The sequence below is a fragment of the Oncorhynchus masou genome, chromosome 6, assembly GCF_036934945.1.
Source record: "Oncorhynchus masou masou isolate Uvic2021 chromosome 6, UVic_Omas_1.1, whole genome shotgun sequence".
In the NCBI taxonomy this organism is placed as follows: Eukaryota; Metazoa; Chordata; class Actinopteri; order Salmoniformes; family Salmonidae; genus Oncorhynchus; species Oncorhynchus masou.
Genome location: NC_088217.1, coordinates 40,176,705 through 40,320,883, shown reverse-complemented (window position 1 = coordinate 40,320,883; position 144,179 = coordinate 40,176,705). Strand labels below are relative to the sequence as shown.

Below are 144,179 nucleotides of genomic sequence, written 5' to 3'. Positions count from 1 at the left end.
CCTTCTCCCACTCTCTCTCCTTACAGTCTAGAACTGGAAATCTGCACAAAAAAACGGGCTTGGCTCTGTTGTCAGTCAAAGAGCGATTGAGAAATCCTCAATTTGTTGACACATTTTTAGTTGTATTGAAAGCGTACGGCCGAAGGAGGTTCCTGGGGCCATGTGTCTCATGCAAGGCTATATAGTTGTTATAAGCATGCGAGGCTGGAGCCTGGTTCCCATCTGAGGGTGAGGCACAGCAGGGGCTAGCCATGGCGCTAAAATAAAGTAAATGCCACTGCCGCCCACTACAAAGGAAAATGAAAGAGGGCAGTGGCACTTTGATGGTGTGACTGAAGACGATGGCTATTGGAGGGGGCAGGGTGGAAGGACTACAGACATATTACAGGGATCACACTACGCACAGGGGCCGTTCCACTAATGTACTGTCCAAACCTTCAGCAGTACAGCTGTCATTGAAAAGCATCAGGTTTATGATCTGGGAAATAGTCAGGAATAATCCCTACCACTAGACTAACGTGTGTTTTGTTTGTGTGTGTGTGTGTGTGTGTGCGTGTGTGTGTGTGTGTGTGTGTGTGTGTGTGTGTGTGTGCGTGTGTGTATGTGTGTGAGTGTGCGTGTGTGTGTGTGTGTGTGTGTGTGTGTGTGTGTGTGTGTGTGTGTGTGTGTGTGTGTGTGTGTGTGTGTGTGTGTGTGTGTGTGTGTGTGTGTGATTTAAAGAGACGTACACAGTCCTTGGTGCTGAAACACACTCCAGCCATAGAAACAATAGAGGCCATTGTTTTATGCAAAACCCAAAGAGTGGTGTGTTGCCAGGGAACAGCACCTGTCATTCTTCCAAAAGCTCACAGTGAGATCAGTCCTTTTGAAGCAGTATTATTTTCAGCCTCTCCTTTTCCGTGTGGTCTGATCCACTATTGCTAGTGTAAGTCGCTCTGGATAAGAGCATCTGCTAAGTGACTAAAATGTTTCCAGGGATTCAGTTGGCATTTTGTGGAAGTTCTGTAGTTGATTGCTTTTTCATTATGATTTTCAAAATGTATGTGAGGCTGTTGCATTAGGTATAAGCAGCTCAAGGTTGTAAAAATATCTTAATTCATTAATAACGCAGTGAGAGCTAGTAGGCAAGCCTGTGTTATTTCAATAAAGCAGTGTGATGAGACATCCCCACTGTGTCTGTCCCTCTCTGTGTCTGTCCCTCGCCTCTGGATAAATGAAAATAGGTCTCAAACTGTCCTTCAAGTCTCTGTGTTGGCTCAGTCATTAACCCAGGCTTGTGGTTGCTCTCCCTAGTTGAGCTGAAAGAAAAATCAGCTCTGGTCTTTTCTCTCCCTATTCCTCCCTTCATATCTCTCTGTTGTTTATCCTAGAGGCCTCTGCCTCTCAGTATTCACCTCAGAGAATGTGTTGCGTGTGGTGTGTGTGTGTTATACTGTAGTGTCTGTGTGGGTTGGTCCAGTTGAGAGACAGGCAGGCGGGGATTCTGTCCATGTCTCTCTGCAGTATTGCTATAAAAGATTATGCCATATTCCACGTGCCCTGCTGGTGAGAGGTGAGAGGAGGAGAGAGCATGGATGCGAGAAGGAATACAAAGTGGCTGTGTGTTTACACATGATCAGGGGTTATTAATTCCGCCAATTTTGTTAAAAAATGTTTCTTAAATGGAACAAAACAGGCGTAAACATACTTGAATTTGTCCAATAGAACTTTTGGACTAATGGCTACATCCTATATCAGCTAGATGCAGGCAAGAGTGTGCAAGGCGTTATTGAATGTCACTGTCTATCCAAACTTGTCTCTCGACCTGAGTGCACCTACATTGTAAACTTTCATTCACAGGCTATGTTGTAGCAACCTCAGGATGGGTATAGGGAAACTTTTAGTATCATGTAGTAGCCTAAACCTATCGATGTTGAACTGGGTGAATGGAATATGAATGACAGTCATCCAATATGCTGTAATAGAAAGAAAAAGGAAATAAATTGTCCTTTCTCATCTTAAACGGCACTGACTGCCACTGATTTCTTCCTACTGGAAACTGTCTGCTTTGATGACAGGATTATTCAATATCTTTCTGTTAATCTGTGTTTTACAATTTGAGACAGGCAATAATAAAATAGCTACTATTTGAATATAATTTTCATCTCTGGCTTTGTCAATTAATGGGATATATTTTCTGAAGATGTTTTCCTTCACCTGGCTCATTATTCTAATTCTCCTCTTGTCACGTTCGTTATAATGAGTGGACCAAAGCGCAGCATGAGGGCTCTCTATGGTCAGGGCGTGACAGTACCCCCAAAGGTGCGGACTGCGACCGCAAAACCTGAACCTGGATGGGGAGGGTTAGGGTGGGCAACTAGCGTTGGTGGCGGCTCCGGTGCGGGATGTAGCACCCACTCAGACTGCGGATCCGGCCATGAAGTTGGGATGAACGCCATGCCCGGACTGGGCACCGGAGCAGAGGAAGGCTCCGGCCATGGAGCGGGACTGGGTGCCGTGCCTGGACTGGGCACCGGCGCAGAGGAAAGCTCCAGCCTTGGAGCAGGACGGACGCCATGCCTGGACTGGGCACCGGTACAGAGGAAGGCTCCGGCCATGGAGCGGGACTGAACGCCGTGCCTGCACTGGGCACCGGTGCAGAGGAAGGCTCCGGCCATGTAGCGGGACTGGGCGCCGTGCCTGGACTGGGCACCGGCGCAGAGGAAGGCTCCAGCCTTGGAGCAGGACGGACGCCATGCCTGGACTGGGCACCGGCACAGAGGAAGGCTCCGGCCATGGAGCGGGACTGACCGCCGTGCCTGCACTGGGCACCGGTGCAGAGGAAGGCTCCGGCCATGTAGCGGGACTGGACGCATTGCCTGGACTGGGCACCGGTGCAGAGGAAGGCTCCGGCCATGGAGCGGGACTGGTGACACACTCTTCAGGGCGAGTGCGGGGAGCCGGCACAGGACGTACCAGGCTGAGAAGGCGCACTGGAGGCCTGGCGCGTGGAACCTGCACAGGTTTCACTGGACTGATGACACGCTCTTCAGGGCGGGTGCGGGGAGCTGGCACAGGACGTACCGGGCTGAGAAGGCGAACTGGAGGCCTGGCGTGTGGAGCCGGCACAGGTTTCACCGGACTGATGACACGCTCTTCAGGGCGAGTGCGGGGAGCTGGCACAGGACGTACCGGGCTGAGAAGGCGCACTGGAGGCCTGGCGCGTGGAACCTGCACAGGTTTCACTGGACTGATGACACGCTCTTCAGGGCGAGTGCGGGGAGCTGGCACAGGACGTACCGGGCTGAGAAGGCGAACTGGAGGCCTGGCGTGTGGAGCCGGCACAGGTTTCACCGGACTGATGACACGCTCTTCAGAGCGAGTGTGGGGAGCCGGCACAGAACGTACCGGGCTGGGAAGGCGCACTGGAGGCCTGGTGCGTGGAGCCAGCACAGGGTTCACCGGACTGATGACACGCTCTTCGGGACGAGTGCGGGGAGCCGGCACAGGACGTACCGTGCTGAGGAGGCGCTCTTCAGGGCACCAACATAGAAATGAAAAACTAGAACACCCCCTAGTCACGCCCTGACCTAAAACACCATAGAGAACCCAAAGGGCTCTCTATGTTCAGGGCGTGACACTTCTGTTGGTATGGGGTGTGTCGGGGCCTCTGACAGCATCTGTTAACGCAACGTTAAGAAATCGATTGCAGTTTTGGAGTTTCTCGCAAGATCCTTTTGTTAAAAGACAACAAAGAACTGTAGCTTGCAAGTGACTCATCACATAGTGCATGAAATATGGCTCACACAGCTTTTGAAATAGCCTCTAATACGATCGTCTCCGTTGCACATCTGAAATGGAAAGTAGTTCCTCTTCTGAACAGAGGGGGTGATGGTGCTCTAAGAGGACTGCATTAGTCCACTCCTTGACTGGAAGTGAATGCAACTTCCAAAAATGAACACTCAGATTATAATAATATTATTTTTGATCTTGCAAACAATGTAAAGTATGTTTAGATAGGTGTAATCTAGAACAGTTTAGTGTTGCTGCCTGCACTGATGCTGTTGTACATCCTGTGTGTAGTTGAGAAATCCTGCAAGACAGTCGTTGTACTGCAAGACAGACGTTGTCCAACCATGATGTATGACGATTCTGTGTCAGTTATCAGACCTTTGCAGGCTAGATGGGAAAAACCTTCAGATTGCATCATGGGTGTAGTTGTGTGGACAGCGTAATTTAAAAAAATTATAATAATTAAATCTTTCTTTTTCTTTGTTTTCCTTTAACCCCATCTCCCTTCCACTAATTGGAGTAAACTAATGGACAACAACATGTAGGCTTCTACTTCCAGCTTATACATACTATATACATTTTATGGACACAGTATATTTTACATAAATTATCTTTTGTTTGTTTTTAGTCCCATCCTTCAGCTCCACTCAATTCCCTCCCTTTTATCCAGTATTTGCCATATATGTGCTGTAATGTTTCACAAGGGTTCTGAACCTTTCTATTCTCATAGTTTCTACACATTGTAAATTAAAGATAAACATTTTCGCAAAGAGTATAAATATATAATTGATTAATTGACTATGACTTTTCAAATCACGCAGCAGTGCTATTTGTAGAGTTAGCTCCAGGTAAATGTTGCAATTCTTCAGCCATTCCTGAACCTGCAATCAAAAACAAGCTACGTATGGACAGTACCAAGACACATTTTCTAATGATTCTGTCTCTTTGCAGCAACATCTGCAGAGCTGGGATGGTTGTATTACCCACATACAGTTGATGTCAGAAGTTTATATACACCTTAGCCAAATACATTTAAACTCAGTTTTTCATAGTTCCTGACATTTAATCCTAGTAAAAATTCCCTGTCTTAGGTCAGTTATGATTACCACTTTATTTTAAGAATGTGAAATGTCAGAATAATAGTAGAGAAAATTATTTATTTCAGCTTTTATTTATTTCATCACATTCCCAGTGGTTCAGAAGTTTACATACACTCAATTAGTATTTGGTAGCGTTGCCCTTAAATTGTTTAACTTGGGTCAAATGTGTCGGGTAGCTTTCCACAAGCTTCCCACAACAAGTTGGTTGAATTTTGGCCCATTCCTCCTGACAGAGCTGGTGTAAATGAGTCAGGTTTGTAGGCCTCCTTGCTCGCACACGCCTTTTCAGTTCTGCCCACACATTTTCTATGGGATTGAGGTCAGGGCTTTGTGATGGCCACTCCAATACCTTGACTTTGTTGTCCTTAAGCCATTTTGCCACAACTTTGGAAGTATGCTTGGGGTCATTGTCCATTTAGAAGACCCATTTGCGACCAAGCTTTAACTTCTTGACTGATGTCTTGAGATGTTGCTTCAATATATCCTCATCATTTTCTTTCCTCATGATGCCATCTATTTTGTGAAGTGCACCAGTCCCTCCTGCAGCAAAGTACACCCACAACATGATGCTGCCACCCCCGTGCTTCACGGTTGGGATGGTGTTCTTTAGCTTGCAAGATCCCCCTTTTTTCCTCCAAACATAACGATGGTCATTATGGCCAAACAGTTCTATTTTTGTTTCATCAGACCAGAGGACTTTTCTCCCAAAAGTACAATCTTTGTCCCCATGTGCAGTTGCAAACCGTAGTCTGGCTTTTTTATGGCGGTTTTGGAAGCAGTGGCTTATTCCTTGCTGAGTGGCCTCTCAAGTAATGTTGATATAGGACTTGTTTTACTGTGGATCTAGATACTTTTATACCTATTTCCTCCAGCGTCTTCACAAGGTCCATTGTTGTTGTTCTGGGAAATACAGGTGTGCCAAGCATGTAGCGTCATACATAAGAAGACTTGAGGCTGTAATCGCTGCCAAAGGTGCTTCAACAAAGTACTGAATAAAGGGTCCAAATACTTTTTTAAATGTGATATTTAAGTTTTTAACATTTGCAAAATGTTGTAAAAAAATGTTTTGCTTTGTCATTATGGGGTATTGTGTGTAGATTGATGAGAAAAAAACGATTTTATCAATTTTAGAATAAGGCTGTAACCAAACAAAATGTGGAAAATTCAAGGGGTCTGAATATACACTTATGTTGGAGTCATAAAAACTTGTTTTTCAACCCCTCCACAAATTTCTTGTTAACAAACAATAGTTTTGGCAAGTAGGGACATCTACTTTGTGCATAACACAAGTTATTTTTTCCAAAAATTGTTTACAGGCAGATGTCATGGCATTAGAAGCTTCTGATAGGCTAATGGGTGTCAATTGAGTCAATTGGAAGTGTACCTGTGGATGCATTTACAGGTGTACCTTCAAACTCAGTGCCTCTTTACTTGACATCGTGGGAAAATCAAAATCAGCCAAGACCTCAGAAAAAAATTGTAGACCTCCACAACTCTGGTTCATCCTTGGGGGCAATTTCCAAATGCCTGAAGGTACCATGTTCATCTGTGTAAACAATAGTACGCAAGTATAAACACCATGGGACCACGCAACTGTCATACCGCTCATGAAGGAGACGCATTCTGTCTGCTAGAGATGAGCGTACTTTGGGGCGAAAAGTGCAAATCTTTCCCAGAACAACAGCAGAGGACCTTGTGAAGATGCTGGAGGAAAAAGGTACAAAAGTATCTATATCCACAGTAAACCAAGTCCTATATCAACATAACCTGAAAGCCGCTCAGCACGGAAGAAGCCACTGCTCCAAAACCTCCATAAAAACAGCCAGACTACGTTTTTCAACTGCACATGGGGACGAAGATCGTACTTTTTGGAGAAATGTCCTCTAGTCTGATGAAATAAAAATAGAACTGTTTGGTAATTTGCTGCAGGAGGGACTGGTGCACTTCACAAAATAGATGGCATCATGAGGAAGAAAATTATGTGGATATATTGAAGCAGCATCTCAAGACATCAGTCAAGAAGTTAAATCTTGGTCGCAAATGGGTCTTCTAAATGGACAATGACCCCAAGCATACTTCCAAAGTTGTGGCAAAATGGCTAAAGGACAACAAAGTCAAGGTGTTGGAGTGGCCATCACAAAGCCCTGACCTAAATCCCATAGAAAATTTGTGGGCAGAACTGAAAATGAGTGTGCGAGAAAGGAGGCCTTACAACCTGTCTCAGTTACACCAGCTCTGTCAGGAGGAATGGGCCAAAATTCACCCAACTTATCGTGGGAAGCTTGTGGAAGGCTACCCGAAACGTTTGACCCAAGTTAAACAATTTAAGACATAAGCTTTTGACCCAACTGGCTTTTCAAAGGCAGCTTGAAATGTAGCCTAAATGCTTTGTGCTCTTGTAGGAAGCTGTAACTCCCCATTGCTGACCTATACTTATCTATAACTTGGCTAATAACAAATGTGCACGTGTCGCACTGCGCGCATTCACTCGCAGGTGGTTTTAAGAACGCTAGTGGGCTACCTCCACCAATAGAATCCTGCTCCATTGTGGTCTGTCTCTGCCTACATCAAAATCACAGACTCAATCTTGCAAAGTTAGATTTGTTTTGGTTTGTTGCATAGAAAAGGGCTAATATAATGAAGCAATAAGGCCCGAGGATGCGTTGCGTCGTGCCTAAGAACAGCCCTTAGACGTGGTATATTGGCCATATATCACAAAACCCAAAAGGAGCTTTATTGCTATTATAAACTGGTTAGCAATGTAATTAGAGCAGTAAAAATAAATGTTTTACGGTCTGATATACCATGGCTGTCAGCCAATCAGCATTCAATGCTCGAACCACCCAGTTTATAATGTTGATTCGTTCACACAAAAAACGTTGATCTATATAGTGCAAACGAATGGGTCGAAACTAGTGAAGTTCAATCTCTTGCGTCTTTGCGCAGCATGGCATGTCTTCTGCACCGCAGTCCTGGAGGAAGTGCGCAGCTTAGAGAGAACATTGGTCCCATACAATAAGGGGATATGTTATACCTATGTTATGTCGGGAAGATGTCTGTCCTGGTTAAAAACAAGTTGTCATCCAATAGGCTTTGATTACATCTCTAATATCCTCGCCCACCTGGAAATTCTGTAAGAGTACTGTATATGCTAATAATTTATTGGTCTGACTGCATTCTGTCTCCCATCAACACTTTTTTTGCCAGAGAGAATGACATAAGAAAGTAGTCAAGACGACTAGCTTGATTTAGCCTCCGCCATGTTTATCTCACTAGTTCAGGATATTTAAGCTGCCATATATTCACTAGTTCCAATATATCCCATGATATTTGTGATTTCCTTAAGTGCATGATGGTGATATTTTGTAGTGTGATTTCCTTTACAGTCCATTGAGGTATTTAAACCCATATTATAATCTCCCACTATAATAATCGAGTCTTGCATTGCTTGTAGGCTTGATCAATTATTGTACATATTTTCAAAGAATCATCATTGTTTGGACCATATAGATTAATGAGCCAAATCGGTTTATGGTCCAATAACATATTTAAAAGAATCCATCTACCTTGTGGACCTGTTTGGACAATTTTCATATTCAGATCAAAATTATTGTTTATTAATATCATTACCCCTTTTGAGATCCTTTACCCATGGTAGAAGTATATATGCTCCCCACCTCCCCCCCAGTAATTTTTCCACACAACCTCATCTAAAATTTTGAATGAGTTTCCTGAATACAATAGATATTATATTCCTTCACTTTCAGCCAGGTAAATACTGATCTTCTTTTCTTATTATCTGCTAAGACATTACAATTATAACTGGCTATACTTATTTCACCATTTACCATAATGAGATACAAGTTTCAATTCTATTTATCATAATATATGTTTATAAATGTACCATTTAAAAGTACTATAACGATTGAGTGTCCATAAAGCTGTACAATGATATTTACACTGCTACTGAGTAAACCTCCAATTGTCTCCACTATTCCACCCACTAAAACCTCCCCCCATCCCAAGTTGGGTTGTCATCCCAGTAACTGGCCAAATGGATTTTAGGGCCTTTGAGTGATCGGGACCCATCCTTTAAAAAGAACACACAGTGCCACCCATAGAACAAAAGCAGATTAACTGCCAATAGCATTTCCAACACCCTCACCTTGATTGTATTGTATACAATTATTAAAAAATGTATAAAGAAATCTTGCATATCTTAATTTATTTCCACAATTAACTAATAATATGCGCAATAATGTTGGCAGTTCATACGAAGGGTTGTTACCTGTAACCAGGAATGGCATTACATAAAATACATTTTTGGCAAGGAATTATTATTTTGGCAAACAATTGTTATGATTCATCCTACTGTCCCTAACATCATTACCCGATAGCAACAGATGTGGGATACACACACACACACACACACACACACACACACACACACACACACACACACACACACACACACACACACACACACACACACACACACACATACTGTACACACTCCCCACCCTTCCACCACAAACAACCACAAGCTCAGATGTTCAACAGTTGTTCCATCCCTGAGCCCAACTCAAGAGAAGACTTGTTGTGCATGTTTATATACAGTTGGAGCTGTACACCTAGGTGTCTGTAAAGTCCATGGAGAATAAGAGCACCTCCTCCCAGCTGCCCACTGCACTGAGGCTTGGAAACACTGTCACCACTGATAAATATATGATAATTGAGAATTTCAATGAGCATTTTTCTATGGCTGGCCATGCTTGCCAACTGGATACCCCTACCCTGTTCAACAGCTCTGCACCCCCCCCACAGCAACTTGCCCAAGCCTCCCCCATTTCTCCTTCACCCATATCCAGACAGCTGATGTTCTGAAATAGCTGCAAAATCTTGACCCTTACAAATCAGCTGGGCTAGACAATCTGGACCCTCTCTTTCTAAAATTATCCGCCGCAATTGTTGCAACCCCTATTTCTAGCCTGTTCAACCTCTCTTTTGTATCGTCTGAGACCCCCAAAGATTGGAAAGCAGATGCGGTCATCTCCCTCTTCAAAGGGGGAGACACTCTAGACCCTAACTGTTACAGACCTATATCTATCCTACCCTGCCTTTCCAAGGTCTTTGAAAACCAAGTTAACAAACAGATCACTGACCATTTTGAATCCCACCGTACCTTCTCCACTGTGCAATCGGTTTCCGAGCTGGTCATGGGTGCACCTCAGCCACGCTCAAGGTCCTAAACGATATTATAACCGCCATCGATAGAAGACAATTTTGTGCAGCCGTATTCATCGACCTTGCCAAGGCTTTTGACCGTCAATCACCACATTGTTATCGGCAGACTCAACAGCCTTGGTTTCTAAAATGAATGCCTTGCCTTGTTCACCATCTACTTCTCATACAGAGTTCAGTGTGTCAAATCGGAGGGCCTGTTGTCTGAACCTCTGGCAGTCTCTATGGGGGTGCCACAGGGTTCAATTCTCGGGCCAACTCTTTTCTCTGTATACTTCAATGATGTCGCTCTTGCTGTAGGATGTTCTCTGATCTACCTCTACGCAGACGGCACCATTCTGTATATTTCTGTCTCTTCTTTGGACACTGTGTCAACAAACCTCCAGACGAGCTTCAATACCATACAACTTTCCTTCCGTGGCCTCCAACTGCTAAATGCAAGTCAAACTAAATGAGAATTTTGAGAATCATACTTAGGTAGTCTGGGTTGCACTGTTTGTTTGTGCGTGATTGTCTATGTTAGTTGCTTGTGTCAGCACAGGTCTCATTTATAGCTTCACGGTCGTTATTTGTTTATTGTTTTTGTATTCAGTGTTCAGTACTTTCTTTAATTAAATATTCATCATGAACACATACCACGCCGCATTTTGGTCCTCCAATCCTTCTCGCCTCTCCTCTTCAGATGAAGAGGAGGACGACCGTGACATTTCTACTTTGTTATTGACTGTATGTTTGTTTATTCCATGTGTAACTCTGTGTTGTTTGTGTCGCACTGCTTTGCTTTATCTTGGCCAGGTTGCAGTTGTAAATGAGAACTTATTCTCAACTGGCCTACCTGGTTAAATAAAGGTGAAATAAATAAAATAAAATAAAAAAGAGGACTGGGACAACATTCCACAGACAACAATCAACATGTATTTCCATTGACTGCTTTCCTTCTAGAAACTGTAACTCAGTAAAATCTTTGAAATTGTTTCATTTTGCATTTATATTTTTAAGGCTTTTCTCTCGGCATGTCCAGCCACTCCATTATCTCAGCCAATCATGATTAGCCAGGGACGATCCTGTCTAGGCTACTAATTCAAAATGTTTATTCATATTTACGGATCCCATGCAATTTTTTTATAGATTTTTTTATAAAAAGAACCTACTGTGGAGTAGGAACTAGCATCAAATGCCTCATATCATGTAACCGGTCACCAATTACATTTCACTAGCTATGGTTATCAGACACAGCACACAGACAGCATAGCTGGAATCAAGGCTATATTCCCCTAGAGCAACATGTGTTTTTTTATCAGTTTAATTTTGTGAATATGATCGATTATGCAAATACTTTATCATGTTTTCTGTCTTTAGCTAGTTCATACAGGACATATTAACACTGGTCAAGTTAGATGAAGACAAGGAGGATAATCATCAATTGTCAAATGAAATACTTTTTTATTCCCCATTTTTCTCCCCAATGTCATAGTATCCAATTGGTAGTTACTGTCTTGTCCAATCGCTGAAACTCCCATACGGACTCGGAGGAGGCGAAGGTCGAGAGCCGTGCGTCCTCCGAAACACAACCCAACCAAGCTGCACTGCTTCTTGACACAATGCCCACTTAACCTGGAAAAACTGTACACCTGGCGACCGTGTCAGCGTGCGCTGCGCCCGGCCCGCCACAGGAGTTGCTAGTGCGCGATGGGACAAGGTAATCCCTGCCGGCAATGAAAGACTTTCTAACATGGCTAACTAAAATCCAACACAGCGCCTGGGTATTCTTCTTTTTATTACCTCAGCCCACTTTAGTTAGAGACTACTGAATACGGCCCATTGCTCTGTGGCCCAGCTGTGGAGAAGACACGTCCTAAAGTCATATCTCCCTTGGAGGTTGTCTGATGAATCTCCACTCAATGACAAGAGCAAGCAATTGCAAGCATCAGGCAGGCGAGTGGAGGGGAGCAGACTGGTGCGGGCAGAACACTCCTATTCTGTGCATGTTTGTGATTTGATTAAGAGCCTATGTCTAGCCTCAGTCCATTCTGGCCTAATTGAATAAGAGAAGGTGCGACAGGCACCAGGGCACCCCAACACCACAGCTGATAGATGGAGAACAGAGGAGTAGAGGTCACCCTGTACCACTAGATGTTCCTGGACAGGACACTTTGACCATGGTACAGAGGGCAGGTAGAAGGGGAATCCACTTATATAGAGGGCAGAGCAGAGGAAGGGAGAGGAAAAACGTGGGGTGGCCTATCCCTCATCCTTGGTTGACCTTAGGACAGGCTTAGAACCCACTCTGTCAGCAGATCAACTGACATACTCCGCCAGCACCACACCCTTTTCCAGCTTTGTGTTTGTTTGGGTTTGACCTCTTTAACCTTTTGGTGTACTGGGTTACTTTTACATAGACTCATCTGACTTGACTGTAGGATAGGAAAAAGGTAATGGGATTCCAATAGGGGTAAGCTGATAAGTACAAGGTCAATACAGGTCATTATCTTACTTACACTGTTCAAACTTTTTGTCAGATCCTTGAATCTGTCTGCTCCTGCTAAGGAATACAACATTTCCCTTGTGCAATATTAAGACTACTTGAGTGAAGGACATATTCTATTGAATAACTCAGTGATAATAACACTGAGGATTTAAGCTGGCACAAGAAGTTACCTATTTAGGTTGAGGATTGAAATTGAGGACATCCCACTGGGCACACACTGGTTGAATGAATGTTGTTTCCACGTAATTTCAATAAAATTACATTGAACCAACACGGAATAGACGTTGAATTGACATCTGTGCCCAGTGGGATGTGGGTTCATTCTTTCTGATAGCCTGGAAATTAATTTAGAATCAGTATAAGTGAGGAAGAGGAGCACCTGCTCGTTACCTGGGCAACGGAATGGTCGGACGCACCTTTCTCTTAATCTGAGGGAGATATGACGTACTGAGAGAGCGGAGTAGAGAAGTGAGGAGGAAAGGAAGGAGAGAGGGAGGTGGAGGGCAGGGATGTTTACAGATGGAAATGTACTCTTGCAAAACACATGCACCCTCCGTCAGCCTAGAGGGTTTAAAGAAAATAACTGAGGGAGGGAGGGAGGAAGAGAAAGGAAGGGAGGGAGGGAGGGGAGATGTATGACTGCTCCCATTTCTTACTTGCTGTTGAACTCCGCTGATGTGGACAGTCTCCCCAGAAAGCCTCAGCAGCCCCTAGCTAGCAGGATGTCACAGAGAAAGAGGAGCTTCACTTTCGGAGCATATGGAGGGTAAGGTTGAAGCCCATTCGGACAAAAGATAACATTTACTCATGTCTGTCTCTCTGCATGCTAGAAATAGCTGGTGGGGGATAGTAATGGGGAGATGTTACAGACAGTAATACCTGGTATGGAATTCACTCCATCACTGAAGAATTGATGAGTACTTAGGCCTGAGATCTAATGAGATCCCCTGTGGAATCATGCTTTACATCATCAGCAGGCTAGCAGTGAAAGGATAATACCAAGGTCAGACAACAGTGTCTGCTCTAAACTGCAGCTTGTTAGCGTCTATAGCTTGTTAGCGTCTATGATAAGTGCTGGAAGTTAATGAAGTGTTCTCATAAGGAGGTCAATGAAACATCATTAGCTCTTAAATGACTTTGTCAATGTTTTGGTCAAGCTGCCCCCTTTCCTAGGTTTTAAAGACAAGGTCAACTTTACCAAAACAAAATAGTCATGTGTAGAAGAATCTGTTTAATTTATGACCAACTAGTGAGTTTTATTGTTTTTATTCTCAACACCACAAAGATAGGAATGGTGGAGGTGTGTATGTTTATTAGTTTGCATTTGAGAGGTTCATGATAAGTTTTAGATTTGATTGTTTATTTGGAAAAATAAGTGCACTTCAACCTGTTGCTTTGGCTCTTTGGGGTAGTTGGATGCTTGGAATTTGTTGCATTGATGAGGTTTTATTCTGTAAAATGGGTCTATATGTTATATACGGTTTCTGTGTAAAACACACTCTGATGTTACGATTAATTCAATGTTATTGTGGTCTGTGGATAGGAAACAGTATGGTGTATGAAGAGGTTAGCTCGACAGTGAATGTGGCTCATGCATTATACGGGTCTATTTCTACTGTAGATGTGTAAATGATACACTTCAGCACAGCACTGATGTGCATTCAATGATGTATGATGCTGTGTAGACTAGTTGCATCAAAAACCCCTTGGGACTGGAATAACTATAACTTCCATCATTATGTTGACCCTGGCCTTGGGCACTAACAGCTACACTCAGGAAAATATCTCACTCACGAGACAGAGTACAACCTCACCACTTTGGCTGACCCTTAGGCACTGTGTGAATAGAACAGTACAGTGTGTGTCGAGTTCCATGGACACTGTTTGATTCAGAGTTGGTTCATCAAGGCTGATAATCCTCCAGACCAGCATCAACTGATTGTTCAGGCTCTACATGCTATGGTTGGCACTGTAGTGAATTCTATGGAGAGAGGGAGATTCTTAGGATGTTTAGTTTATACAGCTATAGACGTGGGGGAGGAACCACATTCACATGATGTGTTCACCCACACACACACACACACACACACACACACACACACACACACACACACACACACACACACACACACACACACACACACACACACACACACACACACACACACACACACACACACACACACACACACACACAGTGAGGATGTGCTCTGAACTATGGAGCACATTAGATAGTCCCCTGACTGCCATATGCACTCTGAGAAATGGACCTTGTCTCCTCCAAATTAACATTTTATTTTTCTGTCACATCTTTATAACTGCATGCATCTTTTCATACACAGCGTCCCCCAGCACATACATGTTTAATGGAACTCAGGACATAGGAGAAGAACAATACATAGGGACATAATACTAATACAAATAAATGTTGTCTATAAACAAGACATAAAACACAACAACACTGTTTAGGGCCTCTTTTCTCAGAGCCTTCGAAGCGTTAAGATCATCATTAGAACCTTCTTACGATGTATCTTTAGTAGCCAAGGTGTTTTCCAGAGCCTTGGTTAGTAATGTGGCTCTTAAAAACCACTCGAAGAGCAGCCAAACGGCATCATTAGATGCCTTTTTTTCTCTTCCGCATCACTTTATTCAGATCTCCGCTAAATGTAGAGTCAAGATGTTTAGGCTTTCTGTCTGACTGTGACTGCCGATCTCCTCAGAATGAGGTTTACTCCAAATACAAAGTTGCCAAATTATTTGCAATTGTTACAAACAAGTGAAGCATAAAATGATGCTTCAAATGAAAACAGAGATGACGGCATTAAAGGATGCAAAGGCTACGTGGGTCTATATAGGCCATTTCAATTCTATTTAAATCAATGTCATGTTCAATCAATTGAGTTATATTTTGGGATTTGCAGCAATATGTTTCAACGCATGCGCAATGATGTACCCAATCTATGATTTAGTGCATTATTATTGGGTAAGCATAATAAACTGCCTGGATAACCTATTTCAGCCATAGGTGGTAATATCTCTCTAGGAGCTGATCCGTCATCAGTATTGTGGAATAAGTCTAATGTTAAGGTACAATTTGAATGGAGAAAGCTGATCCGAGAGCTGCGCTGCTTTTCTTACGATCCTATGCGTATGGACACATGGTTTAACAATGCACCTAGCGAACATTCTCTATGCGTGTTTCTTTGGGAAACACTTAAAAAGTTGGTGGGTAAATAACGATGCATCTGATACGACGATCATTGTACTGCTTAAGTTACATGGCAACTGGTAAACGAGACCCAGTTCAGTCTCATGGTTCAAAGCCTATACTCCACCCTTTTGCGTACACAGTGTGGGCCTCAGGTAAAAATAAGGAATACTGTATGTCATGGTGAAAAGCCATGCTGTCATAACTGTACTGTATGTACTTGTTCAGGCTGGACAAGGTTTTCTGTTTGTTTTCTTTGACTGTATGCTTTTAGTATCAAGAGAAATCCTTGAGATGAGAAAGGCCCTGAAAATTCAACCACGGACATCTCAACCTTCAGTTTAGCCAATAGCTATATTGGACTCCATTCTACAGAGAAGTGAAAAGACCTGCAGGGATTGTTTTTTATTAATTAGAAATCCTTTGAACATCACTTAATTGACACTTAATATTGAGAAACTATATGAAGTAATAAGCATCACTTTGCTTTAGGGATTGTCCATTCCTAACATAGACATAGGCTACACATTGAAAGGTTTGTTTGTGTCTTTGTTTGTGACTGCACAAATTTCAATTAGATCTTTAGTTTTATTCAAGGAGAAAATAGGAAGACTGTTGCCGTGACAATGCCCCAACTTTCAAAAGAAGCTGTGAAAGGAAATTACAACAAATAGCCTAGGCGACAAATACATTGCTGTCAGGAATAGAATTCAGGCCACAAAATCAGTTATCTTTATGTGTTCTGTCTTTGCGGAAATTACTTTGTCACACGTACACAAAAAATAGAAATTGCCATTAGTAGATAATGCTTCCTACAGCATGTTCAAAACTACAATACATGCCATAATTTCAAACCAGAAGATTTAATCAATGAGAAACTAGAAATGCATGACATCTATTTGGGCCACGCAAAATACAATTTTTCATATGGCATTTTATGCTCTGTTTTGAGGTTATAATTTAGCACAGGCAATAATTTTGAGTAGATGAAGATGTAAAAGAAAATGATCCATATTTTAAATGGGAGGAACCGCATAAACACCTAGTATATTTAAGGAGTGGTTAAAGATTCAGCACAGGGGATGTCAAAAAAACTCATCTTACCGAAAACTATCCTATCATCTCTGACATTTGAATGTTATTGTCGGTTTACACTTTATAGTACCACACCCTCTCAACACAGAGAGGTTAGAGGGGAGAAGATGAGGACATTGACCTCTTGCTCATACAGAAAATAGCTAATTGATGCAGGTTAGGTGTGTATTCTCCATTCAGTGAATAGGGCTGGAGTTGTGTTTGTAAACTGAACATTTGGACAAGTACACTAAATACTGGTGTGTGTGTTGACATCACTGTGTAAGCTGTTGGCTACTGAAAATGGTCATTGTCTAGCCAAGTGCAAGTACACACACACACACACACACACACACACACACACACACACACACACACACACATATACACACACACACACATGCATGCATAAACACGTATGCACGGACACATACAGTTGAAGTCGGAAGTTTACATACACCTTAGCCAAATACATTCAAAATCAGTTTTTCACAATTCCTGACATTTAATCCTAGTAAAAAATCCCTGTCTTAGGTCAGTTAGGATCACCACTTTATTTTAAGAATGTGAAATGTCAGAATAATAGTAGAGAGAATTATTTCTTTCAGCTTTTATTTCTTTCATCACATTCCCAGTGGGTCAGAAGTTTACATACACTCAATTAGTATTTGGTAGCATTGCTTTTAAATTGTTTAACTTGGGTCAAACGTTTCAGGTAGCCTTCCACAAGCTTCTCACAATAAATTGGGTGAATATTGGCCCATTCCTCCTGACAGAGCTGGTGTAACTGAGTCAGGTTTGTAGGCCTCCTTGCTCACACACGCATTTTCAGATCTGCCGACAAATTTTCTATGGGATTGAGGTCAGAGCTTTGTAATGGCCACTCCAATACCTTCACTTTGTTGTCCTTAAGCCATTTTTCCACAACTTTGGAAGTATGCTTGGGGTCATTGTCCATTTGGAAGACCCGTTTGTGACCAAGCTTTAACTTCCTGAATGATATCTTGAGATGTTGCTTCAATATATCCACATAATTTTCCTGCCTCATGATGCAAATCTATTTTGTGAAGTCCCTCCTGCAGCAAAGTACACCCACAACATGATGCTGCCACCCCATGCTTCACAGTAGGGATGTTGTAGGGATGTTGTTCTTCAGCATGCAAGCCTCCCCCTTTTTCCTCCAAACATAACGATGGTCATTATGGCCAAACAGTTCTATTTTCGTTTCATCAGACCAGAGGATATTTATCCAAAAAGTACGATCTTTGTCCCCATGTGCAGTTGCAAACTGTAGTCTGGCCTTTTTATGGTGGTTTTGGGGGCAGTGGCTTCTTCCTTGCTGAGCGGCATTTCAGGTTATGTCAATACAGGACTCGTTTTACTGTGGATATAGATACTTTGTAGCTGTTACCTCCAGCATCTTCACAAGGTCCTTTGCTGTTGTTCTGGGATTGATTTGCACTTTTCGCACCAAAGTACATTCATCTCTAGGAGACAGAACATGTCTCCTTCCTGAGCAGTATGATGGCTGCGTGGTCCCATGGTGTTTATACTTGCGTACTATTGTTTGTACAGATGAACGTGGTACTTTCAGGCGTTTGGAAATTGCTCCCAAAGATGAACCAGACTTATGGAGATCTACCATTGTTTTTTCTGAGGTCTTGGCTGATTTCTTTTGATTTTCCCATTATGTCAAGCAAAGAAGCAATGAGTTTGAAGGTAGGCCTTGAAATACATCCACAAGTCCATCTCCAATTGACTCAAATGAGGTCAATTAGCCTATCAGAAGCTTCTGAAGCCATGACATCGTTTTCTGGAATTTGCCAAGCTGTTAAAAGGCACAGTCAACTTAGTGTATGTAAACTTCTGACCCACTGGAATTATGATACAGTGAATTATACGTGAAATAATCTGTCTGTAAACAATTGTTGGAAAAATAACTTGTGTCATGCACAAAATAGATGCCCAAACTATAGTTTGTTAACAAGAAATTTGTGGAGTGGTTGAAAAACGTGTTTTAATGACTCCAACCTAAATGTATGTAAACTTCCGACTTCAACTATATACTGTTTACATGCAATTTTGCATACGCTCACATGTAAATGTGTTTTATCCATACATTTACAGACAACAACACACTAACATTTAAACAAGGTCATTTGCATAGAAATACATGCTCCCACTGCCAACATATACAGCAGTCAGACACAAGAGAGTGAACACACACACACTCACACTCACACACACTCACACACACACACACACACACACACACACACACACACACACACACACACACACACACACACACACACACACACACACACACACACACACACACACACACACACACACACACACACGAGAGATAAAAGTGTCATGCAAGACAGTTTGATTCCCTAGACGAACCTCTAGGCTTTGCAGGCTTTAGATATCACTGTCTAAGATATGCTCGTTGACATTTATTTGATGAGACATAAATAAATATGTTTTTTACTCTTATGGTTGGTTTGATACCATGTTCTGTATTTTTATTGTTGTTTAGATCTTTTATTGTTATGGTGCCTGCCAGTAACATTTACAGCCAGTGTGTTATGGTTTATTATTTTGCCATTCAGTAATAGTAGTGTATTTAAAAAGGGTTGACTGTTCATAGTATATGAGTAGGCCTACATGCGTGTTCCGTGGTAGAATGTTGTGACATTGTTTTTGTGTAGGCTGTGGAATGTTTTTTTCCACTGTGGAATGTTAACACCAAAAGAGAGGTTCTTCCTCAATCAGCAGAAAGTAGAGCAGAGAGACACCTGAAAGACAACCTGATAGTTGTATTCCTATCAGTCAAACCCAAAACGGGAGAAAGAGCATGGCCATTTCCTGTTGTCACACACGACGAGGTGGGACGACTTGTTTGTATGATCAACTAATGGTTCGATCCTGCGATGTTTGTTTAAGAAATTACACAGTTGGTTCTGGTTATTGGATTGTTAAGCATATGTTGAATTTTTTCACATGACTTATCTCATACTACAAGTAGTAAGTCTCTTGGTAGTTCCTCTTCTCCTCAGCCATAGTTACTCATATCAAAATCAAATCAAATTAAATATTATTTGTCACATACACATGGTTAGCAGATGTTAATGCGAGTGTAGCAAAATGCTTGTGCTTCTAGTTCCGACAATGCAGTAATAACCAACAAGTAATCTAACTAACAATTCCTAAACTACTGTCTTATACACAGAGTAAGGGGATAAAGAATATGTACATAAGGATATATGAATGAGTGATGGTACAGAGCAGCATAGGCAAGATACAGTAGATGGTATCGAGTACAGTACATACATATGAGATGAGTATGTAAACAAAGTGGGCATAGTTAAAGTGGCTAGTGATACATGTATTACATAAGGATGCAGTCGATGATATAGAGTACAGTATATACGTATGCATATGAGATGAATAATGTAGGGTAAGTAACATTATATAAGATAGCATTGTTTAAAGTGGCTAGTGATATATTTACATCATTTCCCATCAATTCCCATTATTAAAGTGGCAGGAGTTGAGTCAGTGTCAGTGTGTTGGCAGCAGCCACTCAATGTTAGTGGTGGCTGTTTAACAGTCTGATGGCCTTGAGATAGAAGCTGTTTTTCAGTCTCTCGGTCCCAGCTTTGATGCACCTGTACTGACCTCGCCTTCTGGATGATAGCGGGGTGAACAGGCAGTGGCTCGGGTGGTTGATGTTCTTGATGATCTTTATGGCCTTCCTGTAACATCGGGTGGTGTAGGTGTCCTGGAGGGCAGGTAGTTTGCCCCCGGTGATGCGTTGTGCAGACCTCACTACCCTCTGGAGAGCCTTACGGTTGAGGGCGGAGCAGTTGCCGTACCAGGCGGTGATACAGCCCGCCAGGATGCTCTCGGTTGTGCATCTGTAGAAGTTTATGAGTGCTTTTGGTGACAAGCCACATTTTTTCAGCCTCCTGAGGTTGAAGAGGCGCTGCTGCGCCTTCTTCACGATGCTGTCTGTGTGAGTGTACCAATTCAGTTTGTCTGTGATGTGTATGCCGAGGAACTTAAAACTTGCTACTCTCTCCACTACTGTTCCATCGATGTGGATAGGGGGGTGTTCCCTCTGCTGTTTCCTGAAGTCCACAATCATCTCCTTAGTTTTGTTGACGTTGAGTGTGAGGTTATTTTCCTGACACCACACTCCGAGGGCCCTCACCTCCTCCCTGTAGGCCGTCTCGTCGTTGTTGGTAATCAAGCCTACCACTGTTGTGTCGTCCGCAAACTTGATGATTGAGTTGGAGGCGTGCGTGGCCACGCAGTCGTGGGTGAACAGGGAGTACAGGAGAGGGCTCAGAACGCACCCTTGTGGGGCCCCAGTGTTGAGGATCAGCGGGGAGGAGATGTTGTTACCTACCCTCACCACCTGGGGGCGGCCCGTCAGGAAGTCCAGTACCCAGTTGCACAGGGCGGGGTCGAGACCCAGGGTCTCGAGCTTGATGACGAGCTTGGAGGGTACTATGGTGTTGAATGCCGAGCTGTAGTCGATGAACAGCATTCTCACATAGGTATTCCTCTTGTCCAGATGGGTTAGGGCAGTGTGCAGTGTGGTTGCGATTGCATCGTCTGTGGACCTATTTGAGCGGTAAGCAAATTGGAGTGGGTCTAAGGTGTCAGGTAGGGTGGAGGTGATATGGTCCTTGACTAGTCTCTCAAAGCACTTCATGATGACGGAAGTGAGTGCTACGGGGCGGTAGTCGTTTAGCTCAGTTACCTTAGCTTTCTTGGGAACAGGAACAATGGTGGCCCTCTTGAAGCATGTGGGAACAGCAGACTGGTATAGGGATTGATTGAATATGTCCGTAAACACACCAGCCAGCTGGTCTGCACATGCTCTTAGGGCGCGGCTGGGGATGCCGTCTGGGCCTGCAGCCTTGCGAGGGTTAACACGTTTAAATGTTTTACTCACCTCGGCTGCAGTGAAGGAGAGACCGCATTTTTCCGTTGCAGGCAGTGTCAGTGGCACTGTATTGTCCTCAAAGCGGGCAAAAAAGTTATTTAGTCTGCCTGGGAGCAAGACATCCTGGTCCGTGACTGGGCTGGATTTCTTCCTGTAGTCCGTGATTGACTGTAGACCCTGCCACATGCCTCTTGTGTCTGAGCCGTTGAATTGGGATTCTACTTTGTCTCTGTACTGACGCTTAGCTTGTTTGATAGCCTTACGGAGGGAATAGCTACATTGTTTGTATTCAGTCATGTTACCAGACACCTTGCCCAGATTGAAAGCAGTGGTTCGCGCTTTCAGTTTCACGCGAATGCTGCCATCAATCCAAGGTTTCTGGTTAGGGAATGTTTTAATCGTTGCTATGGGAACGACATCTTCAACGCACGTTCTAATGAACTCGCACACCGAATCAGCGTATTCGTCAATGTTGTTATCTGACGCAATACGAAACATGTCCCAGTCCACGTGATGGAAGCAGTCTTGGAGTGTGGAGTCAGCTTGGTCGGACCAGCGTTGGACAGACCTCAGCGTGGGAGCTTCTTTTTTAGTTTTTGTCTGTAGGCAGGTATCAGCAAAATGGAGTCGTGGTCAGCTTTTCCGAAAGGGGGCGGGGCAGGGCCTTATATGCGTCGCGGAAGTTAGAGTAACAGTGATCCAAGGTTTTTCCGCCCTGGTTGCGCAATCGATATGCTGATAAAATTTAGGGAGTCTTGTTTTCAGATTAGCCTTGTTAAATTCCCCAACAACAATGAATGCAGCCTCCGGATAAATGGTTTCCAGTTTGCAAAGAGTTAAATAAAGTTCGTTCAGAGCCATCGATGTGTCTGCTTGGGGGGGATATATACGGCTGTGATTATAATCGAAGAGAATTCTCTTGGTAGATAATGCGGTCTACATTTGATTGTGAGGAATTCTAAATCAGGTGAACAGAAGGATTTGAGTTCCTGTATGTTTCTTTCATCGCACCATGCCTCGTTAGCCATAAGGCATACACCCCCACCCCTCTTCTTACCAGAAAGGTGTTTGTTTCTGTCGGCGCGATGCGTGGAGAAACCCGTTGGCTGCACCGCTTCGGATAGCGTCTCTCCAGTGAGCCATGTTTCCGTAAAGCACAGAACGTTACAGTCTCTGATGTCCCTCTGGAATGCTACCCTTGCTCGGATTTCATCAACCTTGTTGTCAAGAGACTGGACATTGGCAAGAAGAATGCTAGGAAGTGGGGCACGATGTGCCCGTCTCCGTAGTCTGACCAGAAGACCGCCACGTTTCCCTCTTTTCGGAGTCGTTTTTTGGGTCGCTGCATGCGATCCATTCCATTGTCCTGTTTGTAAGGCAGAACACAGGATCCGCGTCGCGAAAAACATATTCTTGGTCGTACTGATGGTGAGTTGACGCTGATCTTATATACAGTAGTTCTTCTCGACTGTATGTAATGAAACCTAAGATGACCTGGGGTACTAATGTAAGAAATAACACGTAAAAAAACAAAAAACTGCATAGTTTCCTAGGAACGCGAAGCAAGGCGGCCATCTCTGTCGGCGCCGGAAGTATAGTAGTATGATGTCAGCCATTTAGAGACAAAAAAGAGATCCCAAGGGAAACCATGGCTCTTCTCTACTGACTGAACCTTCAGCTCTACTGAGCCATCCAGTAGCACCAATACATCTAAAGCATGTTGCACCACTCAGAATTTCTCTGATTCTTTCCGTCATAGACTGCTGGTATTTGATTGCCTGTTTGTTATTTTCCATGATGGATGGTTTTCATTTGAGTTTGATTTGCTATGAATGACAATGTAATTTGTTTGATTGGCTTAGTATTCAGGGGGGCAGGTATAAGTGGTGATTTGCAGTTGATCGATTGACCCATTTTTAGCATTTATTCAGCATCAACCCCACGACGGCTCCTGTGATTGATCCAGGCAGAGCATTTGCCAGTTCGATTTGTATGCAGCGCTGTAAATGTAGTCAGAATTTAAACCGCCCTTTTCCTACGTGCAAACACCACAAACAAATCCATGGAAAATTTGCCAAGATGATAAAACGGGATGTTGCTCCCTCTATCTCATCAAACCTATTCGCTATGGCTTTTCTCATATCTTGGCTGGGTGGGCTACGGCTAAAAACACTTTCATTTGAAGTGTGCCGGTATTACTGAGTGGGTTTGTGTAATGATGTGCCAGCCTTCTCAGGGTATTACAGTGGGCTCTGACTGTCTGACTGGCACCTCAACCAGTCTGCCTACTCACCTAGGAGACTGTGTCAGCCTCAGCCTGAGAGCGTGCCCATCGGCTGGTTGGCAGGCAGAGGAGGGAGGGAGGGAGGTAGAGATGGAGGGAGAAAGAGAGGAGAAGTGGTGAGAGGAAATTATAGACTCATTCATCTGGTGCCATAGGGGTCCATGGAGGTTGATTCTGTTTTAAATACACACTATGATTAAAAGTCAATTCTGAATTATGATTTTTACAGGTATATTAATGTCGTAGATTTTATTTTCAGCCAAAATTGTCCCAGATGCTTTCACCTCATAGTTTCACCTAAAACTCTGTTTTGATATTGTAGTCTTTGGTTAATGCTGTGTTCTAGACACTTCATCAGTCTTAGATGACCTTATACACTCAGTGGGACCCCTTTGATTAAACCAGACCAGGTGAAGTGGGAGTGGGACAGAAGTCTGATCGACTATCTCTCTTTGTTCTCTCTCTTTCTAGTGTCGACAAAACCTTTTCCAGAACCAGAAGCCTATGGTGAGTTTACTCTCCTCCTTGACATTAAGAAATTCAGTTAATGTTGTGTGGGATAACTTAATTTTATGCATAGTTGGTTCTAGATCACTCTTAAAAGTACTGTAGATTACCTTGGAGTTTTTAAAGATAGAGGTCACCTCATAGCTTCCTTTTTCCAGTGATGCTGTCCACCCCTGGTTAAGTACTGATTACAGTCAGAATAACAGGGCATGAAACATCACATGGATCACATGGATGTCAGCCAATTTATTGTACCAAATATGTCTATGCTCAATGTTCCATCCTGCTGTTGTAGCCACGCTTGGGTTTCCTTAGTGAAGTGTTACATCAGACAGTTACATACACTGAGAGTATACAACATTAGGAACACCTTCCTAATATTGAGTTGCACCCCTTTTTTGCCCTCATAACAGCCTCAATTTGTCGGGGCATGGACTCTACAAGGTGTCGAAAGCGTTCCACAGGGATGCTGGTCCATGTGGACTCCAATGCTTCCCACAGTTGTGTCAAGATGGCTAGATGTACTTTGGATGGTGGTCCATTCTTGATACACACGGGAAACTGTTGTGCATGGCCCAGCAGCTTTGCAGTTCTTGACACAATCAAGCTGGTGCACCTGGAACCTACTACCATACCCCTTTCAAATGCACTTCAATATTTTGTCTTGGCCATTCACCCTCTGAATACACAATCTATGTTTCAATTGTCTCAAGGTATAAAAATTCTTATTTAACCTGTCTCCTCACCTTCACCTGCACAGTTTTTAGGTGGATTTAACAAATGACATCCATAAGGGATCATATTTCTCACTTGGATTCACCTGGTCAGTCTATGTCATGGAATGTCTTGTATACTCGCTGTATATTGACAGTGAGGAAGTCTAATGTCATGGCTGTGGATCAGGGCATCTGGTAACAAAATTAATATTGAGAAGGGGGGCCATGTAATATTCTGTCCTTGGCAGTATGAGAAAAAGACGTGTGAATACAGCAGGAGAGGGGTGTAGATGGGGGGATAGACAAGCAGAATGATTCTGCAGAATCATCAGACGGTAAAATTTGTCCCGTACTTCTGCTGAACTGAATTAAGAGGGGACTGAGGGTTAATTCTGTGCCGTGTTCCAAACAGGTCTGTAGCGCATGCTAATGTAGCGGGAGACCAAAGGGAAGGAACGCCTTCTAGCCACTGAACAGTGCAGCTCTGAACAGGGCTCTCGCTGCACTCAGTAAGTCATTATGTACTGGTGAATACTATCAGCCTCTACGTACAGGCAGATGAAAATCCCAAAGTCATGAAAGCCTTGTTTTTTTAGGTTTGTGTCTGAGAATTTCTCTTATTTCTTAAAAATGAAACTAACATTGATCTGTATTTATTAAATTCATTCATCACTACTATCAATCATTTAGAAGGGCATGTATGACTTACTAAGAAGGGGTTTAATCCTCAAGTCATAGGAAGGATGTCCGGACTCCATCTACATTATACAGGTCTGATAGGTGTCACTGTGTAAGACTAGCAGCTTTTCGGTCAGATTTACGATAGCAGGTCTAAATCAGACACAGTATGCCATCGCATCCCTCTTGAATCCATCATAGCCTCAGTCATCCTCTCTCTCAGCAGCCGGCGAGGTGTGTGTGTGTGTGTGTGTGTGTGTGTGTGTGTGTGTGTGTGTGTGTGTGTGTGTGTGTGTGTGTGTGTGTGTGTGTGTGTGTGTGTGTGTGTGTGTGTGTGTGTGTGTGTGTGTGTGTGTACACGTGACAAGGGGACTATGTCCAAACACTCAGTCACTGTCTCTCTTGCTTTTGTTATTATGGCAGCAGTGATATTGGTGGATCGTTCCGCAAAATGAGTGCCTTTTTGCGTCCCTTTGATATTGTACGGAGAAATTGTGCACAAATATTGCACTTTAAAAGCCTGTTATATTAAATGAAGTGCCCTTTAATATTAAATGAAGTGCCCTTTAATATACCACATGAAAATTCAATAAATCAGATTTATTTATGTGAATAAAGACTTGCTAAAGTGCCAAAGAAAATTGTCCAAATGTAGATTTTGCTTTAGCCTTGTTCTGTTCAATATCCTCTACATACACTACAATGTCCAAACGTATGTGGACACCTGCTTGTCAAACATCTCATTCCAAAATCATGAGCATTAGCATGGAGTTGAACCCCTCTTTACTGCTATAACAGCCCCACTCTTCTGGGAAGGCTTTCCACTAGATGTTGGAACATGTCTGTGGAGACTTTCTTCCATTCAGCCACAAGAGCATTAGTGAGGTCGGGCACTGTTGGGCGATTAGACCTGGCTCACAGTCGGCTTTCCAATTCATACCAAAAGTGTTTGATGGGGTTGAGGTCAAGGCTCTGTGCAGATCAGTCAAGGTCTTTCACACAGATATTGACAAACTATTTCTGTATGGACCTTGCTTTGTGCATGGGGGCATTGTCATGAAGGAGGAAAGGACTTTCCCCAAACTGTTGCCACAAAGTTGGAAGCACAGAATTGTCTAGAATGTCATTGTATGCTCTGGTGTTAAGATTTCCCTTCACTGGAAATAAGGGGCCTAGCCCGAACCATGATAAACAGCCCCAGACCATTATTCCTCCTCCACCAGACTTTATAGTTGTCACTGTGCATTGGGGCAGGTAGCGTTCTCCTGGGATAGGCCAAACCCAGATTTTTCCATTGGACTGGTGATTGATTCATCACTCCACAGAACGCATTTCCACTTCTCCAGAGCCCAATGGCAGCGAGCTTCACACCACTCCAGCCGACGATTGGCATTGCGCACTGTGATCTTAGGCTCGTATGCGGCTGCTCGGCCATGGAAACCCCTTTCATGAAGCTCCCAGTGAATAGTTATTGTGCTGACGTTGCTTCCAGAGGCAGTTTGGAACATGGTAATGAGTGATGCAACCAAGGACAGACAATTTTTACAAGCAACACACTTCAGCACTCGGAGGTCCAGTTCTGTGAGCTTGTGTGGCCTACCATTTTGCGGCTGAGCCGTTGTTGCTCCTTGACATTTCCACTTCACAATAACAGCACATACAGTTGATCGGGGCAGCTCTAGCAGTGCAGAAATGTTATGAACTGACTTGTTGGAAAGGTGGCATCCTATGACGGTGCCACATTGAAAGTCACTGAGCTCTTCAGTAAGACTATTCTACTGCTAATGTTTGTCAATGGTCATGGATTGCTTGGCTGTGTGCTCACTTTTACACACATGTCAGCAACGGGTGTGGCTCAAATAGCTGAATCAAATTTGAAAGGGCATCCACATACTTTCAAATGTGTGTATACAGCGCTTTCGAAAAAAGTATTAAGACCCCATGGCTTTTTTCAAATGTTGTTACATTACAGCCTTAGTCTAAAATGGATTAAATAAAACATTTTCCTCATCAATCACACAACACAACACACAATAATGATGAAGCGAAACCAGTTTATTAGAAATGTATGCACAGATGTGGGGAAGGGTACCAAAACATTTCTTCAGCAAAAAAAAACATTTCTTCACAGTGGCTTCCATCATTCTAAAAATGGAAGATGTTTGGAACCATCAAGACTCCTCCTAGAGCTGGTCGCCTTGCCAAACTGAGCAATCGGGAGAGAAGGGCCTTGGTCAGGGAGGTGACCAAGAACCCAATGATCACTGACAGAGCTCCAGAGTTCCTCTGTGGAGATGGGAGAACCTTCCAGAAGGACAACCATCTCTGCAGCACTCCACCAATCAGGCCAGACGGAAGCCACTCCTCAGTAAAAGGCACATGACAGCCCACTTGGAGTTTGCCAAAAGGCACCTTAAGGACTCTCAGACCATGAGAAACAAGATTGTCTGGTCTGATGAATCCACGATTGAACTCCAAGATTGAATTCAAAGTGCCCTGGCACCATCCCTACAGTGAAGCATGGTGGTTGCAGCATCATATCTGTCTAGCAATGCTCCCAATCCAACCTGACAGAGCTTGAGAGGATCTGCAGAGAAGAATTGGAGAAACTCCCCAAATACAGGTGTGCCAAGCTTGTAGCATCATACCCAAGAAGACTTGAGGCTGTAATCGCTGCCAACGGTGCATCATCAAATGACTGGGTCTGAATAATTCTGTAAATGTAATATTTTCTTATATATTTTTTTAGGGGATGGATCAGGCTTAATATTGCAGATGGATTGTTGCTTCCATCAATGTAATTGTCTGCATCATTTCCAAACCCCCATATATTGTGGGGGTAAATATGTATATCAATATACTTACATACACATACCCATAAACAGTTCAAGTCGGAAGTTTACATACACCTTAGCCAAATTAATTTAAACTCAGTTTTTCACAACTCCTGACATTTAATCCATGAAATTCCCTGTCTTAGGTCAGTTAGGATCACCACTTTATTTTAAGAATGTGAAATGTCAGAATAATAGTAGAGAGAATGATTTATTTCAGCTTTTATTTATTTATTCACATTCCCAGTGGGTCAGAAGTTTACATACACTCAATTAGTATTTGGTAGCATTGCCTTTAAATTGTTTAACTTGGGTCAAACGTTTCAGGTAGCCTTCCACAAGCTTCCCACAATAAGTTGAGTGAATTTTGGCCCATTCCTCCTGACAGAGCTGGTGTAACTGAGTCATGTTTGTAGGCCTCTTGCTCGCGCACACTTTTTCAGTTCTGCCCACAAATTTTCTGTGGGATTGAGGTCAGGGCTTTGTGATGGCCACTCCAATACATTGACTTTGTTGTCCTTAAGCCATTTTGCCACAACTTTTGAAGTATGCTTGGGGTCATTATTCATTTGGAAGACCCATTTGCGACCAAACTTTAACTTCTTGACTGATGTCTTGAGATGTTGCTTCAATATATCCACATAATTTTCCTGCCTCATGATGCCATATATTTTGCCATATAAGTGCACCAGTCCCCCCTGCAGCAAAGCACCCCCACAACATGATGCTGCCACCCCTGTGCTTCACAGTTGGGATGGTGTTCTTCAGTTCCACAAAACATAAAGATGGTAATTATGGCCAAACTGTTCTATTTTTGTTTCATCAGACCAGAGGACATTTCTCCAAAAAGTACGATCTTTGTCCCCATGTGCAGTTGCAAACCGTAGTCTGGCTTTTTTATGGCGGTTTTGGAGCAGTGGCTTCTTCCTTGCTGAGCGGCATTTCAGGTTATGTCGATATAGGACTCGTTTTACTGTGGATATAAATACTTTTGTACCTGTTTCCTCCAGCATCTTCACAATGTCCTTTGCTGTTGTTCTGGGATTGATTTGCACTTTTCGCACCAAAGTACGTTCATCTCTAGGAGACAGACCACGTCTCCTTTCTGAATGGTATGACGGCTGCGTGGTCCCATGGTGTTTATACTTGCATGCTATTGTTTGTACAGATGAACGTGGTACCTTCAGGCGTTTGGATATTGCTCCCAAAGATGAACCAGACTTGTGGAGGTCTACAATTTTTTTCTGAGGTCTTGGCTGATTTATTTTGATCTTCCCATGATGTCATACAAAGAGGCACTGAGTTTGATGGTAGGCTTTGAAATACATCCGCAGGTACCACTCCAATTGACTCAAAATGTCAATTAGCCTATTAGAAGCTTCTAAAGCCATGACATAATTTTCTGGAATTTTCCAAGCTGTTAAAAGGCAAGTCAACTTAGTGTATGTAAACTTCTGACCCACTGGAATTGTGATACAGTGCCAAAACGATAGTTTGCTAACAAGAAATTTGTGGAGTGGTTTAAAAACGTGTTTTAATGACTCCAACCTAAGTGTATGTAAACTTCTGACTTAAACTGTATATATTTACATACACATACATACATACATACATACATACATACATACATACATACATACATACATACATACATACATACATACATACACACACACACACACACACACACACACACACACATACATACATACATACATACATACATACATACATACATACATACATACATACATACATACATACATACATACATACATACATACATATACACTTTTTTATATACCTTAATTATTCCCTGCAAACCCTACCACCCCTCCAAAACAAGCTACATATGGACAGTACCAAAGTAAATGATCCAATGACTCTGCCTCCTCCTCGTAGAAAAATCTGCAGAGCTGGGAAGATTGTTTCCCTCATATAAATAACATTATATTGGTTGCAAGAATTTTTTGAATCCGGTGTCGTTTTGCTTTTCAATTCACAAAAATCTCTTGCCAACTACTTTACAATTTATTTGGCCCAGCTGTCAGTTTTTTGGTCCTTAAATGAAAGTGGTATATATTTTTATTTATCACAATTTTCATTAACCATTTTTGGTCTTTAATGCAGGACCGACAGACAAGTTCCTTACTTTTCCCACCTTCCACTTCCATGTCTGAGTTAGCTGCATGTGTGACATAACTCCACCAGTTCGATTTATGATACAATTTCCAAAGATTATTTCCTTTTATTTATTTTTTTTATCAAAAAAATAATGTTGTTAAGTTCAAAAGAATACTAGATAAAAAATAGCTACCACCCTTCAAACCAATTAGGGTTCAGAACTTAAAAGCATTATCTCAGAATCATCTTTTTGCAGGTAAAACCTTATATTCCCAAGCTCTCAATGTCCTCCTGTGGATCCTCTGTGACTTCTAGGAAGATTTTAACCCTCAAAAATGTCTCCAAGTTTTCCCCATCACTATAAAGCCATAGTTATTTTGTTGCTTTGATAATGTCATTTCTGAAGATTATTATTTATTTAATGTTAATAGTGATTATTTTTAATCCAAAAAATACACTCTCCCTTATTTTAAGGTCAACCCGGTTACTGATCTCTCGTTTTAAAGGGATACTTCGGGATTTTGGCAATGAAGACCTTTATCTACTTCCCCAGAGTCAGTTGAACTATTTGGTTACCATTTTTATGTTTCTGCGTGCAGTTTGAAGGAAGTTGCTAACTAGCATTAGCGCAATGACTGGAAAACTATGGGTATCTGCTAGCATTGGCTCCCAAAACGACCTCGAACTTCCTTCATACTGGACACAGAGGCATAAAAATGGTATCCACAAGTTCATCTGACACTTTGCAAGTAAAATATCCTGAAGTATCCCTTTAATATGGTGAAACTATTCTCTTTTAAATATTGTTTTCAAACGAGACATCGGACATCTAATAGTTAAATCATAGCATAAAAGCAGTTGAGCTGGTTCTAGACTTTATGGCCATTTTACATTTACATTTACATTTAAGTCATTTAGCAGACGCTCTTATCCAGAGCGACTTACACATTTTCTGGTGTTTTGTGGTAGAAAACTGAGTGGGTCAAGCATAACATGTCAAACCTGTTACCCATAGATAGACAGGCTAGAAATGTTTTAACAATTGAAATATGTTTGTGAAGCTTGCATTCAAATGCTCATCACTATTGCACATAACAAGCTTACATTCCCTCTGTCACAAGAGGATTTATGTCTGATTCAAGTTGAAGTCGTCAACCCTGGTACTTTATTTGGCACTTAATAGACACTATAGATTTTTCACAAAGTTACACAACTCAAAAGGCACCTAATTGGTGGAATGACCCTGGCAACCTGACACTCACTACCCACTTACAATTAATTGAGTTGTCAACTAATGTGAATTCAACCCAAAATCATTGGATTTAGGTTTAAAGTTGTGGGGGGAAAAAGTTCCTTCACATTGATATGATATATACCATTTAGCAGATGCTTTGATCCAAAGCAACTTACAGTCATGTGTGCATACCTTCTACATATGGGTCCCTGGCGGAAATCAAACCCACGAGCCCTGGCGTTGGAAGCACGATGCCACACAGTACACGTTGATAACGTTTTGCATATCCTGTCAGTTTTCCACATCCATTCAACATCACATACATTTTTTTTGTTGAATTGAAATGCAAACAATGTTGATTCAACCAGTTTGTTCCCAGTGGGTACAAAGTAAACCCAATCCACCTCGGTTCATCCCTTGTGTATGTGTGGCAAGTGCCCTCTAGTGGTTCATTATCAATCATCTCCATCTCAGACCGTCTACCCCTGAATAACTGTTTTGGGGTAAGCCAACATACTGTATATCTTACAAAATCCTTTCAAGATGTTGAAATTCTAACAACATAATGTTCTGTAATGAAACAGTTGTAAACTTTATTACTCTTGATTATGGAACCACTTACCCTCTAAATCTTTTTCACTGCCATGCTGAAAATATAACCATCACGACTCTTCTGAATGTCATGACATTTTTAGAGTTAGTCTTAGCTGTGCTTTTGGAAATAACACTTCCCCAAGGACATAACCCAGCTATAAGCAATGGCAAGAACTTTGTCCTCTGTGTGTGTGTGTGTGTGTGTGTGTGTGTGTGTGTGTGTGTGTGTGTGTGTGTGTGTGTGTGTGTGTGTGTGTGTGTGTGTGTGTGTGTGTGTGTGTGTGTGTGTGTGTGTGTGTGTGTGTGTGTGTGTGTATTTGCAAGTCAATGAGCCCTATGGTTATCACCTCTGACTGCTGCCAAAGCTTTGTTCCGGTTCGGACCCCAGAGCGCTGTGTCATGAAGTCATGAAGTACTTGTCAGTGGTGAGTGATGAGGAGGACTTCATTAACAGGATGTTCCTCCACTCCACCCTAACGCATGCAGGTAGTAGCAGCAGCATGTCGTGAGGGAAAAGCTGAAATGTGTCACAGTGTGTCTCACCTGTTAAACTGCTCTCTGTCGTCCCCTTGGCATCTCTAATGGCACAGAATGAAGAGGAGGATGGAATTTGCTCATTCAGTTGCTAATGGGAGTGCTTAGGATCCTGATTACTTGACTGATTCTGATTATGCACTGGAATGGGGTCTGGTTATTTTGGGTACTGTAAGTCACTGAGCATGTACTCTTGGCCTCATGAGGACAACAGAGAAAGCTGAACATTCACTAAGCATTCAGTTTGTCTAAGTGGTAATCCAGACGGGTGTTGTGTCTACACAAGTTAGATCGAACCCATTCTACTGTATGACCTCAATTACCACGAAGGGACACTGGTGTAGATTGTACACGCTTAGAAAAAAGGTTTCCAAAAGGCTCATTTGCCTCGTCCCATAAGAGAACCCTTTTTGGTTCCAGGGAGAACTTTTTTATTTCTAGATAGCACCTTTTTTACTAAGAGTATGTAGATGTCTTTACACTTCACTTTTAATCAAAGTGCCTTTTCTGTTTAATGCATAGTAGAGAGCAGGCAGCTGGAGGCACACACACTCATCCACCCATTTCCAGATTTGTAATTTACACCAATCATACCCTGTTAAAATAATGTCCCACCCCCACATTACCACTCAAGTATGAAATATTATATGACCAACTTGATATCCTCCATCTTCCCTGCTATAGTTGTATAGGCTAATGTAGATACTATAGGGGAAAACTCCCCTGTCCTCAGCATTTGTCTCCACCGTAACACTTACCTTAATCATTGCAATAAGAGACATTAGAATTGAATTGAAATCATCATCTACTTACATCATCACATCTTTAGGAAGATGATGTGTTGAAGGGTGACAAAGGAAGGGAGCTGTCTAATGCAATTTCCCTCCCCATTCCTTTTAATGACTCAATGCCAATCCATCACATTACCTCTCCAGTTTCCCCCTCATATCTGATGACATGATAATGCATGGGACTGTGAATACCATCCAATCATGCAGGTAAATGTTTCTCAGTGATACGACATACATGGCCAAAAGTATGTGGAAACCCCTTCACATTTGGATTTGGCTATTTCCGCCACAGCCATTGCTGACAGGTGTATAAAATCCAGTACACAGCCATGAAATCTCCATAGACATTGGCAGTGACTTTCAACGTGGCATAGGATGCCACCTTTCCAACGAGTCACTTCGTCCTGCTAGAGCTTCCCCCGTCAACTGTAAGTGCTGTTATTGTGAAGTGGAACTTCTAGTCGCAACAACGGCTCAGCCACAAAGTGGTAGGCCACACAAGCTCACAGAATGGGACCACTGAATGCCAAGCGTCGGCTGGAGTGGTGTAAAGCTCGCCGCCATTGGACTCTGGAGCAGTGGAAATGCGTTCTCTGGAGTGATGAATCACACTTCACCATCTGGCAAGCTGACTGATGAATCTGTTTTTTTTTCTTTTATTTAACTAGGCAAGTCAGTTAAGAACAAATTCTTATTTTCAATGACGGCCTAGGAACAGTGGGTTAACTGCCTGTTCAGGGGCAGAACGACAGATTGTCAGCTCGGGGGTTTGAACTTCCAACCTTCCGGTTACTAGTCCAATGCTCTAACCACTAGGGAGAACCTCTCCAGTTTCCCCCTCATATCTGCTACCCTGCCACCCCAGTTTAGCAGATGCCAGGAGAACACTACCTGCCCAAATGCACAGTCCCAACTGTAAAGTTTGGTGGAGGAGGAATAATGGTCTGGGGCTGTATTTCATGGTTCGGGCTAGGCCCCTTAGTTCCAGTGAGCCAGGCCTAATCGCCCAACATCAGTGCCCGACCTCAGTAGTGCTCTTGTGCCCGCAGCGATGTTCCAACATCTAGTGGAAAGCCTTCCCAGAAGAGAGTAGGCTGTTATAGCAGCAAAGGGGTGACCAACTCCATATTAATACCAATGATTTTGGAATGAGATGTTCAACTAGCAGGTGTCCACATACTTTTGGCCATGCAGTGTATGACTGAGAAATGCTTCCTTTGCGTGTCTAGTTGAGTGGATTGAAGAGGAAACTCATTTCGCGCATCAGTGTGTTCTGTCCTCTTCACCACCTCCCTTCCATCCGTAGAGGCTTGTTATGAATTGTGTTGATTTGCGGCATCTTTCTGCATTAGCATGTGAGAGTGCATTCACTGAGCTGTGATCTAGTTAATCAGTCAGAGTCCCTCCACTAAGGTTCCATACATTCATGCAATTAATCGATTAGATGAAACTCATTGAGGGAGTAATGTCCCCTGCAGTTGTGAGCCTTCCCTATAGTCATTCTCATCTAATCAAGGGTTGTTGTAATCTGTTTAGTATGAGCTCAGGGGATTGGCTAAAGGAGCTGCCGCTAGATGAATTGAAGTGTGTAGGCAACCTCAATGAAGATACAAAGGGAATGTCAATTTCAACTTGTTATTAGTGCATTGTCATGCCTTTGTCATTCACAGACTAATTAATGCGTCAGTCAGAAGGATCTGGCCTGGTTTGACGCAGTTTGAAGAATGTTGTCCACCCACTTATAAGTGGAACAATGAAATTAAACTATTCACAGTTCTTATATTGTTCTTATTCAAATCCCAGTGCTTTGGGCATTGTGTGCATCAGCATAACAATACCTGAATGATTCAGATCCATCTCCAACAGTTCTTTTGAAGCCAGTTTCTATATTTAACTCTGCTGCTTTCATCTGGTAGTATATTCATGGTAGAATAGCGTATGGCTGGCCTTGCTGTTTGCTGCTGCTGTTGGAGTTTAATGCACTTCAGTCAGCCACTGAGGTCCACCTGGAGCACCTGCTGAGACCACGGGCTGTCCACTTAATGACAGTAATCACCCAATTAGTCACCTTGTCAGCAGAGGAAATGCCACATAGCGAAACGTCTGAGCGTAGCTCCCCCTGGACCAAGACCAGTGAAGAGCAGAGCAGAACAGTACACTGAAGCACACGGACAAAGGATCACCTGGGTTGGGCTGGGGCTCATTACGGAGCAGAGCAGCCTCACTTCATCCCCAGAGGTCCGGGTGACTGGAGCTGACACTGTGAAATGAACCAGGATGCTGCTGCCTGCCTGTGTGTAATCACGTTGAGCTGCAGGGAACTGGGGAAAGGGGCAGCATTCTGGTCTGACTCCACACTGTGTTTCCAGCACAGGGCTGCCAAAATCAATGGAGGTAGAGTTCCAAACACAATGTAATTATGAGAAGCAGAGGAGGGAAGCAGGGTTAACAGGGTTCTCGTTTGCTGTGCGGCAAGCCATATGTAGTCCTAGTCCCAGGAGACTCAGAGGGAACGATGAGTCAGAATCCCACAGCCCCAGGACAGGCCAGACAGGACTTACTTATTCTGATGAAGTTACTCCTTCAGTCACACTCAGTGAGGAGGCCATTGCCCCTTTCCTCACCCCTCTCTGCAACATACTCAATATAGTGTCTGTGCCTCCGTTAACAATTTATTTGAATAAATCAAATAAAATTGTATTTGTCACATGCTTTGTAAACAACATTTGTAGACTAACAGTGAAATACTTACTTATGGGCCCTTCCCAACAATGCAGAGTGAAATAAAATAGAGAAATAGTAAAAATGTAAAACGTAATAATAAGTACACAATGAGTAACAACAACTTGGCAATATACACGGGGTACCAGTATAAAGTCGATGTGCAGGGGTACGAGCTCATCTGGAGATGCTTCTACAGACTATCAGTAACATTTCAACTAACTATCAACTAACCCAAGCCTCTTATCCTAACCGTAAATTAAACCTACCTTAACCCCTACCCTAAACCTTATTCTCATTCTCACCCTTTTGTAGGATCAATCCCCCACAATCTTTTTTTTAAAGATTTATAAAATTGCTAAATCTTCTCTCCATCCCATGGGAAAATGTGTAGAATTGCAGGAAAATGTACTCTAAAACATAAATTGTTTTCTTTCCGCTGTCAAATTATTTTGCTTGCAAGGTAGGGTAGCAACAAATTTTATTTTAAGGTCCTGTCATGCCAAATAGTGTCCCCCTGCCAAAAATTATGCAAACAAAGCTGATTTCCGTGACAATTTCATGTTTAAACAAGTTTTTTGTTCAGCTAATATCATGAAAACATTACGTCAAGCTACTTGTGGGTACCTGGTTATTATTTTAACAACATAAAATACATATCTTAAACGTTGCTACATTTCGGAAATAGCAAAGAAAATGTGTAATCAGCTTGACACATAGTTACTTACCTTACAGATCACAAAGTCAGTGAGTTTCCACGCAATCCATATGCAAATACATTTCATTCATACACTGGTGTGTCTGGCTAGCATGTTTTTATTTTAAGCTGCCCTTCCCTTATCTACACAGAAATATAATTATTTCAGTACTCCTCCATTATGCTGCATTTTCTTTCAATCTCTTATATCTCATTAGCACCCCCTTGTGGTTGAATATGTGCATTCGGAAAGACCCCTTGACTTTTTCCACATTTTGTTACCTTATAGCCTTATTCTAAATATTCTAAATTCCTTATTCCTTAAAAAAACGTTTCTCCTCATCAATCTACACACAATACCCCAAAACGAAAAATCGAAAACAGATTTTTTTAAATGTTTGTAAATGTATAAAGAATTAAAAACAGAAATACCTTATTTACATAAGTATTCAGACCCATTTCTATGAGACTCGAAATTGATCTCAGGTGCATCCTGTTTCCATTGATCGATCATCCTTGAGATGATTCTACAACTTGAACTAAATTGAGTCGAAATGATTTGGAAAGGCTTACACCTGTCTATATAAGATGGCACCGGAGAAGAAGGCTGACGTTTTACGTGTCCCCAACCGCTACTGTTTCTTATGACTGAAAATAACTTCAGGACTGTGATTACTCACCACGGACTGGCAGAATCCTTTTTTTCCTTTAACGAGTCTGACGAGCCCGATGTGAATGATATACTGCTCTCCCGGGACAGTCCCAGATCCCCGTGATTTGCGTGAAGAGAAGGCAGAAATAAAGGGGCCAAAGGGTGGGCTGCCTTCTGAGAATTCGTAGGCGATTGAATAAACTCCCACTTCCTTCCATTCTGCTAGCAAACGTGCAATCTTTGGAAAATAAAATAGATGACCTACGCGGAAGACATTCAAAACTGTAATATCTTATGCTTCACGGAGCCGTGGCTGAATGACGACACTATCAACATAATGCTGGCTGGGTATACGCTGTACCGGCAGGATAGAACAGTGTAATCTGGTAAGACAAGGGGCGGCATATTATGTATTTTGTAAATAACAACTGGTGCACAATATCTAAGGACGTCTCGAGCTATTGCTCATCTGAGGTAGAGTATCTTATGATAAGCTGTAGGCCACACTATCTACCTAGAGAGTTTTCATCTGTATTTTTCGTAGCTGTTTTACATACCACCACAGACTGAGGCTGTCATTAAGACCACATTGAATGAGTTGTATTCCGCCATAAGCAAACAAGAAAACGCTCACCCAGAGGCGGCACTCCTAGTAGCAGGGGACTTTAATGCAGAGAAACCAAATTTCTATCAGCGAGTTAAATGTGCAACCAGACGGGGAAAAAACTCAGGACCACCTTTACTCCACACACAGAGGCACATACAAAGCTCTCCCTCGCCCTCCATTTGGCAGATCTGACCATAATTCTATCCTCCTGATTCCTGCTTACAAGCAAAAATTAAAGCAGGAAGCACCAGTGACTCGATCAATAATAAAGTGGTCAGATGAAGCAGATGCTAAGCTACAGGACTGTTTTGCTATCACAGACTGGAATATGTTCTGGAATTCCTCCGAATGCATTGAGGAGTACCACTTCATCAATAAGTGCATCGATGACGTCTTCCGCACAGTGACCGTATGTTCATACCCGACCAGAAGCCATGGATTACAGCCAACATCCGCACTGAGCTAAAGGCTAGAGCTGCCGCTTTCAAGGACCCACTCTAACCCGGAAGCTTATAAGAAATCCCGCTATGCCCTCCGACGAACCATCAAACAGCCAAAGCGCCAATACATGGCTAAGATTGAATCATACGACAACTGCTCTAGCGCTCATCGGATGTTGCAGGTCTTGCAAACCATTACAGACTACAAAGGGAAGCACAGCCGAGAGCTGCCCAGTGACACGAGTCTACCAGACAAATTAAATAACTTCTATGCTCGCTTCGAGGCAAGTAACACTGAAGCATGCATGAGAGCACAAGCTGTTCCCGGAAGACAGTGTGATGACACTCTCCACAGCCGATGTGAGGAAGACCTTTAAACAGGTCAATATTCACAAGGCCGCAGGGCCAGACGGATTACCAGGACGTGTACTGCGAGAATGTGCTGACCAACTGGCAAGTGTCTTCACTGACATTTCAACCTCTCCCTGTCCGAATACCAACATGTTTTAAGCAAACCACCATAGACCTTGTGCCCAAGAACACTAAGGTCACCAGCCTAAATGACTACCGATCCGCAGCACAATAAGCTAAGGACCCTTGGACTAAACACCCCCCTCTGCAACTGGATCCTGGACTTCCTGACAGACCGCCCCCAGGTGGTAAAGGTAGGTAACAACACGTCTGCCACGCTGATCCTCAACACAGGGGCCCCTCTGGGGTGCCTGCTCAGTCCCTACCTGTACTCCCTGTTCACTCATGACTGCACGGCCAGGCACTACTCCACCATCATTAAGTTTTCCAATGGCACAACAGTGATAGGCCTGATCACCGACAATAACGAGACAGCCTATAGGGAGGAGGTCAGAGATCTGGCTGTGTGGTGCCAGGAGAACATCCTCTCCCTCAACGTGATCAAGACAAAGGAGATGATTGTGGACTACAGGAAAAAGGAGGACCGAGCACGCCCCCATTCTCATCGATGGGTCTGTAGTGGAGTAGGTTGAGAGCTTCAAGTTCCTTGGTGTCCACATCAGCAATAAACTAACATGGTCCAAGCACACCAATACAGTGGTGAAGAGGGCAGGACAAAACCTATTCCCCTTCAGGAGACTGAAAAGATTTGGCATGGGTGCTTAGATCCTCAAAAGGTTCTACAGCTGCAACATCGAGAGTATCCTAACTGGTTGCATTACTGCCTGGTATGGCAACTGCTCGGCCTCCGACCGCAAGGCACTATAGGGGGTAGTGCGAGCGGCTCAGTACATCACTGGGGCAAGCTTCCTGCCATCCAGGACCTCTATACCAGGCTGGTCAGAGGAAGGCCCAAAAAATTGTGAAAGACTCCAGCCACCCTATTCATTGACTGTTCTCTCTGCTACTGGATGGCAAGTGGTACCGGAGTGCCAAGTCTAGGTCCAAGAGGCTTCTAAACAGCTTCTACCCCCAAGCCATAAGACTCCTGAACATCTAATCAAATGGCTACCCAGACTATTTGCATTGCCCCCCTCCCCCTTTTCACCGCTGCTAATCTCTTTTGTTATCATCTATGCATAGTCACATAGTCATATTACCTCATCTAGTCGGTGCCCCCGCACATTGACTCTGTACCAGTACCCCCTGAATATATTGTTATTTTACTGCTGATATTTAATTACTTGTTACTTCTATTTCTTATTTTTTTAAACTGCATTGTTGGTCAGGGGCTCGTAAGTAAGCATTTCACTGTAGATCTACACCTGTTGTATTCGGTGCATGTGGCTAATACCATTTGATTTGATGAGGTAGAAGGAATTGTCCGTAGAGCTCCAAGACGCGATTGTGTTAGCACAGATCTGGGGAAGGGTACCAAAAGATTTCTGCAGCATTGAAGGTCCCTAAGAACACAATGGCCTCCATCATTCTTAAATGGAAGAAGTTTGGAACCACAAAGACTCTTCCTAGAGCTGGCTGTCTGGCCAAACTAAGCAATTGGGGGAGAAGGGCCTTGCTCAGGGAAGTGACCAAGAACCCAATGGTCACTCTGACAGCACTCCAGATTTCCTTTGTGGAGATGGGAGAACCTTCCTGAAGGACAACCATCTCTGCAGCACTTCACCAATCAGGCTTTTATGGTGAGTGGCCAGACAGCAGCCACTCCTCAGTAAAAGGCACATAACAGCCCGCTTGGAGTTTGCCAAAAGGCACCTAAAGGACTCTCATATTCTCTGGTCTGATGAAACCAGGATTTAACTATTTGGCCTGAATGCCAGTGTCACATCTGTAGGAAACCTGGCACCATCCCTACGGTGAAGCATGGTGGTTGCAGCATCATGCTGTTGGGATGTTTTTCAGTGGCAGGAATTGGGAGAGTGGTCAGTACAGAGAGATCCTTGATGAAAACCTGCTCCAGAGCGCTCAGGACCTAACAGGACAACGACCCTAAGCACGCAGCCAACACAACGCAGGAGTGGCTTCTAGACAAGTCTCTCAATGTCCTTGAGTGGCCCAGCCAGAACCCAAACTTGAACCCAATCGAACATCTCTGCAGAGACCTGAAAATAGCTGTGCAGTGATGCTCCCCATCCAACCTGACAAAACTGCAGAGAATAATGGGAGAAATTACCCTATTACAGTTGTGCCAAGCTTGTTGCGTCATAACCAATAAGACTCAAGACTGTAATCACTGTAAAGGTGCTTCATCAAAGTATTGAGTAAAGGATCTGAATTCTTATGTAAATGTGATACTTTGTGTTTTTAATAAATTTGCTAAAATTTCGAAAAAGCTGCTTTTGCTTTTTCATTATGGTGTATTGTGTGTAGATTGACTAGGGGGGAAAAGGGTGTAACTTAACAAAATGTGGAAAAGTCAAGGGGTCTGAATACTTTCTGAATGTACCATACGTATCTATTGTAGGTGTTAGGATACAACAATGTATAATTTTGAACTAACAAATACCATCAAGGGATACCTTATAGTTTGCAACAATGAACACCATCTGAAACAGCTGTGAAAAACAATATTTAAGATTTAAATATATAAACATTGATATTTTTTGGGTTCAGGTGTGTCATTATTTTATGTTCACAGATTTTTTTGAACACTTGCATGGCAAAGACTGAAACACTGAATTATGGTGTGTGGAATAGAGAGGAGGGTGGGTGCTGTGTGGGTGGGAGGTTCTGCCTGTCATTTGTTCTCGGAGACTGCAAAGTCCAGGCACTGCTGCTCCCTTTGTTCTGAGTGTTTGCAATGCTAGTGTTTTTAGTTCATCTTTTTATCTCTCATATTATGTGCCCATTATGATAGACCAAGAAATGTTACAAGCAGATAATGACAACATGACAACAACAGTAGCTGTAGATGATGTAATGAAAAGTTGGAGGGTGGTTGGTAATGGAGGACATCAGGTGGATCCACGTCTGGGTGTGAGGCAGAAAGCCTAGGTCCTGGAGAACAGGAGCAGAATTAAAGGGAGTTAAAGGGAACCGGTTAGGAGACAGAGACATAAGATCAGGTATGTAAAAATACAGTTATTGAATTATTGAATTTAAATTAAATGTTAGATTAAACTCTGGGGTGGTGTCATGATCACTGGATTCATACACCATAACAGTACTTACCTGGCAGCGGAGGTTACTTAACGTGACCCAGTGGTTAGCCTTTAGATTCACTATCTGGACAAACCCCTGGGCCAGTGTTGGTACTGCTGATGGCATGGCCATGTCTTCCACCTCCAGTCTGACACAAGCCACCTGTGAGAAAATGTAATGGATTAGTGCAGTGTTATAACTGGGAGATATGTACTTTTCAACAGTTTTGAAGGTATAGCCTACCTCAAGCTGGTCCCCCTCCGGCTCTTAGCTCAGAGAATCAGACTAATCTTAACTCACTGGCTCTGATGGATGGGATACCACATGGGGGGTTTGGACACCCGATGGTCCTAAAGTCAATTGAAGAGTTAAATTGAAGAGGTACATAATGGATGGTGACCATTTCACCCCAGCTTGGAGTGAAAGAGCAGCGAGGTTTCCTAGGTCTTGCCTTCCTTTTGTCCTTCTTCCAAACCGTCATTCGCCCGGATGTAGAAGCACTTGGTCCCCATCTTGATTCTCCTCTGGTATCTCTCCTGTTTCTCCTGCACCTTGTCGATGTTCAGTCTCACCTTGATTGATAACAGAAATAAATGCAATTATATTTAATATAATAAATATCTTTCATAACTCTTGGAGATACAAAATTAATAGCGGGCAATCATTTTTACCTGCTCAAAAACCTCCACATCCTTCTTAGCCCATGCCTGAAGATGGTTATTGAAGGCGTTCTGATCTGGTTCGCCAACCTTGAGCACCACCGGTGGAGTTTCAGTGATCTGAAACTATTTTATACAAAAATAGCAAAAGACAAACAACAACAATAATTCAGTAAATCACAAATTACAGATGGCTAATTCTGATTACTAATAAAATGGCAAATTACTAATTCAGTAGTTCACAAATTTGAAAGACAACAGAGACGATATACAATAATTGTATATACAATTGCATTGTTTACCTCAGTCAACAGCTGCGGCTCCCGTCCATACAGCAGGCGATAGGGCGAGTACTTGGTGGAGGCCTGGTCGCTGCTGCTGAGTGCAAAGAGAATTACCTTCAGTTTGTCTTCCTGGTACCCATCAAGGGACTCGCCCATGGTATTCTTGAGGGTTTGGTTGGGCCGTTCATCCAAACCTGGAGGAGGGGGTAGGAAAGGGATATCTATTGACACTTTTTATTTTATTTTATTTAACTTTTATTTAACTAGGCAAGTCAGTTAAATTCGTGTTTACAATGATGGCCTACCAGGGAACAGTGGGTTAACTGCCTTGTTCAGGGGCAGAATGACAGATTTTTACCTTGTCAGCTCGGGGATTTGATCCAGCAAACTTTTGATAACTGGCCCAACACTCTAACCAACCAAATATGTCTGACTAACGGAAAAACTAAAACAAATTGTGCCAAAAAAAACACTCCCCAAAAAACATTGGTGACAGAATAGGACAGTTGAAGTCGGAACTTTACATACACCTTAGCCAAATTCATTTAAACTCAGTTTTTCATAATTCCTGACATTTAATCCTAGTAGAAATTCCCTGTTTTAGGTCAGTTAGGATCGCTACTTTATTTTAAGAATGTGAAATATCAGAATAATAGCAGAGAGAATGCTTTTATTTCTTTCACCACATTTCCAGTGTCAGAAGTTTACATACATACACTCAATTAGTATTTGGTAGCATTGCCTTTAAATTGTTTAACTTGGGTCAAACGTTTCGGGTAGCCTTCCACAAGCTTCCCACAATAAGTTGGGTGAATTTTGGCCCGTTCCTTCTGACAGAGCTGGTGTAACTGAGTCGGGTTTGTAGGCCTCCTTGCTCGCACACGCTTTTTCAGTTCTGTCCATACATTTTCTATGGGATTGAGGTCAGGGCTTTGTGATGGCCACTCCAATACGTTGACTTTGTTGGCCATTTTGTCACAACTTTGGAAGCATGCTTGGGGTCCTAGTCCATTTGGAAGACCCATTTGCGACTAAGCTTTAACTTCCTGAGTGATGTCTTGAGATATTGCTTCAATATATCCACATACTGTTCCTGCCTCATGATGCCATCTATTTTGTGAAGTACACAAGTCCCTACTGCAGCAAAGCACCCCCACAACATGATGCTGCCACCCCTGTGCTTCACAGTTGGGATGGTGTTCTTCAATTCCTCCAAACATAAAGATGGTAATTATGGCCAAACAGTTCTTTTTTTGTTTCATCAGACCAGAGGACATGTCTCCAAAAAGTACGATCTTTGTCCCCATGTGCAGTTGCAAACCGTAGTCTGGCTTTTTTCTTGTCGTTTTGGAGCAGTGGCTTCTTCCTAGCTGAGCGGCCTTTCAGGTTATGTAGATATAGGACTTGTTTTACTGTGGATATAGATCATTTTGTACCTGTTTCCTCTAGCATCTTCACAAGGTCCTTTGCCATTACATAATTTTGGGGAATTTTCCAAGCTGTTTAAAGGCACAGTCAACTTAGTGCATGTAAACCTCTGACCCATTGGATTTGTGATACAGTGAATTATAAGTGAAATAATCTGTCTGTAAACAATTGTTGTAAAAATTACTTGTGTCATGCAAAAGGTAGATGTCCTAACTAACTTTCCAAAACTATAATTGTTAACAAGAAATGTGTGGAGTGGTTAAAAAAAATAGTTTGAATAATTCCAACATAAGTTTATGTAAACTTCCGACTTCAACTGTATAACATCCGTACCTTGTTCTAGAGTTCACGACATTGGTCACTCAAGATGACCTCAGCTTCAAACGTGGGTATTGAAGATGTCCATGATCACCTTGAAGGTGGCCTCGCCAGTCTTGCCCTTGATGGGTATTACAAAATGAAGATACATTTTTTGTTCCAAGCACCCTTTTTAATGGGTTACAGAATGGAATTTCAGAGTTAAGCTTACTGACCTTAATGGATATTGCTTCCACCCACTTGGTAAAGTAATCGGTTGCCGTCAGACCCCAGCTGTTGTCATTCCTGGATTTCGTGAAGGGTCCGATGAGGTCCACTCCTAACAAATAAAGTGTTAGAGAGAAGATTTCTTCATTCTTATCCGTATCTGTCATATAGTAGGCTGATTTTCATATTTGTAAGGATACTGACACACACACACACACACACACACACACACACACACACACACACACACAAGCAAAACAAAATCTAGTCCTTAGGAAACTATGCAGTACTTCATTTTTTATGTATTATTTCTTACATTGTTATCCCAGAAAATCTTAAGTGTTATTACATACAGTCGGGAAGAACTATTGGCTATCAGAGCGAAGTCAACTTACCAGCACTATGACCAGGAATATGACTTTCCCAAAGCGGATCCTTTGTTCAAACCACCCAAGGCAATCAAACTGTTTCCAGAGGCTGACCCAAAACAACATTGCCGCAGGAGAGGTAGACAGAGCGGCCTTCTAGGCAGATTTTGGAGGCGCACACACCACCCACCGCTTCCAAGTATTTTACTCGCTAATGTCCAGTCTCTAGTTAACAAGGTAGACGAAATTAGGGCTAGGGTTGCTTTCCAGAGAGACATTCGGGATTGTAACATACTTTGTTTCATGGAAACATAGCTCTCTGGGGACATGCTGTCAGAGTTTGTACAGTCACCTGGAATCTTTGTGCGTCACGCCGACAGGAATAAACATCTCTCAGGGAAGAAGAAAGGCGGGGGTGTATGTTTCATGATTAAGGACTCATGGTGTAATTGTAACAACATACAGGAACTCAAGTCCTTCTATTCACTGGACCTAGAATTCCTCACAATCAAATGCCGTCATTATTATCTCCCAAGAGAGTTCTCGTTGGTTATTATCACTGCGGTGTATATCCCCCCTAGCTGACACCACGACAGCCCTCAAGGAACTCCACTAGACTCTATGCAAACTGGAAACCATATATCCGAAGGCTGCATTTATTGTATTTGGGGATTTTAACAAAGCAAATTTGAGAACAAGGCTACCTAAATTCTATCAGCATATCAATTATAGTACCCGGGCTAGCAAAACTCTGGATCACTGCTACTCTAACTTTCACGATGCATACAAGGCCCTCCCCCGCCCTCCGTTCGGGAAATCCGACCACAACTCCATTTTTCTTCTCCCCCACATAGGCAGAAACTCAAACAGGACGTGCCCATGACTAGGACCATTCAACGCTGGTCTGACCAATCAGAATGCTTCAAGATTGTTTTGATCACGCGGACTGGGGCGTGTTCCGGGTAGCCTCAGAGAATAATATAGATTTGTACGCTGATTCAGTGAGCGAGTTTATAAGGAAGTGCACAGGAGATGTTGTTCCCACTGTGACTATTAAAACCTACCCGAACCAGAAACCGTGGATAGATGGCGGCAGTCGAGCAAAACTGAAAGCGCGAACCACCGCATTTAACCACAGAAAGATGACCAGGAATATGGCAGAATACAAACAGTGTAGTTATTCCCTCCGCAAGGCAATCAAACAAGCGAAACGTCAGTATAGGGACAACGTGGAGTCACAATTCAACGGCTCAGACACAAGACGTATGTGGCAGGGTCTACAGGCAATCACAGACTACAAAAAGAAAACCAGCCACATTAAAGACACCGACGTCTTGCTTCCAGACAAACTAAACACCTTCTTTGCCCGCTTTGAGAATTATACAGCGCCACCGACATGGCCTGCTACCAAGGACTGCATATACTTCCCCCCCTTGTCCCTGACCGACGTGAGTAAGACTTTAAACGTGTTAAACCTCGCAGGGCTGCCGGCCCAGACGGCATCCCTAGCCGCGTCCTCAGAGCATGCACAGACCATTTGGCTGGTGTGTTTATGGACATATTCAATCTCTCCCTATCCCAGTCTGCTGTCCCCACATGCTTCAAGATGGCCATTGTTCCTGTACCCAAGAAGGCAAAGGTAACTGAACTTAATGACTATCGCTCCATAGCATTCACTTCTGTCATCATTAAGTACTTTGAGAGACTAGTCAAGGATCATATCACCTCCACCTTAGCTGTCACCCTAGACCCATTGCAACTTGCATAACGCCCCAATAGGTCTACAGATGATACACAATCGCCATCACACTGCAAACTGCTCTATCCCATCTGGACAAGAGCTATGTAAGAATGCTGTTCATTGAATACAGCTCAGCATTCAACACCATAGTATCCTCCAAGCTCATCATTAAGCTTGAGGCCCTGGGTCTCAAACCCGCCCTGTGCGATTGAGTCCTGGGCTTCCTGACGGGCCACCTCCAGGTGGTGAAGGTAGGAAAAAACATCTCCACTTCGCTGATCCTCCACACTGGGGCCCCACAAGGATGCGTGCTTAGCCCCCTCCTGTACTCTCTGTTTACCCACGACTGCATGGCCATGCACGCCGCCAACTCGATCATCAAGTTTGCAGATGACTCAAGAGTAGTAGGCTTGATCACCGACAACAACGAGACGGCCTACAGGGAGGAGGTGAGGGCTCTGTGAGTGTGGTGTCAGGAAAAAAAACTCTCATTCAATGTCAACAAAACATAGGAGATGATTGTGGACTTCAGGAAACAGCAGAGGGAGCTCCATCCAATCCATATCAACGGAACAGCATTGGAGAAGGTGGAAAGTTTCAAGTTCCTCAGTGTACACATCTCGGACAAACTAAAATGGTCCACCCACACAGACAGTGTGGTGAAGAAGACGCAACAGCTGAAGAAATGTAGCTTGTCACCTAAAACCCTCACAAAGTTCTACAGATGAACATTTGAAAGCATCCTGTTGTGCTGTTGCCCAGCACCCGATGTCAGGAAGGCCAAAATGATCAAGGACAACAACCGACTGAGCCACTGCCTGTTCACCCCGCTACCATCCAGAAGGCAAGTTCAAATAGCTTCTATCTCAAGGCCATCAGACTGTTAAACAGCCATCACTAACACAGAGTGGTTGCTGCCTACATACAGACTTGAAATCATTGGCCACTCTAACAAAATTATCACTAGCTAACCTGCTAACCATGTGTATGTAACCAATAAAATATGATTTGATTTGACATTCTATAATATTTAACTCTGCTGTGGTCAAATAAAGCAACCATTACAAAAAAATGTATTCGGGCGAAATATGAATTGTGACACTTTTTGATGGGATTCAACTACAGCGCCACAGTCTTCACTCACTCAAACTTCTAGCAGGCTAGAGAGGTACCAACCTTTAGCCACAGTGACAAATGTAAACAGTGTGTGCTTTCTGATATGACATTAATTGAAATCAAATAATTTCAGATATAATGCAGTGTGATTGATAAACAAAAGGCTATTTCACTTGCACAGCTATCCACATCCTTGACAATCCCACGCCAGAAGATGCGTAGGTTGATTTTGGCAATCATGTGCTTCACTCCCAAATGGCCAGCATGCTTCTCGGTCAGCACGGCCTCCTTCTCTTCAGTGAAAATCACCCTCCTGTGTGGCTGGGTATCCTTTCCAAGGTAGATGTGATTTCCTAACAAGTTCAAAGACAAGCGTTTTCTAAATACTCAAGTCTAAGTACATTTGCACTGATTTTTCTCTCTGTTTCTCTCTATCTTTCACTCTTCTCACACCTCTCTCTCCCTCTCATCCTTTCTTTCTCACTTTCTTCCTCCTCCCCCCTCTCTCTCTCTCTCTCTGTCGGTGTCTGTCTAGCCAATATACCTAGTTAAACTATGTTGGAATTACCATAATTGCTTACACCTATCCATTTGATTGATCGGGGTTAACTTATAGCTAGATACCAGTACCTCAATATGACATACATATACAGTGCCTTGCGAAAGTATTCGGCCCCCTTGAACTTTGCGACCTTTTGCCACATTTCAGGCGTCAAACATAAAGATATAAAACTGTATTTTTTGTGAAAAATCAACAACAAGTGGGACACAATCATGAAGTGGAACGACATTTATTGGATATTTAAAACTTTTTTAACAGATCACAAACTGAAAAATTGGGCGTGCAAAATTATTCAGCCCCCTTAAGTTAATACTTTGTAGCGCCACCTTTTGCTGCGATTACAGCTGTAAGTCGCTTGGGGTATGTCTCTATCAGTTTTGCACATCGAGAGACATTTTTTCCCATTCCTCCTTGCAAAACAGCTCGAGCTCAGTGAGGTTGGATGGAGAGCATATGTGAACAGCAGTTTTCAGTTCTTTCCACAGATTCTCGATTGGATTCAGGTCTGGACTTTGACTTGGCCATTCTAACACCGGGATATGTTTATTTTTGAACCATTCCATTGTAGATTTTGCTTTATGTTTGCTTTATGTTTTGGATCATTGTCTTGTTGGAAGACAAATCTCCGTCCCAGTCTCAGGTCTTTTGCAGACTCCATCAGATTTTCTTCCAGAATGGTCCTGTATTTGGCTCCATCCATCTTCCCATCAATTTTAACCATCTTCCCTGTCCCTGCTGAAGAAAAGCAGGCCCAAACCATGATGCTGCCACCACCATGTTTGACAGTGGATATGGTGTGTTCAGGGTAATGAGCTGTGTTGCTTTTACGCCAAACATAACGTTTTGCATTGTTGCCAAAAAGTTCAATTTTGGTTTCATCTGACCAGAGCACCTTCTTCCACATGTGTGGTGTGTCTCCCAGGTGGCTTGTGGCAAACTTTAAACAACACTTTTTATGGATATCTTTAAGAAATGGCATTCTTCTTGCCACTCTTCCATAAAGGCCAGATTTGTGCAATATACAACTGATTGTTGTCCTATGGACAGAGTCTCCCACCTCAGCTGTAGATCTCTGCAGTTCATCCAGAGTGATCATGGGCCTCTTGGCTGCATCTCTGATCAGTCTTCTCCTTGTATGAGCTGAAAGTTTAGAGGGACGGCCAGGTCTTGGTAGATTTGCAGTGGTCTGATACTCCTTCCATTTCAATATTATCGCTTGCACAGTGCTCCTTGGGATGTTTAAAGCTTGGGAAATCTTTTTGTATCCAAATCCGGCTTTAAACTTCTTCACAACAGTATCTCGGACCTGCCTGGTGTGTTCCTTGTTCTTCATGATGCTCTCTGCGCTTTTAATGGACCTCTGAGACTATCACAGTGCAGTTGCATTTATACGGAGACTTGATTACACACAGGTGGATTGTATTTATCATCATTAGTCATTTAGGTCAACATTGGATCATTCAGAGATCCTCACTGAACTTCTGGAGAGAGTTTGCTGCACTGAAAGTAAAGGGGCTGAATAATTTTGCACGCCCAATTTTTCAGTTTTTGATTTGTTAAAAAAGTTTGAAATATCCATTAAATGTCTTTCCACTTCATGATTGTGTCCCACTTGTTGTTGATTCTTCACAAAAAAATACAGTTTTATATCTTTATGTTTGAAGCCTGAAATGTGGCAAAAGGTCGCAAAGTTCAAGGGGGCCGAATACTTTCGCAAGGCACTGTAACTAAATGCAGAGCTAGCAACATGTAGATGTTGGGTGGTGAGTGGTGGGACACAATGCAGATAATCCAGGTAGCCAATGTGCGGGGGCACCGGTTAGTCGGGCTAATTGAGGTATTATGTGCAATGTATTATGTACATGAATGTATATTTAAAGTGACCATGCATATATGATAAACAGAGAGTTGCAGCAGCATAATAGAGGGTTTGACCCAATGCAAATGGTCCAGGTAGCCATTTAATTACCTGTTCAGGAATCTTATTGCTTGGGGGTAAAAGCTGTTGAGAAGCCTTTTGGTCCTAGACTTGGCGCTCCGGTACCACTTGCCATGCGGTAGTAGAGAGAACAGTCTATGACTGGGGTGGGTGGGGTCCTTTACAATTTTTAGGGCCTTCCTCTGACACCACCTGGTAGAGATCCTGGATAGTAGGCAGCTGAGCCCCAGTGATGTACTGGAATTGCACGCACTAACCTCTGTAGTGCCTTACGGTCGAAGGCCGAGCAGCTGCCATACTAGTCAGTGATGCAACAAGTCGGCATGCTCTCGATGTTGCAGCTGTAGGACCTTTTGAGGATCTGAGGACACATGCTAAATCTTTTTAGTTTCCTGCGAAGGGAATAGGCTTTGTCGTGCCCTCTTCACAAGTGTCTTGGTGTGTTTATGGCCATTCTAATTTGTTGGTGATGTGGACACCAAGGAACTTAAAACTCTCAACCTGCTCCACTACATCCCCATCGATGAGAATGGGAACGTGCTCGGTCCTCCTTTTCCAGTAGTCCACAATCTTCTCCTTAGTCTTGGTTACGTTGAGGGATATGTTGTTATTCTGGCACCACCCGGCCAGGTCTCTGACCTCCTCCCTATAGGCTGTCTCATCGTTGTCGGTGATCAGGCCTGCCACTGTTGTGTCGTCTGCACACTTAATGATGGTGTTGGAGTTGTATGGGTATGGTGTTCTGCTTGAAACATGTTGGTATTACAGACTCAATCAGGGACATGTTGAAAATGCCAGTGAAAACTCCTGCCAGGTGATCAACACATGCCCAGAGCGTCCCGGGTAATCCGTCTGGCCCCACGGCCTTGTGAATGTTGACCTGTTTAAAGGTCTTACTCACATCGACTATGGAGAGCGTCATGCATGCCTTAGTGTTGCTTGCCTCGAAGCAAGCATTGAAGTGATTTAGCTCATCTGGTAGGCTCTTGTCACTGGGCAGCTTGTGGCTGTGCTTCCCTTTGTAGTCTGTAATAGCTTGCAAGCCCTGCCACATAAGACGCACATCGGAGCGGATGTAGTACAATTCAATCTTAGCCCTGTATTGGCACTTTGGCTGTTTGATGGTTCTTCAGAGGGCATAGCAGGATTCTTATAAGCTTCCGGGTTAGATTCCTGCACCTTGAAATCGGCAGCTCTACCCTTCAGCTCAGTGCGAATGTTTCCTGTTATCCATGGCTTCTGGTTGGGGTATGAACATACAGTCATTGTGGGGACAACGTCCTAGAGGCACTTATTGATAAAGCCAGTGACTGATGTGGTGTACTCCACAATGCAATCGGAAGAATCCCAGAACATGTTCCAGTCTGTGATAGCAAAACAGGCCTGTAGTTTAGCATCTGCTTCATCTGGCCACTTTTTTATAGACCGAGTCACTGGTGCTTCCTGTTTTATTTTTTGCTTGTAAGCAGGAATCAGGAGGATAGAATTATGGTCAGATTTGCCAAATGGAGGGCGAGGGAGTGCTTTGTATGCGGCTCTGTGTGTGGATTAAAGGTGATCTTCATTTTTTTTCTCCCTTTGGTTGCGCATTTAACATGTTGATAGAAAGGTTAAACGGATTTAAGTTTCCCTGCATTAAAGTCTCCGAGCCACGAGGAGCACCACCTCTGGGTGAGCGGTTTCCTGTTAGCTTTCCCACTCGCCTTCTCCGGATCCTTACGAGGCACCCCACTCTGTGTCCTCTGTATCTGCGTCTCTTTCTCTTGCCAATAACGGGGATTTCGACCTTCGTCGGGTGTTTGCAGTGTATCCTGTGCTTCCTGCTTGTTGAAGAAAAAAATCTTTGTCTAATTCGAGGTGAGTGATCGCTGTCCTGATATCCAAAAGCTATTTTTTTGCTGTAAGATACGGTGGCAGAAACATTGTGTACAAAATAAGTTACAAATAACTCGCAAAAAACCCACATAATAGCACAATTGGTTAGGCACCCGTAAAACTGCCTAAATGACTATCGACCCGTAGCACTCATGCCTGTAGCCATGAAGTGCTTTGAAAGGCTTGACATGGCTCACATCAACACCATTTTCCTAGAAAACCGAGACCAACTCAAATTTGAATTCGCCCCAACAGATCCACAGATGATGCAATCTCCAATCTCTATTACACTGCCCTTTCCCACCTGGACACCTATGTGAGAATGCAATTAATTGACTACAGTGGAGCATTCAACACCATAGTGCCTTCAAAGCTCATCACTAAGCTAAGGACCCTGGGACTAAACACCTCCCTCTGCAACTGGATCCTTGACTTCCTGACGGGCTGCCCCCAGGTGGTGAGGGTAGGTAACAACAAATCCTCCACTCTGATCCTCAACACAGGGGCCCCTCAGGGGTGCGTGCTGAGCCTCCTCCTGTACTCGCTGTAGACCCATGACTGCATGGCCAAGGACGCCTCCAACTCATTCATCAAGTTTACCGATGACTACTCAACAGTAGTAGGCTTGAATACCAACAGTAAAGAGACAGCCTACAGGGAGGAGATGAGGGCTCTGGGAGTGTTGTGCCAAAAAATTACCTCTCACTCAAAGTAATCAAAACAAAGGAGATCATTGTGGACTTGAGGAAACAGCAGAGGAAGCACCCCCTTATCCACATCGCCATCAGTGGAGAAGGTGGAAAGCTTCAAGTTCCTTGGCGTACACATCACTGACAGCCTGAAATGGTCCACCCACACAGACAGTGTGGTAAAAAAACACATAACAGAAATGTTGCTTGTCACCTAAAACCCTCACAAACTTTTACTGATGCACAATTGACCATCCCGTCGGGCTGTATCACTGCCTGCTATGACAACTGCACCACCCGCAACCATGGGCTCTCCAGAGGGTGGTGCGGTATGGTCAACGTATCACCGGGGGCAAACTACCTGCCCTCCAGGAAACCTACATCACCCGATGTCACAGGAAGGCCAAAAAGATCATCAAGGATAACAACCACCCAAGCCCTTACCTGGTCACTCTGCTATCATCCAGAAGGCGAGGCCAGTACAGGTACATCAAAGCTGAGAGACTGAAAAATATCTTCTATCTCAAGGCCATCAGACTGTTAAATTGCCATAACTAGCACATTAGAGGCTGCTACCTATATAAATAGACTTGAAATCACTGGCCACTTTAATAATGTTTACATATCTTGCATTACTCATATCATATGTACAGTTGAAGTCGGAAGTTTACATACATTTACGTTGGAGTCATTAAAAGTCATTTTTCAACCACTCCACAAATTTCTTGTTAACAAACTATAGTTTGGGCAAGTCGGTTAGGACATCTACTTTGTGCATGACACAAGTTATTTTTCCAACAATTGTTTACAGACAGATTATTTCACTTAGAATTCACTGTATCACAATTCCAGTGGGTCAGAAGTTTACATACACTAAGTTGACTGTGCCTTTAAACAGCTTGAAAATGATAGAAAATGATGTCATGGCTTTAGAAGCTTCTAATAGGCTAATTGACATCATCTGAGTCAATTGGAGGTGTACCTGTAGATGTATTTCAAGGCCTACCTTCAAATCCAGTGACATCATGGGAAAATCAAAAGAAATCAGCCAAGACCTCAGAAAAACAATGGTAGACCTCCACAAGTCTGGTTCATCCTTGGGACATTTTCCAAACGCCTGAACGTACCACGTTCATCTGTACAAACAATAGTACGCAAGTATAAACACCATGGGATCACGCAGTTGTCATATTGCTCAGGAAGGAGACACGTTTTGTCTCCTAAAGATGAATGTACTTTGGTGCGAAAAGTGCAAATCAATCCCAGAACAACAGCAAAGGACCTTGTGAAGAGGTTGGAGGTAATAGGTACAAAGTTTCTAGATCCACAGTAAAACGAGTCCTATATCGACATAACCTGAAACGCCGCTCAGCAAGGAAGAAGCCACTGCTCCAAAACTCCATAAAAAAGCCAGACTACGGTCTGTAACTGCACAGATCATACTTTTTTTTCAGACTATGCTCTGGAACAAAGATCGTACTATTCGGAGAAATGTCCTCTGGTCTGATGAAACAAAAATAGAACAGTTTGGCCATAATGACAATCGTTATGTTTGGAGGAAAAATTGGGAGGCTTGCAAGCCGAAGAACACCATTCCAAGCGTGAAGCACAGGGGTGGCAGCATCATGTTGTGTGGGTGCTTTGCTGCAGTAGGGACTGGTGCACTTCACAAAATAGATGGCATCATGTGGAAAGATAATTATGTGGCTATATTGAAGCAACATGTCAAGACATCAGTCAGGAGGTTAAAGCTTGGTCACAAATCGTTCTTCCAAATGGACAATGACCCCAAGCATACTTCCAAAGTTGTGGTAAAATGGCTTATGGACAACAAAGTCAAGTTATTGGAGTGGCCATCACAAAGCCCTGACCTCAATTCTATAGAAAATTTGTGGGCAGAACTGAAAAAGCGTGTGCGAGAAATGAAGCCTACAAACCTGACTCAGATACACCAGCTCTGTTAGGAGGAATGGGCCAGAATTCACCCAACATATTGTGGGAAGCTTGTGGAAGGCGTCACGAAACGTTTGACCCAAGTTTAACAATTTAAAGGTAATGCTACCAAATACTAATTGAGTGTATGTAAACTTCTGACCCACTGGGAATGTGATGAAAGAAATAAAAGCTGAAAGAAATTATTTTCTATACTATTATTCTGACTTTTCACATTCTTAAAATAAAGTGATGATGCTATCTGACCTAAAACAGGGAATTGTTACTGGGATTAAATGTCAGGAATTGTGAAAACTGAGTTTTAATGTTTTTGGCTAAGGTGTATGTAAACTTCCGATTTCAATTGTATATACTGTCTTCTACACTATTCTACTGTATCTTAGTCTATGCCACTCTGAAATTGCTCATTCATATATTTATATATTGTTAATTTCATTCCTTAACTTAGATTTGTGTGTATTTTGTATATGTTGTAAAATTGTTAGATATTACTACACTGTCAGAGCTAGAAACACAACCATTTTGTCACACACCCAATAACATCTGCTAAACACAAACTTTGAAAGTTACTTCATGTGAAGTCGTAAAAACCGTTATGCGCTATGATGAAAAGTGCTATGATCATGAGAACCGCCACAGGAAAGGAAGACCCAGAGGATAAGTTCATTAGAGTTTCCAGACTCAGAAATTACAGCCCAAAAAACTCCTTCACCGAGTTCAAGTAACAGACACATCTCAACTTCAACTGTTCAGAGGAGATTGTGTGAATTAGGCCTTCAAGGTCCAATTGCTGCAAAGAAACCACTACTAAAGGACATCAATAATAAGAAGAGACTTGCTTGGGCCAAGAAACATGAGAAATTGACATTAGACCGGGAAAAATATATCCTTTGTTCTGATGAGTCCAAATTAGAGATTTTGGGTTCCAACTGCAGAGTCTTTGTGTGACACAGAGTAGGTGAACAGATAATATCTGCATGTGTGGTACCCACCATGAAGCATGGAGAAGGAGGTGTGATAACACTGTCAGTGATTAATTTAGAATTCAAGGCACACTTAACAAGCATGGCTACCACAGCATTCTGTAGCGATATGCCATCCCATCTGGTTTTCACTTAGTGGAATTATAATTTGTTTTTCAACAGGACAATGACCCAACACACATCCATGCTGTGTCATGGCTATATAATCAAGAAGGAGAGTGATGGAGTGCTGCATCAGATGACCTGGCCTCCACATTCACCCGACCTCAACCCAATTGAGATGATGGTTTGGGATGAGTTGGACCGCAGGGTGAAGGAAAAGCAGCCAACAAGTACTCAGCATATGTGGGAACTCTTTCAAGACTGTTGGAAAATAATTCCAGGTGAAAATGGTTGAGAAAATGCCAAGACTGTGCAAATTTGTCATCAAGGCAAAGGGTGGCTACTTTGAAGAATCTAAATTCTAGTTTGATGTGTTTAACACTTTCTTTGGTTACTACATGATTCCATATGTGTTATTTCATAGTTTTGATGTCTTCACTATTATTCTACAATGTAGAAAATAGTACAAAAATAAGGAAAACCCTAATTGTAGGTGTGGTAACTTTTGACTGGTACTGTAACTAAATCCTTCCAGTTATCTAATGTCAGTTAACTGCTTAATGTTAACCTGAATTGTGAATTTCTCAGCCCTCTTTGAATGTTGCGCCTCTTGTCGAGATCAGTGGTGTCTTCATAGTACTTTGTCTAGTTGGAAGATATAAGAAAATCTTCTCAAGGTATGCCATTGAAGTGCAAGCTACATACAAACAGAAAGCTACAATAACAGTAAGCTAGCTAGCTAACGTTAGCTAAATACAACTGTCTGGCTAGCTAGCTGATTAGGCAGACTGAGGTAAATAAGTACAGTAGCTAGCAATGTCAATCTAAAAACAGCTTCAATGATTTATTCCTATTTTACAATATTTTCTTATGTAAAGACCGATATATGGTAAAGAAAGAGTGTTCTCTTTCCAGTCTTTTCGGTCTTCTGAAGCAGTAGGTAGTCAGCAATTAGTCACCGTCACAAATGCTGTCCTTGGATAGCGATTATGAGGTAATAATTTTGTGACAACTAAGCGGGCGCTTATGTAGTGTTATAGAACTAAAACTGCTAGGTAAAATAAAGCCAAGCAACAAGAATAGCAACGTACGCATTACTTTATTACGTAGGCCGGTCAAGCCGGTCAGAATTTTGAAAGTTCTAGCAACTACCATAGCAGCGGAAGCTAGAACTCATCAAATCCCATTGTGAGGCAGGGAAGGACACTTTTTGGCAGGGAGACACTATTTGACATGACAGCCCCCAAAAGGCTAGGCCCGGCTCTGAGTGTATGTGTGGGGATGGATGTGGGTACGCTGACCCGAAAGCCACTGCAGCCTCTCATGATGAGTTCAGATTTTTTGTGGCCCTCGACCCCATCAAAGTTGCCCATACTTGTTCTAAATCTAACCCTAACCGTAACCTTAGTGAGCAGTTGTTTATCAACAGATAGTTTGTTGATATGACCATCTGTAGAGCTTCTACAGATGGACTATCCGGACTATCCAAATAAAGTGTGACTGTGCTTCCTCCTACATAGTCATTGTTAGTCTCTCAGCATGGAGTGAATTATCTGCAGTATGACAGTGTGTAAATGTAGAGTTTAGCCTAGCTGCCTCCACAGTTGACTGCAGGGACTGAAAAGACAGTGACAAAGGGATAGGGAGTGAACGGAAAGGGAGAACATGAACAGAGGGATGAAAATAGAAACTGACGGGAGAGAGGGGGAGACAGTAATCTCCAGTTTAATCTCCAGTCTAAAGGGGGTACTGTACATTCCTTTAATTAGCAGCACAGTCCAAAGAACATTTGTTTTCTAAATGTTTCACAAATACATTTTGTGGATCCCTGCCTGGGCTGACAATGAGAGTGATTTGGGCTATTGACTCCCCATGAGCTGGTTTGACTCACTCAGTCCCTCTGTTTGGAAACAATGATCCCCTGCTAATCCTATTGCAACCATGCCAAAATCTGAGAGGCCCAGATTGAGATGTGTGTCTAGCCTCACACACCACGTGCCTCATCAGCCCATCCAGGCTGCCTGAGAATTGGTTTGGTCATTGTCTCCTGAGAGGAAACGTTATCTGAGGTAAAAGGATCTTCTCTGTTTGCGTGCCAAAGTAGTTCATCTGGGAGAGAGACAGGGGGAAACCACCGGCTGTTAAAAGCAAATTGTAAAAAAGTTTTGAGAGGGGTGTTCTGGATGGGCTTTAGGGAGTTCTGGACTGACTTGTAAGACTACACTCTGAACTTGGTGTGCGCCGCAGGACTAAGACCTAGATTCAATCAGATCAAGCATCAACTGCCGATAGCAGACACACACATAGTGGATGTTTTGCCGGTGTCAGGACTGCATTTGAGCCGTCAAATCAACCGAGCAGCTGCTCTTGCAATCATTTTCAAGAAGCCACACCCACCCCACTCGTGTTAGAATTGAAAAACGAGACAGTGTAGGCTATATATAAGAATAATTATGCTCAAATTGAAAAATCATTAAATGAAATAATGACGATTTCTATCATCCTAATCGATGTGTAGATTAGTTCTCACATTCCAGTGTTTGAACTTGTAAACAAGGCTGCATGGAATTTCTGTTAATGTGACTCCATGCAGCCAATGGCAATGTCCACTTTAGTTATAATGCCAGGAACAGCTTGTGGATTGACAGCTTCAATACAGTTCCGCATCTAACACCCCCAAAACTACCGCTATGCGGATGTCGGCTAAAGTGGTTTTGATTGAAAAGAGCCCTATGTCTTCTTTCCGTCAATGTCCATTGGTTTCCCTAACAATGGGCATCCACCATGGTCCTTTGTCTAGCTGAGTTTCAGTGGTCCAGGCAGGTCCAGGTGGACCCTCCTCCAGTGTAGAGCTGCAGCAGGCAGCAGCCAGAGAACATGCCTCAGAGCAAGAGGACAGGAGCAGGCACCATGGGCCTTGGAACCAGGAGAGGGAGCTTCTCTGATACTATCCTCTGTAAGTTGCAGCCCATCTGGTAAGGACTGGTAGGGGAGGTGGAAAGAGACATCAGTCTGGCTCAGTGGGGGATGAGATAGGTTTCTAGACCTGGTAAACATAGTAGTTTAATGATGATGCGATAGAGTGAAAGAGAAAGAAGATAGCGGGAGAGTGAGAGAGAGAAAGAGAGAGAGAATCTGGAGGGTCCTTTGACCTTGAAAAAGAGGAGAGAGAGATAGAAAGGAGAGAGAGGAGAGAGTGAGAAAAAGAAGAAAGAGAGAGGGAAAAGAAAGTGAGCAGCTCAATGCAGAGGTGTTCAATATCGATCCTGTATTGGCTGCAAATGTCCTTTTCCCACTCTTCACTAAGATCTGGATGAAGGGAAAGATACCTTCAGATACCAAGGGTACCTAAGAAGGGCACACTATCCGATTGCAACAACTGGAGGGGCATCACACTGTTATCTGTTCCCAGCAAGATCTTTTGCAAGATTATCGTACAACAGATGTCTTCCTCTGTAGACAAAATGCTTAGGAATGAACAAGCTAGTTTTAGGGGAGGTAGGAGCTGTACAAACCAGATCTTTGCCCCTCAGGAACATAATTTAGCAATGTAGTGAGTGGCAATGGAAACTCTACATCAACTTCATTGACTTGCAGAAGGCTTTTGACAGCATCCACCGGAAAGGTTTATGGAAGATCTTGAGAATTTATAAATCCCTACCCATGTTGTTAACATCAAGAAACTGTTCTACAGCAACTTTTCATGCAATGTGGGAACGAGCGACATGAGCTTTGCTGTGAAGTCTGGAGTTCGTCAAGGTTGTGTTTTTGTCAGCTGTACTCTTGTGGCGAACAGAAGATTAGGCAAGAGGAGAACGATGGACCTTGTATTCTACTCTAGAACACCTTGACTTCGCAGATTACCTGGCTCTTTTATCACACACCAACGTCTACAAGACTAAACTGACAGAGTCCAGTCCTTTGGCTAGCAAGTCAGCCTGGTTATCAACTGCAGCAAGACAAAGGTCATACCCATCAACATCAACACAGCAAAAGCAGTCAAAATCAAGGAACAGGACCTGGAGTTCACCCGCAGTTTTACTTACCTTGTTAGCACAATATGCAATAATGGGAGCACCAGCAAAGACATTTGCACCAGAATCAATAAAGCAAAAGCAATTTTTATGAAGTTTTGGAAATCTGGACCATACAGCACAAATAAAACCACAAAATATACCAGAGCTGTGTACTGGCAACTCTACTTTATGGTTCAGAATGCTGGAAAATAACAGAAGCAGACCTGAAAAAACAATCTTTCACACAACTTGTCTCTGGAGAATCATGCACATCTTCCGGCCAAACACAATATCAAAAATACTTAGACAAATGAAGCAGGAAGCCTTGGATTCCATACTCAAGAGATGCTGCTGGAGCTAGATTGGACACTTCATGAGAAAGAGTACAGACTCTATCCCAAGAATAGCTGTCCTTTGGACTCCAGAGGGCAGACGTAAGAGTGGGAGGCCCAAGACAACGTGGCGGAGAATAATCAAGATCGAGCTTCAACAACATCAGCAGAGCTAGAGAAGATGGCCAGAGACAGACAGAAATGGAGTGGCTTTGTTGCTGCCCTATGCGCCAGCTGGCGCAGCAGGGATGAGTGAGTGAGTTAGCACTTCACATCATGAGTCTCCACCACTCCATACACCCACTGCACTCTCGTCACTCATATGAACATTGCCCTTTTATCGAGGAGTCAAAGTGAGAGGAATGCTAAATGAACCAATAACTAACAGCTTGGATGGACATGCTTCTCCGTCTCCCTTGTTATAGTTAGAGAAAGGAGAGAGAGAGTGGGGAGGGGGAGAGAGGGAAAGAGAGAATATGTGCATGTGGTGTGTGTGTACATGTGAGAGTGTGTGAGGAAAGAGAGAGAGAGGGATGGAGAGGAACAAAGAGAGATAGGGAGTATATGTGTGAGAGGAAGGTAGGGGGAGCTTTCCACAGTATCATCTGACAGGAGAGGCTGAGCTCTGAAAGCAGGTGTCAGAGCACTACGACTGAGTCAGACAGAGAGGTAGAGTCACAGAAGGAAAGAGAGAAAGTGGGAAGACATTTGGTGGTGAGGGATAGTGAAAGACCACTCTGTGAAGCAAGTAAGTAAAAGAGTGAGGGAGAAACTAAGAGCAGGTGAAATACGGAGAGAACGAGAAGGAGAGAATATAGGTGTCTCCAGCACTTTCCATCAACAGTCTCCTGGCTAGGTTCTGCTGCATAGAGCAGTGCTGATCTTCAGCTGATTTCTTCATCCGATGCTGGACCCTGCCTCTGCGCTCTGCTCTCTGCTCACACACTGATGCCTAGAGTAAGTAACTCTGCTTTCATTGTGCATTAGCTGCTGCAGTTGATTTGATTGCCTCCTGTCTGTTTGTGTCCTGGCTGGCTGGATTGGCTGGATAAGCTCCGGTAACTATAATGTGTGTGTGGGTAGATGACCAGTGGAGTGGGGCAGAGGGAAAGGAAGACAGCAACATTAACTCTCGCTGTTGTTAGCTTTAAGATGGCAGGGGATTACTGAACATGTTGGCGTAGTAGAGTGGTTGTATACATGATAACGATCCAATAATTTGATGATAGTGCTTGGATTCATGGTTTTATGTCTGTAGGCTACGTTTGCAATCCAGATGAGATAACAATTTGTGTCAGTGACACATTCAATACCTTTGAATGTGAATGTGTTATACTCTGTGTCTTGATTATGCTTTTACTATTATGCTTTGATACCCCATTCATTAAGTACATGTTGGTATCAAACTTTATAATATAAGCACTCCTCAACAGACTTGATTTTGCTGCTGAAGTTAATCACTAGATCAAATTGAATTTTTACTGCATCTTGAACCATGGTATCCATCTCTTGGTTGCAACAATAATGAGTGAGAATTTGCCCTCCACATTGCAGGCGTATCAATGGACTGCAGGATATGTTTATACAGTATGACTGGTATGGATTATACCCAACTGCGAGCATTGGACTGAGGATATTGAGCTATTGTCGCTCAAACATGTTCTCGCTCACTTTCTTCTTTTCCTCACTCTTTCCTCTTTCTCAAGGTCAAAGGACACTCCAGATTCTCTCTCTCCCGCTCTCTCGCTATCTCCTTTCTCTTTCACTCTATCGCTGCAGCTCAGGGACCAAAGAAATGAATGTCGTTCCATTTTGTTGTAATACATGCAAACCTGTCCAGTTAATTTGTATTTCCAGGTGTACTCCACACCCATCAGGGGAGGAGAGCGAGCTAATTTGCATTTTCGTATCAGAGCCCATGACCCAGCAGTACTGTGAGGAGGAAGGCTGTCCAGGTTTAAAATGCTCTCCCTGACTGGAAGTTTCCACGGTCGGTGTGGGACACACAAACAAACACCCACACATAGCATTCATGGTAGTAGTGGCATCTTAATCAGTTGTGATTGAAGATTGGTGACCTCTTGTCCTCTTTGCCTGGGGCTATTTTTGGACAGCTGTATTATGTAATGGTTGCATGACTCATTCTCTGTTTCAGTTCCCCAGATTAGCCCTGGACCAGGACATTCCCTCTGTCTGCCAATCACTCCTCCGTTAGAGAATGTTAACTGAGGCACGCATGGATGACCACCAGCACCAATCTGTCAGTTAGGCCAGTGTCACTATTAAATAAAAATAGATTACATAGTGCTAACTCAGAAGTGCGCAAAACCATTGATCTGGACTTGGTGTATCAGTGTATTTTTTAGAACATTCATCGTATGGTAGATGTCCCGGTAATTGGTATTGTGATGTGACACATATAGGATAGTATTGGTGCTGTCATCAGTCACACTGTGAGACCATCATCTCTTATCTCTGTCAAACTCGCCCTCTGTTAAAACTCACCCTTAGTGAAATGATGATGATACACTCCCTGTATGTGTGCGTTGTTAGGTGGCTTTTAAGCTGCCATTGATAGGCACGCGCACGCACACATTCTGCTCCCGTGATCAGAGCCATTAAGCAGGCTTTGTGTGTTCCTGGGGTGAGGTGACAGGTTTCAGGCTGATCCTTCTAATCGCTCCGTACCTGTAGTGACTCCCTGTGTATTAGTGCCTGGGCTTTACCCAGCCACTATCTAAACCAGACTAATACCTGATGCCAACATGTTGCGCTGTTGTTGGTTGGCATAAGCGCAGCAAGATCCTGCTTTTTAATGGGACAGTATTATGACGGCCATGCTTTTGGTTTAGAAAAGCTTTTGACATGAGCTCTCTGTCTTTCTACTGTTTTCATATTGAATCTATGAAATAATTATAGTAAAAGAGCATTTCTGTCTAGGCCTGCCTAGGGTGACATAGAAACTGACAACCACTTTCAGCCATCTGAAAATACTATAGAGCCAAAATGAAAGAAGCAGGCAAACAAAGAGCATCATAATTGCTGTAATAGGGTCATCCTATGTTATAAGAACTACTGTTCATGAAATCTCTTGAATGTCCTCTGTTTACATAGGACAATGTGAATCACCAATGCATTCTAGCCAACTACTACTATACTACCCATGTTCACTTCTGGCAAGTTTCTTCCCTGCCCCCTAATTTTGGCTATGAATGAAATGGCCTAGACATTAGTAGATCATATTCTATCCCACAAAGATCAGACTACAGCAAGTATGCCAGTAAAACTAAAAGAGATATGCATCATTTTTCATCAAGTGGTGATTGAATCCATTATACGATTGATTGGCATTATCTGATGCAACATTTACTAATATAATGTTAAAGAAAACAGAGTATACAATTAACTTTATTTACAGGATGATCTATAATGATACATAAACCAAACATGGGATGACTTTATGAAATGTGAAGGTGTAGAGCGAAGATGTAAAGTGAAGATGTCTCTGTTTCCACCCCTCTCTCTACCCTGGTGCACTGGAACAATGATGTTTTATGGAGAGCTGAACTCCTGTAAATAGTGAAAGGACATTTAGATGTCTATGGAACAGTTTTCCAACCATAAAACTGTAAAACACTCACAGTGGGCTATGAGTTTTTCTAATCAGGTCACTATATTTTAAAAATCTTCTGGAACCATAGAGAGGATGAATAGGGACACAGAGATAACAACTGCAATTGGACAATAGAGAACAAATAGGGCTGAGCTTGCTTTATGCAGGGTTGCAACGTCTATGCACCTATAATTAGAAAGTTATTCACATAGTCTATGTCATCACTATGTTGATAAATTAATTTCAGTCAATAATTTGGAATGAAAAGGTCTAGGTAGCCTAACCAGCCGAAGCTGGTAAAATTCACAATTTGCACCGAAATCAATGGGCTTATATAGCTAAATGCGTGATGTAGCGGCTTTGTCTTCCCGAGGCAGAGGGGACAGGGCGCATAGGCTGTAGGCTACATGTTGTTAATCAGTAGCCTACAGTTTGTCAGACTGAAAAGGATTTATCCATTGTGCCAATGTTGGGCAGAGGTGTGAATGGTATCAAGGAAAGACATAAAGGAAAGGGTTGCAAGCTGGAACGGCTCATAGGATCTACTCCTGTTTCTGTAGCGTCAGGCAGCTTGATGTACAAGTATAACCCCTGGATAGGACAATAGTCTATCGCAGGGCCTCACCCCCAATCTATCTTCTTAATACTGAGTGCCAAGCAGAGACGCACCAGGTCCCATTTTCAGTCTTTAGTATGAATCAGCATACTGAGAACCACAGCTAGCTATCTATATCATAATGTATCTAGCAAACACTTTGCATAAAAAGCAGTTCATTTAGAAAGCCAATCAAAAAGATGCATTGAAATCTACCAAGGTCGCACCTAACCTTCTGATCTTTGCAGCTGCTTGCTCTAATGTCGTCTTGGCACACCACAGATAGCTGTACCACAGATTATCCATTATATTGACCAGATACTCAAGTGGCCTCTCATACAATTAAAATAGCAAGGCAGTCAGGAAGAAGCAAGGCAGGTGGGACCATTCTAGCCAATGAGAGGGCAGATACGCATGTGAACAAGAGGAACAACTCTGATTTAATGTGTTTTTTCTTAAAGTTGCCGGGATGTCACGTCCTACTTACGTACACTTGTAACAACCTTAGCATTACGAAACTTCTATTCGATCAAATAAGCCTCACATAGCAAATAAGCCATACACATTTTTGTTGACCAAATTCGACACTCTATCATTGACCTCCATACAAAAACTTTTTTTTAAACTAAACATACGCCACCTGCTGGAGAAGATGATTTTGGGCACAGTTATCCCTCTCACTTCGCCTATCCTCTCTCGCTGTACACATCCCATCTTGCATATTTCCCTCATCTTGATTCCTAGACAAGACCAAGCTAATGTTAAACATACTAGCCAAAAAAAAGCTAGTTAGCAAGTTACTTGAGTAGAGACTTCAGCCACGGTTTCTAAATCAGCTATAACTAGCTAGATACAACAACAAAAAATATATCCGGTAGTTTAATAGCTAGCTAGCTAGCAAAATAACATGAATGGCTAAAGCTAATTCACTATCCAATTGTTTTAGTAGCTACTATCTTGTCTCATCACTACAACTCCCGTACGGGCTCGGGAGAGAAGTTTGGAAGTCCTGCGATACACAACCCAACCAAGCTGCACTGCTTCTTAACACAGCGCGCATCCAACCCGGAAGCCAGCCGCACCAATGTGTCAGAGGAAACACTGTGCACCTGGCAAACTTGATTAGCGCGCAATGCACCCAGCCCGCCACAGGAGTCACTGGTGCACAATGAGACAAGGACATCCCTACCGGCCAAGCCCTCCCTAACCACGCTAGGCCAATAGTGCGTCGCCCCACGGACCTCCTGGTCCCGGCTGGTTATGACAGAGCCTGGGCGCGAACCCAGAGTCTCTGATGGCACAGCTGGCGCGTCAGTACAGCACCCTTAACCACTGTGCCACCCGGGAGGACATCACATTTTGATAATATGCACCGAGTGTAGAACAACTCTGTGACAGACAAGTAGATAGCTATTTTCCAGTGTCACAGGAAGTAGGCAGACTGGCTAATCGGAATGTGGAAGTGCTGCCAAAAGTGGGTGTAGCTAAAGGCTATAGAGGAGATTAAGAAATGTATTCACACACCTCTGCTCCAGTTCAGCAGTGTATTGTCAGTGATGTTCAGTGGTGTGCACTGAGGGATGCAACAGGGTTAATGGACAGGGAAACTTTCAGAGTAGAGCTGCAATTTGCAGATAAATTATTTCTGAGAAACAAGACCGCCTGGGATATTGGCTTATTGAACCTCCAAACCACCCCCTGTGCCATGTGATGGAAATGTGTGTGTGTGCGTGCGAACGGAGTGTGTTCATGCATGTGACCGTATGTGCTGTGAGTGTGTGTGTGTGTGTGTGTGTGTGTGTGTGTGTGTGTGTGTGTGTGTGTGTGTGTGTGTGTGTGTGTGTGTGTGTGTGTGTGTGTGTGTGTGTAAGTGGGGGGGATTTATATATTAGCAGCTCACCTTCCCATGCCAACCAGAGATTGGTTGTTGTGACAATCCTTATTCCTTAACTTTAACCCTTTTCTCAACCGGCTGGTAGAGCATGTTTTGACAATGGATTTAGAAGTGGATATGAAAAGAATCTTCACTTGAACTTGATTCGTCAATGGATTCGTCAACTCCCCCAGCACTCCTGTATCAATGTATATATAATTTGTTGTTGTAGTTCAGTGTTGTGGCACTCTAACTTTGCCCACTCAGAGGACTGTAAGAACTCAGTCACCAAAATATGAGCTAAATGACAGGAATTAAATTGGCGAGTGATTAATTTTGCATCATTTCTGTTAGTAGAGACCTTGAAGAGTAGGAAAATGAAAATAAATAGTTAAAATGTAAAAAGGCTAAAAAGCAATAATTTTGCAAAAAAGTGTTCAACCAGGTGGTTGGTATGGTGAAAAATATGATAACATTTTTGACAACACACTATATTGCGCAACATAAATTGGTTTCATGACCCATGGGGTCAATTAATCAATATTCAGACTTAAGGTTGGTAGTAATAAAAAACTGCTCTTTGTCATATATTATCTCACAATGTAGTCTGAACATGTGGGAAACATGGTTTAAGAACATGGATCATTTGAAATTTAAGAAAAGCATTTTGAGGGACATTTTATTTGGGATGTGATAAATGGACAATTTTGCTTAACGTTTAAACAGCCATTTTTTTGTATTGTTTTCCTTCCTATTACATATGTAAAAGTTATATTTAACGCAGTCATATAACCCCAAAAACACCTTGGCTACAACATGTTTGTCTATAAGGGTACACTACGGCTTTTTAAATGCAGACACATAACCTTTTCTGGAGATACAATGCATTCGGAAAGTATTCAGACCCCTTGACGTTTTCCACATTTTGTTATGTTACAGCCTTATTCTAAAATGGATTAAGTAGTTTTTCCCCCCTCATCAGTCCACACAATACCTCATAATGACAAAGCAAAATCAGGTATTTAGAAATGTTTGCAAATGTATAAATAAATAAAAACTGAAATGTCACATTTACGTAACTATTCAGACCATTTACTCAGTACTTTGTTGAGGCACTTTTGGCAGAGATTACAGCCTCGAGTCTTCTTTGGTATGACACTACGATCTTGTCACACCTGTATTTGGGGAGTTTCTCCCATTCTTCTCTTCAGATCCTCTCAAGATTTTTCAGGTTGGATGGGGAGCATCGCTGCACAGCTATTTTCAGGTCTCTCCAGAGATGTTCAATCGGGTTCAAGTCCGGGCTCTGGCTGGACATTCGGAGACTTGTCCCGAAGCCACTCTTGCGTTATGTTGGCTGTGTGTCGTTGTCCTGTTAGAAGGTGAACCTTCGCCACAGTCTGAGGTCCTGAGAGCTATGGAGCACGTTTTCATCAAGGATCTCTCTGTACTTTGCTCCGTTCTTCTTTCCCTTGATCCTGAATAGTCTCCCTGTCCCTGCCACTGAAAAACATCCCCACAGCATGATGCTGCCGCCACCATGATTCACCGTAGGGATGGTGCCAGGTTTCCTCCATACGTGACACTTGACATTCAGTCCGAAGACTTCAATCTTGGTTTCATCAGACCAGTCAATCATGTTTCTCATGGTCAGAGTCCTTTAGGTGCCTTTTGTCAAACTCCAAGCGGGTTGTCTGGTGGATTCCAATGAAGTCGTAGAATCATCTCAAGGATGCACCTGAGCTCAATTTCAAGTGTCATAGCAAAGGATCTGAATACTTATGTAAATAAGGTATTTCTGTTTTTTATCTTTAATATATTTTTTTCTTTGTCATTATGGGGTATTGTGTGTACATTGATGAGGGGGGCAAAAGAATTGAATCAATTTTAGAATAATGCTGTGACGTACCAAAATGTGGAAAATGTCAAGGGGTATGAATACTTTCCGAATATACCGTAGTTTTGAAGAGCGACTGAACTGGCATTTTACTTTTCTGTAAAAGAATGCCGCTTCTGAAGCAGGACTAACATCCATCACTAGGTAACCAGAATTCAAGCAAATAATCTTGAGCTGCCTACACTCTCCTAAATACGTACTTTAAAGTGTGTTAAATACCGTGACTTACCAAGCTTTTTAGTAGAAAAATAACGCGTCTTCCGCTAAGAATCGACTCCTAAGATTCAGTATTTTTGGAACGGAGGAGACTGATTAGTACTTCAGAGAACACAAGCACTCGCATCTTTCATAGTGAGCTAGCGAGGGACGGAGAAAGTGGGGAGGGACACACTATAAGCATGTCAGCCACCAGGCAGATGGATTCAGAACCGTGCAGTAGGCCTATCTTCTGGCAATCTTGCAATGGAATGCTTTTTTTCATAATTTCTTGGCTTACAATGTCTCGCAACATCAGTAAAGCAGGGCCTGTCATCAAAGAATAGGCTAGGATATTCTATACGCAACAGACCGAAGACTGAACACACACTCGCATCATTAGCAAAGAGAAAAAGCAGGCGAGCCAGCTTCACTGTGATTAAAATTTTGTGGGGGAAAAAAAGAAAAAAATATTAACGTTAAAGATCCCAATTTCGTTTCAACGTTATAACGTTAAAACATTTGTACCTCTACATTGCACTATACACCACCTGATGGCATTGCTGGTGTGACCTTCTTCTAACTGCTTAACCGCCTGATAGAACTTTGTTATTGCACCAAAAAAACATCAAGATGCAAAAGATAAATGTTGGAAATTCTTATTTGAGTTGTTAGAAATAGGAATTTAAGGTGAAATCATTTTTTCGACATGCTTTTCAAGAAGAGACAGCTAAAGTTAATAGAGCGCTTCCAGTTTAAAGGCTCAGTAATGGTGTCCTCTGCTCAAGGTTTGTGTGCAGAATGCAGAGAGGCCCATTAATTGATTGTATATGGGCCGTTGAAAGCCTGACTGCCAGTCAATCCAGCAGTTGACTGCTTTGTGAGACGTTGTGTGAAGTAACATGTTTTGACTCAGTATACAGCTCTGGCCAGGATGCTAATAAGATCCTGTCACCAGAGAAAATGTGCACAGACAGAGGGAGGGAGTAGGAGATCTTAACCTCCCTTTTCCCTCTGTGTTGTTCAGAAAATACAATTAGAATTACTTAGTAGTTATTTTTCAATGGTTCAGACATCCCAGTTTCCTGACAGCCCTAGTTATAGCCTGTCCTCACCACTTCACAGGCTCAGGAAACAATACTGTAGGCTAGCGGAACAAGGCAGAAAAACAAGTCTGGTTTAACCCCAAGTATTTACTGTTGAGAGACTGGAAAGACATTCAGCTCAGTCACATGATCCACAGTGTTAGCATGTTCCTCTCTCTAATGTGGTGAGGGCAAAACTTGGAACTCTATAATGGCCAGAATTCACACAACCATATATGTGATCTCTACCAGAGATGTTCCACTCAAAAGCAACCTAACCTGATTTAGCAACTGTAATAAACTCTAATCGTACCCACATAAAGTCATGATATATAAATGTCAATGACTCTGACTTTTCCTCTGTGCCCCACAGGAAAGAGGATGGAAGAATTCCTCATATCTCTAACACACTAGAGCCCTCGCTGTCTCACTCCCACCCTTCGTATCGCACTCGCTCGTTATCAAAGGTAAGAGGGGTGTCCAAACCGCCCACTGCCCCCACCCTGTCAGCTCTTCTATTCAGCCATGACTTCTTACCTCTCTTCACAAGCCTCTCTCTTACCTGTCTCTTTCTCTCCTGTTTTCTATTCATCCCCACTCCTCCCTGTGTTGTGTTCCCTTGTGTAGCTCTGTGTGCAGGTGAAAGGTGTCACCAATCAGATCGCTCCAGATCCAGTCTCATGGACAGTGCTCTGATATTTTTTTTCTTTCTTTTTTTGTTGTTGTTTCTTTAACCTTTATTTAACTAGGCAAGTCAGTTAAGAACAAATTCTTATTTACAATGACGGCCTACACTCACATTGAGTGATGGCCTATATGCCACAAGCTCCTGGGGTTGGGTCCGGTATTCATTGAAGTTAAACTCAAAAGTTATTATCAAGGCTATTGTTTGTGGGGGCCTTTGATCTATTACTTTTGATAAAATAATACACAGGTTATTCCAATAGCCAAGGACAAAGCTTTTGTTTTATAGTCCTGACGTTGTTAGTGAGTGCACCAACAAAACACCTTAAATACCTTTATGATGCTGGGGGCTGAGAGATTTACAGAATACTATAAATTGGGCCTCCCGAGTGGCGCAGTGGTCTAAGGCACTGCATTGCACTGCTAGCTGTGCCACTAGAGATCCTGGTTTGATTCCAGGCTCTGTCACATCTGGTTGCGACCGGGAGAACCATAGGGCAGCCCACAATTGGCCCAGCCTCGTCCGGGTTTGGGTAGGGTTTGGCCGGCATCACGCTCTAGCGACTCCTGTGGCAGGCTGGGTGCATGCATGTTGACACAGTCGGCAGGTGTACGGTGTTTCCTCTGACACATTGGTGTGGCTAGCTTCCGGGTTAAGTGGGCATTGTGTCAAGAAGCAGTGCGTCTTGGCTGGGTCATGTTTCGAGGGGCGCACAGCCCTCGACCTTTGCCTCTCCCAAGTCCGTACAGGAGTTGCAGCGATGGTACAAGACTGTAACTACCAATTGGATCCCACAAAATTTGGTAACATTTTTTAAATAAAAAATAAATGAAAAAGTATACTATAAATTGTAATACATATTTCATAGCATACTGTTTTGGCTCTCGGATCCCAGCTTATCACAGGCACATAGCTTGAGTCTCATAAAGAATATCTGTCTCTCAAAGACCCACAGAACCTACAGAACTGGAGTGTTAGAGTGAGGTAAACAGTTCCAGTGGTCTAGATTCTAGTGGTCCTTCCTCAACCTCTGCAAACCCGCTGTCACTCACTTAGATGACTCACTCTCATGGTGATTCAGTTATGCTGCTCTATGAACACAGGTGCTGTGACATGAGGAACACTCAATGATTAGGTCTGCAGTAATGCGCATGTTTATAGGTGAGTGACCTCATCAAGAAGCTGTCCATTATAGTCATGCATAATGTCCATGATTATGCATTGCATCCTTATATAAAACATATTCGGCAGAATATAAATCACAGAGTACTTCAGTAGAACTGTATCCGGTAAATGCTCTTGGTCCAGACTGTATTGCCATAGTGTCTATCGGTCCATATTCCCACTGCTGTGTGCTGGGGCACAATGCCTCAGCCTGCAGATGTCTCTCTGGTGGTGTTGGTGGTCCTGGAGACACTGCTACACTCTGCATCAGTCAAGCCCTCTGATGGATGGATGTGTGAAGAGCAGAGGAGTGCAGACCAGAGCAGATGCTGCAGTGGAGACTGAGGCCTCTTTGTGCTCCTCAGCTCGGCTAGCCAGAGGAAGGTCATGTGGGAGTCTGCTGCTGACAGCCACAATGAATGGACCCTGATGCATTTTCTCCGGCCCGTGCCAATTGGCTTTTGTGCACACTGAATACTCCTTTAGTCAATCAGAGAGCATGATTGCAGAGAAGTGGACGTAAGAGTGGCGTGGCCAAAGCATTGTCAGGTCTCTCCACAGGTCTGGGATGGGAAGTTCAGGAATCTGGTGTTGGAATAGGTGGTGGGAGTGAGCTGAAAGTTGTGATGTGAGCTATGGGTTACAATGGTGATGGGGGATTCAGGTCCATCTTCCTCAGCCCAGTTTGTCTGATCTTACCAACATCCCTGTTCATGTCCTTGTATGCAAAAGCCTTGTAGCGATTGTAGTCATTGATTCATGGTCAATAGGGTCAATGTTATTGCTGTGTAACTCATTGGTATCAGATGAGCCACAGCGAATCGTCTCTCCCTCAGGCCCTGGGCCTATCAGGCGCCTTCTAACTGAAGCTTTGCCACACTGTTATATTTAGGGCTGGAGGGAACATCATTGCACTCACACAGAGTAGCTCTGGTAATCAAGTCAGAAAACAAAAATGGGTAGCGTGTAGACCCCCAGGCAAAGGAGGGCAGTGAGAGTGCATCAGTGGGAGAGAAGCTACTTATTGCATCTATCCTAGGGCACTAACCTGGAGTGCTTAAAGGACTTGTAAAAGGAAATAAAGGTAAAGTGTACTTGGACTCTCAATATAATGTTGGGGCTTGAGAAAGAGAGCTCTTATCTATTCACTATGCTGGTTATTACTTTTCTACCGTATTTCCCTTTTATCAATCAGCCCACATCCCTTCTCTGTGTGTATGCATGGTTTCCACATGGTTTCCATTGAATGCTACTTGTATTTGACAATGAGCTAAGATGTTAACAGTTTTGACAGTTTTGTTTATTACATTCACTTCCCACATCCAGGGTGAATTCTAACTTCCACTTGAGTTTAATTTTTACGTATAATTGATGTAAATGGAAAAGGAAAGTGTTATGCAATGACCACATACAGTGCATTCGGAAAGTATTTCCACATGTTGGTACGTTACAGCCTTATTCTAAAATTGATACAATTATTTTTTTCCCCTCATCAATCTACACCCAATAAATACCCCATTATGACAAAGTGAAAACAGGTTTTTAGAAATGTTTTCAAATGTAATAAAAATACATAAGTATTCAGACCCTTTCCTATGCGAATCAGAATTGGGCTCAGGTGCACCCTGTTTCCATTGATTATCCTTGAGATGTTTCTACAAGTTGATTGGAGTCTACCTGTGGTAAATTCAATTGATTGGACATGATTTGGAAAGGCACACACCTGTCTATATAAGGTCCCACAGTTGACAGTGCATGTCAGATTAAAAACCAAGCCATGAGGTCGAATTACAGAGGGTACTGCGTAGGGGGGGTAGTGTGCACTACAAAGGGTAGTGCCTGCGGCCCAGTACATCAATGGGGCTAAGCTGCCTGCCATCCAGGACATCTATACCAGGCGGTGTCAGAGGAATGCCCTAAAAATTGTCAAAGACCCCAGTCATAGACTGTTCTCTCTAAGCGGTACGGAGTGCCAAGTCTAGGACAAAAAGGCTTCTCAACCGTTTTTACCCCCAAGCCATAACACAGGTATGAAGGTATGAAGGTAAGACCCAGATGCAGACCATGTTGAGGAAGCAATAGTTTAATATTCCACCAGGGGCAGGCAATAGACAGGTCAAGACAGGCAGGGGTCAGTAAACCAGAGGTGGGGCAACGGTACCAGGTGGCAGGCAGGCTCAGGGTCAGGGGCAGGCAGAGTGGTCAGTCAAGCAGGCTCGGAGTCAGGGTAAGGCAGAGGTCGGTAATCCAGAGGGGAGGAAAGGTACAGGTCGGCAGGCAGGCTCAGGGTCAGAGGCAGGCAGAGTGGTCAGGCAAGCAGGCTCGGAGTCAGGACAGGGAAGGGTCAAAACCAGGAGGGAGAGAAAAAAGACTGGAAAAAGCAGGAGCTGAGACACAAAACGCTGGTTGACTTGAACAAACAAACAAAAGAACTGGCAACAGACAAACAGAGAACACACAGGAAATAATGGGGAAGATGGGCGACACCTGGAGGGGGGTGGAGACATTCCCAAAGACAGGTGAAACAGAGTCAATAATAATTCAACCCCTTTGTTATGGCAAGCCTAAATGAGTACAGGAATAAACATTTGCTTAACAAGTCACATAACAAGTTGCATGGACTCATTCTGTGTGCAATAATAGTGGTTAGCATGACAACTCCATCTCTGTACCACACACATACAATTATCAGTAAGGTCCCTCAGTAGAGAAGTGAATTTCAAGGACAGATTCAACCACAAAGACCAGGGAGGTTTTCCAATGCCTCGAAAAGAAGGGAACCTATTGGTAGATGGGTGAAAATACAAAAAAGCAGACACTAAATGTCCCTTTGAGCCTGGTGAATTTGTCAGTTACGCTTTGGATGGTGTATCAATACAACCAGTCATTACAAAATGCAGGCGTCCTTCCTAACTCGTTTGCCGGAAAGCAAGAAAACCGCTCAGGGATTTCAACATGAGGCCAATGGTGATTTTAATACAGTTACAGAGTTTAATGGCTGTGATAAGAGAACATTTAGGATGGATAGTTACTCCGTAATACTAACCTAAATGACGGAGTAAAAGGAAGGAAAAATATTCAAAAACATGCATCCGGTTTGCAATAAGAGGAATAAGAGGAAAATCTGGCTCAGTCTTGCTTACCAAGAAGACATTGAATCGGTTTAAAAATCTATGGTAAGACTTGAAAATGCCTGTTTAGCAATGATCAACAACCAACTTGACAGAGCTTGAATTTTAAAAAGAATAATGGGCAAATATTGTACAATCCAGGTATGCAAAGCTCTTAGAGATATAGCCCAAAACACTCACAGCTGTAATCAATGTCAAATGGGATTCTAACATGTACTGTAATGACTCTGGGGATTGAATACTTAGCTAACCAAGATATATTAGTGTTTTATTTTTCATAATACATTTAAAAAAAAAATAATCTTCCACTTTTACATTACAGAGTATTGTGTGTGGATCGTTGACAAAAAAGGACAATTAAATACATTTTAATCCCACTTTGTTACGTAACAAAATGTGTAAAAAGTCAAGGGATGTCAACACTTTCTGAAGGCACTGTATTACCTGTAGCCTTGCGTCTAATAATAATACACGGATATGTTCTCAGACATTTGCACACATCTTTACAATATCGACAGGGTTTGACCTTTTTTAGGATATTACTGATGAACCCAAGTGTGGTTATTTAATATAAAGTCTGAGTATACAGACTAACACATGAGATGTAATACATTCTAAAGAGCCTATACCAGGGATGGGCAACTTCATTAGTTGTGGGGCCCACAAAAAGACTGCATTTTATAACTAATTTCATGCAATGCAATAGCTGACATGGGCTAATTGAGTGACTGCTTTCTGCACAACGAAATGTTGAAATTGCACCTGATGTACTCTACTACTCTAACTCCCAACAGTAAGTAGATACCCAGTCTGAATTTTTAAAATTGTATTTATAGGTCCGCGGGCCGCCAGTTGCCCATCCCTGCCCTGTACAGTGTGTTCTCCTACAAAATCCAACTTTATCTGCTGCTATTAAATCAAATGTACGCTTCGCTCAAAGCTCTTCCTACAGTGCAACAGTCCTTCACAGTAACGTGTCTCCATTTTATATAAAGACATCAATTGGTATTAGAGGTTTAATACTGCATACATAGCCTCCTCATCATAGAAACTTAGAACTCTCCCCTCTAGTGTTTTGTCCATTGATTTTCTCTCTGCAGAAATGTATTTTGGTGGATGAACTGACAGTGTTCATATTCTTGTACAACTGCAGCGCCATTAGAAAATTAACCCAATCAGTTTTCATTGAGAGGTTTCTGAAATGTGGTTCCCTGTGGCAGGAAGTAGGTCAGTATTGGTTGTAAATGTGATAATGGGAGAGTACCAGAGCGGAGGAGTTCCATAAAATACACAAGTGTACACTTTCACATAATAATGCAACTAGAGTCTTCCCCTTTCTCTCCTCCCTCTTTCTCTTTCTCCTCCTCTTACTCACACATACAACCCAATATACTACAGAATGTTTACCCTTCTTGTTGTTCTGAAAGTTGAAGAGATGAGATGTTGATTCCCTGATCTCAGACCCTGGGCCTTGCAGAATCAGCAGACCCTCTTTGGGCTCATGCAGCCTGCTGAGTCATCTGAGACCAGGCCCATTAAAACTTTCACAGGGTCAATAAAGGCCCCTGGAGAAAAGAGCTGTGTGTCAATACAGGAAGAAGGAAGGTCTTACTGTAACATCAAGAACCATGGTCTTTACAGAGCACACCAATAAATTGAGCATTTGCTTCTTCAGTTAATGGAAGGCAGTTTATACACGTTATTCAGACTGGAAGGTAGACTTACTTTACAGTGTAAATAAGCTCGTTTTGAGCACAGACTACTGTATGTACAGAATGTATATTTATGATATGTGTTTAGCTCAGAGGATGTGTGGACTATGGCACTTGTGGACTGTATGTTTGCATAGTTTGACAGCCGTGTGTATGATAGTTTAGACAATGTGTATTCTTGTTATATTCAATATAGTGTTTATTTTACCTTTATTTGAACACGGAAGACATATTGATACCTATGTCTCAATTCCAAATGCGCTCTGTATAATACTATATAAATATACGATATGCATACACATTTAAATACAAAAACACAGTCATTGTTAGCACAAATAAAACATCACAAATCACCAGTGTGATAATTCATTTAGCTAGACCATTTGACTTTGCAGTTGTTTGTAGTGTGTGGTGGAGAAACAAGCTTTATTTGAAGTGCATTTATTGGGGAAATGCTGTAGAGTGGGAAAGGCCTCTGATGATTGTTTATGAGTTCATGGTGCTTTTGTCCTCAGATGTGAGAGAGAGAGAGAGAGAGAGAGAGAGAGAGAGAGAGGACATTTGAAATGGCTCTGTTCCTTTGGAACTTTTGTGAGTGTTATGTTTACTGTACATTTTTTATTGTTTATTTCACTTTTATTTATTATCTATTTCACTTGCTTTGGCAGTGTAAACATATGTTTACCATGCCAATAAAGCCCTATGGATTGAGAGAAAGGGTGGGAAGAACAGAAAGAGGAAGACAGTATTTTCACCATATGAAAGTGTAAAAAAGAGAACTGTACAAAGCAAGAGAGGCATAGTTATTCACAGTGGGAGGTGGAGAAATGCAGTGCCTCTCTCTCTCTCTACTTCCTCGAGAACAGACAGAGTGTGTGAAAAGAGGAAGAGAAGGGGAGGATCTTTACAGTCAGGCACATGCTCACACAAATATAGTACATACAGATCTATACCCACAGACACACCCATGCATTCTAATGGGCATGCAGAGCTATTTAGACATGAGACACAGCAGCAGTTCCTGTAGTGGTTTTAGATGCAGTAGAATGCAGAGTGTAAAGTGACAGTAGTAGTCAGGCCTCTGACCATCTGGTCACTACACACACAGAGAGACAAATATACCAGTACACTGTTTTTTGGAGTCTGAGTTTTGAAGTTATGACTGACTTCAGGATGACTAAGAGTGGCCATGTGTTCCTCAGTCCTGCGGTTATTACACGGGGCCAGAGGAGACGACACAGCGATGTAAGTATTTATTCTTACTGTTGTAAATGAGTAAGAGAATGAGTGATACTGTAGTGCAGATCAGTGTGATCTTAAATATCTTTCAGTGTAGTGTTACTCTAAATGCATATCTGATCGACATTACTCTGTAGCAGTCAGAACAGCTGTTCTCACTTGAAGGCACAGCTGTGTCTTATCATTCATATTAATTTGTTGATTTCTCATGTGCACAGAGATTGGTTGAACATGACAGATGTGTGATCAACTCATTTGGTTTGCTTTGGTTTGGACAGTTTACAGTAGCCACAGAGACAATTGAGAGTCTAGTATAGGAGGCCATTAGGTCAGGGTTGGTCTTTAGTGCAGTTTCCAGTCACATCACTGTTACTCATTATCATGTCAGCACCTCTCAATGGTCAGTTTTTGTCTGGCAGATAGTTCACTCATCCTGCACGTGCAGGCTAGGTTATTATTGCACAGTCACAGATTTTGAGGTGAATATTTGTGTATGAAAAACAGTAATATCTTAGTTTTGGGTTCCGATACACACTGGCAATTTGGTCAATGTTGGTTTGCACTTGTGTTTGTTTTCAAGGCGGCAGTAGGATCTGTCAGCGTATCATATGACACTGTTTGTTCACACAGGGAACAATGGGTTGCACCCATGGCTTTATTGAGACAAGCCAATGTTGGTCAGTATGTGTGTATGTGAGTAGTGTGTGTATGCACCCTTTTAGTAAGTCCTGGTGTGACCATAGTAAATGTATGTTGTCATGTGGAAACATCAGCTTGACACCTCATTCCACGTTTGTTACATGGTACAGAGAGGGCCTCTCTGCACAACAATCTGGGCTATCATTGGCTATGTGACGCTCATCATTGGCTATGTAGTTCACAAAGTGTTTAATTGGTAACTCCCCTAGCCGATGCATTGTGGTCAGGGTGGAGCTGCCCAGCATCAGGGTAGCAGGTTCTGTGGAGAACAACTGCCTGGCTGTGGGTATTACTTCTCTTACTCTATATGAATGTCTCTTATCTGGGATAGAATGGATCCTGCAGTTAATGGGAGCTGATAGTGAATGGAGTTTGTAAAGAAGTTACAGCATTGGTGTTGATTTTTGGTTAGAGGAGTATGAATATGATGGATCTCTGCCTCACTTCTTGCAGGAGTTGTACAGTAGACTTCTATTGATTAGAAATGAACAGGGCTGGCAGACGGAGGGTAATATTAGAACCAGTTTGTAAAGCCAGGTATCTCATTTGTTTTCATTTGCTGACTTATATCTACTCTCCCCATTCCATGTTGATCTAATGGGCTAAGTGTATTCACCACACCTTGTGTGTCCAGAGTTAACACACAGTGCCAGGAAGTCAGCTGAGGTGGTTAGTGGCTGTTTGCAGCCTTAATATTCTTCCATCGCCTTTAGAGGCACTGGGCTGCACTCCTTCTGAGGAATATATATGTGTTTCCAGGAGATTGTTTTCCAGTGTGGAGGAGCAATTCAGTGAATACTGAATGGTGTCTCAGTTGGGCTGGTGTTGTGCTGGGGTGGTGTGACAGGCCTGGGAAAGAAGTGCAGCACATCGATGCCATGGAGGAGTCAGAGGCCGGTTGTAAATAAAATAGGACTTGGATCAACAGAACTCCCAGCTCCATATCCACAAATGGGTTGGGATGAACACAAGAGAAATCTCATTTGAAGAACACTGCAGAGCCAGCATATTTTACCAGTCAGTAAACCACTCTCCCTCTTCGATTTGTCTCTCCCTCAGACCTCTGACCTATTTGCAATGATCGAGAGGATGCAGGTACAGTAAGTGGTCTGAGAGCTCTGCTGTATACTATCCTCACTGCTTTGTCTTCTTTGTAGTTTCTCCTCTGTGCTCTGAGAGGCCGAGATGGAAAGTGTCTTCGTCCTGTTTCCTGTTTACAACATTTGTGATTTATTTGTTGTGTAACACTGTTAGGATTTAGGAGACAAAACCAGCTCATATTCTTATTCATTTGATGAGCACAGCGTAGTAGAGTATATAAGTGACACAGATCTTAGATGGTTTGATTAATTATGAGTGCTACTACTATACTGCATACTGGGTCTTTGTATTGGAATATTCCCTCTTTATCTACGTTATCAGCTCAAAGAGCTATCAGCCTTTGAGAGCCTATCAATATCTCTATCTCTATGTGTAGCAAAACTAATTCTAAGCTATAAACTGTCCCTGTTGGAACAGTGACCAATTAGCTCCTTGTGTGAAGCACTGGGCCTTTTAACTGCTTCTGTTTCAGTTACTTTACTCACTCTGATTATCTCAATGCTGTGTGTTTATATGTATCTACATTAGCTGTTACATAAGCCCCAGCTACTGTATTCTTCCTGGGGTCCACAAACATAAAAACATAAAAAATAATACACTATAAAAGAAAAATATGAAAAGATAATAGAACATAAACAATTCCATATCATACATATTATGCAAATCCAAAACCAACTATATACTATATATGCTGCTTGATTTGTCTTTTAAAGCTCATCTTGCTGTTCGCTTGAGCAAGCTGCGATGGAAAAGTGTTGCATGCCACCACAGCTCTATATAGTACTGTTCGATACCCCAAACACGTTCTGAACATGGGTGCTGTGAATAGACCCCTGGTCTGTGTTGTCTGGGATTTGGCTGTTGATGACACCTTCCCTGTTGTCCCCTGTCTTTCACACTGTCACTCCTCTGCTTCAGTTGCTACCCTCTCTTTTCTCTTCCACTGACATTTGAATTCTCTCTGCCTTTGCTTCCTCGTGATGCTACGTATGTCTAGTTGATATGTTGAAACAATGTATTGCCCTTCATCTGAAAGCTTCTCACGTCTCTCTTTTCCTTTGCACCTGTAATGCCAAGGTTCGTTATAGAGGAATATTTGATACATTATGAACTTGAATATTACATTTTTTTTAAGTGAAATTGGAGTAAGAAGTCTAATATTTTGTGCAGATGTGTGAGTGTGTGTGTACTGTGTATATCACCTGTCCCCTGGCATGCCTCTATCTCCCTCCACAGGGCAGTAGAATGGACGAGCAGAGATGCATCCTCCCTCCACCCCTCAAAGTGAGTCTAGGAACGGAAGACTTTGTAACATATCCTCAGCGGGTTGACAGTCTGTATCCAAACAAAGGGATGCTCTCCAAGGTGGCAGGGTAGCCTAGTGGTTAGAGCGTTGGACTAGTAACCAGAAGGTTCCAAGTTCAAACCCCCGAGCTGACAAGGTACAAATCTGTTGTTCTGCCCCTGAACAGGCAGTTAACCCACTGTTCCTAGGCTGTCATTGAAAAATTAGAATTTGTTCTTAACTGACTTGCCTCGTTAAATAAAGAAAAAAGGCCCTGAGTGTCACAATAGGGGATAATTCAGATGTGAATACATTGTTAAGTTTATTGTGATGGCCACTCCAAAAATGGTGCTGTTTTTGTTGGGTTGCCCACTCAGAGTTAAAGTGGTTTCAGTCTCTGATGTAATGTAGGTTCCTTTCATTTAAGTAATGGGCATTGTAGATTGAGCATTTGTATATTGATTGATTGTGCTTTGAACACATCAGTCACATACTGCATTTATGAGGGTACTATGATGGGAAATAGAACAAATCATTATCATAATCATAATCATTGTCAGACAAGATAGAACTGCCAAAGGGGGCGGTGTTGCAATCTACTGCAAAGATAGCCTGCAGAGTTCTGTCCTACTATCCAGGTCTGTACCCAAACAATTTGAACTTCTACTTTTAAAAATCCACCTCTCTAAAAACAAGTCTCTCACCGTTGTCGCCTGCTATAGACCACCCTCTGCCCCCAGCTGTGCTCTGGACACCATATGTGAACTGATTGCCCCCCATCTATCTTCAGAGCTCGTGCTGCTAGGCAACCTAAACTGGAACATGCTTAACACCCCAGCCATCCTACAATCTAAACTTGATGCCCTCAATCTCACACAAATTATCAATAAACCTACCAGGTACCTCCCCAAAGCCTTAAACACGGACACCCTCATAGATATCATCCTAACCAACTTGCCCTCTAAATACACCTCTGCTGTCTTCAACCAAGATCTCAGCGATCACTGCCTCATTGCCTGCATCCGTAATGGGTCAGCGGTCAAACGACCTCCACTCATCACTGTAAAACGCTCCCTGAAACACTTCAGCGAGAAGGCCTTTCTAATCGACCTGGCCGGGGTATCCTGGTAGGATATTGATCTCATCCCGTCAGTAGAGGATGCCTGGATATTTTTTTTAAATGCCTTCCTAACCATCTTAAATAAACATGCCCCATTCAAGAACCAGGAACAGATATAGCCCTTGGTTCTCCCCAGACCTGACTGCCCTTAACCAACACAAAAACATCCTATGGCGTTCTGCATTAGCATCGAACACTGGACCCCCCGTGATATGCAGCTGTTCAGGGAAGCTAGAAACCATTATACACAGGCAGTTAGAAAAGCCAAGGCGCCAAGGCTAGCTTTTTCAAGCAGAAATTTGCTTCCTGCAACACTAACTCAAAAACGTTCTGGGACACTGTTAAGTCCATGGAGAATAAGAACACCTCCTCCCAGCTGCCCACTGCACTGAAGATAGGAAACACTGTCACCACTGATAAATCCACCATAATTGAGAATTTCAATAAGCATTTTTCTACGGCTGGTCATGCTTTCCACCTGGCTACTCCTACCCCGGTCAACAGCACTGCACCCACCACAGCAACTCGCCCAAGCCTTCCCCATTTCTCCTTCTCCCAAATCCGTTCAGCTGATGTTCTGAAAGAGCTGCAAAATCTGGACCCCTACAAATCAGCCGGGCAAGACAATCTGGACCCTTTCTTTCTAAAATTATCTGCCGAAATTGTTGCCGCCCCTATTACTAGCCTGTTCAACCTCTCTTTCATGTCGTCTAAGATTCCCAAAGATTGGAAAGCAGCTGCGGTCATCCCCCTCTTCAAAGGGGGGGACACTCTTGACCCAAACTGCTACAGACCTATATCTATCCTACCATGCCTTCTGGCCCTTCTTTGGACACTGTGTTAACAACCCTCCAGGCAAGCTTCAATGCCATACAACTCTCCTTCCGTGGCCTCCAATTGCTCTTAAATACAAGTAAAACTAAATGCATGCTCTTCAACCGATCGCTACCCCACCCCGCCTGTCCAACATCACTACTCTGGACGGCTCTGACTTAGAATACGTGGACAACTACAAATACTTAGGTGTATGGTTAGACTGTAAACTCTTCTTCCAGACCCATATCAAACATCTCCAATCCAAAGTTAAATCTAGAATTGGCTTCCTATTTCGCAACAAAGCATCCTTCACTCATGCTGCCAAACATACCCTTGTAAAACTGACCATCCTACCAATCCGATGTCATTTACAAAATAGCCTCCAATACCCTACTAAACAAATTGGATGCAGTCTATCACAGTGCAATCCGTTTTGTCACCAAAGCCCCATATACTACCCACCATTGCGACCTGTACGCTCTCGTTGGCTGGCCCTCGCTTCATACTCGTCGCCAAACCCACTGGCTCCATGTCATCTACAAGACCCTGCTAGGTAAAGTCCCCCCTTATCTCAGCTCGCTGGTCACCATAGCATCTCCCACCTGTAGCACACGCTCCAGCAGGTATATCTCTCTAGTCACCCCCAAAACCAATTCTTTCTTTGGCCGCTTCTCCTTCCAGTTCTCTGCTGACAATGACTGGAACAAACTACAAAAATCTCTGAAACTGGAAACACTTATCTCCATCACTAGCTTTAAGCACCAACTGTCAGAGCAGCTCACAGATTACTGCACCTGTACATAGCCCACCTATAAGCCCAAACAACTACCTCTTTCCCTACTGTATTTAATTAATTTACTTATTTTGCTCCTTTGTACCCCATTATTTGTATTTCTACTTTGCACATTCTTCCATTTACAAATCTACCATTCCAGTGTTTTACTTGCTATATTGTATTTACTTTGCCACCATGGCCTTTTTTTTGCCTTTACCTCCCTTGTCTCACCTCATTTGCTCACATCGTATATAGACTTGTTTATACTGTATTATTGACTGTATGTTTGTTTTACTCCATGTGTAACTCTGTGTCGTTGTATGTGTCGAACTGCTTTGCTTTATCCTGGCCAGGTAGCAATTGTAAATTAGAACTTGTTCTCAACTTGCCTACCTGGTTAAATAAAGGTGAAATAAAAAAATAAATAAAAAATAAGTATGACATGTGATTTTCTCTGCAGACAGAGGAGGACTATATCCCTTACCCCAGCGTTCACGAGGTACAAACAATCTGAAACTGAAACCTGTCTCGCATATAGAGCTTTGTGATACGTCATAAACATTCTATGTGAACCCACAGTGTGGTAACCCTTTATCTGCTGTTGAATTGAATTCCATGTATGGTGTTTATTTTCATGTAACCATTAACCTGTGTCATCATGGTTGATATCAGGTCCTGGGCCGTAGGAGCCCCTTCCCCCTTATCCTGCTGCCTCAGTTTGGAGGCTACTGGATCGAGGGGACCAATCACAAATCCAGTGCCACACCTGGGCCTGAGCAGCAGCCATGTGCTTCCTCCCACATCAAGCTGGAGACCAACAGCATTGCCAAGATCTACAGGAAACAGTTCATGGGCAAGGTGAGCATATTCTTATAGGCAGCATTCTGCTCCCTGTGTTTTTCTGGAGTATTCATTCCAGCTGAAATTGGAATAGATTGAAACTGAAATGGAAATAGAAGGAAGTATGTTTTTTGCTAGCTCAGATTCCCTCAGGTTGCTTACTTCACAGGGTGAGCCGACATCCATTCATTATCCTGGGGGGAGACTGTGTTTCTAAGAAATGAAAGTATTTGCTGTATTTACCACTGTTAGGTTAGCTGGAGGAGCTTCTGTCTGTTTGAGCAATGGAGCTGAGGGGGACTAGGCCAGTCAGAGAATTAATGAACAAGTGCCTGAGGCATGGATGAGTTGTAATCTGAGGGGATCTCCTGGTAATGTCTCTATAGGAACACTTTAACTACTACTCCATGGACACTGCCCTGGGCCACCTGGTCTTCTCCATGAAGTATGACGTCATCGGGGACCAGGAGCACCTCCGCTTGCTGCTAAGGTACCAATTATCTTTATCTCTCCCCTGCCACCTCCCTCTCTACACATTACCTCCTCTCCTGTTTCTTTTCTCTATTGCCCACTGCCGTTCTCCCCCATTCTCTTCTGTCTCCAGCACTCTCTTTATTTCTCTCCCCATGTGCCACTCTTTTCCTCTCTCTTTCCTTCTATTTCTTTCCCATGAACCTCTCTCTCTCTCTGTGTGTGTCTCTCTCTCTCTGTGTGTATCTCTCTCCCTTTGTGGCCTCCTCTCAGGCTGTCTTCACCTAGTTTGCAGTACAAATACTGTTCCAGGACAGTATAGTCAATAATGGACTGCAGGCGCTTGACCACCATGTAGTGCTCAATAACACCTGACCCAGAGTAGAGGAGAGGGCATCGGTCTGCTTCAGCCTCTAAGCAGTCCTGTCCACATTTCCATCCCTGTCGAGGTCCACTATGTGGTCAGAGAGAGGTTAATTTAGCTCAGGGTTAGCACTCTAGCCTTAAACACAGGCCACTGAAATTCTCAACTCCTCCCCATTATAACACTAATGATAAAGTAGTAAGGCGGGAGGCAGCACTCAACGCTCCATAAAAGCTGTGAATGAATTGTACGACCCTAGAGAGAGGACTCCAGCAGTAGCGGCTGTTTATCCTCATCCCACTTGATGTAAGAAAGAAGCTGGCGAGCGGGTGGCCCACCTGCTGTCTAATGATCAGCTGGGCAGTTTCCATGCTTCTGGTACAGTCACCACCTCAGTTACGTCAAATACCAACATTCACTGAGTTGGCTCAAGACCTATACTGAGAAATGACCCATGAAGACAGAAAATATTGAGACGAGGCTCTCTATTCCAATGTGGCCTGAGTTTGCAGGTGGTGTATGGCTGAGAGTAGTTGTGTTAGTTAGTGTGCTCGGTTTGCAGGTAGTGTATGGCTGAGAGTAGTTGTGTTAGTTAGTGTGCTCGGTTTGCAGGTGGTGTATGGCTGAGAGTAGTTGTGTTAGTTAGTGTGCTCGGTTTGCAGATGGTGTATGGCTGAGAGTAGTTGTGTTAGTTAGTGTGCTCAGTTTGCAGGTGGTGGTGTTTCACAAACACTAATATATTAAGACCAGCATAAGAAAATGGCGAAGATCAACTTAATTTTATCAAATCTAGAACTGATATTGTACATTGGATCTACTTAATATTTCTGATGAGATCCTTTTATTGATCGTGTCTTAGTGCTAAACATGGCTTTAAATATTTAATCACTTACATTTGTATCTAGGAATTGTTGAGCGCAGTGCTCATTCCACTAACACTAATTGGAGGTAAAGCTGAATGCATTGTAGCTTGATGTAGTTTCCTCTGTCAAAAGTGGCTCGCATGATGTTACTAATTGTGAGAATGGGTGGTCTCATCATTGATTGTCAATTTCCCCAACGGTTTTGATATCCGTTCATCATGATCCATTACACCTCAAAGCATATCAAAATGTTTGATACTAATATAGAAATGTGCTTTTCTTTCTTCAAACATGCATACACCATTGTGTAAAAGTATCGTAAAGTTGAACAAAACAAAATGACCCACAATCCTCTGAAAACAGAGCCACATGGCAAGTTGTTAGAAGAACTTAAAATTCCTAAGATGGAAGGAAATATTATGAAAATTGAGTAAGTTAAACACAATTTCCCTTGTAGTTGTTTTTACACACAAATAGTTATTTATATTATGCGTCTATCTTATGTTGAAATCATTTTTAGAGTAAATGTTAGAGTAAAGTAGAGTAAATTACTAATTATATTCAAGTAAATGTTTTTAAGGCAAAATAATGATAGTTTCAAGAATAATTTACTAACCACCTGAATAATTTTGTACAGTGCCGGTCTGAACAGTTTGTGTTGCTCATAGTTGGCTGTGGCAAGGCAGGCTATGCAAATCACCATTGTGTCACCACAGCATTCAAGGGAAGATTCTCTACAATAGTTCTGCATCACATTTGCATCAGCAGGGATGTCAACAAAATGGGAAGGAAACAGATTTGAAATGGCACCAAAGTGTTGAAGGTTCTTTACATGGAAAACAAATATAATCCCCTCTATAGAAACAGAATGATGAATATCTATGTGACTGTTCTAACATTTTGTCTTTTAGGACCAAATTAAAAACCCACCATGATGTGATTCCTATCTCCTGCCTGACTGAGTTCCCCAACGTGGTCCAGATGGCCAAGGTAGGATGACAGAGCCCAGAGGGCATGTTGTGGACAATGGTTGGAAAGGGACTTCTTAGATGTGGAGTTGAAACAAAAGATATTGTATAAAGTTGCAATGGCCGGAGGAAAAGTTGAAAGTACATTTTTATTTTGCAGCTGGTGTTTGAAGAGGTAAACGTGGACAGATTTTACCCAGTCCTCTACCCGAAGGTAGGCTCTGTATTCATTGTGAAATGTTCAATGGAGTAGCAAACTATTTTATTACTTTTTTTATTATACACTAATATTTTGGTCCAGCAAGGAGCATTTATTAATGTTGTATTTCTCATCTATTTATGGTCCCCCATCACCGCTCTACATTGATGCTACACTATTAGAAAAATAAAAGGTGCTACAGTATCTAGAACCTAAAAGGGTTCTTCGGTTGTCCCCATAGGAGAACCCCTTTGTAAAACCCTTTTTGGTACTAGGTAGAACCCTTTTGGTTCCAGGTACATCTCTTTTTGCTTCCATGTGGAACCCTTTCCACAGAGGGAACCCTTTTGACTCTGCTAAATGTACTATCATTTTCCAGGCCTCAAGGCTCATTGTCACCTTTGATGAGCATGTCATCAGCAACAACTTCAAGTTTGGAGTCATTTATCAGAAGTTTGGCCAGGTGAGTGGTATATACCCTGTGGTAGTAAAATCATGTAAAGTCATATATACTGTATTTATAACAGTTGATGGGTTCCTGAATTTGGAGTATTATTATGACTGTGCTACTCATCATTGCATGGCAGCTTGGACATTTTTAATAGACTATAGGTGTCTGAGCTAATCCCTCCCCAAACTAAGAGGACTTTCTGTGCTTCCTCCTGTGGAACTGTTGAGTTCAGATGTCTTACTTCCTCTTCATGGCCTTGTATTTCTCCCTGCAGACCACTGAGGAGGAGCTCTTTGGGAACAGCGACGAGAGTCCTGCTTTTGTGGAGTTCTTGGAGTTTCTGGGCGACAAGATTGAGCTCCATGACTTTAAAGGGTAAGAGTGGGCTTGCAAAGGCATTGGCATGGCAGACGATAGACTGGTCATGTCTCTTATTGATTACAATTTACTTTGACATGACTCCCTGGGTGATGACACTGCAGTCTTTCAGCCATGGAAATAATACATATATGTTTATTACTGTAGTTCTGCTCTTATTCTCTCAATTTAGAGCAATATAATATTCTTAGTGATACTGACATTATGATTAAGTGGAAGGGAATAAATGCCCTTCGCATTCACTGCATGATGGATGAGACAGAGTGGTGTGGATGGGCTGTCTGGTTGCACAAAGACTGAGACTACCTGTGCTGCTGCTGTAACAGTCTGGTTCACATTCTGGCTCTGCAGGTTCAGAGGGGGACTGGACGTCACCCATGGCCAGACAGGAACAGAGTCAGTCTACACTAACTTTCACAACAAGGAGATCATGTTCCATGTGTCCACCAAGCTGCCATACACAGAAGGAGACACCCAGCAGGTAACTGTCTCAGTCAACTCACAGGCCCTATCCTGTCTGTCATTATGTCTGTCAGTAGCTGTAGATTGACTGTAGATTCTAACAACTTAATTTCTATTGAGTAACATAACTGGGTAATAAGTACCGGTTTGTAAAATCTGTGGAAAATATTTTTTGCCCGAGGGACTAGCCACCATGAATTATTATGCTTTTTTACTGTTATTCTTTTCTCCTGTTGGTGTCCTCAGTGACCCTGTCTGCTTTCACCTGAAAGGGTTATTTTTCATGACAAGTTGTAACTTCCGTGAAGATGGGTGTGGAGTAGCTCGGCATGAGCAACATGTAGTTTCCAATTTGATGACAGTCTGGTGGCTTAAGGCTTTATCCTGCTGTTTTGAGTGATTTTAGCTACCTCACCTGCCCCCTTGGGAGAATATTCCCAAGGAGAGTCCATATTCTCAGCAGACGAATGAGCAACATAGCTGAGCCATGTGGGCACACAGAAGATAGCCTTGTAGGCAAAGACGAGCAGGGATTCAGTGTGCCACCAAAGAGATACTGGCAAAGATGAACAGACACAATGTGTTGAGAGGAAGAGGAAGGAAAACAACTAGCAGTCCAAAGTGGAGGTTTACTTGGCGTTGAGCCTGTGTTGAGATCATTATTGAGTGGCTGTGTTTCACCATGGTTATACATGACAGCGCTCACTCCCTTGTTGTCCATCTGCCCTCATGCATAGTAGCTGTTCTGGTACCATCTGGGCCCCTACTGGCCCCTGTGTGTGTGTGTGTGCATGTGATTATTGAATAGATATTTAGCCTCTATGATAATAACAACAACATCGTCCTTATTTATTTAGAGCTTGAAACAGATGGTTGATTGTTCTCATGTGTAAAACACAGTGTCAAAACACAGGACTATAAAGCAATTCAGCAGCTAAAGCCCTAAAAATAAATATTTGCCTTACTGTTTTATGCATATAATCAATATGCTCTGTGCTATTTTATGGCAGAGCTTAGCTCTGCAGGGAATGTCATTAATCAACAGGTGTCGTGAATATCTCCCCAATGTTCACAGGGGTGTGCAGAATAACATGTCAAACTGGTGACTGATCAGTGAGTCAACACATGTTAGAGAGCAAGTGCTAAGCTGTAGAGGCCTATAATCACAGTGCAGGGAAATATGATCTCCCAGTGACCAAAATGAAGTTGAAAAGAGGCCCAAAAAATGGTCAAAGATTCCAGTCACCCTAGTGACCCAAGTCATAGACTGTTCTCTCTGCTACCGTACGGCAAGTGGTACCGGAGCGCCAAGTCTAGGTTCAAAATGCTCCTTAACAGCTTCTACCGCCAAGCCATAAGGCTGCTGAACAACTATTCAACTAAAGACTGCTCAACAATGAATCAAATATTTTTTACTTTAGTTTATTTAGTAAATATTTTCTTAACTCTATTTCTTGAACTGCATTATTTGTTAAGGGCTTGTAAGTATGAATTTTCACAAACGCTCTGTGGATAGGCACTGTTTTAGATAATGAATTGTCTCTAAATGATTTTACGTTGATTTTAATTTCTGTGGTAATTGGCGCATGTGACAAATAAAATTTGATTTGATTTTCCAGATGTTGAAATTAGGTTCATTTTTGGTTCTGAATTACAGTTGAAAATAAGTATTTTACAGAAGCTGAAAATACGTTACTTACGGACTTTTACATTTTTTTCTTATTATTGTAATGAGCTCCACTCCCAAACAAGACCAATTTTGGTCGGTCCAGACCGGAAGTCTATGTGTCACAAGTTTGTACAGCACAGTACCGCACAGTACAGTACAGCAGAACACAGAGTTTAGTTCAATACAGGAGAGTACAGTAGAGTTTAGTTCAGTAGAGTATAGTACATTAGAGAACAGTACAGTAAGGGACAGTAGTGCTGAGAGATTACTACTTTTTAAGGTCGGTTCAGTTTCGGAAAATTATCACAGTTTTCAATTTTGGTTTCGCAAATTTTGTTTTAACATTAAATGTACTATGCATTATGTGGGTTGAATACAACACAGAACAACACAGAATAAAACAATTAATAAAAGTCCCATGATGGTAGTGACTGCCCATTACTGCTTATCACTTATTAAGCATAATTTATTCACATTACTTTAATAAAAATGTTCAATTGTTGTTTATATTAGTTATTTTATTTGATGAATGTATTATTTCATTCCAAATCATCATCATCTCTCTATAGAGCTGTCTGACAAAATCACTATTTTAGTCGTTCTTCAAAGTAAATAAGGCATACTTTTATGACTGCTGAATACCAACTATCAATCATTTAGATCATGTATTTTCAGGTAGAGATACCTTGTGAAGCAACTCTATCCCTCTCCATCACACATTCTTCTGTCTCTTCTCTCCCTCTCCATGTCTGCCCCACACTAACGTAGCAGGCTTGAAATAAACATACAGACCGGACAAGTAGGCGTGCAATGGATTATGGTCTTTGAAGTTAATTACCACATTTTCCGCACCAGACTATGTAGAATATGTGCCTGTTGGAATCTACAACTCCCTACTACATGGCACAGTTCGAGCTTGATCTAATTTACCTCTAGAGAAACTACGCAATGCGCGCATTGAGCTCATAGAATAAAACTGAACAAAATGGAATTCAAATAATTCATCCAACGTCGATCAATTAGTTGTTTAAAATAACCGAAGTGTTAGTAATCGTACTCTGCTGTGCTGTACTGTACTGTACTGTGGTGTACTGACTGTCCAAACTTCTGAAACCTAGACATCTATGATTTGTTCAAATTTGAAGGGACGTCTGTGGACATTGAAATCAAGGCCAGTCAAGGTCTTTTCAAAGTCCATGGACACCAGACGGTGCTCACTGGGCTGTCCCTTTTAGTCTCCACTCACTGAATGGGCTATAGGCTGCCCTATGCCTTTCAATAAGCATCACATGACTGCAAATTGTTACTTGAAAACTGCTTTTAGAAAGATGTTTCATACTTACAATTAGTAAGCACAAATTGTTTCTGTACTATGCATTTAGTGGAGTTTTTACCTGTTTAATTAATCAAGGTGTTCCTGGCTGATCTTAATGCAGTGGTAAAGTTTATGTCCATAATGGTGACGCTGTTGTGTTTGCAGCTGCAGAGGAAAAGGCACATAGGCAACGACATCGTGGCCATCTTGTTTCAGGAGGAAAACACGCCCTTTGTGCCAGACATGATAGCCTCCAACTTCCTGCATGCCTATGTGGTGGTGCAGGTGGAGAATGCCTGCTCAAACGCCGTCACGTACAAGGTACTTTAAGCCTAGGGACACTCCTCACAGTCTATAACCCTGCTCAAGCCTGCTATTTCAATACATAGAGACTCGGCCCAAGGCAACCTACATATGCCTTACTAGAAATCAATCAGTAACTGACTGCCCATTATCTTCCTCATAAAGGTGTTTAGCGGCTAGCCAGTGTTATATGATTTAGTGGTAGCATAATGGGCTATTGTCATTTGGATACATTTCACTGCTCTTCTACCCCTCCAGGTGTCTGTGACAGCGAGAGACGATGTGCCTTTCTTTGGACCCGCTCTACCGGACCCGGCCATCTTTAAAAAGGTGAGAAGTCATGAATCTAAGTAATGCATAAACTAGGTGAGCCCATGAATCTAAGTAATGCATAAACTAGGTGAGCCCATGAGAGGGACAACATATTCATGTAGCCCTTCCTCCTCCCCTTCCTCTCTAGGGACATGAGTTCCATGAGTTCCTGTTCACTAAGCTGATAAATGCGGAGTACGCCTGTTACAAGGCTGAGAAGTTTGCCAAGCTGGAGGTGAGAGCATGAGCGTGCCACGGCATGCTGTGCAGTGTGGGGGCGGAGTCACGCGGCTCTCGCTGCACCACTTTACTATATGTGATGATGAATGACTGGATCGTGTCGGTTCACATACTCATTACAAGTGTCTGTGTGTGTGTGTATTTGTGTGTTGAACAAGTGCACAAGTGTTTACATACGATTGATTTCTATAGTTCTGACTGGCGTAATGTGTGTTGTTGTCAGGAGCGCACACGTTCGGCCCTGTTGGAGACACTGTATGAGGAGCTACACATCAACAGCCAGTCCATGATGGGCCTGGGAGGGGACGAGGACAAACTGGAGAATGGGGGTGGAGGGGGGCTTCTTTGAGTCCTTTAAGGTAACCCTCCACTATACGAGGTGCAAGCTTAATCGGGCACATGACATGCATGAGAGAGGTTGAATATTATTTCCTGGAAGGGATTCTGGGTATTCAAACATGAAAAATAATGCACAGAAAAGAAAGTGCTCTTTGGCAGTGCCCTGCTGCTGTTGAAGATTCCATAATTAGCTGTTACCGTATCACATCCCACTTTTAGTGTCATGTGACCAGGCGAGGATCAGGGAGTTGGGAGCATCCCTGTCAATGTGCATCCTGCAATCTGACTCTATGTCCTTCATCAATGACCATTAGGGTGGCTGAGCGTGGAGTGTGGGCAGGACAGTGTGCCATGGCAGTGGAGGAGCTGTGATTATGTGTCTCTGAAGAACACTGTAATGGACTCTCATTAGCAAGCTGATGACGCTGCTCGCATGGCAACCCATGTGCCACTATGCCTTTTTCTTCTCTGGCTCTGTCTTGTCTGTCTCTCTCTCTATCCAGCGCCGCACATTTTATTTAACTAGGCAAGTCAGTTAAAAATGACGGCCTAGGAACAGTGCATTAACTGACTTGTTCAGGGGCAGAACGACAGATTTTTACCTTGTCAGCTCAGGGATTTGATCTAGCAACCTTTCTGTTACTGGCCCAAGGCTTTAACCACTAGGCTACCTGCCACCCCACATCATTCATGGATGAGTCTACTGAGCACCTGCAAGACATTGAAGGATTATATCACTCTCCTCTGAACACCCACTCTCAGACCTCAGACTTATTTTACACTTTCCTGTCAGTGTGAAGCACTGGAACTGTCTTACACTAATAGACATCTTCTCACTTTTGGCCTCTCTTTCCCTCTCACTTATCTACACTGCCCCAAGTGTTCAAATACGGTCCTGCATGATCTCCATCACTGGTTATCATTAGAATCAGGGTTAGTGTGGTTAAGGCGAGGGTTAGGGTCCATACACACTTACCGACCGTGTTTCCTCGTCTCTCTCTGTACTCTGTAGCGGGTGATCCGCAGCAGAAGCCAGTCTATGGATGCCATGGGCCTCAGTAACAAGAAGCCACACACTGTCTCCACTAGTCACAGCGGCAGCTTTACCGAGACCCCCAAAACCCCAGGGATAGTAAGTAACCCTTTTGGTTTTACCAGAGGCCCACGTGGTTCTAAGTACTGACTCCCCTGTAGTAAACACTGACCCTCCCCTAACAACACTCAATACATTCATACCCTATCCTCTCAGCCCTGTGGGATTGGCCTAGACTGTCTGTAGCAAACGCCTTATTCCTCCCATCCTTGTCTATCCTACCTGTGCTCAAACCCCTTTATTTAACACACTGTTTCATATATGTGCCCTCCACTTTAAACCTCATATCCGTCACCTCTACAGTTTGACATTTTCCATTACTTTTTCCATGGCCTTTTTAAATTAACCACTGTTAATTCCGCAGTAATGATTGTCATTTTCATATCATGATAAAGTTATACAGTCATGCTTAATCTCAAACCATATTTATTTTCATATTGTGAAACCCAGTTCCCAGATCTGTTGAGGCATACAAATAGGCGCTAGTGCACCTTTTTAAAAGTTGTTCTTATGTGAATTATCCCTTTCTGCCCTTTTACAGACTTAGTGGGCTTTTGATTCAGACTCTCATAACATTTTGAATCCAGATTTGCTTTCTCTGACAACCTGAGAGCCAGTTAAGAAGAGATGAGTTGAGCTGTCTGACTACCCAGAGTCCCTCCCTTGTTACCTTGCTGGCATGAGTGTTGCATGTGCTGCTTTAGCCTCTTTATGCAGCCTAGCATTGTCGCTGCATGAAGCCTATCCGATATGGAGCTGTGCCTGGTGGCCAGTTGTGAAGACGAGAAGTTAGTACACAGTCTCCTGTATGAATGCACCCACCTATTTCCACTTTGTGACACACACTGTTGCAGAAAACTCTGACTGGCAATCCAAAGAAACAGCTGCTGTTTTTCAATTAGTTCGCAAAAATAAATCTGCCCTTTCACATACCAACTTTTTGGATTGTGACAGACCCTTTTGTAATCTCTCTCTATCTGTCATATTTTATTTTTAAAAGCCACAATCACAATAAATTGACTAAAGGATCACGATAACGATAAATTGAAGGATACGTTTATAGCATTGTGCACCACAATGTTTCCCTTAAAACTAGTACTTTGAATGTTGTTCCATTAACGATCGGCCATATTATCAAACTGGTTTGATTTTAAACATCACACTTCTCTAGTTAAGGCTACTTATCGTAGTGAACAATATCAGCAAAATGTCCACGATAAGCTGTCGGTATGGTCGGTGTCGATACCTGTTGGTTTATCATCCCAGCTCTACCAAATACACAAATACAGTACGTTATGCCCCTCTGTGGTCTCGGACTCTAGTCGAGCTTTCAATATGAATGGCCTTCCAATGTGTGTTCAATATGTCGCCTGTCTTCTCTGTCCTATGGTATACTGTGAGCTCATGTTCTAATTTGCAACTTGCTGTTCCAATGCTACATGCTGCATGAAATCTCATGGTGACTTCGTTTCTCTGCAACTCTCAATCTCTTTCTATTTATCCCTCTTTCTCTTTCTCTGCTTTCTACTGCCCTGTGTGATTCAGTCATTACTTGTCCCAGGGAAAAGTCCCAGTAGGTATCATGGACGTCGCGGCAGTGCCATAGGGATAGGAACAATAGAAGAGGTTCATGTATAATTCTCACTTCTAATTCGCTGTTTCTCTGCTGTTTTCTTTGCTTATTTGTCTGGTTATCTGTCTCTTTGCATAACTCAATTACTGTTGCTTTCTGCCTCAACCAATATTTTTAGTTTCATTTATGAAGCAATCATTTTCAACATCTCAAGTGTGGGGTAAAACCACTGGGTTATAATAAAGCTATAATTTAGGTAATAAAGAGTTTATGAAGAATATCCATCGCAAAAATGGAAAGGTTTGTGAGAATACTTACTGGTTTATTACCTTACTCCGTGTATCAATTCCTCTCTTTCACTCATGATGAAGTGATGGACTATCTCAAATTGTCTTTCACCAACATGCTGCTGTCACTTCATTTTAGTCCCCCCATAACGTTTATCATGTGTTGTAGATAGCAAGTATCATATACAGAAGGCATTTGAGTCATTGTGCAGACTCTCAATGACATTTAACAAATGCCTTTCACTCATATTTGAATGGAATTCACGTTTTCACTGGCTGTAAAACAGGCCAAGTAATATCTTTGACAGTGTACTACAGCCTCCATGTTTGACTATAAGTCATGCTGGAGGAATATAGCACTGTGGCTGACTAACCTATCCACTACTCCCCAGTCTCTGATCATTCCTGGGAAGAGCCCAACCAGGAAGAAGTCTGGGCCTTTTGGCACCCGACGGAGCAGTGCCATCGGGATCGAGAACATCCAGGAGGTGCAGGAGAGGAGGTGAGAGGAGGGCTTGGGCTACCTGGAGATAAAAGAGGAAAATGGGAGTGTCAGAGAAAATGGATAGAAAGAGGTGGAGAAATTAAACATATCAGAAGTGTGGGCCAATACCACAAGTCACTATAAATGGCTGTCAGTTGTTACGTGGTTGCATTTTACAGAAGTGTCTCAGTTGCGTTAGCATTAGTGGCTAACGGTAGATTAGAGTCAGTGATAGGTTCATGTTAGGGTAGGGTTAGCTAACAAGTAGTTGCAAAATGCTATGGTTGTGTTTAGCTACATTTTATAATTAGCTAAGATGCTAAAGTTGTCCCTGAGATGATTCAAACATGCAACGTTTAGGTTGCAAAACATTCGTATTTTACGCCTACCTATCCTCCTCAACAACCTCCTTACTTTTGTTTCTGTCTAAAGTACCTCCCACATCAGATTGCCTAGTGTTTTTTTGCCAATGGTATGACGGGTTCAAACTAGTGGTTTTGTCCTGTGAATTGGCACGGTTTTATGCCTCAAGAGATGGGAGACAACGGGTAAAGAGAGAGATGAGGCATTCAAAGATACAGGGCTGCCAACTTTTGAATAAATCTTGGAGTGAGGTTTGTTATGTGAATTTCATTGCCTCCTGGCCCTAGAAGGGGGACTGGGGAAATTGTTCTGTTTTAAAGCTAATTTCCTACAAATCTATGTATTTTGACAAGGCTTAGGTTTATCACCAGTGTGGAAAATAACAAAATAAAAACCACAGGTCAGGTGTATTCAGGATGCTTTGAACATTAAATGAACACTCAAAATTTGACAAGTTTGTTACTTTGAGATTTTGAGGGGATCAATTTTAAAGTATGCTAATATTTTTTTGGGGGGGGATATTTTTTAGGTGGTTTGACACTTCATTCAGATAGTAATGAAATGGGGAGACAGGCAAATGCTAGAAACAGTGGGAAGGTTGGATTGATCCCTGTTCTCAGCTAGAAAGTTATATGCAACATGTGCCAAGGAGTGTTACCACTACACCAAGACTCTGCACAGCAGTTGTGTTATATTAATGGCAGAAGGTAACCAAATCATAGATTACAATCTCTGTCACGTTCGTGTGGAGAGACAGACCAAGGCACAGCGTGATTGGAGTTCCACATCTTTATTTATTTTTAGTGAAACTTAAAACAAACCAAGAAACAAACAATGACCGTGCAGTACTGAGGTGACATGAATCTGCCCCTACACCCTAACCAAATTCTGAATCCATTTTTCTCCCCAAATAGAATCAAATATACACTTTTGGGATCACAACCTGTTTGGCAAAGTTATTTTCACAGTTACGAATCAGGTCACCCTTTCAAACTTCCCTGCTAAAACATAACGTAGGTCTGCTGCCTTTTTGTTGCAAGTGTGGATTACATCGATTTTAGTACATGCTGTCAAAAGGCTGCATTCTGCAATAGAGTTATGGACGGAGTAACAGCATCCTAATTTTGTTCACAACATTTGACATGAAACAGTGCTTTCACTCTAGTGGTAGCATGAGACGGAGTCTACAACCCACACCAGTGGCTCAGGTAGCGCAGCTCATCCAGGATGGCACATCAATGCGAGCTGTGGCAAGAAGGTTTGCTGTGTCTGTCAGTGGAGTGTCCAGAGCATGGAGGCGCTACCAGGAGACAGGCCAGTACATTAGGAGATGTGGAGGAGGCCGTAGGAGGGCAACAACCCAGCAGCAGGACCGCTATCTCCGCCTTTGTGCAAGGAGGAGCAGGAGGAGCACTGCCAGAGACCTGCAAAATGACCTCCAGCAGGCCACAAATGTGCATGTGTCTGCTCAAACGGTCAGAAACAGACTCCATGAGGGTGGTATGAGGTCCCGACGTCCACAGGTGGGGGTTGTGCTTACAGCCCAACACTGTGCAGGACGTTTGGCATTTGCCAGAGAACACCAAGATTGGCAAATTCGCCACTGGCGCCCTGTGCTCTTCACAGATGAAAGCAGGTTCACACTGAGCACATGTGACAGACGTGACAGTCTGGAGACGCCGTGAAGAACGTTCTGCTGCCTGCAACATCCTCCAGCATGACCGGTTTGGCGGTGGGTCAGTCATGGTGTGGGGTGGCATTTCTTTGGGGGGCCGCACAGCCCTCCATGTGCTGGCCAGAGGTAGCCTGACTGCCATTAGGTACCGAGATGAGATCCACAGACCCTTTGTGAGACCATATGCTGGTGAGGTTGGCCCTGGGTTCCTCCTAATGCAAGACAATGCTAGACCTCATGTGGCTGGAGTGTGTCAGCAGTTCCTGCAAGAGGAAGGCATTGATGCTATGGACTGGCCCGCCCGTTCCCCAGACCTGAATCCAATTGAGCACATCTGGGACATCATGTCTCGCTCCATCCACCAACGCCACGTTGCACCACAGACTGTCCAGGAGTTGGCGGATGCTTTAGTCCAGGTCTGGGAGGAGATCCCTCAGAAGACCATCCGCCACCTCATCAGGAGCATGCCCAGGCGTTGTAGGGAGGTCATACAGGCACGTGGAGGCCACACACACTACTGAGCCTCATTTTGACTTCTTTTAAGGACATTACATCAAAGTTGGATCAGCCTGTAGTGTGGTTTTCCACTTTAATTTTGAGTGTGACTCCAATTCCAGACCTCCATGGGGTTGATAAATTTGATTTCCATTGATAATTTTTGTGTGATTTTGTTGTCAGCACATTCAACTATGTAAAGAAAAAAGTATTTAATAAGAATATTCCATTCATCCAGATCTAGGATGTTATTTTAGTGTTCCCTTTATTTTTTGAGCAGTGTATATACACAGTGTTGTAACGATGTGCAAATGGTTCAAGTACAAATGGGAAAATAAATACACATAAATATGGTTGTATTTACTGGTTGCCCTTTTCTTGTTGCAACATGTCACAAATCTTGCTGCTGTGACAGCACACTCTGATCTCTCTCTCTCTATCTCCCTCAGTCGGGAAGTGTCCCCCAGCACACAGAGGACCCCAGACAGTGGACACACCTCCCAGGACCCCAAATCAGAGAACTCATCCAATCAGAGCTCACCAGAGATGCCCACCACAAGGACCAGGTGAATAGACAGCACTCAAAAGGGCTCAGTTGAACCCAGGCTGAAGAATGTGTGTGTGTGTTTATGCACTGCAAAAAATAATTTATAATATTTCAAGATATTTTTCAAGATAATTTACCTTCATATGATGATTAAGGTAAAATATCTTGAAATAATATAATTTATTTGTATTTAGCCTGTTTTAGGTTAAAAAAAGATTATATGACAATGACGATAGATAATTTAGCTTGATAAGAAACAACTAGAAAAGGGAAAAAAGTGATTTATCACTCAATATAAGATATTTTGGCTTGTTTAGTTTGCACTTTTTGCAATGTGTATTAGTGGTCATTTACATTTTAGTCATTTAAGCAGACTCTCTTATTCAGGAACAATTCGGGTTAAGTGCTTTGGTCAAGGGCACATCGACAGATTTTTTTTTACCTTGTCGGCTCGTGGATTTAAACCAGCGACTTTTCAGTTACTGGCCCAACGTGCTTAACCGGTAGGCTACCTGTCACCCCAGAGTGACCCAGGTGTGTAGTTCCGCCATCTGTTGCAGGGCTCCATACATCCCTGAGGCCCAGGACCTGTCCCGCTCCTCATCCAATGCTAGCAGCTTTGCCAGTGTGGTGGAGGAACACGATAATGTGTGCATCGAGGAATACAACACTGGACTGGTAGGTGCCACTGTTTTCCCACCCACCCACCCACCCTCACTCACTAACATACAACACACCGTAACATAGAGGTTCATGTCTATATAATTGTGACACACACTCGAAAAAGATCCTGACTGACATTTGCTCTTGTGTTTTTGTTTGTTGCAGGAGAGTCTATGCTCTTCTGGAACACCACACAAGAAGTACCCATTTGCATACGTCTCCTGGGTAGAGGATAGTATGAACAATACTAGTGCAACCAGCCAGATCAGCTCTCCAGGTGAGCTTTTTAATAGTGTTTTCAATACTGCCATAAGGCTTCAAAAGTTTAGTTTGTCATGATGGCCCATCGTCTGCCCCTCCCTGACAGCACCTGCACTGCCCCATCAGACTGAGGGGGGCAAAAGGGTAGAGCTCAAAAGGGCAGAGAGCCGAGACAAGACGGAGAGGTCACAGGATAAGTCATCATCGGTAAGATTGGTTATACTATTTTAATAATCAGATCCACTGTAACATCTACGCGCGTTCACTGTACTAGATGTGTACAATGGAATACAATCAAATACAGATTTCATTCTGCTAACATACAGCACAGGAGGTTGGTGGCACCTTAATTGGGGAGGACGGACTTGTGGTAATGGCTGGAGTGGAAAAAGTTAAATGGTATCAAACACAAACACATGGTTTGATACCATTCCATTCACTCCTTTCAGGCCATTATTATGAGCCGTCCTCCCCTCAGCAGCCTACACTGACATACAGGTATATATTGGTGTTAATAAATGGGCTTATAAATGTATAAACTTACCCTTCATTGTTGTTCAGTAATTGTGGTCTTTGTTAACCTTGTCATTCTCTTTCTGTGTCTGTCTGTGTGTCCAGAATTGTTAGCCTCTCCCCATTGATCACTACATGGGTGTCCATTAGCAGGTACCTGGAGTTTTCCAAGTCAGTAGATGTAACTAACCATGTGTTACCCATGTCTGTTTTTGGATTAGTTATGTGTGATGACCAGATAGGGTCTGACCCCAGTCTCTCTCTCCTCTCACAGCATTCCCATAAGAGGCACCCCCTGCAGGAGATGAAGCAAGCACACGTGTTTTCCACCACAGACGCAGAGGAGGATCAGAGCTAGTTGCTGGGACAGGCAGACCTGGTGTAGGCTGGTCTAGTCTGTACAGCCAGGTCCATGGACATGCACTTACAGCCCTCGCTCATACCAACTCCATGTGGCTGTCTCCCAGCATGCCTAGAGGGGTGAAGGAGAGGAGTGTCCCGCACCCCACCCAAAAGGAATGCCACTCACACAGCATCGCCTCTGGCTGTCGTCTGTTGGCTCGCTTAGCCTGCATCTGTTCATGTGGTTTCTCATTGTATACTCTCCCTTGTCTTCTCAATAGCATCGTTGATTGTTTTGAAGGTCGGAGCAGGGGTGGATCTTATGCATTCAATAGATTGGTTTTGCAGGAGATCCGTTGACCATGTGTGAGGTACAACAGGACATTCTGCTAGGCTAAGGAGGACTGCATGAGGAGGATATAAGGGTGTTGTCCTGTTGCCATTGTGGGAAGAAATGACATTATTGCACCCATCAACCTCACATTCCACCATGATACTGTACATGTGTTACTCTTGGTGTCCTGGATCCTTTTTTGTCACATCAATCCTTGTGTTTCAATTATGAGTGTAATGGTGGGTGTTGACTAGAAACTTTTAGTAAATGTTACATGTTTTTAATAGAAGGTACTTTTGTCATCATGCTGCTGCTGGTTTCAATTTCACTACTTCCCCTGACAAACTGTACAATCACAGTTGATGGAAACTCTTTTACTGACTCAACAATTATGCTCATCCTATTTCATGCCATTTAAGCTGAGCAAAAAACATGAAGTATTGAATTACTGGATAAGGTCCAGTGTCCAAACTAAATGACTCATCAGTCTTCATCCCTGTTCCATACTGTAGATAATACCGCACAGACATTCCACCAAGTTGACCTAACCAAAGCAGACAGCCTCCAAAGTCAAGCTACTGTCCAGTGACTATAGTCTTCAGCTTTTCTTTAAATCAAGCTTGTGGTTTGGAATAAAGTATGTGTTTGGATGTGTATACAACTGTGCATGGTGTAAATCTGCTTGCAACCCCCAGTCAACTGGTACCATGCTTGAAATAGGTGTTGTCCCTGGACTGTTCCTGTGATGTGTTACTCCAAACCAGTCAACTTCTCCAAATTCAGTGCACAATGCAGATATACAATCACTTGATCAGTTTCATATAGGTTTTGATTCAGAAAGATGGGGCTACATTGTGTAGATGTGGAAACTGGCACTACGTTTTCAGATTGCTGATCATTTGAAAATCGGACTTATTTCTAAAAAGAATTACACTGTGACAAGTCTTAAAGTTGCCTTTTTGAAGATTGTGTAAAGCTGCTTTGTAGGAGGGTAACCCCCTTCATATAAGGAATCTATCCAACGGTGGACTTTGCCAACTGGAATCTATCACCAACTGGTTTGAATGTAAAACTAAACAGATGTCTATGAATTTGTACATATCTGCTCTCTATGAATGGAACCTGGGTCTCGTGAAACATCTCTAGACATTTTCCCTCTGATATATGTGACGAAAATAACTGATATGAAGACATGGTTTTCATTACTTTTTATTTCATTGAAATGAAGAGCCAATGTGGAATTTAGTTGTGCTTTCTCTGTTGTGACATTCGTACATTCGGTTTTCATACAACCTTTTTTAAATCTTTCAGTTGAATCTTAAGGATCCCTGTCTAAGTAACACTACACCAAAATACAGTTAGTCTTGCATTTAATCATAAAAACACCATTCTGAAGATTACGATGAAACAAAATACTATTAATTGGAAAGTCATTGGAAAGATGATAAAGTTTCATCATGTTAACAGAGCCTTTGGAGTCAGTGTGTATTGCACACAAACTCAAAATATATTTAAAAAAAACTTTATCACAAAGGTCTCACTGGTCTTTGTAAAATGCTTGAATACCAGTAGTTGGATTACACCCTCCAGTGGCTCCAGATTATATTTTCACATTTCTCTGTGGTCCTGTTGTTCTGTTTGTACATGCAAGACATTTGGATTGAGCCCACAGCCAATTCAAACAACAGATCTAATTTGCAATGTGCTTGATTCAGGTGATTGTATTGCTCTTCTCGTTGACAGTCCGCTTAAGCCCTTGTTCAAGTTCCAAAGTCTTGTTTGTAAATATTGCTTTTCACCCTTTTGTAAATTAAGCCAAATATGTTTAATAAAGACAAAGGTGTAATACCATTGGAGGACTACTGTGGTTGTTTGAAGGCAACTGCTGCTGGTGATTGTTACTGCTGTTTATTTCAAGCATGATTCCCTCTTTCTAACTACAACCGTTCCTTCCCCCCAAATCCTTCACATCTCCAGGTTCCACCACTTGAAGGAGAACGGTTCCCTGCGGACATTGGAGCCACAGTGAACCTCTCCCAGCAGTTTGTGGTAGGAGGCAAAGTCATCAATGTATGTGCAGCTGAGTCCCAGGCCCCCCATGAGGGAGGTCATCTCTGCCTCCAGGGCACAGCGGCCATCCACCTTGGGCCCAAATGGCTTAGGGATGCCCAGGTTCTTTCCCAACACAATCATGTTTACCTGGAGGTAGAGACATATGCCTCATTTAGGAACTGCCTCTTGGGTAGTAGATGACTTGAACATACTCCTTAATCACATGTAGAAAATCATCAAAAGAACTACAAAGCTGATTTGGCAGCATTTTTGAGAGGTTTGCCATTCTGTAAGATTAATAGGTCCCCAAAATAAAGTAAGAAGTACTTCGGGTCTGGGTTAGGGGTCAGCATGAGGTGTTCTAGTGTAGAACCAATGTATTCTCACCATGTCTGGGTAGTAGGCCACTGCCCTGTTCTCCATCACATGGAAAAGGATGGGCAGGTCAATGATGTCATCGTCATCTAGACCCAGCTCCCTCTTCAGGACATCCCTGTTCCAGTCTATACAGCTCTGTAGGGTGGCAGCATGGTTATTATACCAAGCCATGCAAAGCTCTGCTTGCTTCTGAGTAACTAGTCATTCTGGCCTCACCTGGACATAGTTGTTTTCTGCCTTGAGTTTCTCATCACTCAAAATCTCATCTACTGTAATCTCTTCTGCTCCAAGACCTGTGGGATCGAAAAGCTCAAGTTGGTGTTGATGAGTGAGAAATACAATTATTAATACAGTGAAACACACACAGACACGCTGAAATGAGTCCCCTAACACAGTGGTTCCCAAACTTTTTATAGTCCCATACCCCTTCAAACATTCAACCTACAGCTGTGTACCTCATCTAGCCCCAGGGTCAGCGCACTCTCAAATATTGTTTTTTGACATCATTGTAAGCCTGCCACACACACTATACGATACATTTATTAAACATAAGAATGAGTGTGTTTGTCACAACCCGGCTCATGGGAAGTGACAAAGAGCTCTTATAGGACCGGGGCACAAATAATAATATAATAATCAATAATTTTGCTCTTTATTTAGACATCTTATTTATAAAACCTGATTTGTTCCTCGAAAAAATGTGAATAACTCACCAAAGGTTAATGAGATGGGTGTGATTGAAAGGATACATATAATCGGCAATGTTGGGTTGTATTGAGAGTCTCAGTCTTAAATCATTTTCCACACACAGTCTGTGCCTGTATTTAGTCTTAATGCTAGTGAGGGCCAGGTAGGTGGCTGCAAAGGGCATCAGTGTCTTAACAGCACGATTTGCCAAGGCAGAATACTCTGAGCCCAATCCAGAAATCTGTCAGTAGCTTCTGATTAAATAACATTTTCACAGAACCGCTTGTTGCAATTTTGATGAGACTTTCTTGTTCAGATATCAGTAATTGGACTGGAGGCAGGGCATGAAAGGGATAACGAATCCAGTGGTTATTGTCATCCATTTTGGAAAAGTACCTGAGTAATTGCGCACCCAACTCACTCAGGTGCTTCGTTAGATCACATTTGACATTGTCCGTAAGTTCATTTGCACACAAAATATCATACAGCGATGGAAAGACTTTTGTGTTGTCCTTGTTAATGCAGACAGAAGAGCTCCAACTTCTTAATCAGAACCTCAATTTTGTCCTGCACATTGAATATAGATGCAGAGAGTCCCTGTAATCCTAGATTCAGATCAGGTTTGCCTGTCCTAGCCACTCGGTAGCTCACCATATAAGACGCTTCTAGCTCCTTCTTATTAATTGTATCTGTTGCTTTTATACATGTCTTACTACTCGAAAGTCATTTTAATTCTTGCTCAAAAAACTCCTGTTGCTTATTTTTCAAAATGGCATGTTTTGTTTCTAAATGTCTGCGCAAGAGTGAAGGTTTGTGAGATAGTACTTCTGCACATATAACACACTGTGGCTGAGGAAATGCACTACTCCCAATATAAGTTAACCACAAATCAATGTAGTTATCATCATATTTGCGCCTCTTCGTTGGTCCAACGTCCCGGTCTGTTGTTCGGTGCTTTCCTGGGTAAGGGGGCAGTAGCTCTTCGGCTACATCAGATTCACAACTGTCAGTGTCCATGCTAGCTGGGCTAACAACAAATGTTGAATTACTGATGATAGCATTGGATGTGCTCGTGGAAGCAGAGCAACTTGTGTCGTCGATAGGTGCCAGTAGAGCTGGTATGTGTCTATGGACACAGGCCTTACTTTTTTTAACCATTTATCAATTTTTGAGCAAACGGAATGAGCAGCAGCTACGTTTGGCTACATACGGACCGTTAGTGGAATTCCCGCAAGAGAGTAACGGTTAATGTGATTGGATGTTAATTATTTGACTAGGCTACCTGTATTTGTCATTGTGGTGTTATTTCTCTGAACGGATGGTTTAAATTTTATTTTTGGCAGTGAAATGAGGCTACTCAAGCGAGAAAAAAACCTCACCCAAATATTTAGTCCTGTTGGAATATCTAAATGGACTGTTTGAAAATGTCGGCGTACCCCCGACGGCATTGCGCGTATGTACCCCAGTTTGGGAATACCCGCCCTAACGGAAGGCCTACCATCAAACATTTTGGCTTGTCCATGCCCGCCATTCTGTAAGCCCCTGAATAGTTTGTAGCTTGCATCGGGGCTGGCGAGCAGAAGCCGGAATCCCTGCAAAGAAAAGGGAGACAAAGACAACACTGGCAGTTCCCTTCCTTTGACAGCCTGAGAGCTTTACACTATCACATAACCACAGGGCAGCCAAAGTCTGTGTCATGTCCAAGTGCAAATAAATGGGATGAACAATTCTGGTGCTCAAAGGATCTCACAAATGTCTACTCTAGATTACAGAACAATGTCATTTTACTAGAATTTACTAGAGTGAAAAAAAATAATTTTCCTTGAGAAGATGTGTACCTTTTTGTCCGGAGCTGGGACGAAGGTCATGAATTCATCCACATGCCCAACCAGGAGCCAATCAGAGTACAACGCAATGGGCTCCTGGACTTTCTGGGCCCACAGGAAGTCTTGCACTACTTTGGTCATGTTGCGGCCTTTAGTAGCCCTGAAAAGTCAAACAGCCTTATCACCACTGGCCACAGACTTATTTGAATGTTCCACATACTCACCATTACATTGAAATCCATTATTAATTCATCTTAGGTCCTAAGAAACATAAGTAATAAAATGTATTTTCAAAAGAATAGAATGGCAAATTTTGAGTTTAATTATGTTATACTGGTCTGTGTAGCCTATATACTACATGGCTACGCCATGCATGAAATCAATATTTATTTTGTTAATTAAAACAGACAAGACACTCTTAGGCTAACCTAATCACAGTCATCACACATAGGCTATTGTATAGTAAGCTAAGAATATAATGAAATACAACACAATAAAATGCAAATAAGATTTTTCCCACAACTTGCTTCAAGGCAACATGTGGAACTGCTGTCATATAAAAAAAAAAAAACAGATATTTTGAAACAGAGCCCAAGGCAAGCCAGTGCTTTTTAAGCCATGCTTCATCTGTCCTACCCTCATTCCGCTTTGTTAGAGAGCAGGCGTAGGGTATTATATTGAAAGTAGGCCATCTTCATATGATACTGATAATTGCAATCTAATTTTTCAAAAGCATGAGAGCCTCAGGATCCTATTTTCACAACATCTGCGGTACTGAAATAGTTGACCACATGCAAGTAGGCTTTTGCTTCAAATTATAGCAATTAGATTACTTTGGGAGTTCCAGTAACCAACCATTTGATGCCTTCAATTGCATTAGCGTATTTTATCCCAGAATTTTCATGATTTAGGAATATTTATTCCCACAGTAATTCTTTATGAATCCATCCAGTGGTGGTTAAGAAAACAAGACATTTGGTGAGCTATGCATAGAGATGGGTGAAGTGACATGCCTTAGTACATTTCAAGCTAAGCCATAGGCAGAACTTTACCACAATCATGGCTAGGTCATTTGGCGGAAATAAAAGTAGAGGCTTTGTCACCGGCAATACCTTTCATATATAAATAAAAGTATGCAAAAAGTTGGTAGGATGCTAAAGTTGGCGGGAAAATGTCTTGGTTTGAAAAGTGTATTATGTTACACTCACGTAGGGAAGGCCACTCCAATGATGATCCTACCCAGAGGGTAGTTCTTTCCATTTACAGTGACTGGAGGGCTAACCTCCAGGTTACCAAACGAGTCCAGGCTGCTCACTTCTTTGCCATATGCTGTCCTAGTCACATATCCAAAGTCTTGGCCCTGAGGGCACCAGGTAGAGAGCGGTTAAGACACAGGTCCACCACACCGCTCACATTTCAGAGATAAGAACATTTTAACTCTAGGTGTTGTGAATGCCTTTTCTTACCAGTAGCACATCATAAGGGAAGTCCTGTAGGTCTCCGTCTCGGGGGGAGTCCAGAACAACAGGGAAACGTTGGTGAGGAGAATCAATGTAGCCAAACTCAATCTCATCCTGAGAGAGAAACCTCCATTACATTTCTATACATTTTTTAGAGCAGTTAGAAACAAGACACTGGTCTTTGTTCTGATGTCTTTCATTTAAAGAAGAGGGTATCTAGAATTTAAATTCACAATGGTTAGCAAACATATGGAAGAAATGTTGTTTTGATTGAAAACAGGTTGGAATTGTAAAGTGTTCAAATGACAAAGATTTCAAGCACAAAACGGCTTGAAAGATTACAAGCTGAATCACACGGCTTACAGTACCTGCATCCAACGGTCTCCTCTGTTCATATCCTCAGGGCAAATCTTCAGTTTGCACCCACTGTTCTCCACCAGCCTCCTCATTCTCTTTAAGAACTGGCCATTATCAGTTGTGCTGGGTTACCAATGCACAAAAACACTTGTCTCAGTACTTTTACAGCTGGCATCATTATTTCCATCAACATCAATGCCATCATCATAATTTTCTACATCATCATCATTGCCTCTCACCTGCAGACAAAAACCTCTACAGGGTCGAGTGTGTTGGGTGTCATGATCCAGGGAGCCACTCGGAACACTACCCTGTCTGTAAAGATGGGCGTCTCAGGAAAGCCCTGGCAAAAAAACAAACAAAAAAAAACAAGAGAGTCCAGGATAGAGATATATAACCTTGGAAGTTATAAACTAGAAAATGACATTTATTGAAGTAAATGTGGTGTGCTTGCTAGTCACAGTATTTATGGTTGTGAAATGCTAGTAATAGTGGTAGTGATGGCAGTAGTAATAGGCTGTGTTAGTTATAGTGACCTATTTTGGGGTGGTTTGTAAGTGTGGAATTATTATAGTAGGTTATAGTGGGCTAATATAATTGGCTAGGCTAAGTACTATATCATCACACACCAAGTGTTTTTAAGCTCTCAAAATATTTTAGTTGGAATATTCTGAGAGTTTTGTGGCAGTGATTTCAGTTTAGAATATTGAAGCCTGCATCCGCCATTTAAATAAATGGGGTTACAACAAGCATTTTAGTTTATGAAGTAGGAATGGTAGCAAAAAGCTGTGTTGAAGAAATCTAAGTTCAGTCAGTCTACCCATGCTAACATTGGGGTTGTGTTTGTAGCCTTAACGGTTAAAGAGCAGAGGCGAATCCAAATACTTCCTATTCAAGCCTATGGAGCTTTTAAGTACATATAAAATGGTTATAGTTCAAAAGCATAAATGGTGTCAAAAAGCTGTATACAAGCACACTATTCCAGATCGGTCTGCACCTTTTAAAGTTTGAATGGTGTTCCTAGGTTAAACGGTAAAGACTAGTTATGACCTGAATTTTTCCCATTCGAGACTATGGCCATTAGATAAGAAGTATGAACAGTTTCTAATGTTGTGCTTTGCTTTCAGCAAGCACACCTAACAAACAAACAATACAAGTGTTAAATTACACCGTACCTGAGAGCTCGGCTCCAGCATGCTGAGGTTGATGCTGATTAGGCCCTCAAAGTCTTTGTCAGGGAACCTCAGGCCTTCAACGTAAAAGTTCATCTCAGCGTTTCCCCAGAGGCAAGGTACCTCCTTGGACAGATCCTCACCTCCCACCACTAGTGGGTAGTCCTTCACAAAGCTCTTGTAAAACAGGTTTTCTGCTGCAGTAAATAATGTTTTAAATGTAAATAATAGGGCTGGCATAAAGTTGCAATATGTAACACTTTGTATGAACTGACAAAATTAACATAGAAATGTGAGTTAAAGATATGTCATGCTCATTAAAAGCAAGTCTAATAAGCGGTAGATCAGGTCTATGTGCGCTATTTCTATGCTTCACATTTTAAAGTTTAGTTTTTGCATCTTTTTCTTTTAGTTTTGTACACCAGCTTCAAACAGCTGAAACAACAATATTTTTGGTTATGCAAAATATATTTCACAGTTGTTTAGATGGTACAAGGATTCTCTACACTATACTTACTTGTTTTGCCACATAAACTGAAATTAACTATTAGAATATTAGCAACCAGGATATGGCATAGTGATCTTTACAAATGCTATCAAGTTAATCACAGGGCGGCATGTACGATAGCGGTTAGAGAGGCGAAGCAGCAACCGTAAGTTTGAATCCTGGGTCTGACAGGGATGTGAGCTGGCAACCAGAGGGTTGCTGGTATCAAAACCTAGATACTGTTGAGCCTTTGAGCAAGGCACTTAACCTCCCACAACACCTGCTACACAGGCACCCAGTGTGGTTCCAACATGTATGTGTCTCTTTCAGAGGCGGAGGGATCAACAAAGAAAAATAGGTTGGACCTGAACTCAATCGCAAATTCAGAATTTGCTCCAATTAATCTGTCATTTAAAAATGTTTATACAAAAAAACATTGCAAGAATATTGACATCTTGATTTTGTCTTAATTGTCTTAAGTAACGTTTAGCAAATTGGGGTAAAATGATAAAGCACACTTTCTTTAACCTCTAACCTCCGATTAATATAATATTCAGCCATAAATCTGTAATTGTACATCACGTGTCCAACTCATTCCACGGAGGGCCGAGTGTCCGCGGGTTTTCGTTCCTGCCTTGTACTTGAATTATGAATTAAGGTCACTAATTAGTTAGGAACTTCCCTCACCTGGTTGTCTAGTTCTTAATGTTAAGGAAAAAAATAAAAGCAGCAAACAACAGGCCCTCCATGGAATGTGTTTGACACTCCTGTTGTACATGCATGGACAGCCACACACACCACATACAAGATCTGAACAGACTGGACTCATTACATCATTTATTTGACTCACTCAGGGTTTGGTGCATGCCTGCTGTGGACCTGGTCCTGAAGACCCTCACACACTCTGCATCACCCTGGGAGATGTGCATGGTCAGCTTGTAGCCTTCTGGGAGCTTGGCAGGGCCACTGGTCCGCAGCACCATGGGGGACATATCTTTAAGATCTGACATATCGAAATATTGGAATTATTGTACATAAATTGTCAACCCATCAACCACACAAGACACAGGGATCCATCTAATCAAACAAGACACTCCTAGCTCAGGAATTTTGTATTTAGCCAACACAAACATAACTGCTGCTCCTCTCTAATGAATCCACACAAGAGACCTGCAGCCTTTAAATGTTTATTTATTGCAATGCCTGCAGCACTGTCAGCAAGGCTGTCAGCTCAGTAGACCAGGATGACTTGGATGTTCTTATACCTGAGACTCTGGTGACCTCAGCATGCTCACTGTCCAGGCTCTTCCGAGAGGTGTGTTCTGAGTCACAGTTGACCAGTAGGATGGCACCGTGGCCATCAGGCCCCCACATCCAGGATCCCTGAAGAGAGATTAACAATCTCATTCAGGGACAAACAAACACTTCCGTGTCAACTTAGCTTTTCCCAATTTGTTTGCAAGAGGTTAGATTACATTTACAGCTGAGTGGAAAAGTACGTTTTAATTTCCTATGAATACATTGGCAATCTTCCAGGATTATAGCATGAACACTAGTCTTCTGACATGCCTATTCATGTTAGAGCGTCTCCTGTGTCCTGCTGTGTTAGGAGACAGAGATAGTGACATCTGTGCTGAAAGCGACCAGCCTGGACATACCCTGCAGATATAACTAACCTTGTTGGGGTTGTTCCTCTCCACCTGGCCATCTCGATCAGCATCAACATCCAGGGAGATCTCTGTAAGATAGACAGGGCCTCTGTGCCATTGAAGCTCATAAGCTGCTTTGGGTCTAGAATAGACCAATGAAATATACCTTAAAGGGGCTGCAGTTCAAACAAGGCCACTGGTAAAACGTTGAGGGATGGGGCTAAAGAAATGTAACCACTAGAGAAATGTAACCACAAATTCATAGAGATGACCATCCATTATATAAAATTCTAGTTTTAACCATGTTTTGAGACCATACAGTGTTCATTTACATAGCTTACAAACACTGGAGTAAAACAAGCTTATATTTTGGGTTCTGATGTAGTACGATAGTAGACCTTACGCTAATGAGGTTATATTCTTCAAGAATCGATGAATATACAGTATATTATTATTTTAAAAGATCCGTAAATGGATGTAGCAATCGAAGATTTTCTCTAACACGAAAATGTACACCCGACAGATTTACAGTACAAAAGGTATGGTATTAATGGGGTCAGAGTAGTTTATATGTGTTTGCTCTCCGGTCATCAGCATGACATGACATACCAAAAGCAGTGAGGTGAACGACAGCTTTACCCAACACCTCAGTCTTCTTTCCATAATACATGACCGATAGCTGCAACAAAGGAGAACATTTACCAAGTCACAGGTAAAGTAATAACATCTCTAGACCAAAGCAGTGGTTGTGTTTTGATGGGGGTCTTCAATGTTATATTCCTGTCCAGATATTTACAGTACATTACTTCAGAGGAGAATCTGGACACCCGGCCCATTTTGGAACTGGCACTGGCTTAACATAACCCTGGAGTCCCTTATCACCCTCTGAACCTTTCACCTATTACTACCTGTCAGGGCAAGGAGATTGAGGTTGTAACCTCATATAAATATCTTGGAATTTTAATTGATGACGGCCTCTCTTTTAAAATTGCATATTCAACAACTTACAAAAAAAGTGAAGCTGAAATTGGGATTTTATTTTAGGAATAAGGCCTGTTTTTCTTTTGAAGCCAGGAGGCTAGTATCAGCTACATTTATGCCTTTACTAGACTATGGGGATATTTTATATATGAATGCTTCCACTCAGTGTTTGAGATCAGTTGACACTCTTTACCATGGCACTTTGAGATTTATTTTAAACTGCAAAACCCTTACGCACCACTGCACTTTGTATACCAGGGTTGGCTGGCCTTCTCTAGTCTGTCACGCCCTGGTCGAAGTATATTGTGTTTGTCTTCTTTTATTTGGTCAGGCCAGGGTGTGACATGGGTTTATTGTGGTGTGTTTTGTCTTGGGGTTTTGTTAGGTATTGGGTTTGTGGTTTAGTGGGGGTATCTAGCATAGTCTATGGCTGTCTGGAGTGGTTCTCAATCAGAGGCAGGTGTTTATCGTTGTCTCTGATTGGGAACCATATTTAGGCAGCCATATTCTTTGAGTGTTTCGTGGGTGATTGTTCCTGTCTCTGTGTTTATTGTCACCAGATAGGCTGTATAGGTTTTCACACGTTTTGTTTTGTTTTGTTTTGTTTTGTTTTGTTTTGTTTTGTTTTGTTTTGTTTTGTTTTGTTTTGTTTTGTTTTGTTTTGTTTTGTTTTGTTTTGTTTTGTTTTGTTTTGTTCTGTTCATGTCTAGTTAATTTATTAAAGAACATGAATAACCACCACGCTGCATTTTGGTCCGCTTCTCTTCCACCAGACGAAAGCCGTTACATAGTCACTCGTAGGCTCAGTCACTGGTATACTTTTATTAAGCCATTTTGGGTTTACTACCTTTTTTATTTGTGAATTTTTATTGTTCAGAAATGTGGTGGGTACTCTCTTGCTTCGCTGGACTTTATCCTGCTAACTGTTCCAAATGTCCGAACTGAATTTGGTAAAAGGGCTTTTATGTACTCTGCGCCATCGTCTTGGAACACCTTACAAAATACTTTTAAAATGGAAGAACTTGTCCCGATTGGTGTTTTTAATCACTGATGAAGGATTTTGAGGCTGATTCCCTAACCTGTCAATGTTTTCAATTTGCTGTTTTATACTCTTGTGAATTCAATAGTTTTTACTAGATTACTTGTAGTTTCATGTTGTCTGTCAAATGTTTTTGTAATGATTTGGTGCTGCCTATCTTGGCCAGCGCGCTATTGAAAAAGAGATTTTAATCTCAATGAGCCCTTCCTGGTTAAATAAAGGTTAACTAAAAAATCAATAGGACTTTCACTGTGGTGTACCACTTCACTTTCCAATGTTTGACATTTCTCTGGTATCAGGTTGAGACAGGGCCATATTGGCATTATTTCCATGTGGTTTGCACGCCACTCTTGAGGAGCTGTGGATACTTGTCTTAATTAAATACTTCTCTGCAGCATGTTCAGTCACAAAAGGGAAGAGTCAACTATGGATTATTTTAATATGATTTCACATACTGACGTCTCAGGGTAGTTTTCATGGCTGTGCCTGTGGCCTACTTTACCTTGCTATCATTTTCCACTTGGCTAGCAGTGTCCATGGTGAGAAGAAGCACTGTATTCCCATTGAAAGGGGTGGGGATTAGTCCACTCTTCGCTGGGGGTGGGGTAATCCTGTACTGCACGTTGGGGCTGCATTTCACAGAGAAGTACGTGGAGCTGGGAGGGGCACTCCTAGGGGAAAAACAAATACACGTGACAGTTACACGTCACATCCTGATGCTTTGCTTGCACAAATCTATAGCAATAACAGAGACAACACAAATGATTTATTTTTATTTCACCTTTATTTAACCAGGTAGGCCAGTTGAGAACAAGTTCTCATTTACAACTGCGACCTGGCCAAGATAAAGCAAAGCAGTGCGACAAAAACAACAGTTACACACAAACAAATGTACAGTCAACAACACAAAAGAAAAGAATATAAGAGAACAAGTGCAGTGGACCACCAGCAGTGAGTACAGTTCATAATCTCCCATTTCCAGAGGCAACGGGTGGTAGTGCTAGTTCTACAGACATCGTAGAGGTATGATGTCGTCTACATCCCTCTAAAATGAGTAACATACCAAAGGGGGAGAAATACTGGACTGTCAACCTACACTAGTATAATTTCACAAGAATACTGGCAATAAGGATGTACTTACAGTATATATATATCTATGTATCAAACTACATCTCAAGGTGTTTATACTAAGTATACACCTGTTTATAAACATTAAGCTTGGGCTGTAAAACCTAATACCTGAAGTCCAGGGCTCCAGGCTGGACCAGGGTGTTGGTCCATGCTAGAGGTCGACCGATTAATCGGAATGGCCGATTAATTAGGGCCGATTTCAAGTTTTCATAACAATCGGAAATCTGTATTTTTGGACACCGATTTGCCCGTTTAATTTTTTTATTTTTATTTTTTACACCTTTATTTAATATTTATTTACCTAGGCATGTCAGTTAAGAACACATTCTTATTTTCAATGGCGGCCTATGAACGGTGGGTTAACTGCCTTGTTCAGGCGCAGAACTACAGATTTCTCATTGTCAGCTCGGGGGATCCAATCTTGCAAATTTACAGTTAACTCGTCCAAAGCTCTAACCACCTGCCTTTCATTGCACTCCACGAGGAGACTGCCTGTTACGCGAATGCAGTAAGCCAAGGTAAGATGCTAGCTAGCATTAAACTTATCTTATAAAAAACAATCAATCAATCAATCATAATCACTAGTTAACCCAAATCAAAATCAAATCAAATTTATTTGTCACATACACATGGTTAGCAGATGTTAATGCGAGTGTAGCGAAATGCTTGTGCTTCTAGTTCCGACAATGCAGTAATAACCAACAAGTAATCTAGCTAACAATTCCAAAACTACTACCTTATAGACACAAGTGTAAGGGGATAAAGAATAAGTACATAAAGATATATGAATGAGTGATGGTACAGAGCGGCATAGGCAAGATACAGTAGATGGTACCGAGTACAGTATATACCTATGAGATGAGTATGTAAACAAAGTGGCATAGTAAAGTGGCTAGTGATACCTGTATTACATAAAGATGCAGTAAATGATACACACATGGTTGATGATATTACTAGTTTATCTAGCGTGTCCTACATTGCATATAATCTGACTGAGCATACAAGCATACAAGTATCTGACTGAGCGGTGGTAGGCAGCAGCGGGCTCGTAAGCATTCATTCAAACAGCACTTTTGTGCGTTTTGCCAGCCGCTCTTCATTGTGCGCCAAGCGCTGTTTGCGCTGTTTATGACTTCAAGCCTATCAACTCTATTAACCGATGTGAAATGGCTAGCTAGTTAGCGGGGTGCACGCTAATAGCATTTCAAATGTTACTCGCTCTGAGACTTGGAGTGGTTGTTCCCCTTGCTCTGCATGGGTAACACTGCTTTGAGGGTGGCTGTTGTCGTTGTGTTCCTGGTTCGAGCCCAGGGAGGAGCGAGGAGATGGACGGAAGCTATACTGTTGCACTGGCAATACTAAAGTGCCTATAAGAACATCCAATAGTCAAGGTTAATGAAATACAAGTGGTATAGAGGGAAATAGTCCTATAATAACTACAACCTAAAACATCTTACCTGGGAATATTGAAGACTCATGTTAAAAGGAACCACCAGCTTTCATATGTTCTCATGTTCTGAGCAAGGAACTTAAACGTTAGCTTTCTTACATGGAACATATTGCACTTTTACTTTCTTCTCCAACACTTTTTTTTGCAATATTTAAACCAAATTGAACATGTTTCATTATTTATTTGAGGCTAAACTGATTTTATTGATGTATTATATTAAGTTAAAATAGTATTGTTATAATGGTGTCGGCTTTTTTTGTCCTCCAATAATTGGTATCAGTGTTGAACACTTAAAAAAAAAATCTAATAGAAATGTATCTTGAGAGGAAGCATTTCGTTTTTACACACACCATTGTTATGAAACCATCTGTATCTGCTGTGTAATGATATCTTGTGGAGTCTCCGATATACTAACCACAGCCTCAGAGGCATGAAAGTTCCACAATATTGTAGCGACCTTAACTCAACACCTAGCAAGCTCATCAACAGGTTCTTACCACTTGGTGTAACGGTTAACGTGTTGGCTTGACAGTCGCTGGACCTCGGTTCAAATCCCAGTTGGAATTCCCTACGATAGGTTTATTTCTTCAGAATGGTGGTTTGTGTTGGGCTTAACACTCTTTTCTATTCTGTTAACGTCAAAATCATAGGCCATAATTGTTCATAACACGTCTAATTCAGTTGCACTGTATCTTTGCCCTAGATTAGCAAGACTGGTGTCATATGAATTGGCAGCTTGTAAGAATAACAAAAGAGTCTGTTGACTAGCAGAAAGACATCACTAATGCAGACTCCCTCTTAAGAACATGTGGTCCGACTCCTCCGCTGAATAAAAATGCCATCCACAAACAGTACTTTCAGTGCAATAGAGTCAATGATCCAACTATATATGCAGTTGGAATATCCCAAATATATGACAACAAAATCAGTTGATCATGTTGCCTAATTAGTCATTTGAAAACATATCATCATCATTTGAGATAACTTCTCAGGCTAATGAAATGTAAATAATGGCACCACCACTTTACATGGGACTAATTGTCTATAGTAACTATTACAATCTTGTGTGCCATCTTAATTTTACTCATAGTTGAATAATAAAACAAATGGGATACATTTTTCCACAAACAATAACAGAGATTATTGTATATTAGCCTCAAATCAACCATTTTTACCAACGCATGACATTAGTAAATATTTTTAATCCAATTCAAATGAATGAATAAATAAAACACGACAACCCATATTTGAGCACATGGGCAGTTCGGTGCAAGACGACCGTTAGAGCCGATGACGTGCTTCTACGCATGAGTTTAACTAGCCAAAGTCACCATGACATTACCTATAAATGTGATCAGGGATTTCTATTGGAGAAGCAGTTTTAGCCCACATTCATACTGTACTGTCTTTGATTGTATATTAAAGCTACAATACGTAACTTTCTGGGTGTCCCGAACAAATTCACATTGAAAGATCTATAGCTCATATTTCTTTCTCATTGAAAGCAAGTCTAAGAAGTCGTAGAGCTTGCTCACGAGCTTCAAAAACAGCTGAAAATAAAATATTTTTGGTTGTGGAAAATATATTTCACAGCTGTTTAGATGGTACAATGATTCTCTACACTACCCATAATGGAAAGTAATATGGCAATATATGTATATTACTTATACTGTATGTTTTATATTGGCATATATTGTGGAAACATATGCCCATATATGCTTATATACTGTATGTATTGTGGCAGACGGCAGTGAGAGGAGAGTGGTTATTGAGGGGAGATATTTTGCAGCCCACTAGCTCCACCCCTGAGCCTTATATGGACTTCCTGCCCCAACAAGGCAAGGATGTCGTTCGTTAAGCCAGGGAGTGCTTGGGGATAAAGGAGGAATCAGCCTGAAAAAAGTGCTATATGAAGAGAGGGAGTAGAGAGAACAATATCTGTGGGATTACCTGTTGTGACCTGGACTGTCTGACTATTTGGGCTGCAATCTGAGGCTGGTAACTCTAATGAACTTATCCTCTGCAGCAGAGTTAACAGTCTTTCCTGTGGCGAACCTCATGCGAGCCAGTTTCATCATAGTGCTTGATGGGTTTTTGTGACTGCACTTGAAGAAACTTTCAAAGTTATTGACATGTTCCGTATTGACTGACCTTCATGTCTTAAAGTAATGGACTAATTTCTCTGCTTATTTGAGCTGTTCTTGCCGTAATATGGACTTGGTATTTTACCAAATCCATGTAATACCTTGTCACAACTGATTGGCTCAAATGCATTATGGAAGGAAATTCCACAAACTAACTTTGAACAAGGCACACCTGTTAATTTAAATGCATTCCAGGTTGACGCTGGCTGAGAGAATGCCAAGAGTGTGCAAAGGGTGGCTACTTTGAAGAATCTCTGTTTTGATATAACACTTCAGTTACTACATGATTCCATGTGTTGTCTTCTATTCTACAATGTAGAAAATATTACAAATAAAGAAACCCTTAAATGAGGTTTCAACTTAACTGGTACTTTTTTGTATGGGAGCGTAAGATGTGTGTTATTAAAATAAATCACATTTAAAATGTTTCACGTTCATATGGTTTATAATTATATCACATGGCCACATTACTTTTCCGTATAGGTATACTTGCTTGTCACAATTTCAATGTCTGAACTAAAACCATTTTAGCAACGAGGAAATGGCGGTACGATCTCTGTATAGTGCACCTTTTAATTGCATCGTAGCGTAGCCATATAGCCTACAATTTCGTTAACGAAATAAAGCAATCCGGATTTATGCCGCGTTCATGTGATAGTCGGAACAAGGAAACCGGGGACAAACTGGGCTACTGTTAATTCAAAGGTAATCAAATTGTCACATGCGCCGAATACAACTGGTGTAGATTATACTGTGAAATACTTGCTTACCAGCCCTTCCCAACAATGCAGTTTAAAAAAAATATTGCATCAGTGTTTGTCAACTTGTCTCCTACACTAGCTAACAATAATAGGGCTACCCAGCTACTACCGCCCGAAGAGACAATTCTGGGTCGGGTAGCATGGACACATACCTGTTCAGGTTCACTTTCAACACTGTGCCGACAACGTAAAGAGCCCTCAAAGTTTTCTCCGTGTCGAGGCGAAATGTCCGTTGGTACATCTGGTCTACTGGCTTTTTGGTGGCTATTCTATTAAAGTGCTGAAAGAGATTAGGGTGCCCGGTCAAAGAAACTTGCTCCTGGGAAACATTCATGGTGATAGGCTACGTTGCAGTGAATCCGAATTATGGAATGAGACATGGCGGTGTAGTGTATACAGGTCTAAGGATTGGCCCTATTGTTGAGGGGTGTTTTCCTGCATGTAATATGAGGCTGCAATTACCCAGCAAACCAAACGTATGCCAATTTGCATGAATCTCCTAAAGTATGGTGGCGTACGCAACAATTGGATGTGCATTCCACCACCTACTGTGCGGGTGGATAATAAGGATCCCAAAAAGGAAATTAATGTGGCTAAAATTGCATAGCAATCAAATTGCATTTGTCACATGTGCCGAATACAACAGGTGTAGACCTTACAGGGACATGATCACGTACAAGCCCTTAACCAACAATGCAGTTGTTTATTTATGTATTTTTTATTTCACCTTTATTTAGCCAGGTAGGCAATGTGAGAACAAGTTCTCATTTACAACTGCGACCTGGCCAAGATTAAACAAAGCATGTGACACAGTTACACATGGAATGGAATAAACAAAAAATAGTCAACACAATAGAAAAAAAGATAAGTCTATACAGTGGGGCAAAAAAGTATTTAGTCAGCCACCAATTGTGCAAGTTCTCCTACTTAAAAAGATGAGAGAGGCCTGTAATTTCATCATAGGTACACTTCAACTATGACAGACTAAATTAGATTTATTTTCTTCAGAAAATCACATTATAGGATTTTTAATGAATTTATTTGCAAATTATGGTGGAAAATAAGTATTTGGTCACCAACAAACAAGCAAGATTTCTGGCTCTCACAGACCTGTAATTTCATTAAGAGGCTCCTCTGTCCTCCACTCGTTACCTGTATTAATGGCACCTGTTTGAACTTGTTATCAGTATAAAAGACACCTGTCCACAACTTCAAAAAGTCACACTCCAAACTCCACTATGGCCAAGACCAAAGAGCTGTCAAAGGACATCAGAAACAAAATTGTAGACCTGCACCAGGCTGGGAAGACTGAATCTGCAATAGGTAAGCAGCTTGGTTTGAAAAAATCAATTGTGGGAGCAATTTTTAGGAAATGGAAGACATACAAGACCACTGATAATCTCCCTCGATCTGGGGCTCCACGCAAGATCTCACCCCGTGGGGTCAAAATGATCTCAAGAACAGTGAGAAACACTCCCAGAACCACATGGGGGACCTTGTGAATGACTTGCAGAGAGCTGGGACCAAAGTAACAAAGCCTACCATCAGTAACACACTACGCCGCCAGGGACTCAAATCCTGCAGTGCCAGACGTGTCCCCCTGCTTAAGCCAGTACATGTCCAGGCATTTACATTTACATTACATTTAAGTCATTTAGCAGACGCTCTTATCCAGAGCGACTTACAAATTGGTGAATTCACCTTCTGACATCCAGTGGAACAGCCACTTTACAATAGTGCATCTAAATCATTAAGGGGGGGGGGGGTGAGAAGGATTACTTATCCTATCCTAGGTATTCCTTGAAGAGGTGGGGTTTCAGGTGTCTCCGGAAGGTGGTGATTGACTCCGCTGTCCTGGCGTCGTGAGGGAGTTTGTTCCACCATTGGGGGGCCAGAGCAGCGAACAGTTTTGACTGGGCTGAGTTAAGACAGGCCTGTCTTAAGTTTGCTAGAGAGCATTTGGATGATCCAGAAGAAGATTGGGAGAAGGTAAGATGAAACCAAAATATAACTTTTTGGTAAAAACTCAACTCGTCGTGTTTGGAGGACAAAGAATGCTGAGTTGCATCCAAAGAACACCATACCTACTGTGAAGCATGGGTGGAAACATCATGCTTTGGGGATGTTTTTCTGCAAAGGGACCAGGACGACTGATCTGTGTAAAGGAAAGAATGAATGGGGCCATGTATCGTGAGATTTTGAGTGAAAACCTCCTTCCATCAGCAAGGGCATTGAAGATGAAACGTGGCTGGGTCTTTCAGCATGACAATGATCCCAAACACACCGCCCGGACAACGAAGGAGTGGCTTCGTAAGAAGCATTTCAAGGTCCAGGAATGGCCTAGCCAGTCTCCAGATCTCAACCCCATAGAAAATCTGTGGAGGGAGTTGAAAGTCTGTGTTGCCCCAAAACATCACTGCTCTAGAGGAGATCTGCATGGAGGAATGGGCCAAAATACCAGCAACAGTGTGTGAAAACCTTGTGAAGACTTACAGAAAACGTTTGACCTCTGTCATTGCCAACAAAGGGTATATAAAAAAGTATTGAGAAACTTTTGTTATTGACCAAATACTTATTTTCCACCATAATTTGCAAATAAATTAATAAAAAATCCTACAATGTGATTTTCTGGATTTTTTTCTCATTTTGTCTGTCATAGTTGAAGTGTACCTATGATGAAAATTACAGGCCTCATCTTTTTAAGTGGGAGAACTTTTGGTGGCTGACTAAATACTTTTTTGCCCCACTGTATATATAGTACCAGTCAAAAGTTTGGATACACCTAGGCATTGAAGGGTTTTTCTTAGTTTTCAAATAGGGTTATCTTCTGTACACCACCCCTACCTTGTCACAACTGATTGGCGCAAACGCATTAAGAAGGGAAGACATTCCACAAATTAATCTTTTAACAAGGCACACCTGTTAATTGAAATACCTTCCAGGTGACTACCTCATGAAGCTGGTTGAGAGAATGCCAGGAGTGTGCAAGGCTGTCATCGAGGCAAAGGGTGGCTACTTTGAAGAATCTAAAATATATTTGTTTTTTTGCTTTTTTGGTTACTACATGATTCCAAATGTGTTATTTCATAGTTGATGTCTCACTATTATTCTTCAATGTAGGAAATAGTAAAAAATAAAGAAAAACCCTTGAATGAGTAGGTGTGTCCAAACTTTTGACTGGTACTGTATATATATTGGGGAAATGTGTTTATCAACATGCCACTTATTAAACAGAATAAAAATAAATGAGGTGTTTATTTAAAAAATACACTTTAACATAGAACTTATCTGTAAATATATTTTAAAATATATTTTTCCTGAGCTGTCAAACACAAAGTGAAATGTTCCCGAGCCTCACCTCCAGCCCCGTCTCCAACTGACAGAGCAGAGTTAGAATTTAGAAATTTCTTCAGAAGGAGAAGAACAATTGTCACTGCCAAAAAGCTTTCTCGTGGATAATGGAATTGTATTTGTTTCATACATTCATAACATTGAATTCAAATATGTTTTAACTTGTGGATGACAGAGGAAGCAAGAGTAAGCAAGAGTTTATCGAACTTGCTAACACAACTACCTAGCTAGCTCCTTCTTTTGCTTGCCACCAACATGCAGTGTGACTGAAAATTCAAGTTTAGTAGATCAGTAGAGTTGATGTCATGTATGTATTAGATACAAAGCTATTGTTAAATGTGTTTGGCTAGCCAACCAATGTGTTGCTTGCTAGCTAACTGACTTAGCTAGCTTTATTGAGGGTTGGGTGACTGGTCGAACTGGCTAGCTAGCTACTGTAGCCAGATACACTGAGTATACAAAACATTAGGAACAGCTTTCTAATATTGAGTTACGCCCCCTTTTTGGTTTCAGAACAGCTTAAATTCCTCTGGGCATGTGTTGACTCAAATGCTACTCAAAGTTGTGTGAAGTTGTCTGGATGTCTTTTGGTTGATGGACCATTCTTGATACACATGGAGTGTGGAAAACCCAGCAGTGTTGCAATTCTTGACACACTCAAACCGGTGTGCCTGGCACCTACCACTATACCCTCAAGTAATCCTGGCCCAGGTAAACAGTGTCCAACGGCCAGGATTACTGTATTCTGGATCACATTTCATAAAATGTGGGAAACGGATCCTAGATTATAACTCCTATTCTGCTCTGATGTGCTGTATGTTTGTTAGGAGAAAACATGAAAGCTGCTCCAGGAATAGGAGATCATCATAAAATAAACTGCATTTAAGTGCAGGCACAGCAGGCACACAAGCCACCTGTGGTTTCACAGAAACACTCCACACTAGGAGGTGCAGGAGTTGATAAACATTGTCCTCATGGGTAAGTACGGTGAAGAAGCATCCCATCATAAAAGCTTCTCAGAGAAGGAGTGCTGATCCAAGATAAGTGTTGCCATCCATGAATCTCCCTCTGGCCTCCTTTCCCCATAGAAACCCCAGCAGCAGATCTGCAGCTAGAGTGTGGAATGCAGTATTGTTATGTATCTTCAAAGTCTGATCGTTTCCCTATCTGAATATTACAGAAATTCCCAAAATCACACGGGAGTTGGAAGAAATAAAGTACTCCAAATCAGGCCCCAAAATGGTCCATGGGAGTCTGCTAACCAGATTGACATAAAAAAAGCAGACTACGGTTTGCAACTGCACATGGGGACAAAGATCGTACTTTTTGGAGAAATGTCCTCTGGTCTGATGAAACAAAAATAGAACAGTTTGCCCATAATGACCATTGTTATGTTTGGAGGAAAAAGGGGGAAGCTTGCAAGCCGAAGAACACCATCCCAACCGTGAAGCACGGGGGTGGCAGCATCATGTTGTGGAGGGTAATTTGCTGCAGGAGGGACTGGTGCACTTCACAAAATAGATGGCAATATGAGGAAGGAAAATATGTGGATATATTGAAGCAACATCTCAAGACATCAGTCAGGAAGTTAAAGCTTGGTCGCAAAAGGGTCTACCAAATGGACAATGACCCCAAGCATACTTCCAAAGTTGTGGCAAAAGGGCTTAAGGACAACAAAGTCAAGGTATTGGAGTGGCCATCACAAAGCCCTGACCTCAATCATATAGAAAATGTGTGGGCAGCACTGAAAAAGTGTGTGCGAGCAAGAAGGCCTACAAATCTGACTCAGTTACACCAGCTCTGTCAGGAGGAATGAGCCAAAATTCACCCAACTTATTGTGGGAAGCTTGTTGAAGGCTATTCAAAACGTTTGACCCAAGTTAAACAATTTAAAGGCAACGCTACCAAATACTAATTGAGTATATGTAAACTTCTGACCCACTGGGAATATGATGAAAGATATAAAAGCTTAAATAAATCATTCTCTCTACTATTATTCTGACTTTTCACATTCTTGAAAAAAAGTGGTGATCCTAACTAACCTAAGACAGGGAATTTTTACAAGGATTAAATGTCAGCAATTGTGAATAACTGAGTTTAAATGTAGTTGGCTAAGGTGTATGTAAACCTCCGACATCAACTGTAGCAATAACGTCTGCATTGAATTCCTACAAAAAAATACAAGTTAAATGGGTTTCCATCGCATTTTCAAATCTACTGATGGTTTTGTCAACATTCAAATAAAGAACTAAATAGCTAATATGCCTACTCTGGCATCTGCGCTCTAGTCAACAGTTTGCATATTCAGTGCGGGTATAGCCTACATGATGATATTATTATGGACAAAAGAGCAAGATTATTTTTATTTGTCAAATGGCAATCAAGCACTGATCATAATATCACCAGAATAAAAACCTTGGAAAGAGCATTGGAAGGGAGCATCAATCTCATCAAATTGTACTTTCACCACCCTGTGAAGTACATCATAACTTATTTCATGTGTAGGCTAATAAACTACATGCTTTCTCGAGTTGTTGTGGGAGGACCAATTTCTCGCATAATACAGACACCAAAAGATCCCACGTCGTCTAGCGTATTTTTGTTGTTGTAGACAGTTGGGAAGTTTACCGACAAATTTGCTTTTCTCATCAGGCCTGTCATGACATTTCTTACCAGATATGTACTTTACAGCTTCCCGAGTGGCACAGTGGTCTAAGGCTGATGGAGATTCTGGGTTCGAGTCCAGGCTCTGTCGCGGCAGGCCGGGATCGGGAGATCCATGGGGCCGTGCACAATTGGCCCAGCGTCGTCCGGGTTAGGGGAGGGTTTAGCCGGCAGGGATGTCCTTGTCCCATCGTGCACTAGCAACTCCTGTGGCGGGCCAGGCGCAGTGCACGCTGACACGGTCGCCAGGTGTACGGTGTTTCCTCCGACACATTGGTGCGGCTGGCTTCCGGGTTAAGTGGGCATTGAGTCAAGAAGCATTGCGGCTTGGTTGGGTTGTGTTTCGGAGGATGCACGGTGTTCAACTTTCCCAAGTCCTTACGGGAGTTGCAGCGATGAGACAAGATTGTAACTACCAATTGGATACCACAAAATTGGGGAGAAAAAGGGGTAAAAAAATGATAAATAAAGACGTACTTTACTTGCATAGAAAGGTTGAATTTTAATGTGGTTAGTGTTTGGAATAAATTGTGACCCATCTGACCGGCCGGGAAGATTGACAGGACCGGCCAGCCGGGTTGGTCAAATAGGCAGGTCCGGCCTCCAAATATGCAGGTCCGGCCGGCCGGCCCTCCAAATAGGCAGGTCCGGCTGGCCAGATAGGCAAGTCCTGCTGATCATATCAGACAGGTCCGGCCGGCAGGCCAGATAGACAGGCACGGCCGGCAGACCAGATAGGTAGGTCTGGCCCGGGCGGCAATATAGGCAGGTCAGGCCGATCAGATATTTGGATCTTGCTTGCCGGTCAGATAGGTTCTTTGCTGTCATACAGATGAAAACTACTCATTTCTGATGACTTGAAAATGAAACCCTTTTTAAAGTATCTTTATTTTGAAATGAAGCTACAATTCCAATTTTATCTTCCAGAAGAGGCAGAATCTATAATACAGCAAATAATATGGCTAAACGCCAAAATACTGGTCAAATCAAATCAAATGTATTTATATAGCCCTTCGTACATCAGCTGATATCTCAAAGTGCTGTACAGAAACCCAGCCTAAAACCCCAAACAGCAAGCAATGCAGGTGTAGAAGCACGGTGGATAGGAAAAACTCCCTAGAAAGGCCAAAACCTAGGAAGAAACGTAGGTACTGGTAGAGGATTAAATATATTTTCTTGGAAAACATTTATAATAACAACAAATGAGAGGAAAGAGAGATTTGATATAGGCCAATAGTTCTTCAAATTGTCCCTGTCAAGTTTGTACTTTTTCAAGAGAGGCTTTATTACTGCCACTTTGAGTGAGTTTGGGAGACATTTATTATGTTCAACATAGGAAGGTCAAGCACAGGATGTAGCTCTTTCAGTAGTTTAGTTGGAATAGGGTAGACAGCTGGAAGGTTTAGTAGACAGCTGGAAGGTTTAGAGACCATGACTATTTTAGTGAATGTGTCAAGAGATACAGGATTAAAAAGCTTGAGTGTCTCCATTGATCCTATTCATTTGATGAGAATTTGATGACAATCTATTTTGCAGTTAAGTTGCACATGACAAGATATAGGCTATATAAAAAGGATGTGGTAGTGGTGATGTTAAACACTTCACCTATTGTTGTTGAGATCTGATATTCTGCACAGCGTAAGACTAGACATAGGCAAATGTCACATCATCAACCAATCACATTTGTGAAATCCTTTCGGGCTAAATTCCAGCTGAACTTGGAGAGGACAGTTATAGCCTAACAGTTATAGCTTAATTACACTGAACAAAAATACAAATGCAACATGCCACAATTTCAAAGATTTTACTGAATTACAGTTCATATAAGTAGATCAGTCAATTGAAATAAATAAATTAGGCCCTAATCTATGGATTTCGCATGACTTGGATATATATATATATCTGTTGGTCACAGATGCCTTAAAAAAGGTAGGGGTGTGGATCAGAAAATCAGTCAGTATCTGGTGTGACCACAATTTGCCTCATGCAGTGTTGCACATCTTCGCATAGAGTTGATCATTTTCAGCTTCCAGGAATTGTGTACAGATATTTGTGCAATGGAGCTGTGCATTATCATGCTGAATCATAAGGTGACGGCAGATGAATTGCATGATAATGGGCCTTAGGATCTCATCACGGTATCTCTGCACATTCAAATTGCAATCAATGAAATGCAATTGTGTTCGTAGCTTATGACTGCCCATACCATAACCCAACCACCACCATGGGGCACTCTGTTCACAACGTTGACGTCAGCAAACCACTCGCGCACACACAACGCCAAACACGATGTCTGCCATCTGTTGTCACAGTTGAAACCGTAATCCATCTGTGATGGGGACACTTCTCCACTTCTTCTCAGGCCAAGACCCTGGTGAGGACGATGAGCATGCAGATGAGCTTCCCTGGGACGGTTTCTGAGAATTTGTTCAGAAATTCTTCAGTTGTGCAAACCCACAGTTTTATCAGCTGTCCGGGTGGCTCGTCTTAGACCATTCCACAGGTAAAGAAGCCTTATGTGGAGGTCCTGGGCTGGTGTGGTTACACAACGTTTGCGGTTGTGAGGCCAGTTGGACGTACTGCCAAAGTCTCTAAAACGACTTTGGAGGCGGCGTATGGTAGAGAAATTAACATAAATTATCTGGCAATAGCTCTGGTGGACATTCCTGCAGTTAGCATACCAACTGCATGCTCCCTCAAAACTTGAGACGTCTGTGGCATTGTGTTGTGTGACAAAATTGCACATGGACTTTTATTGTCCTCAGCACAAGGTGCACCTGTGTAATGATCATGCTGTTTAATCAGCTTCTTGATATGCCAAATCTGTCAAGTGGATGGATTATCTTGGCAAAAGATAAATGCTTACTAACAGGGATGTAAACACATTTGTGCACAACATTTGAGAGAAATAAGCTTTTTTGTGTAAAGACTATGGGATCTTTTTTTCAGCTAATGAAACATAGGACCAACACTTTAGATGTTGCGTTCATATTTTTGTTCAGTAAACTTACAAAAAGTCTGCTTCTAATGAAGAGCTACAAAGGTAAATAGCCATATTAGGCTGAAAGATATAAGGTCATTTCGGCAAATGTGTGAGGCTCTCCATGCTCATGAGTTGCTCATTCAACATATTTGCTGCTACTTCACTCAATCCCATATTAAGTCTCCCTTCTTAACTGTTTTACATTCTAGACCAACCAGAACTGTTTCCTTGGCTAAATATTCCAAGATTTCCCAGATTCCCAGATATTCATAAAACAGCCACACGTGTCTTAATTTAAAGTTAGGTATAAGGTTATCAGTGTGGTTAAGATTGGGGATAAGGTTAGGTTTTAAATATTGTAGAAATAGGTGGGGTTTAGCCATAGTTATGATCTTGCCCTAGAGAAAGAGGTAGGTGAAAGGAAATTAGCTTGGTTAATTGGAAATGGTAGATTGTTCATATTTTGTGGTAGCCAGGCTCAGCAAGAGAAGATTCTGAAAATGGAAAAGCTTAATGGGAAGAAGATTAAAAGCCATGTCCCTGGTGCTTATGCTAGATTGGGGTGAGTCATTGCTGGGGTCCAAATATCTATGTAAATAGATTATATTAAAAGAAAATGTGAAGGGGGGAAGAGGGAAAGGGCCAAAAGGTTGATCAGTTGAAAATAAGGTCAATGAAGTGAAAGCGAGGTTTGAGAAGGTTATGCCTGGTAAAGTACATATAGAATTCCTTAGTTTCAATGTCAGAGAATTTGTCCCATCCTCATTGCAGGGTTTTAAATGCCAAAGCATGGGACATGTAGCTGTTCAATGTAAAGGACGGAAAAGATGAGCCAAGTGTGGAGGGGAACATGATTACGGTGAATGTGTTGTAATTGTGGGGGGAACACAGTGCATCATTTGGTGGGTGCCAGGAGCAGAGAGAGGCTAGAGAGGCTCAGCGATATAGAATTAGTCATGATGTATCGTATCTAGAGGCTGTAAGACAGATTGGTGAACTACAGTGTGGAATGATGGTGCTTCTATGGCTACTCCTGTGGTAAGTGGGCTTAATGTCTGGGATGATGTTTCTGCTGGTCCTGGCATGGTTTGGAGGCCTGTTCAGAAATATTGAACTCATGAATGTGTGGTGTCAAAGGACACTTAATAAAGTGGACTCCATAGCTTTTATTGGTAAGGTTATCAATACTACTCAGGTTGTGGTAAGCAGAAATGGCAGGTTGAAGGTTATTGTAGAGATGGCAAAAGAGATATTGGGGGTATCAGATGCTACTGTTGAAATGGTTGTTGATATGCTGAACAATCCTAAGGGTGGATTGTTTGAGCATGATATAGACTACATTTAATTTATTTATTTTCACCTTTATTTAACCAGGTAGGCAAGTTGAGAACAAGTTCTCATTTACAATTGCGACCTGGCCATGGGGTAGGTGGGGATGGGTGGTAGAAGTTAGTAGGGATTTATTTGTTTTTTATTTTATTTTCATGGTAGTACAGAATTGGGCAGATCATGATTGATCGTACATTCTAGCACAGTAGGTGGCGGCATGCACTTAAACGATTGTTTGCGGACCATAATATCATAGAAGAAGAAGACGATAGTTATGACTTTGTGGCTGTGGTAACTAGTGACGACGGAACGCAAGACGCCTTTATTGTTCCTTCGATTAAACAGAAATCAGGGGAAATCATGTCTACTTGATAGCTAGCGATTTATTGTGGTAAATTAGCTAGAACAAACTATGGACGATCCAAATACGTTTGATACGAAGTCAAATTAAAACTTGGTCCGTGGAAACATCGACGGTCTTGGTTACTTGACGAAAGCTAGCTAGGAGTTGTGTTGAGATTGGAAGCGGAAGGGAATTCGAAGGGGAAAGAAGGGAAAAAAATCGGTGGTAGGACGTGGGATGCATTGCGCAAGTTGGAAGAAAGACTTTCCCGATGTTATGCGACAAATGGGTTTCCCAAGTCGTGAAAGCGGGAGGTTATTTTATTAATATCAAGTTATAGGAATCGGTTGGTATTGTTGAGACATATTTCATAATTGTCAGAAGCGAGCCACGTAAAGTAGCTAGCTACAGTACTGTAGGCATCGATAGGTAGCTAGCTAGACTTTTAAAATGGCGGAAGCCTGGCCCAGACCCCCGGCCCTCTTTTTGTTGTTGAGTTTGAGTGCCTGCTGGGAAGTGGATTCCTGCCCTGCTCCGTGCTCTTGTATGAGGGGATCAGACGAAATCCAAATCCTGGATTGCAATAGGAAAAGGTTGTCCTCGGCCCCTCTGGATCCACCTCACGGGATTACTCATCTGTAAGTAGCTAGCCTAGTTAGCTACTACGGCTAGCTAACGCCTTAGCTAACACATTTGTTGACAAGCAACAGTGGGTTTCCCATGTTCTCTGTGATGGCTCCTTACCTTAGCAAGCCACCTAGCCTTGTTAGCTTGCGAGTCTATGTCTATGTCAGTTGTTTAACTCACTAGATACTAGTATCTGGATGTGATCATTTGAGTTTTTCTTGTAAAGATGCAAAAACAAATGCTACATCCACTGTAGTGGACTACCTGAAAGGTGGCAATGGAATTATCCTGTAACTTTATGTAATAAATAATAATAATCTCCTTTTCAGCACTATGAATCACAATGATCTGACAACTGTGCCATACCTTGGAGAAGTTACCTCAAACATCACAACACTCTTATTGTAAGTCAAAACAAATGTATCCTCTAAGTCGTGCATGTTGTGCAATAACCAATGTGATTCCTAGATGTCCTGTAGTATGATAGAGAAGTGTTAAAGAAAGAAATCACTTGTCTTCTCGGCCTTAGTCATAGCTAAGGTTTATTTGGGTCATCACATCTTCACATTGATGGTGTCATGTAGATCCATGTTGATAATTATGTACATTACTGATCATTGTGCACAGGGTCCACAACCTGATCTCAGAACTGTGGATGCATCAGCTGCAGCTGTACATCTCTCTGGAGACACTTGATCTGTCATCTAACTCTATCTCAGAGATCAAGGCTGGAGCCTTCCCACCAATGCAGCTGAAATACTTGTGGGTCCTGCCTGTAGCATTGTTTTCCAACTATAGTAAACTAGTTCTAATGAGGGAAGAGCTAGTCATTAAAGTCATAACCCAGTCTTTGGCCATTACCCAGAAGGGCATTCTACTGTACTTGTTGTCATTGGATTGTTCATTTTGTGTTTCTGCATCTCCCAGGAATTTAAGCAATAACAAGATCAGTGTCCTTGAACCTGGCTGCTTTGACAACATCTCTAGTTCCCTGCTGGTCCTGAAGCTGAACAGGAACAGAATAACACTGCTGCCATGCAAAGTATTCAGGCTTCCCCAGCTGCAGTTTTTGTAAGTTACTTTTTTAGATTTCACAGATTCTATGTTGCACTACTTTCAAGTAGTTAAAACAAAAAGTTCTAAACTGCCTGTCTGACTACCCTAGGGAATTAAAGCGCAACAAGATCAAGATAGTGGACAGTCTGACCTTCAAAGGGATGGACTTACTGAAATCACTGAAGATGCAGCGGAATGGCATAACTAAGCTGATGGATGGTGCTTTCTTTGGGCTCAACAACATGGAGGAGCTGTGAGTTATTTTTCGTGATTGTCTTCTATTAAAACAATCATTACAGTATGTGTTTATATGCATGTAGGACTAGGAGTTGTGATACCCTGTCTTTTTAGTTTCAAATATTTTTTTATTGAACACACACAAGAATGGTGTATAGGTATACAAGACAGGTATACAATTCTTATCTAAACATAAAAGAGCAGACAGGAACAACAAGACCCAGAGTTCTGGGTGCAAAATAAATAATACAAAACAAGGACACCGAAAGAAAGAGGGAAGATGTCCCCCCTATCCCTCCCATACCCTGTCTTTTTAATACCCCATCCTTTGTTTTCTAATGTATTCAGAGAGCTGGAGCACAACAACTTGACGGAGGTCAACAAAGGCTGGCTGTATGGCCTGCACATGCTGCGTGTGCTGCGGTTCAGCCAGAACGCCATCGGCATCATCCGACCAGACGCCTGGGAGTTCTGCCAAAAGCTGGAGGAACTGTGAGTGTTCTCTACCTAACCCCATCCCCATGGGAGTGCATCTGCACATTTTTTGCATAAGAGTCATTTGACCCCTTTTCTGAAGCTGAAGGACCAATATCTAGTTGGGACTTGGGGAGGGTGTATTGCAGATCATTTTATGTTTCACATTCACAATTCATGCTGATTCTTAAGGGTCCAGGATGTTTTGGTAAAGTGTGATTGTACAAGACCATTGTCCAAGCTTGTCTCCTGTGGATGTCCTCCTTAGAGATCTGTCCTTCAACCACCTGACCCGGCTGGAGGAGACAGCGTTCAGTGGACTGGGTCTTCTGGAGAACCTGAATCTGGGAGATAACTCGGTCAGCCACCTGGGAGAGGGAGTCTTCAGCAGCCTGGCCAATCTGCGCTCACTGTAAGGATGTCACACCTCACTCTTAGAAACCTGTGCCTTTCATTCACTCATTATGCATTCACATAACACAATAAACACGAACATGTTTTTGGCACCTCTGCATTCTGATGAAGGCTGCAAACAGTAGGTTTGTGTATTTTTTTAAACATTTGTTGATTTGTCCTGGCTTTGTTTTGTTTATTAGACTGTTGTATGGTAGACCACTAAACTGTAGTATAGTAACTAGCACCTTTTATGTTCTCATCGTCATGTAGTATAGAACCACTCTTTCCATTGCTTAGTTGGACTGTGTAGTGAATAATGCAATAATGACAAACATAGGCAACTCAATTGTTTTTAAAGACCTCTGAGACAGGAAGAATAATGTTGAGTACAAAATAAATAGTGAATGTAGCCTCCAGCCAGTAGATCAATTAACCAAATACTTTGCAAAATCGCTCTGGGAAGAGAAGGGGCACTAACACAATTGATGTGCTGAGTTCCAAGAAGGCATTGAGCTGCAAAGAGAGGGAGGTCAGGGCTCGGGTTCAGCACACCTCCCTGGGCCCTGTGGCAGGGGGAATTAGAGGGTTAAGGCCCTTTTGAGAGCCACCCAGGCATGAGGAAGGAGAAACAAAAGCGCCCATGACCTGTCCTGTAAACACAAGCCCTCTGCGGGTTTTAGAAGGACCCGTGAACCGTTAAATGCTAAACGCAGCCAATTAATCCCCTCATCAGAACTGCAGGAGCACTGAGTTATGACACTCTGTAAAGTATGCCGCTTCACATTTGCCAAATTAATCAAATTGGCTTAGACGCACAGAGCAGAAATGAACTTATTTTCTCTCACCAAGCAAAGAGGCTCAGTGAGCTTTGTGCTTCTGATTCTGGGGAAAGTATTTTTTTTTCTTACATACTGTATTTCTGTTCGCATTTCAGAGACATACGGGATAATGAGATCTCTTGGGCCATTGAGGACTCCATTGGTGTGTTTGTTGGAATGAAGAAGCTGAACACCTTGTAAGTGCATTCTGCATAATATATATTCCTTTTGTTGCTATGGATACTGATATCAGCAGAATATTTGTAGGCAAATTTAATCTGAGCGTTTATCCCCCAGGATTCTCCAGCAGAACAAGATCAAATCTATCACAAAGAAGGCCTTTGAGGGTTTGGAGGCGCTTGAACACCTGTAAGTACCACTACAGCAAACCCACTCTGAGATGGTTGGTCTCCATAACAGACGATTCAGCAGCTATCACTTCAAGCCCGAGACAGGAGATGGTTCTGATTACCCCAGTGCAGCGGTTTTATTGTGCTAGTATCATAGGAAACCAATGATAATGTCATGATGCTAGCGCAGCACTTCATTCATATTTATTTTTGCCAACAGAGACCTGAGCAAGAATGGGATCATGTCCATCCACCCTGATTCTTTGTCTCACATGAAGCTGAAAGTGTTGTAAGTAGGACCTACTAATGTCTGAGGTGGTGGTCTTGAGTCCTTGTAGCAGAGGCTACAATATTTAGAAATTGAAGAATGCTTGAATCATTTCATAATATTGTGGCTGTATGTCCTGTCCTCAGTGTCCTGAACACTAGCAGCCTGCTTTGTGACTGCCAGCTGCAGTGGCTGGGCCCGTGGTTGAATGACAACCACTTCCTGCAGTCTGTCTCAGTCATGTGTGCCCACCCTGCCAGCCTGCTGGGCCGCAACGTTGTGTCTGTCAGCCTGGAGGAGCTCGTCTGTGGTTAGTCACCTAGCTACCTACCCTGCTGTATTTAGTCTGGACCAGATCTCACTAACCAGGTTTCCATCCAACCTTTCTATGTGAGTAAAGTACATGTCAGATAAAACACTTCACAACAGGCCTGATGGAAACAGCAAATTAGTGGGATCTTTTTTGCCAAAACCAGAGTGGGCACATTCCCTTTATAAAACCATCAGGAGAGTTTAACCGTACATGTTATTGTATGTGCACTACATCATCACGCACAGCCTTTTATCTGCAATTTGATGAAAACACGTTGTCTTGTGGGAGAATGCGCATATAGTTTTTAATCAGGCAAATATTCAAAAATCAGCATAATCTGTCGCCAATTGGATGGAAACCTAGCTACTGACTGGGACAATTATCACACAACCTTTCTTGAAGTTTTTTAATTAACTCATGGCCCTCTCCCTCCACTCTCCCACAGATGACTTTCCGAAACCCCGGATCACAGAGCACCCTGAGACTGCCACCGCCCTGCGTGGGACCAATGTGACTCTGAGCTGCCTGGCGTCCAGCAGCAGTGACTCCCCCATGACCACGGCCTGGAGGAAGGACGGGGAGGTGCTGTACGATGCAGAGGTGCAGAACTACGCCCGCTACCAGGAGCGAGAGTTGGTCTACACCACCGTGCTGCACCTGCTCAACGTCAACTTCACAGACGAGGGACGCTACCAGTGTGTAGTTTCCAACCATTTTGGTGCAAACTACTCCAACCGGGCCAAGCTCACAGTCAATGGTGAGGAGGCTTTACATTTTTCTCCCCAAAGTTTTTTATATTTTTTTTATACATTTACAAACTGTTATCGTGACTTGTTTCTTGGTAGGCATTGAGCTGTTAATCTAAGTTTGAGCTGGCATGGTTGGGCTTCCATATCAAGGCATTGCCATCTTCAATCTTTTTTTCTTACTTTCCTCTCTCAGAGCTACCATCCTTCCTGAAGACTCCCATGGATCTGACCATCCGTACAGGCACCATGGCCAGACTGGAATGTGCCGCCGAGGGTCACCCCTCACCCCAGATTGCCTGGCAGAAAGACGGGGGCACAGACTTCCCTGCTGCCCGGGAGAGAAGGATGCACGTCATGCCTGACGATGACATCTTCTTCATTGCCAATGTAAAGACGGAGGACATGGGTGTGTACAGCTGCACAGCCCAGAATGTTGCAGGAAGCCTGTCAGCCAACGCTACACTCACTGTACTAGGTAAATTGCCATCTCATGATCAATTATCTGGTCAAAACATAGTTTTATATCATGTGTTCATAATTTGATTGGTAATTTATAATGTAAATCTCTCTGCTCCCAGAAACGCCGTCCTTAATGCGTCCCATGGAGGACAGGACAGTAGCTCGTGGGGAGACGGCGGTGCTCCAGTGTATCGCAGGGGGCAGCCCTGCGCCCCGTCTCAACTGGACCAAGGACGATGGGCCCCTGGTCCTTACCGAGCGCCACTTCTTTGCTGCTGCCAACCAGTTGCTCATCATTGTGGACACGGGGCCGGCGGACACCGGGAAGTACACATGTATCATGTCCAACACGCTGGGCACGGAGCGCGGTCACATCTACCTCAGCGTGTCGCCATCGCCCAACTGTGACACGGCCGGCGGCTACGACCAGGACGGCTGGACCACGGTGGGCATCGTGGTGATCGTAGTGGTCTGCTGTGTGGTGGGCACCTCGCTGGTCTGGGTCATCGTCATCTACCACATGCGTCGGAAGAGTGAGGACTACAGCATCACCAACACAGATGAGCTGAACCTGCCGGCAGACATCCCCAGTTACCTGTCCTCTCAGCGCACACTGTCAGAGCCTCAAGAGGGATACAGCAACTCTGAAGCAGGGAGCCACCAACAGCTCATGCCACCACTGTCCAACGGCTACGTCCACAAGGGCACTGACGGTAACCTTACTATACTGACTCCCTAGATTCAGTCTCATTCATCTGAGGCCCTTTGACTTGAATGTTTTTTTCTGTTTTTGCACTCTGTCACTAAAGACAGTTTGCTCAAATTTTGATTGACTGACCCCTGACTGGTGAGCAGAAAGATGAGTCCCCATCCTGTTTGTGTGTTGTCCAGGTGTGTGTTATGGTGACACAGGCAGCGAGGTGGACACTGAGGCCAACGGGATGCTACACTGCCGCGTGGGCTCTCTGTTTACGGGACGGAGCAGCTTCCATCCTGGGGAGCCTCGCGAGGGACTGGCTGGGGTGCCTACAGGTGGGTTTAGTCATTAGAACCAACCAACAAAACTCCATCTCCTAAACAACAATTTTACAGCACAGTTTGTTGAAAGGCCTGTCTGTCACAATCAGATTGTGTGGATTTGTTTCAGAGTAAGAGTTTATAGTTGACTGTCCTCAACAGGTGGTGCAGGGCCGCTGGTCATCTGCTCGGACTGCTACGACAACGCTAACATCTACTCTCGAACCCGGGAGTACTGCCCCTATGCCTACCTGGCTGAGGATGACTCCCTTGACAAGAGTCTGTCAGGCATCATGGCCCACTTTCCCAAGGAGTCCTACAGGGAGCAGCACACCCAGCATGAGGACACAGCCCTGGAGAGCCTCATCAACAACCAGGACTCCTCAGTCTTCCTCACCAGCCACGACCTCACCAAGAGGCTGAGCACAGCCCTCAGCCCCCCGGAACAACACTACAGCACCGGTGAGAGACCAGCTACAGACAGGCTCTTACCTCCGTGGCATGCATATCAACAATGAGTTCACAGAGATGTGTTTAGACAGTGATTTCACAGATGGGTTATCTAACAGTGACCTCAGACATTCATTTTAAGTCAGATTAGACTGTGCCAGAAAACTATGAGCTCCGATGGATGCAAACCCTTTTTGTTGAGTAATAATGTATGTTTGGTGTCTTTGTAGATGCTCCCTCCAGGTTGTTTTGGGGCAAAGGAGAGGACCTGTCTACAGTGCCCCAACCAGGTCTGTCTCAGCAGCCAGTGAATGTGCACAAGACTCCCCACGTGTCCTCAGTTGGCATGGGTGGAGAGGAGAGGAGTGGAGAGGGGGATGCCTCCCTTTCCCAGAGCACACAGGACCACATAAGTGCCTCTTATAGGACTAAGCCTCAAGAGCACACCCACTCCCCCACATAAAGCCTCTTCCCTATACACCCAGTCATCCTCTCCCACTTTGTCCTCTGCTCCAGCCACTACCTCCAAAGAGACGTATCACTTTCTGCCAAAAATGCTTTCTTGTATGTTTACATTACTTTCAATCATGCAGAGACAATTTGTTCCTATGAATTTGAAAAGGGACTGAACAGGTGACTAACCAGGTGACCCCCCCCAAGATTCCCTCCACCTCCCTTTCCTCCCACTCCCTCTAGAGGAAACTGAATGTATCCCTCAAAGAGCCATTTTGGATGCTTCCTTTTTGATTTCTAAGACATCAGAAGTTTGAAACGTGCTAACACTGTCCTCTGTACAGAAGTAGGGAATGGCAGCAGTGTTGGTAGATCTCCTGAGCGTTGTGCTTTACACTTGCAGTTGCCACATTATCTCTACAGTCACTTGTTGGAGCAGCCTTCATGATTTAAGGTACAAGTCTAGGACCACCTCTGCTCTCTCGTCCAGGACTAGAAGGGCCAGAGACCCCAGTCGTTGCCTGTTCAGCAGTGAGTGGGACGTACCTAACAGGGTCTATAGGTCAAGAAGGACCCTCACTGAATGGATCCCACCTCTAGCCATCTATATTGACTAACAGTCTGCTATTATACAAACTCAGAGACTGACACCAGACATGGTGTGTCTATATGCAATATTATTTTCCCCTATTCTCATCAATGTATCTTAAGCATAGATTGTTTTCCCGTGTGTCAAATGGAGACAGTCGTACTAACATTTTTTTCCCCCATTTTTAATTTTTAATGAAAGCGCACTGTCAAAGCAAAGAAAATATTCGGTATTGCACATTTGACAATCATGGTTTTGGTGGCCTCTTTGTGATGGTTCTATCAGAGGGTTTTCAACAGGCATTCTCAGTAACGCTCCATCAGGTATGGTTTCTCGTCACATATATGCACTGATCATATTTTCCTCAATATTATTTTTACAGGCACTTACCTCTCATGGTGGTATGTTTTCTATTATGCAGTGTGCATGCCATTTTAGATTCATAGAAGGATAATATGCCTTTACCCCCAATTTCATCAACCCTAGATACTGACCAGATTTTACCTTTGGACTGTGAAGAATGTATTATATGTATGTGTACATATGGTCATTAATCTATTCAATACTATGTCCTTCAAGACCTAAGCAGAATCATTTTATTCCTAAACTGCAGTAAGTTTTTATTTTATTTGTTGCATGTGTATGTGTCTGTCAGTATTATTTTTGTAGTTACTCCTGGGTGAATCCTAACTTGGTATGGGAGGTTTCCACAACATTGCTGAAAGATTTGGCCATAAATGTTGGTACTAATTTCAACAAGCTTAAACAAAGGCTTTTAATACTAGTTCTCTTTATATCAAGTCTACCTGTTGCCTTTGCTCAAATAAAATCACTGAATCATTTTGGCAATGGAGCATGGCTACTTCAGAATAAAATGTAGGCTATAAAAACACATTGCGTAAACATAAGTGTTTCTTGTCACATGCTCTTTATTTAACTGTTACATAACGCATTCCCACTTGAATCAAAACTTTTAGACATTCCATGGGCCATTGCTTGATAAAGCATTACGTACAAAACCATTCCAAGCCCATGCCACTGCATTCAATATTAGCTTAAATAGGGGTCACAGATTACGCTCTCTGCTGGGTAATTAAGGCAGGTAGTTATTGTAGCTGATCGCTTAACCATCACATTTATGACGCACTTTTTACCAACACATCTTAGTGTCTGCTTTGTGTTCAGAACATCTTGTTTTTGTCATTCTACCAAAGTTCAGCAGTAATGCTCTGGCAATATTTACAATGCTGCTTGTTTTCTGACTTGTTGAAGTTTTGTATCTTGACTTAATTGTACATTCTGTAAAGCATGTATAAAGAACATTTTGTTTCTTGAAATGTAGCTGTAATTAAAATAATCACATTCTGATAATTCTGACCAGATGTGGTTTAAAATGTATTTTGTGTAAATAGGCTTTAAAGAAGTTTTGATCACGCGGCCTGGGACATGTTCCAGGTTGCCTCTGAGAAAAACATTGACATATACATGGACTGTGACTGAGTTCATCAGGAAGTGTATAGGGAATATTGTTCCCACTGACAATTTTAAAGCCAAATAAAACGTGGATGGATTGCAGACGAACCACCGCATTTAACCACGACAAGGTGACTGGGAATATGATCGAATACAAGCAATCCATTTATGCTATCCGTAAGGCAATCAAACAGGCAAAACATCAGTATAGAGAAAGTTGTCGCAATTCAATGGCTCAGACGAGACGTAGGTGGCAGGGACTCCAGACAATCATGGATTATAAAGGAAAAACCAACTACGTCGCGTACACCGTCTTGTTCCCAGACAAGCTAAACTTCAACTTCGCCCACTATGAGGATCACACTGCTGCCAACACCGCTCCCGAGGTCTGAGCTTTCGTTCTCCGTTGCCGACTTGAGTAAGACATTAAAGCGTGTTAACCCTCGCAAGGATGCCGGCCCAGGACGCGGTTAAGGATGCCGTCTCAAGAGGATGTGCAGACCAGCTGGCTGGAGTGTTTATGGACATATTCAATCTCTGCCTATCCCAGTCTGCTGTCCCCACTTGCTTAAAGACGTCCACCATTGTTCCTGTACCCAAGAAAGCAAAGGGAACTGAACTAAATTACTATTGCCCTGTAGCACTCACTTCTGTCATGTAGTGCTTTGAGGCTAGTTAAAGATCATTTCACCTTACACCCTAGACTCATTGCAATTTTCATACCGCCCCAGTATATCCACGGATGATGCCATCGCATTGGACACTGCCCTATCCCAACTGGACAAGATAAATAACTGTAAGAATGCTGTTCATTGATTGCAGCTCAGCCTTCAACACCATAGTACCTTCCAAGCTCATCATTATGCTTGGGGCCCTCTGTCTGAACCCCGCTCTGTGCAACTAAGTCGTGGACTTCCTGACAAGGCTCCCCAGGTAGTGAAGATGGGCAACAACACCACTACGCTGATCCTCAACACGTGCCCCAAATGGGTGTGTGCTCAGCCCCCTCCTGTATTCCCTGTTTACCCATGACTGTGGCCATGCACGCCTCCAACTCAAACATCAAGTTTGCAGATGACAACAGTGGTAGGCCTGATTACCAACAATGACGAGACAGCGTAAAGGGAGATGAGGGCCCTGGCAGAGGGGTGCCAGGAAAATAACCTCAACAACACTAAGGAGCTTCAGGAGACAGCAGAGGGAGCACGCACCCATCCACATCAACGGGGTCGCAGTGGAGAAGGTTTAAAGCTTCAAGTTCCTCTGCATACACATCACTGACAATCTGAAATGGTCCACCCACACAGACAGTGTGGTGAAGGGGCGACAGCGCCTCGACAACCTCAGGCGGCTGAAGAAATTTGTCTTGGCCTCTAAGACCCTGAAACTTTTACAGATGAACAATTGAGAGCCTCCTGACAGGCTGTATCACCATCTGGTTTGGCAACCGGGAGCACACTGCCTGCCCTTCATGATGTCTACAGCACCCGGTGTCAAAGGACGGCCAAGAAGATCATCAAGGACCTCAACCACTCGAGCCACGGACTGTTCACCCCGCTAAAATCCAGAAGGCGAGGTCAGTACAGGTGCATCAAAGCTGGGACCGAGACTGAAAAACAGCTTCAATCTCAAGGCAGTCAGACTGCTAAATAGCCATCACTAGCCGGCCTCCACCCAGTAACCTGCCCTGCTTAGTCACTGTCACGAGCCGCCTACCACCTGGTTACTCGCTCCTGCACCTTAGAGGTTAATGCCCTATTTACAGTTGAAGTTGGAAATTTCCATACACTTAGGTTGGAGTCATTAAAACTTGCTTTTCAACAAGAAATTTGAGGAGTGGTTAAACTATAGTTTTGGCAAATCGGTTAAGACATCCACTTTGCGCAAAAAAATCAGACACAGTGAAAATATCTATCACAATTTCAGTGGATCAGAAGTTTAAATACACTAAGTTGACTGTGCCTTTAAACAGCTTGGAAAATTCCAGAAAGTGATGTCATGGCTTTAGAAGCTTCTGATAATTTTCATAATTTGAGTCAATTGGAGGTGTACTTGTGGATGTATTTCAAGGCCTACCTTCAAACTCAGTCCCTCTTTGCTTGACATCATGGGAAAATAAAAATCAGCCAAGACCTCAGAAAATTGTAGACCTCCAGAAGTCTGGTTCATCCTTGGGAGCAATTTCCAAACGCCTGAAGGTACCAGGTCCATCTGTACAAACAATAGTACGCAAGTATTAACACTACGGGACCACGTAGCCATCATATTACTCAGAAGACTCGTTCCATCTCCTAGAGATGAACATACTTTGGTGTGAAAAGTGCAAATCAATCCCATAACAACAGCAAAGGACCTTGGGAAGATGCTGGAGGAAACGGGTACAAAAGTATCTATAACCACAGTAAAAGGAGCCCTATATCGACATAAACAGTAAGGCCGCTCAGCAAGGAAGAAGCCACTGCTCCAAAACCACCATAAAAAAGCCAGACTACGGTTTGCAACTGCACACAGGGACAAAGATCGTACTTTTTGGAGACATGTCCTCTGGTCTGATGAAACAAAAATAGATCTGTTTGGTCATAATGACCATTGTCATTTTTCCTCCATTGTGGTTGGAGGAAAAAGGGGGATGCTTACAGGCTGAAGAAAACCATCTTGACCGTGAAGCACGGGGGTGGCAGCAACCTATTGTGGGGGTGGTTTGCTGCAGAAAGTGCACTTCACAAAGTAGATGGCATCATGAGGCAGGATAATTATGTCGATATATTGAAGCAGCAGCTCAAGACATCAGTCAGGAAGTTAAAGCTTGGTCGCAAATAGACAATGACCAACAAAGTCAAGGTATTGGAGTGGCCATCACAAAGCCCTGACTTCAATCCCATAGACAATTTGTGGGCAGAACTGAAAAAGTGTGTGTGAGCAAGGAGCCCTACAAACCTGACTCAGTTACACCAGCTCTGTCAGGAGGAATGGGCCAAAACTCACCCAACTTTGTGAGAAGCGTGTGGAAGGCTATCTGCAATGTTTGACCCAAGTTAAACAATTTAAAGGCAATGTTACCAAATACTAATTGAGTGTATGTAAGCTTCTGACCCACTGGGAATGTGATGAAAGAAATAAAAGCTGAAATAAATCATTCTCCACTATTATTCTGACATTTCACATTCTTAAAATAAAGTGGTGATCCTAACTGGGAATTTTTACTAGGACTAAACGTCAGGAATTGTGAAAAACTGAGTTTAAAATGTATTTGTCTAAGGTGTATGTAAACTTCCGACTTGAGGTTATTGTTTATAGGGGTGCCAGGTAGGTTGTGCCTACCAGAGAAAATATTGGTTTCTCCTTTTGGTTTGGGAGGGAATGAGTCCCATCCTGGTCAGTCAAGTCTACACCAATACAAAGGACTCGTAAAAGTCAGGATGGAAATACTTTTCATAAACCCTTAAAACATTGGAAAGAACTTCAAAAACAACTATTATTTTGCGTGGGCTGCATTACCAGCATAAATGATCACACACACTTTCATATCATACCAAATAATGAGCTCTGGTTCCTCCAGGAATGTCCTGTACCTCGGGCCTAAAAAGAGTCCAGCCCGGTAAAGGAGTTCAGGGAACTCAAGTGACCTTTGTCACGAAATGTTTGTCCGTTAATTCAAGTGTAGTGTAAACCCAGTATTAATCATACAATCAAAATAACTATTATTTTACCACACAACTATAAAGCGTATCAAATACTAATACGTCCTCACAACTAACTATATAAATCATCACGGTATACATCACATCAAAACAAGTGAAATACCGTATACAGTCAGTCAGTCAGACAATCCAATCTGCCAACAGATCTCCAGCTGAGAAAGGCCACGAAGAGTAACGGAGAGGTGTAGTCCAACGGAAGCAAAGAGTGGATCCGATCCTGGGTAAAACTTGCTATTAGGCTACAAAAACACTTTTAAATGCAACTAAACAAACGGAAGAGACAAGTTTCAGAACTGAGGGTTGACCACATCCTCAT

The 144,179-nt window shown here is 42.6% G+C and overlaps 2 protein-coding genes and 1 pseudogene across 3 annotated transcripts; 2 read left to right on the top strand and 1 right to left on the bottom strand.

The window, feature by feature from the left end:
* The first annotated feature begins 78,150 nt into the window (after nucleotides 1-78,150).
* On the top strand, nucleotides 78,151-104,040 carry LOC135542056 (rap1 GTPase-activating protein 1-like; annotated as a pseudogene).
* On the bottom strand, nucleotides 103,383-120,185 carry LOC135542058 (protein-arginine deiminase type-2-like). 2 transcript variants are annotated; one of them, XM_064968676.1, is made up of 16 exons: nucleotides 119,916-120,185; nucleotides 114,780-114,948; nucleotides 112,867-112,936; nucleotides 112,285-112,346; nucleotides 111,874-111,991; nucleotides 111,459-111,611; nucleotides 110,125-110,318; nucleotides 109,189-109,292; nucleotides 108,961-109,072; nucleotides 108,599-108,706; nucleotides 108,341-108,492; nucleotides 107,145-107,292; nucleotides 106,805-106,898; nucleotides 104,836-104,912; nucleotides 104,629-104,754; nucleotides 103,383-104,388 (listed from the first exon to the last, which is right to left on the bottom strand). In XM_064968676.1, the coding sequence occupies exons 1-16, from the start codon at nucleotides 120,095-120,097 to the stop codon at nucleotides 104,155-104,157; spliced, it is 2,103 nt and encodes a 700-aa protein (XP_064824748.1). In that variant the 5' UTR covers nucleotides 120,098-120,185; the 3' UTR covers nucleotides 103,383-104,154. The 2 variants fall into 2 exon arrangements, with proteins under 2 accessions (XP_064824748.1, XP_064824749.1); XM_064968677.1 differs by having other exon boundaries at nucleotides 110,125-110,315.
* A 10,153-nt stretch (nucleotides 120,186-130,338) lies between these two features.
* On the top strand, nucleotides 130,339-140,069 carry LOC135542055 (leucine-rich repeats and immunoglobulin-like domains protein 2). Its single transcript, XM_064968675.1, has 17 exons — nucleotides 130,339-131,071; nucleotides 131,390-131,464; nucleotides 131,688-131,822; nucleotides 131,988-132,131; nucleotides 132,226-132,369; nucleotides 132,702-132,845; nucleotides 133,096-133,239; nucleotides 134,158-134,238; nucleotides 134,339-134,410; nucleotides 134,612-134,680; nucleotides 134,806-134,969; nucleotides 135,418-135,729; nucleotides 135,915-136,196; nucleotides 136,300-136,893; nucleotides 137,072-137,212; nucleotides 137,360-137,659; nucleotides 137,878-140,069. The coding sequence occupies exons 1-17, from the start codon at nucleotides 130,884-130,886 to the stop codon at nucleotides 138,108-138,110; spliced, it is 3,222 nt and encodes a 1,073-aa protein (XP_064824747.1). The 5' UTR covers nucleotides 130,339-130,883; the 3' UTR covers nucleotides 138,111-140,069.
* Nucleotides 140,070-144,179: the final 4,110 nt, after the last annotated feature.

What these genes read in the sequence shown, in the direction of transcription:
- LOC135542058 (XM_064968676.1), bottom strand. Translation starts at nt 120,097, where the DNA reads ATGAATGTTTCCCAGGAGCAAGTTTCTTTGACCGGGCACCCTAATCTC. An exon ending in TTGAAAGTGAACCTGAACAG is followed by an intron (nt 114,949 to 119,915) that starts GTATGTGTCCAT and finishes TTTTTCCCCTAG; the next exon opens with GAGTGCCCCTCCCAGCTCCA. An exon ending in TCCCTTATGATGTGCTACTG is followed by an intron (nt 108,493 to 108,598) that starts GTAAGAAAAGGC and finishes TGGTGCCCTCAG; the next exon opens with GGCCAAGACTTTGGATATGT.
- LOC135542055 (XM_064968675.1), top strand. Translation starts at nt 130,884, where the DNA reads ATGGCGGAAGCCTGGCCCAGACCCCCGGCCCTCTTTTTGTTGTTGAGT. An exon ending in CGCTACACTCACTGTACTAG is followed by an intron (nt 136,197 to 136,299) that starts GTAAATTGCCAT and finishes CTCTGCTCCCAG; the next exon opens with AAACGCCGTCCTTAATGCGT. An exon ending in ACTGGCTGGGGTGCCTACAG is followed by an intron (nt 137,213 to 137,359) that starts GTGGGTTTAGTC and finishes TGTCCTCAACAG; the next exon opens with GTGGTGCAGGGCCGCTGGTC.